At 34.7% G+C, this 144,179-nt stretch overlaps 8 protein-coding genes and 1 long non-coding RNA gene across 13 annotated transcripts; 8 read left to right on the top strand and 1 right to left on the bottom strand.

The window, feature by feature from the left end:
• The first annotated feature begins 34,233 nt into the window (after positions 1-34,233).
• On the top strand, positions 34,234-39,050 carry LOC105342721 (uncharacterized). 3 transcript variants are annotated; one of them, XM_066082086.1, is made up of 9 exons: positions 34,234-34,893; positions 35,232-35,403; positions 35,491-35,618; positions 35,786-35,994; positions 36,079-36,349; positions 36,526-36,733; positions 37,399-37,573; positions 37,651-37,785; positions 37,880-39,050. In XM_066082086.1, the coding sequence occupies exons 1-7, from the start codon at positions 34,365-34,367 to the stop codon at positions 37,448-37,450; spliced, it is 1,569 nt and encodes a 522-aa protein (XP_065938158.1). In that variant the 5' UTR covers positions 34,234-34,364; the 3' UTR covers positions 37,451-37,573; positions 37,651-37,785; positions 37,880-39,050. The 3 variants fall into 3 exon arrangements, with proteins under 3 accessions (XP_065938158.1, XP_065938115.1, XP_065938062.1); XM_066082043.1 differs by lacking the exons at positions 37,651-37,785; positions 37,880-39,050 and having other exon boundaries at positions 35,530-35,618; positions 36,908-37,551; XM_066081990.1 differs by lacking the exons at positions 37,651-37,785; positions 37,880-39,050 and having other exon boundaries at positions 36,908-37,551.
• Positions 39,051-56,524: 17,474 nt separating this feature from the next.
• Positions 56,525-59,917, top strand: LOC105319664 (uncharacterized). The gene is made up of 4 exons (XM_066087356.1): positions 56,525-56,642; positions 58,496-58,563; positions 58,751-58,804; positions 59,126-59,917. Exon 4 carries the CDS (start codon positions 59,183-59,185, stop codon positions 59,915-59,917), a length of 735 nt encoding a protein of 244 aa, XP_065943428.1. The 5' UTR covers positions 56,525-56,642; positions 58,496-58,563; positions 58,751-58,804; positions 59,126-59,182.
• Positions 59,918-63,069: 3,152 nt separating this feature from the next.
• On the top strand, positions 63,070-67,946 carry LOC136276179 (uncharacterized). The gene is made up of 5 exons (XM_066087341.1): positions 63,070-63,077; positions 65,247-65,336; positions 65,420-65,509; positions 65,901-65,969; positions 66,159-67,946. Exons 1-5 carry the CDS (start codon positions 63,070-63,072, stop codon positions 67,105-67,107), a joined length of 1,206 nt encoding a protein of 401 aa, XP_065943413.1. The 3' UTR covers positions 67,108-67,946.
• Positions 67,947-73,020: 5,074 nt separating this feature from the next.
• On the top strand, positions 73,021-74,442 carry LOC117682351 (uncharacterized). Its single transcript, XM_034449688.2, has one exon. The coding sequence runs from the start codon at positions 73,021-73,023 to the stop codon at positions 74,440-74,442; it is 1,422 nt and encodes a 473-aa protein (XP_034305579.2).
• Positions 74,443-84,853: 10,411 nt separating this feature from the next.
• On the top strand, positions 84,854-85,735 carry LOC136276175 (uncharacterized protein F54H12.2-like). Its single transcript, XM_066087325.1, has one exon. It carries the CDS (start codon positions 84,854-84,856, stop codon positions 85,733-85,735), a length of 882 nt encoding a protein of 293 aa, XP_065943397.1.
• A 4,450-nt stretch (positions 85,736-90,185) lies between these two features.
• On the top strand, positions 90,186-91,502 carry LOC136276173 (uncharacterized protein F54H12.2-like). The gene has a single exon (XM_066087317.1). The coding sequence runs from the start codon at positions 90,186-90,188 to the stop codon at positions 91,500-91,502; it is 1,317 nt and encodes a 438-aa protein (XP_065943389.1).
• Positions 91,503-108,052: 16,550 nt separating this feature from the next.
• On the top strand, positions 108,053-110,673 carry LOC105329157 (uncharacterized). Of its 2 annotated transcripts, none has more exons than XM_011430350.4 (3): positions 108,053-109,827; positions 110,033-110,114; positions 110,412-110,673. In XM_011430350.4, the coding sequence occupies exons 1-3, from the start codon at positions 109,558-109,560 to the stop codon at positions 110,558-110,560; spliced, it is 501 nt and encodes a 166-aa protein (XP_011428652.2). In that variant the 5' UTR covers positions 108,053-109,557; the 3' UTR covers positions 110,561-110,673. The 2 variants fall into 2 exon arrangements, with proteins under 2 accessions (XP_011428652.2, XP_011428645.2); XM_011430343.4 differs by having other exon boundaries at positions 110,221-110,661.
• Positions 110,674-110,697: 24 nt separating this feature from the next.
• Positions 110,698-119,924, bottom strand: LOC136274601 (uncharacterized). Of its 2 annotated transcripts, XM_066081852.1 has the most exons (5): positions 119,468-119,924; positions 112,922-112,968; positions 112,348-112,419; positions 112,065-112,157; positions 110,698-110,898 (listed from the first exon to the last, which is right to left on the bottom strand). In XM_066081852.1, the coding sequence occupies exons 1-5, from the start codon at positions 119,499-119,501 to the stop codon at positions 110,770-110,772; spliced, it is 375 nt and encodes a 124-aa protein (XP_065937924.1). In that variant the 5' UTR covers positions 119,502-119,924; the 3' UTR covers positions 110,698-110,769. The 2 variants fall into 2 exon arrangements, with proteins under 2 accessions (XP_065937924.1, XP_065937960.1); XM_066081888.1 differs by lacking the exon at positions 119,468-119,924 and having other exon boundaries at positions 112,922-113,490.
• Positions 111,678-114,194, top strand: LOC136274620 (uncharacterized). The gene is made up of 4 exons (XR_010713078.1): positions 111,678-112,010; positions 113,415-113,474; positions 113,580-113,633; positions 113,811-114,194. It is a non-coding gene; the product is annotated as an uncharacterized lncRNA (long non-coding RNA).
• Positions 119,925-144,179: the final 24,255 nt, after the last annotated feature.

The following is a 144,179-nucleotide window of genomic DNA, read 5'->3' as shown; positions in this document are numbered from 1 at the left end:
TTTACTGATTCAGAATATGTAATTTGTTTCAAAATCGATCAAGGCGTTCTCGAGAAATTAAGCGTCAAAGTCCTGAAGCGAGAGTCCGAGTAGCTCAGTCGATATAGTCGTGGACATGGCCCAGGCGACCCAGGTTCAAGCCTCGAGTGCCGCAAAATTTTTTTTCATTTTTTTTGCTTAGATCAACGATTTTATCTTTGAATTGATAAGTTTAATCTAATCTATTCAAAAATCGGACGGAAGACCCACTCGTTGCTCGCAACGAGATCGAATCTAGTTATTATTAGGGTCTTCCGTCTTCAGCGGAAGACCCTTCTATTATTCTATTGTTTCTTTTTCACTTTTCTTATTAAGGTCTTCCGTTTCCAGCGGAAGACCTTATTGTTTTCGTACTGTTTCTTATTAAGGTCTTCCGTTTCCAACGGAAGACCTTATTGTTTTCGTACTGTTTCTTATTATTATTTATTATTATTATTTTTTTCCAAATTTTGTGCACGCGATTTCTCGGAATCTATTCGACCGATCTCAACCATTTTTTCACAGATGTTAGGGCGTGATCTAAACTTAATACATTTTTCTTAATTTTTTCGTATTCACTTCCGGTACCGAATTGTCGGCCATTTTGTAATTTTTGACGACCCATTTTGTGCAGCTATAAACTCGGAAACCGTAAGAGATATGAATATCAAATTTTCAGGATAGGTAGACGATAGTTTGGAGTTGTGCAGCATGTAATTGTTTAATGCCTGTTGCGCCATTTCTTGGAGCTCGCCTGGGCAGGAAAATTGGGTACGAATTTTCATTCAAAATTTTCACACGTTTTGATTTATATCTTTTTATCAGTTGATATTTTGAAAAGACATATATAACAAAAGAGGTAAAGAACCAAAAGTTCTTTCCAACAAAATCAAGAAAAAGGGGCTGGCCCCTTTATTTAGGGGCCAAAACACTCGTAAACTCTATTACAAATAACTTAAAAACGATAAAGATTTTGTAATGTATTATAGAAGCAAAGTTGTTGATCGTACCAATATCTATTAGAAAAAATTATTACCACGCCCATTTATTACGTAACTAGGGATTTTTAGGGGCCAAAATACTTAAACTTTGACGCAATATAACTAAAGAAGTAGAAATATTTTGTTAGACATCATAGAATAAAAAATGTTTGAATTATTGATTTAAATCGATTCCACTTATCAAAACACGAATTTCTGTCCCCATTAAGGATCTAGAGGGCTGGCCCCTAAAATATTCAAACATTTGTATCTCAAAAATGATCAACAATTTTAAATAAGTGTAAGAACAAAAATTGTTAGTATTCTTAAGACCTTTTCAAAGAAATCAAGAAAAAGGGGCTGGCCCCTTTAATCAGGGGCCAGGGCACTCTTAAACTCTATTACAAATAACTTAAAAACGATAAAGATTTTGTAATACTTTATAGAAGCAAAGTTGTTGATCGTACCAATATCTATTAGAAAAAAATATTACCACTCCCATTTATTACGTAATTAGGGATTTTTAGGGGCCAAAATACTTAAACTTTGACGCAATATAACTAGAGAAGTAGAAATATTTTGATAGACATCATAGAAGAGAAAATGTTTGAAATCATGATTTAAATCAATTCCACTTATCAAAACACGAATTTCTGTCCCCATTAAGGATCTAGAGGGCTGGCCCCTAAAATATTCAAACATTTGTATCTCAAAAATGATCAACAATTTTAAATAGGTGTAAGAACAAAAATTGTCAGTATTCTTAAGACCTTTTCAAAGAAATCAAGAAAAAGGGGCATGCCCCTTAAATTAGGGGCCAGAGCACTCTCCAACTCTATTACAAATACCTTATAAACGATAAAGATTTTGTAATGCATTATAGAAGCAAAGTTGTTGATCGTACCAATATCTATTAGAAAAAAATATTGCCACGCCCATTTATTACGTAATTAGGGATTTTTAAGGGCCAAAGAACTTAAACTTTGACGCAATATAACTAGAGAAGTAGAAATATTTTGTTAATTATAATAGAAGATAAAATGTTTGAATTAATTATTTAAATTGATTCCACATATCAAAACACGAATTTCTGTTCCCATTAAGGATCTATAGGGCTGGCCCTAAAATATTCAATCATTTGTGTCTCAAAATGATCAACAATTTTAGATGGGTGTAAGAACAATACTCACATACATAACACTCGTAAACTCTATTACAAATAACTTAAAAACAATAAAGATTTTGTAATGCATTATAGAAGCAAAGTTGTTGATCGTAACAATATCAGTTTGTAAAACTCATAGCCACACCCATTGATGACGTAATTAGGAATTTTTAGGGGATTAAAACATTAAATCTTTAATGTGCTGTATGTGAAATGTGAGTGGAAATTCTGAAATTTCATTGATATTTTAATGGTATCGTTTGAAAAATTGAACGGAAGACCTCCTCGTTACTCGTAACGAGATCGTATCTAGTTATTATTATTTTTTTTTTCCAAATTTTGTGCACGAGATTTCTCGAAATCTATTCGACCGATCTCCACCATTTTTTCACAGATGGTTGGGCGTGATCTAAACGTCATACATTTTTCTTATTTTTTTGTAGTCACTTCCGGTACCGAATTGTCGGCCATTTTGTAATTTTTGACGACCCATTTTGTGCAGCTATAAACTCGGAAACCATAAGAGATATGAATATGAAATTTTCAGGATAGGTAGACTATAGTTTGAAGTTGTGCAGCATGTAGTTGTTTAATGCCTGTTGCGCCATTTCTTGGAGCTCGCCTGGGCACGAAAATTGAGCACGAATTTTCATTCAAAATTTTCACACGTTTTGATTTATATCTTTTAATCAGTTGATATTTTGTTTAGACATATATAACAAAAGTGGTAGAGAATCAAAAGTTCTTTCCAACAAAATCAATAAAAAGGGGCTGGCCCCTTTATTAAGGGGCCAAGGCACTCTTAAACTCTATTACAAATAACTTAAAAACGATAAAGATTTTGTAATGCAATATAGAAGCAAAGTTGTTGATCGTACCAATATCTATTAGACAAAATTATTGCCACGCCCATTTATTACGTAATTAGGGATTTTTAGGGGCCAAAGTACTTAAACTTTGACGCAATATAACTAGAGAAGTAGACATTTTTTGTTAGACATGATAGAAGAGAAAATGTTTGAATTTATGATTTTAATCGATTCCACTTATAAAAACACGAATTCCTGTCCTCATTAAGGATCTAGAGGGCTGGCCCCTAAAATATTCATACATTTGTATCTCAAAAATGATCAACAATTTTAGATGGGTGTAAGAACAAAAATTGTTAGTATTCTTAAGACCTTTTCAAAGAAATCAAGAAAAAGGGGCTGGCCCCTTTTTGGGGGGGGGGGGGAAGAAACTCGTAAAGTCTATTACAAATTACATAAAAACGATTAAGATTTCGTAATGCATTATAAAAGCAAAGTTGTTAATTGTAGCAATATCTATCTGGAAAACTCATTGCAACACCCATTTATTACGTAATTAGGGATTTGTATACATTATCTGAAAGTGTGTGTGTGTGTGTGTGGGGGGGGGGGGTAATTCTAAAATTATATCGATTATTCATGGTATGATTAAACACAGAAATCGCAAGGAAGACCTACTCGTTACTCGTAACGAGATCGTATCTAGTTCTTATTATTATTATTCTTTTTTTTTTCTTACCGATTTTGTGCAGACGATTTCTCAGAGATGGCTCAACCGATTTCATTCAAATTTTCAAGATTAACGCGACTTTATCTGAAGTTTATTGTTTTTTAACCATTTTTGAAAATACACTTCCGGGCGGAAGTTATCGTCCGTTTACGATTTTAAAAAGTCAATTTTGTCTGTCGAGTTTCTCAAAAACGAGCAAAGATATTGAGCTGAAATTTTCAGAGATTATAGATCTACCGTTTTTCTAATGTACCTCGGTCAAGAGAAGGTCCGCCGTCACTTCCGGTCGTCACCGGAAGGAAATTTGAAAAATTTAATTTTTCGACTTTTTTATTTTTTAATATTTTTCTTTGAAATTTTTACACCATATAGTGACCCTTTCACTGATTAAGAATATGTAATTAGTTTTAAAATCGATCAAGGCATTCTCGAGAAATTAAGCGTCAAAGTTCTGAAGCGAGAGTCCGAGTAGCTCAGTCGATATAGTCGTGGACATGGCCCAGGCGACCCGGGTTCAAGCCTCGAGTGCCGCAAATTTTTTTTTTTTTTTTTTTTCGCTTAGATCTACGATTTTATCTTTGAATTGATAAGTTTAATCTTATCTATTCAAAAATTGGACGGAAGACCCACTCGTTGCTCGCAACGAGATCGAATCTAGTTATTATTCTTTTTTTTTCTTACCGATTTTGTGCAGACGATTTCTCGGAGATTAGTGACTCGATTACGCCCAAATTTTCAATATAAACGTGTTTTTATCTAAAGCTGATATATAATTTTTTTTTTTTGGAAAAACACTTCCGGTCAGAAGTTATCGTCCGTTTACGATTTTAAAAAGTCAATTTTGTCTGTCGGGTTTCTCAAAAACGAGTAAAGATAAAAGGCTGAAATTTTCAGAGATGATAGATCTACCGTTTTTCTGGTGAACCTCGGTCAAGAGAATGTCCGCCGTCACTTCCGGTCGTCACCGGAAGAAAATTTGAAAAATTTAATTTTTCGACTTTTTTGTTTTTTAATATTTTTCTTTGAAATTTTTACACCTTATAGTGACCCTTTTACTGATTACGAATATGTAATTAGTTTTAAAATCGATCAAGGCATTCTCGAGAAATTAAGCGTCAAAGTTCTGAAGCGGAGTCCGAGTAGCTCAGTCGTTATAGTCGTGGACATGGCCCAGGCGACCCGGGTTCAAGCCTCGAGTGCCGCAAATTTTTTTTCTCTTTTTTTCGCTTAGATCTACGATTTTATCTTTGAATTGATAAGTTTAATCTTATCTTTTCAAAAATTGGACGGAAGACCCACTCGTTGCTCGCAACGAGATCGAATCTAGTTAGGGTCTTCCGTTTTCAACGGAAGACCCTCTTGTTATTCTATTGTTTTTTTTTATTAGGGTCTTCCGTTTTCAACGGAAGACCCTCTTGTTATTCTATTGTTTTTTTTTATTATTATTATTAGGGTCTTCCGTCTTCAGCGGAAGACCCTTCTATTATTGTAATGTTTCTTTTTCACTTTTCTTATTATTATTATTCTTTTTTTGTCTTACAAATTTTGTGCAGGCGATTTCTCGGAGATGACTTGTTCGATTTCCTTCAAATTTGCAGGGCTGATGCTTCGTCATATGAATTTTATACCGCCGGAACAAGTTTTAAAAATTCACTTCCGGTCGGAAGTTATCGTCGTTTTACGATTTTTAAAAGTCAATTTTGTCGGCGATGTTTCTCAAAAACGAGTAAAGATAGAGAACTGAAATTTTCAGAGATGATAGATCTAGCAATATCCTCGTGTACCTCGGTCAAGAGAATGTTGGTCGTCACTTCCGGTCGTCACCGGAAGCAAAATTAAAAAATGAAAATTTTCAACTTTTTATTTTTATATATTTTTTCAGATAAGATGATAGTGACCCTTTTACTGATTCAGAATATGTAATTTGTTTTAAAATCGATCAAGGCATTTTCGAGAAATTAAGCGTCAAAGTCCTGAAGCGAGAGTCCGAGTAGCTCAGTCGATATAGTCGTGGACATGGCCCAGGCGACCCGGGTTCAAGCCTCGAGTGCCGCAAATTTTTTTTTACGATTTTTCGCTTAGATCTACGTTTTTATCTTTGAATTGATAAGTTTGATCTAATCTATTCAAAAATCGAACGGAAGACCCACTCGTTGCTCGCAACGAGATCGAATCTAGTTCTTCTTGTTTTTCCTTCTGACTTCTTTTTTGCTTTAAATCTCAAAAACTATTCAACCGATTTGCAAGAAATTTTCAGGGATTATGTTAAATTCTTGTCCCTTGGAGCTTAAAAAGTTTCAGTCATTAAATTACTTTTGTTTTTTAGTTACGTCATTTTAAAAATTTTCAAAAAGTGATTTTGTCCAGGACTTTTTTCGTAAACGGTTGTTTATAAAGACTTGAAATTTTCTGTGATTGTAAATCTGCAGATTTACTAATGGCATTTGAACCAAAAAAATTATTTCGTCACTTCCGGTCGAAACCGGAAGTGATTCTAATTTTTCGGAATTTTCATTTTTTTTGAGCGAATAATAAAATTATATGCATGTTGTAGAGTTTGCAAAGCTTAATGCAAAACTGAAATTCGTTTTCAAATCGGATGATGCATTTTAGAGATATCGGGGTTTAAAAATTGATTTTACCGGAAATTTTGATTCCGTGTTTTTGGTTTCAAAAATAGTGCAAATTTCATACTGAAAGTAATTTCTACTGAAAACAATTCGTACTGATCATCAAACTATATATAAAACACAAAATTATATGCATATTGTAGAGTTTGCAAAGCTTAATACAAAACTGAAATTCGTTTTAAAATCGGATGATGCATTGCAGAGATATCGGGGTTTAAATATTGATTTTTCCGGAAATTTTGATTCCGTGTTTTTGGTTTAAAAAATAGTGTAAAATTCACACTGAAAGTAACTCCTGCTGAAAACAATTCGTGCATGTCATAAAACCGGACTCTGTTTTTTTAATAGTTAATTAAAGTGTTTATCGATACAATTTCGTTATTTCGATCGACAATTACATTGTTAGTTTTTATTAGTCTTATTAGTTTTAATCGAAATAATTATCGTACGATTCCCCATTTCAACTCGCCATGTTTTAACTGCGAAAAAACAGCTGATAGCGATGTGTCTACATTTTTAAAAGAAGCATGGCCTGCAAGACGTCGATAGTGGAAATTTCAGCTCAACTAACGTATGACAGATTATAAAGGTATGTTTCAATACAGGATATGTCGTATTGACTTTTTCTTTTCAAAGTATTTGCACTTTTCAATCTAATCCGAGATTCCTCTGACTCTAACCTCCGCTTTTGAAGTTCGTCACAATATAAAAGCGGGCGTTAGAGTCAGAGGAGTACCATTAAATTCTTCATGCAATTTACTACTGATATCGCCTCTTTATTAGCCTCAGAGTTTCTCCGAAACACGCTACCGACCTCGGAAAATCAAGTATGTTGAATTTACATCGAGATCGAGAGTCGCCATTTTTACATGTAAACAAAGTGGACCACATGAATTTACGGGACTGGTGATGGTGTTTAAAAGACTATCCGAGGCAAGTGAATAGAGGATATCAGTAGTAAATTGCATGAAGAATTTAATGGTACTAATTGTTTTCACAGAATTTGCGTATAAATAAGGTAAATTAGTCCAAAACTAGCGCACGTTTTTCTGCGCAATGAATATACATTTTTTTCAATGGGTGGCCCTGTAGCTCTCCGGTCTGTCAATATTTTTTTTCTCGGAGAGCTACAGTTCTGCAGCTATTTTCACGGGTATGTTTTGCACACCATCACTTGAATTTCTATTTATTATTATGTATATGTATGTCTTACTTTGTATTGAACAACACACCACATACTGTAAAACAGTGCAATTAAAAGCGGTGGGAGTCATAAGGTACACAAGAATAGAATGTTGCAATTAGAGTGCATGTTTCCATGGTGAAAACTTTACCCTAAATATTTAAATATAGCAGATCTTTACCATATCGCCTTCACTTAATTTATAAATTAAAAAACTCAGGCTTGTGTTTAATTAAATAAATATATTTGACAAAGTAAATATTCAATCTAATTGAAATTAGACCTTTTGTCTCGCTCTCTGTTATATATGGTTATTGCTTGTGTAACAGGCATGTAAAACAGAGTGCGAGATGAAAAGTCTCAAATTTAATATTATATCAAGCTCAGAATTTAGGTCAATGTTCCATGATATCTATTAAACAGTCTTCTCAAGATAGAAGTGTTTCACAGAATCATTGTAATTTGAGAGATTAGTTTATCTTTTATACATATTGATTCATTTTAGGTAAGCTTTACATGCATATCACATCTACATAGTATGTAAATAATTTTTACTGCTGTGCCTCAGATCTCTCTCTCTCTCTCTCTCTCTCTCTCTCTCTCTCTCTCTCTCTCTCTCTCTCTCTCTCTCTCTCTCTCTCTCTCTCTCTCTCTCTCTCACTTTTAATCTTGGCAAAGACTGAAACTGTCAGAGGGCAACTTAATTTTGTAATAAAAATTTCTTGGTCTTTTAAAAGAAATCCAAAGTGCATTGAATTTTAAAATGAGCATGTATTATCAATCCCTCATTTTTATGCGCATTATACATAGTATTGTTTTTAAAACATGTAATTCATAAGAAAAGAAAAACCCTCGCTAAATTTATTCGCAAAAAACCCCAGTAGAATTGACAAAACATGGTATACACGTAGCAGAAGCTTATACTTTGACACTGTTTGGATTGGTAATATTCCTTTGTAGTTTATGAATTGAAATATTGCTGTCGCACTTCAAGTAAAACAAACTCTCTCTCTCGCTCCTGCTCTCGCTCTCTCTCAATCTGATATGTCTATACCCAAGAAATTATGTTAATGTTATGATATTATGACTTGATATGCACATTTTTGTTTTTGTACTGCCTAAATGTTAATGTCATGTATTTGGATATGTCATACTTATAACACTGCATGGTCAGCGTATTTCTTCAAAAATATTATGTATATGTTAATGTAAACACAGCTATTACAAGTACATGTATGTTAACACAGCTAATTTATTTTTTTTTTATTTCAGCTTAAAACGGACTCTTGTTACCACATGGCTTTTACCTGTTGATTCTTGTGGTTTCAGCTCTTGAGGTTAACCTGTCACCTCTTCCCACATGCATATTCCTTGTGTTCTACAGACTATCTACCGGTAATTCAAATTAAATCGGATAATGCATGAACAATAATGGAACTTTAAAAAGCATCATGCCCTATTGTGGTTTGTTCATGTTTGAACAGAAATTATGAAAAACAAAATTAAGGCTGTTTAAAGAAGTATAATTGTTGTGAAAATTTGTTTTTCAATAAAAGTATGCAATTATGTTTCCTTCATTTTTTTTATTCTATAAAGATATTTAGATGTGTTTACATAGTTGAAAAATCACCCAACTCTTTCCAATTGTCTCCATTAAGATTACATGTAGGATATGTAAATGTACTTTTGACTTTTGAATAACACCAGCAATGATAATCACTTTTTAAATGAGCAAGAAACAATCTATTTTCACCCTTTTAAGGTATATATGCATAAAAAAAGTAGAAAAAAACATGTCAAATTTGAACATTTTTAATGGAATTCTCCTCCGCCTCCAGCTACTCGGGTGTGTTTGAATTTAATTTTATTTAAGGCAGATGTTGAGCTTGTTGATCTTACTGTTTTAGCATGGTTAAAAAGAGACAAGAAACCAGAATAGATTAGATATTTAATGAATATGATTGTTTACTTTTTTTCATTGAAAAAAGAAATCACAAGCAGGACAGCTGTCTATTTGTTAATTAAAATGCTACAAATCATTCAAGAAACATAAAAAGATCAAATTTTAGTATCATTGATGATTGTTTTCAAATATGTGTGAGAAAAGACTCATAGAAATTGCCACAAGTTTCAGAAAATTAGGTAAAAGATTTCAAACCATGACTTTTTATGAAAATCAAAAAATAGGGGGTGGGTATACATGTAAGGGCATTTCTAAGTTATGTGATGCTTTTATCAAGATAATATCATGTAGGCATATGTTGTATTGAATAATGTTTCTTATTAAAGGTGGTTGAACAACAATTGACCTCTAAAAGGTCAGGTAAAGATGTTAAAATAAATTTACTATGGAGAACCCTGTAAATCTGTGCAGTAAAAGAAATTGGAAATGGTGGGTTCACTTAAATGGCCATATGTTTATTAAACCTCAATGGAATTGTCAATATGTGGTATACTTTTTTCTCAGAATTGCATTAGCTTTCTTATTCTAAGACAAAGACATCTGTTCATAAATTGAACTAAGTTAAGGGTAGCAAGGGACGATTCGGATAAAGTACCCGTTAATATTTTTGTAAAATTAAGGTACATCACTACACCTACACTTATACTTTTTAAGACACTACTTCACAAGATGGCGATTTAAATGTTTTGTTGAACTCTTCATATCGTTCGATTGGGTTGTATAAAGTCATAGCTTAATGGTTAAAGTATTGGGTTTCTAAACCGTTCAAGTTCGAGTCCGCCTGGAGCTTTTGTTACTGTTTATTGAATTAATTTTTTGAAAATGTAATTGGTCATCCAAAATTGCACATTTTTTACCTATTTGACTTAAACACTTCTTATTTATTATGATATCTATCATAATCAAGTAATTTTCTGCTGATTTGAGAAAATATTTCAAGGTGTTTTGAGCCACCTTAAGAGATGCTGTACTTGAAGGCTTATGAGTGTTGCTAAGATTCATAAAATGAATTTTAATGATTATCATTAGAGGGATATCCCTTGTTGGAATTGGTATGCAATATGAAGACCCCTAATGTTTAATAAGTACATGAGAATTGAATGGTGAAACTTGCGGCTAAGACTGATGTGTTGACTTTACACTGTGAAATTGCAGGTTACAAATGGGAGGTTATATAACTCGAAATTTATGTGGATGGGACATTATATACCTATTTACTGGGTATGAGGATGATAGCAAGTTTATTGTCCTCCAAGACAGCCACTATTTCATGGGGCGAAGCCAAGTGAAATAGTTGCTGTTGAGGGGGACAATAAACTTTCTGTCAACCTCACACAACACAACAGTCTTAGTCTGTCTTTCTGTCAGTAAATAGCTATAGGTATCTTAATTATTATCCTGAAGAAAACTTTATTTGTTGGCGATGCAGAATTTCTTGATGATAAACAAATAAGAATTATCGGACTTTGAAATTAATGCTGTGATCGGATTATACCAGAGGTGTTCCGAGTTTAAAAAAGAGGGAAATCGTATGCTGCCGGTGAATACTTTCGTTGACTATTCACCATGGACAGATAGCATAGAAACTATTTCACAGTTAGATGGAATAACATGTTTATTCACTGTAATTTTACATAGGAAATATTCACAGAAATATAATAAACTTTACATTGCTAAGTTTCTGACATTTGATGGTGCAACAAGCACACAGTTTGGAAGGTCAAAGGTGACATCTTTTGTTTCTGACTCTTTTTTGGCTTAATAACTCAAAAAGTTTATAACCGATTGAGATGAAACTTTGAGAGATAATGTGCAACTATTATGCCTCTAAGATCCTAAAGTTTCTTTGAAAACGTCTTTTCCGTTTTTACGTTAAGTCATTTATAAAAAAAAAATTTAAAAAGTCATTTTGTCCGCGGCGTTTCTAAAAACGCTTTAAGATAGAGGCTTAAAATTTTCAATGGTTATGATTTTGTCGATTTACCTCTGTAATAAGGTTCGAAATGAAAATCTGTAACTTCCAGTCGAAACCGGAAGTGAATCAAATTTTTCGAAAAATTGAATTTTTTGATCAAATCAAAAATGAATAGCTGTTTTGTAGAGCTTATTCAGCTGAATCTAACACTGAAAGCCGTTTTCAAATCGGACGATGCATTACAGAGATATTGGGGTTTAAAAATTGATTATTCCAGAAATTTTGATTCCGCGTCCTTCGTTAAAAAAATAGCGTAATGTTCAAAGTAAAATTAACTTGTACCAAAAATAATTGTTAAGTCGTACTTGAATTCAGTAAGGTTTTGTTAAGTCGTACTTAAAATCATTCGGATTTTGTTAAGTCTTACCAGGAATAATTCGATTTTTTTCATCTTTTTATTTTAGTTACTCTTGTTATTGGTTTAAGAGCTCTGCTTCTTACAGGAACTTCCAGCTTTACTTCCGACATTAACGGAAGACCCACTCGTTGCTTTGCAACGAGCTTTGCTCTAGTTATTAGGGTCTTCCGTTTCCAACGGAAGACCCTCTTGTTATTCTATTGTTTCTTTTTATTAAGGTCTTCCGTTTCCAACGGAAGACCTTATTGTTTTTCTTCGGTTTTTTTTTCTCATTCTTCTCCTTTTTTTTTCTTACCGATTTTGTGTCAGCGATTACTCGAAAACTGTTTGATCGATTTTAATAAAATTTGCAGATCTTATTGACATTAGTTTAAACTTGATCGGAAATTTTTTTGGTTGATGACGTCATTTCCGTTTTTGAAATATTGACGTTTTCTTGATTTTCAGAGTGTCGGCTTGTCCAAGAGAGTTATCAAAAACTATAAAAGATATCAAGTTCAAAATTTCAGGAATGATAGACAAAAGATTGTAGATATGTAATAAGGCATTAATAAATTTCAGGCACAAAAGGCGCTAAAGCTCGGTAGGGCTCGAAAAATGAGATGAAAAAAAGCGTTGTGATTTTGCTTGGTTTTCTTAGATTATCTTTTTTCTCACAAATATTTTGTTAAGACATGTAGAAGAACAAAAATTTATATTTACAAGATCTTTTGTTTGACTCCTAGAAAAAGGGGCTGGCCCCTCAAATTAAGGACCTAGAACCCTTCAAAGTTTTCACTTTATAACTCAAAAGCGGTTAAGATTTCGATATGGCTGTCGCGGCAAAAGTTGTTCATTATGATCTTATTAATGTCGTTACAATAATATTTTGTTCGGGTATTGCGTAATATGAGTGTAAAAAGCCAGACTTGTTACCATGTATTTGTGTTTTATTTGGCAAATAAACGGGGTATTTGTGCGTATAACTGACATAAAGGGTACCGGTTTACACACGGAAAGTGTTTAAACATTTTAGTTATTTTCTAGTGAAACACATTATGGATAAAAGAACTGTTTCTATGCAATGCATTTGAGTCGCATTTAAAATCTAGCTGTATACCGAACTGTGTATGTTAACAATTACGTATCCGATCCCTTGCCGCAGCCGAGGAAATAGGTCACGAATGGACTAGCGAGCGGTCTGCCGTTATCTAATACACAAGATTTGCGTCTTGCTGGAATGCACACATGGTTTTTTTTATTTAGCTGCAAACACTAAACTTCCGATTTTAATGATTTTAATAGTAAATAAAAAAGATTATACCTTTACCTAATACCATAGACAGTGTACTAGCTTGCATTCGGAAAGTGTTTAAACAGTTTAATTCTTTTCTAGGGAAATATATTATGTGTATAAGAATTGCTTCTATGCAATGTATTTGAGTCGCATTTAAAATCTTGCTAGCTGTATTCCAAGCTTCATGTATGTAAACAATTATACGTATCCGATCCTTGCCCGTGGCCGAGAAAATAGGTCGCGGCTGGACTAGCGAGCGGTCTGCCGTTATCCAATACACAAGATATACGCATTGTTGTAATGCACACACGGGTTTTTTTATGTAGCTGCAAACACAATGAATTCAGATTTTAACGATATTAAAGAGTAAATAAAAAAAAGACTATATTATTACCTACGAAGTATTGCTGTTTTGCTCTTGTAATTAAAAAAAAGAAATAGATAGTATGGCTGTCATTGAAAAAAAGGCGTTCTTTGTGTTCTTGTCTATGTCATGAAACAGTTTTATTGTTGGAAAATAAAATTCAGTTATCAAACTGCAAACGTTAACAGTTCAAACCCACCACGTTGAGTGTACATTTTCATAACACGGGCCGAGGAGATGCCGCGCTAGTGGACAGCCGATTCACTGTAGGACACATGCTTCTCGTGTTTATACGTTATCACACATTCCAATGCCCATTGATTCGTTGTTATTTTCATTTCCAATTATATTGGTTAACGATGCATCAAACCATTGATTTAAATCATAGTTCGTATAATAAAGGGAAAAAAAAGCTGCCATCAATGAATATAATACAATTGTACGTTTTACAGTCGTACGATTTGAAATGTAAATAAATTCACTTGTGTCCGTTTGTGACATTTTGCTGCTGAGAATTAAATGCATTACACTACCAATTTCAACAAAATATAGGCGATATTCACATATCTATGATAATGTGATACTTCATTTGGCTAACAAAATATTAGAATTTTTATGAGTTATGAGAGAGAGAGAGAGAGAGAGAGAGAGAGAGAGAGAGAGAGAGAGAGAGAGTGTGTTAAGCAGGATGTAGTAAGTAAAAGTTGAAATATATTTAAAAAGGGTTCGAGATAAGGCAGCTTAAGAAGTCCAATGTTACATGCTTGCGGTAGGTACAGGCACGATAAAACAAACCATTTTTAAACAAGTTAAGGTTTTATTTACATTCAGGCCGTAAAATAATAAGGGTCACAATATTGGTATAACCTCTTCTCAGTGGTAGTCAGATTCATTAAAAAGCAAACTCATTGCTGATTTTATTCATTTATAAATTATTTTTTTTTGATTCTGAAAGAATATGTGAGTTTTAAAAATGTACATGTACATGTACATTCATTGTAAAAGTTTTAACTGTATTCGGACAGTTGAAGATCGAGTAGCGAACACTAGACTTAGAAGATTAATTGTCTAATACAAATCGAATTGGCTTTAAAATTTGCATATTCAAGCACACTTAAATAGTTTATTCATAAATTATATATAATTATATTAATAAAAACGTCTGTATGCTGTATTATGTATTTGCTGTCTGATTAGGACTGTTCTTCCCCAAAAAGAAGCGCTCGGCGATCGCGTAAAAAACGTTCTGTAAAGTACACCACCTGATTGGAGCACATACTTATTATATATACAATTTTTTTTTAAATGTGTACGTTTAACTAAGCGAAATTGTAGATGTCATGGAGTCAATAGGCAAATCAAATTCGCCAATCAGGCAATATCAGTTATCTAATGCCTATGACTGATAATTTTACAAGGTAAATTAATACATGTAAATATGAGTTTTAAAGCACTCCCTGCTCCCGTGTTAAAAGCTCCCGTTACCTGCATTCTTTTATTAACGATTTTGTGCACACATTTATTCGGAAATGGCTCAAATTTGTTACACGGGCCCGATAAGAAGATGAAAGGATGACCCCTAAAATTTCTTTCCCAAATATTTCAAGAACGGTCTCAAATTTCAAACACTGGTTGAATAACTTATAACTTAATTTGTACAAATTTTATGTGCATGAATGACAATGTTCCTGTAACTTAAAAAAAATGACACTTTTTGAAATGTAAAAGTTTCTGAATTCATCATTAAAATTAATAATGTTAGACGGCCCATGCATCAAGTTTTTCTAGTCGAGTCTTTCGTTCATCAGCGCATCGATTGTGAACATTTCAGCGGGGTTTGGGGTTGCAACAAGAGGGTGGAACGACCACGAATTTTGACAGATTTGGCTACAAAGAGTTTAAAAGAGATGGATACAAAACACTGGTGCGATTATATCTTTAAGAGATAAAAAATGATTAATCTGTTTGCCATAAATACCAATTTTTATCATAAGAATATTTTAACATTTGGATCCGCCGAATATTTCCATTTCCCTTCATTGTTTGGTGCCTGATTTGAAATAACGTTTCGAGGTATAATAAGTTGAGAAATTTCTTCAAGCTGCATGTTCCGATTTGTCGGCCATTACAGTATCAAATAATTTTCCTTGCAAACCTAATGAATAATCTTACAAATTTATAGACGTATTTAAACGGAAGTGCTCTCCTTTCAACGTTAGAAATATTCAAAGTAAATAAAAATAAATTTGGGGCATACAAAAACCCCCCAAAATACATCATTGGAATGTTTAAAAAAGGAAACCGTTGGGTTTCATCCTCCGAATGATTGAGTTTATTCATCCTGCATGTTTTGCAATGATTATAAACAACGTAAACATCAAAACTATTAATCAACAAATGTACACTGCTTTATTTTTGTTTAAATAGTCATGCTGTATATTTTATATGTTAAAATAGATTATATAAAAAAAAACCAGATGTCAAAGTCGTAATACAATCATACTAGCTTCGACGTAAGGGGCCAGTTTAAACACGCGGCGAAATAACGCAAAACCCTTTTATGTCAATACACAACAAAACTTGTCTAATCCGGCGGAGGGTGGTTCTGAAAAAAAAAATGGCCGGATTAGGCAACATCCGGTTTAGAGGATATTGTTGCAAATTAATTTTAGTATTTAATGCAGTAGGTCCTGATCGTGTATTCTTGCAAAATGTTCAATTGTTCTGAATTATATTAGATTTCATCGATCTTATTTACGGTACAAATTTTCATTTTAAATATTTTTTTTCAAACAATAAATCCATAACGGAATACATACGATGGAAATCCTTGAATTAAATCGTCGTTATTGATAATCTTTCAAACATCCGATTTACCTGAAAAGTGCATGCTTAACCGTAAATTGTTAAACAAAACAATAACAAGTCAACAGGTGGCTGAAATACCTGATGGCGAGAACTGTTTTGATGCAGGGAAACAATAGATAAATATTAATATAAATGAGAATTTTATATAAAAAAAAAATTGAGCATTTTGACAGAATAATATGCAACTCTGTACGTGTAGCCATGCAACGGGGATAACAAACGATATCGGCAGTCTTACTCCCGCAGTATCCTGAATCACGGCCTGAAAAAAATTGGGTGAACTATAATCTAATTATCCAATTGCAATTCATAACAAGACTTTACGGTATTAACTGAAAAAAGTTGCTTCTTTGGATCTATATTAACAGTTGTTTAAATCAATAGCAACGACAGAAAAATTGGTCAATAATTGAGCATTAATATCTCGCAGAAGGCCGATCGATCGATAAGTGGACGGACTACGGGAGATAACTCTCACTAATAATATGCAGTAGGCTTTTTTATTGCGCCGGTTAACAGAATAGATAGGATCCGGATTGCACAATTTTTTTTTAAACAAAAATGATGGGAAATTGTCAAGGGGCTGAATAATGTCGCCGGATTGGGCAGCATGCCGTAATAAACAACATCCGGATTCAACGAGTTTCAACATGTACATATTTTTTTCATTGAAATATGGCTTAATTGACAGGGAAAACTACATGTACTGCAACGTATATTATTGCACACATACTTAGCATAACCATCGTTTAAAAGCGTACAATTATTTTATTGAAAATCGGACCAAGCAGCTTTAACATTAAGATTTACATGTGTAAGACACTTTATTTGTCATGTGCATGCTCATGTGCATTAATTATTTTCAATACCTGCTTATTCTCCACAATGATCTCCAATTCCATTCACAACTGTTGTCATTCAAAATCACATGAATTAAACAAAATTTAAAATTTTGTGTCGATCTCAACTGTTATGTATCCAAGAAATCTATTGATTTTAACATGTGTTACGTAATTAGGTAATAACGTTTTTAGGGGTCAAACTTCATTTACAAATTACCATTTTTCCTTCGTAAACATTCACAGGATCGAAAACAGATTTCCTACGGATACTTATAATGGGGAATGTTTACATCTTTCCTCAATTCGGAAGTCTTTCGGAATATCTAGCACAATTTTTTAAAGTTATCATCCGGGCTTTATAATGGCTGATGCAATGCAAAATCCCCGTAGACGTTCTTTTTTTTAGCCGTGTATTAAAACCTGACAAGCTAGAGGGGGCGTTTCAAAAGGCAAATCTTGGAATTTTTTCATACTATCGAATGAACATCGTCTGAATCAAGAGATATTTACAAATATCAAATAATTTAAGAGAATGTGTGGCAAAAATATCTTGGGACAGACTTTAGGTATAATACGTTTATATATCCTTACAATATAATGATTTTCTCATGCGTTACCTAACTAGGGATATTAGGGGCCAGAGGTAAAAAAGTTTAATCTTGTCTATTTCAATTGAAAGAAATGCAAGTATTTAAAAAAGCAACGTAAGAGAACTTATAAAAAGCATTACAGGTAAGCATTAGTACTTCACTCCTATTTCCATATCATGTTTTGTTGTCGAAAATTAAAGTCGATGACGTGATTTACCTTTTAAAAATCGGACGGAAGACCTCCTCGTTGCTCGCAACGAGATCGTGTCTAGTTATTATTAGGGTCTTCCGTTTTCAACGGAAGACCCTCTTGTTATTCTTCGGTTTCTTTTTATTATTATTATACTTTTTCTTTTTTTTTCTGACTCCTTCTCGGCTTTATAACTCAAAAAGTTTCCAACCGATTTTGATGAAATTTTCAGAGATAATGTGAAACTATTATCCCTCAAAGATGTTAAAGTTTTCTTCACAACGTCACTTCCGTTTTCACGTTACGTCATTTTTAAAATTTTCAAAAAGTCATTTTGTCCGCGGCGTTTCTCAAAAACGCTTTAAGATAGAGGCTTGAAATTTTCAATTGTTATGATTTGGTCGATTTACCTTTGTAATAAGGCTCGAAATAAAAATATGTCACTTCTGGTCGAAACCGGAAGTGAAACAAATTTTTCGAAAAAATGAATTTTCTGATCAAATCAAAAACGAATATGTGTTTTGTAGAGCTTATTAAGCTGAATCTAACACTGAAAGCCGTTTTTAAATCGGACAATGCATAACAGAGATATCGGGGTTAAAAAATTGATTTTTCCGGAAATTTTGATTCCGCTTCCTTGGTTTAAAAAATAGCGTCATGTTCAAAATAAAGTTAACTCGTACCAAAAATAATTGTTAAGTCATACTTGAACACATTCGGATTTTTTTGTTAAATCGTTCTTGAAATCGAAAATGTTTTTGTTAAGTCGTACTTCAAATCATTCGTATTTTGTTAAGTCGTACCAGGAATAATTCGATTTTTTCATCTTTTTATTTGCGTTACTCTTGTTGTTGGTTTAAGAGCTCTGCTTCTTACAGGAACTTCCAGCTTTACTTCCGACATTAACGGAAGACCCACTCGTTGCTTTGCAACGAGCTTTGCTCTAGTTATTATTCTTTTTCTTTTCTTCTGACTCCTTTTTTGCCTCATAACTCAAAAGGTTTTTAACCGATTTTGATGAAATTTTCAGAGATTTTTGCAAGTTGGCGTCCCTCAAAAATGTAAAAGTTTTAAAGAGAACGTCACCTCCGTTTTGACGTGACGTCATTTTTAAAAATTCCAAAAAGTCATTTTGTCCCGGACTTTTCTCAAAAACGCTTTAAGATAGAGGCTTGAAATTTGGAATGGTTATGATTTGATCGATTTACCTCTGTAATAAGGCTGGAAATGAAAATCTATCACTTCCGGTCGAAACCGGAAGTAAAACAAATTTTTCGAAAAAATGAATTTTCTGATTTTATCAAAAATGTATATGTGTTTTGTAGAGCTTATTAAGCTGAATCTAACACTGAAAGCCGTTTTAAAATCGGACGATGCATTACAGAGATATCGAGGTTTAAAAATTGATTTTTCCGGAAATTTTGATTCCGCGTCCTTGGTTTAAAAAATAGCGTAATGTTAAAAGTAATATTAACTCGTACCAAAAATAATTGTTAAGTCGTACTTGGACACATTCGGATTTTTTTTTGTTAAGTCGTTCTTGAAATCAGAAAGGTTTTTGTTAAGTCGTACTTAAAATCATTCGGATTTTGTTAAGTCGTACCAGGAATAATTCGATTTTTTTCATCTTTTTATTTTAGTTACTCTTGTTATTAGTTTAAGAGCTTTGCTTCTTACAGGAACTTCCAGCTTTACTTACGACATTAACGGAAGACCCACTCGTTGCTTTGCAACGAGCTTTATACTAGTTATTATTCTTCTTGTTTTTCCTTCTGACTTCTTTTTTGCTTTATATCTCAAAAACTATTCAACCGATTTGCAAGAAATTTTCAGGGATTATGTTAAATGCCTGTCCCTTGAAGCTTTTAAAGTTTCAGTCATAAAATCACTTCCGTTTTCTAGTTACGTAATTTTAAAAATTTTCAAAAAGTGATTTTGTCCATGACTTTTCTCGTAAACGGTTGTTCATAAAGACTTGAAACTTTCTGTGAGTGTAAATCTGTGGATTTACTTATGGCATTTGACCAAAAAAATGTATTTTGTCACTTCCGGTCGAAACCGGAAGTGAAACAATTTTTTCGAAAAAATAAATTTTCTGATCGAATCAAAAATGAAAACGTGTTTTGTAGAACTTGTTAAGCTGAATCTAACACTGAAAGCCGTTTGAAATTCGGATGATGAATTACAGAGATATTTGGGTTTAAAAATTGATTTTTCCGGAAATTTTGATTCCGCGTCCTTGGTTTAAAAAATAGCGTTATGTTCAAAGTAAAATTAACTCGTACCAAAAATAATTGTTAAGTCGTACTTGAAAACATTCGGATTTTTTTTGTTAAGTCGTTCTTGAAATCAGAAATGTTTTTGTTAATTTGTACTTAAAATCATTCGTATTTTGTTAAGTCGTACCAGGAATATTCGATTTTTTTCATTTTTTTATTTTAGTTACTCTTGTTATTGGTTAATGAGCTCTGCTTCTTACAGGAACTTCCAGCTTTTCTTCCAACATTAAAGGAAGACCCACTCGTTGCTTTGCAACGAGCTTTGCTCTAGTTATTATTCTTTTTCTTTTCTTCTGACTCCTTTTTTGCTTCATAACTCAAAAGGTTTTTAACTGATTTTTATGAAATTTTCAGAGATTTTTGCAAGTTGGCGTCCCTCAAAAGTATTAAAATTTTAAAGAGAACGTCACTCCGGTTTTGACGTGACGTCATTTTTAAAAATTTAAAAAAGTCATTTTGTCCCGGATTTTTCTCAAAAACGCTTTAAGATAGAGGCTTGAAATTCTCAATGGTTGTGATTTGGTCGATTTACCTCTGTAATAAGGCTCAAAATGAAAATTGGTCGCTTCCTGTCGAAACCGGAAGTGAAACAAATTTTTCGAAAAAATGAATTTTCAGATCAAATCAATAATGAATATGTGTTTTGTAGAGCTTATTAAGCTGAATCTAACGCTGAAAGCCGTTTTAAAATCGGACGATGCATTACAGAGATATCGGGGTTTAAAAATTGATTTTTCCGGAAATTTTGATTCTGCGTTTTTGGTTAAGAAAGTAGTATCAAGTTCTTGGTTAAATTAACTTGTACCTAAAAATTAATTGTTAAGTCGTACTGTAACACATTCGGATTTTTTTTGTTAAGTCGTTCTTGAAATTGGAAAGGTTTTTGTTAAGTCGTACGTAAAATCATTCCGATTTTGTTAAGTCGTACCAGGAATAATTCGATTTTTTTCATCTTTTATATAGTTACTCTTGTTATTGGTTTAAGAGATCTGCTTCTTACAGGAACTTCCAGCTTTACTTCCGACATTAACGGAAGACCCACTCGTTGCTTTGCAACGAGCTTTGCTCTAGTTATTATTATTATTCTTTTTCTTTTCTTCTGACTCCTTTTTTGCCTCATAACTCAAAAGGTTTTTAACCGATTTTGATGAAATTTTCAGAGATTTTTGCAAGTTGGCGTCCCTCTAAAATATTAAAGTTTCAAAGAGAACGTCACCTCCGTTTTGACGTGACGTCATTTTTAAAAATTTCAAAAAGTCATTTTGTCCCGGACTTTTCTCAAAAATGCTTTAAGATAGAGGCTTGAAATTTTCAATGGTTATGATTTGGTCGATTTACATCTGTAATAAGGCTGGAAATGAAAATCTGTCACTTCCGGTTGAAACCGGAAGTGAAACAAATTTTTTGAAAAAATGAATTTTCTGATCAAATTAAAAATGAATATGTGTTTTGTAGAGCTTTTTAACCTGACTCTAACACTGAAAGCCGTTTTAAAATCGGACGATGCATTACAGAGATATTGGGGTTTAAAAATTGATTTTTCCGGAAATTTTGATTCCGCGTCCTTGGTTTAAGAAATAGCGTAATTTTCAAAGTAAAGTTAACTCGTACCAAAAAATTTTTGTTAAGTCGTACTTGAACACATTCGGATTTTTTTTTGTTAAGTCGTTCTTGAAATCGGAAAAGTTTTTGTTAAGTCGTACTTAAAATCATTCGTATTTTGTTAAGTCGTACCAGGAATATTTCGATTTTTTTCATCTTTTTATTTTAGTTACTCTTGTTATTGGATTTAGAGTTCTGCTTCTTACAGGAACTTCCAGCTTTACTTCCAACATTAACGGAAGACCCACTCGTTGCCTTGCAACGAGCTTTGCTCTAGTTCTTCTTTTTTTTTCTTACGGTTTTTTGTGCACGCTATATCTCAGAAACGGCTCAACCGATTTGCACGAAATTTTCAGATCTCACTAACTATGTTGTGAACCTTATCGGAAATTTTTTTGGTTGATGACGTCATTTCCGTTTTTGAGATATTGGCCTTTTAATGATTTTTAGGGGGTTGGTTTGTCCAAGAGTGTTCTCATAAACTACAAAAGATATCGATTTCAAAATTTCAGGGATGATAGACAAAAGATTGCTTCTCTGAACAAACGCGTTCATATTTTTCTAGCACAAGAAACGCCGGCGCTCGGTAGGACTCGAAAATTGAGATAACAAAAGCGTTCTTATTTTGCTTGGTTTTCTTAGTTTATCTCTTTTCTCGTAAATATTTTGTTAAGACATGTAAAAGAAAAAAGATTTATATTTACGAGATCTTTTGTTTGACATCAAGAAAAAGGGACTGGCCCCTACAATCAGGGACCTAGAACCCTTTCAAGTTTTCACTTTATAACTCAAAAGCGGTTAAGATTTCGATATAGCTGTCGCTGCAAAAGTTGTTCATTATGATCTAATTAATGTCATAACAATAATATTTTGTTGGGGTATTGCGTAATATGAGTGTTAAAAGCTAGACTTGTTACCATGTATTTGTGTTTTATTTGGCAAATAAACGGGGTATTAGTGCGTATAACTGACATAAAGGGTACCAGTTTTTATTACGGGAATTGTTAGAACGTTTTATTTATTTTCTGGTGAAACACATTATGGATAAAAGAACTTCTTCTATGCAATGCATTTGAGTCGCATTTAAAATCTAGCTGGATTCCGAGCTGTGTATGTGAACAATTACGTATCCGATCCCTTGCCCGCGGCAGAGGAAATAGGTCACGGCTGGACTAGCGAGCGGTCTACCGTTATCCGATACACAAAATTTGCGCCTTGCTGTTATGCACCCATGGGTTTATTTATTTAGCTGCAAACAAAAAAATTCCAATTTTAAAGATTTTACCTACTTCCATTGACAGTAAACCAGCTTACATGCGGAAAGTGTTTAAACAGTGTAATACTTTTCTAGTAAAACACATTATGAATAGAAAAACTGTTCCTATGAAATGAATTTGAGTCGCATTTAAAAATCTAGCTGGATTCCGAGCTGTGTATGAAAACAATTTTAAGCGTCTGATCCCTTGCCTGCGGCCGAGGAAATAGGTCGCGGTTGGATTAGCGAGTGGCCCAGCTATACCGTTATCCAATACACAAGATTTGCGCCTTGCTGTAATGCACACATGACTTTATTTCTTTGCAAAAGATTATACCTTTACCTACGAATGAATTCTGTTTTGGTCTCGTAATTTCAAAAAAAGATAGTATGACTGTCATTGAAAAAAGGTGTTACATAATTGTTCTTTGTGATCTTGTCTATGTCATAAAATAGTTCTTTCGTTTAACAGCGCATCGATTGTGAACATTTCAGTGTGGTTTAAAATAAGAGGGTTAAACGACCACGAATTTTGACAGATTTGGCTACAAAGAGTGTAAAAAAGATAGACACAAAACACAAGTACGATTATATCTTGTAGGAGATAAAAAATATATATAATTAATCTACGTTGCAATAAATACAAAATTTTATCATAAGAATATTTGAACATTTAGATCCGCCGAATATTTCTATTTCCCTTCATTGTTAAGTGGAGACATTTTTATTAAGCTGCATGTTCCGATTGGCCATTACATCTTTGTAAGATCATTCATTTGATTTGCATGGAAAATTATTTGATACTCGTATTTACACGGAATTGATAGCCTTTTAACGTTAGAAATATTCAAAGTAAAAAAATATAATTGGGCATACAAAACCCCCATAAATACATCATGGGATAGTTTAGAACGGTTAACTGTTTGGTCTCATCCTTCGAATGACCGGGTTTATTCATCCTGCATGTTTTGCATCAATTATAAACAACGTAAACTTCAAAACTATTAATGAACAAGTATACACTTTTTTATCAAATAGTCATGCTGTATATTTTATTTGTTATTGTCAAAATCGTAATACAATCATACTAGCTTAGGCGTAAGGGGCCAGTTTAAACTCGAGGCGAAATAACGCGAAACCCTTTTATGTCGTTTATTTTGTAAATAAATTTTTACATTGTACGGTAAAACTTGTCTAATTTGGTGGATAAAAAACTTGGCAGGAATGGCCAACTTCCTTTTAAAGATATTTGTTTCAAAATAATTATAGTATTCATTGCAGTAGGTCTTGATCGTGTATTCTTGCAAAATTTTCAATTCTTTTGAAATATATTAGATTACATCGATCTTATTTACGGTACCTATTTTCATTTTCATTTTTTTTCGGGGGGGGGGGGGGCAATAAATCCATAACGGAATACATACGATGGAAATGCTTTTTCAATCGTAATTGATAATTTTTCAAACATCCGATTAACCTGAAAATTCTTAACCGGAAATTGCTAATAAACATTAACAAGTCAACAGTGGGCTGAACGAATTAATGACGAGAACTGTTATTATGCAGGAAACAATAGATTAATATTTATATATAAATGAGAATTTTATATATAAAAAATTGAGAATTTTGACAGAATAATATGCAACTTTGTACGTGTACCCATACAACGGGGATAACAAACGATATCGGCAGTTTTACTCCCACGGTATCCTGAATCACGGCCTTAAAAAAATGGGGTGAATTATAATCTACCTATCTAATTTTGGCAAAAAATGCGTATTTATTTTTAACAAGACTTAACGGTATAAACTGAAATGAGCTGCTAGTTTGGATCTTTATCCACAGTTGTTTAAATCAATAGCTACGACAGAAACAATTGTCGATAATTGAGCATTAATTATCTCGCAGAAGGCCGATCGATCGATAAGTGACCGGACTACGGGAGATAACTCTCACTAATTATAAGCATCGCGGCCGGAATAGACAAGACCCCGATTGCACAATATTTTTTAATAATGCACAATATCCGGATTCAACAAGTTTCAACATGTATATTATTTTCTCATTGAAATAAGGCTTAATTGACCAGGAAAACTACTGCAACGTATATCATTACACACATTCTTAGCATAACCCTCGTTCAAAAGCGTACAAATATTTTATTAAAAATCGGACCAAGCAGCTTTAACATTAAGATTTACATGTGTAAGACACTTATTTGTCATGTGCATGATCCTGGGCATGAATTATTTTCAATACTTGTTTATTTCTCCAAAGTGATCTCTAATTCTATTTACAACTGTTGTCATTTAAAATTACGTGAGGTAAAAAATTTGAGTCGATCTCAACTGTTAACTGTTATATATCGAAGAAATCTATTGATTTTATCATGTGTTACGTAATGAGGTAATTAGATTTTTAGGGGTCAAACGTTGAAAATTTTGATCACCAATATATCATTTGATATTTGACATTTCATTTGATATCAAGAAAAGGGGACTTGCCTCTCAAATTAAGGGACCAGAGGGCTCTAAAGTCTGTTATCTATAGCTGTTTACTGAGAGATATTTTGTGAAAGGTCATAAAAGCAGAAATGTTATCTTACAGTTATGTATCCAAGCAATGTAATGATTTTATCATGCGTACGTAATAAGAGGTTTTCAGAGGTCAAATGTTCAACATTTAAACACCAATATATCAGAAATGAAATATCTTTTGAAATGCAGTATAGATGAAAAGATGCTCAAAATGATGTACTAAACAATATTCAACCTTCAAAATGTCGTTAAACGGCCCCTATAAGGTGATAATGAATTGGTCCATAAAACTCTCTTTCCCGTATATCTCAGGAACGGTAACAAATATCTAAACACGTGTTGAACAAAATATGTTTCAAATTAAAAGACCTTTCATTTGATATCAAGTAAAAGGGACTGACCCCTCAAATTAGGGATCAAGATGGGCCTAAAGTATTTTTATCTATCTAGTCATTTACTGAGAGATATTTTTAATAGGTTCCAAAAGCAAAATAAGGTATGCAACGTACTTTGAAAAAATTACGCAGTTTGAATTTTTTTTATTTAACCTAACAATTCAATGATCTTCTCATGCGTTACCTAATTAGGGATTTTAGGGGCCAGAGGTAAAACGTTTAATCTTTTCTATCTCAATTGAAAGAATTGCAAGCATTTAAAAAATCAACGTAAGAGAACTTATAAAGCATTACAGGAAAGCATTAGTACGCAACTACTATTTCCAGTTCATGTTGTCAAAAGTTAAGCCCATGACGTCAAATCCGTTCTAAAATTCGGACGGAAGACCTCCTCGTCGCTCGCAACGAGATCGTGTCTAGTTTTTTGGATATTTTCGGTCCTTAAACACATCAGGATATGCAGACAAATTGCACGTTAAGAGTGATATGATATTTTGACTGCACAGTCTGGTGTGTTAAAAAAAATAATTTTAATGCTATTATTTATGTAAGAGTTGATGTTTATTTGTTTGTAATATTTGTGTATCCTCGCTTTAAAGCCTTTACACACCATCTTTGTTGTTTTGCGTGTTATAGACATGATAGGAAAATGATCATCACAGATTTCCAATGGCAATGCAAACATAACGGGAAATAGAAACTGAGTATGTACATGTATATTTGTTGATGGATTGTAATTTTCTTTGTTAGAATTTTATACTTTCCTTTCAGGATGATGCAGTAAAACTTGTTAGAGTAGGCCACCAAGAAACCGAAATAAGAACTGTTAGCTTAAAAGAGCAGGGACACTCCATGGAGGTGACTCTGTGGAGAAACCTAGCAGAGACCGACTTAAAAGTTGGAGATTTCGTAGAAGTTACTCATTGCCTAGTGTCTGCACCCTCTGCGAGTTTACGCCGAACCAATTCACCTTCTGCTTGATTTAGCGATGGCAGTAAGAAATCAACAGTTTTCCCACTTACAGAAGAAAGTGAGTTACTTAAAGAATACACTGTTTGTTAACAATAATGTTAAAAAAGGATTATTGATATTTTAATTGCAGAATATTTATATATATTAAATGAATAATTATTTTTCTCCTAGAGTTCCAACGAAGGACAATTTTTTTGTTAACATAAATCAGAGACCTGCTACAGTTGATACAACAGATGACTTAAATTCACTTAAGAACAGCCTGGAAGACAAGGACTTTAAAATGAAAATGGTAAGTTTTATTTATATAAATATAAGAAAAATACTCAGTCTTATTGTATTCTGTGTTATTAAAGAAAGTGTTTTTGTTTGCATTGTAGAAAAATCTTTTGATGTAAGTTGGGGTTATGATGAAGCTGACTCTGTAAAGAAGTGTATGTAGAGGTAAAACAATCTTTAACTTTTCTCTTGGGGGATGGGGAGGGCTGGAATTCAATGCCATCTCAATTTTCATATATGATGTTTTCCTACTACAGATGTATATCAAATGCATTGATGGCTAAAATTAATATTCGAGGAAATAATGTTTTTGAAATAATGTGTTTGATGATTCGCTCTATTAGGATATAGCGCCAGCGAATTCTCTCCAACACTCCATTGACTATGAACCGATAAGAGATGATGAGGATTGGTTGTCAATTAACTCAGAAATTTTAAGAAGAACTTTTGACTTCAACAAACAGGGAAAAGATGGATGCTATGGTGGACAAAATACTGGAGTGTGAGAGTCCAGAGCTCATGATTCCATTGAAGAATGACGACAATGTTAACGTCGCTGAAAATGACGACTCTGAGTGCTCCGTTGATCCGGATCCTGCGATAATTCTGCCGACATCGAGGACTGTTACGGAAACAGTTATTTTAAAGATGACGAAAAGGGCCGTAAAATATAAAGACGGCACAACAGAAATTGTGCAAGAGACTGAAATTTCTCATTCAGATACTACTCCCGCAGAAGATCTTGATGTTTTCAAATTCGCCACCGACATCCTAAGCGAAATTCCAGAACATTTTCAAAATTGAACAATTGAGACAGATGCTACATATATTGTACATGCAAATTGTAAATACTTTGAATTAAAGAATATATAGCCATGAATAATGTTTAATTAAAAAAAAAAATTATGTTGAGTTTTTATTGAACTGGTAAAATTTAAATTTTATTCATTGTTTTGTTTTATACATAACCTACCAATTTCAATAGTTTAATTTTGTTTGATTATTTATCATTGCCAGTATTACATGTGTTTGTTATTACTGAATAATGTAACATGACTACTTGTTGATTGCACACGACTATGCCTTTTAATGTTTTTTTATTCTTTAATTATGTACCGTAAAAATATTGTTTATTTTGTGTGTAGTCATGTGACGTGTGGGTTATATTATATTTCATTTAGTTTAGATATACATGTAAGTTTTTTTGATCGGAGTTGGCGAGAGTTGTAGCAAATTTATTCTTAGTACTGATTAATATTCAAATTGTAAAGTGTTATCTATTATCAATTTCTCATTTACCGTAAGCCTTACCTATCATCATGCCAGAACCCTTATTACCTTTTTATTATATTGATAAACTAGTGGGTATTGTTTTTTTTTACAAAAAAAACCCACATATATCCCCTTCTCCCCAAGGATTGTAATATGGGGCAAATTTAACAATTGAAAAAGAATGATGTCAGCTTCAGTTACCCAGACCCAGACAACATTTTATTATCTTCTTCTTAATTTGACCTTGAGTAAAACATGGTCAAGGTCATATATAAATCAATAGTACACCTAAGTGTATTATTGTTCTTTGTTTAAAGTTTGAAGTCCTTCTGTCAAAGAATATTCAGGAGTTGAACAATGAAGTTTTTTTTTCTAATATGACCTTGCAATAATAATTCTAGGTCAAGGTTTAAAATTTTGATAAGGTTCAACTAGGTTATATACCATCTATCTGTGAAAGAATTTAAAAGTCTGTATGTTAAAGAAGTCTTGTGTTATGGTCCGGACAATATTTTTTATGAAAAGCTTGACCTTGAAAAACAAAATAGGTCAAGGTCAAAACTTTTGGTGGCGCGCACTCCTTCTCAATACCATTTACCTATGTCCCAAGTTTGAAGTCTTAATGTCAAAGGGTATTAAAGTTATGACCCAGATAAAATTTTATTATTTTTTTCTTAATTTGACCTTGAGTTAAACATGGTCAAGGTCATATATAAATCAATAGTACACCTAAGTGTATTATTATTGTTCTTTGTTTAAAGTTTGAAGTCCTTCTGTCAAAGAATATTCAGGAGTTGAACAATGAAGTTTTTTTTTCTAATATGACCTTGCAATAATAATTCTAGGTCAAGGTTTAAAATTTTGATAAGGTTCAACTAGGTTATATACCATCTATCTGTGAAAGAATTTAAAAGTCTGTATGTTAAAGAAGTCTTGTGTTATGGTCCGGACAATATTTTTTATGAAAAGCGTGACCTTAAAGAACAAAATAGGTCAAGGTCAAAACTTTTGGTGGCGCGCACTCCTTCTCAATACCATTTACCTATGTCCCAAGTTTGAAGTCTTAATGTCAAAGGGTATTAAAGTTATGACCCAGATAAAATTTTATTATTTTTTTCTTAATTTGACCTTGAGTTAAACATGGTCAAGGTCATATATAAATCAATAGTACACCTAAGTGTATTATTATTGTTCTTTGTTTAAAGTTTGAAGTCCTTCTGTCAAAGAATATTCAGGAGTTGAACAAAGAATTTTTTTTTGTAATATGACCTTGCAATAAAAATTCTAGGTCAAGGTTATTAAGTTTGGTAAGGTTCAACTAGGTTATATACCATCTATCTATGATAGAAGTTAAAAGTCTATATGTTAAAGGAGTCTTGTGTTATGGTCCGGACAATATTTTTTATGAAAAGCTTGACCTTGAAGAACAAAATAGGTCAAGGTCAAAACTTTTGGTGGCGTGCACTCCTTCTCAATACCATCTACCTATGTTCCAAGTTTGAAGTCTAAATGTCAAAGGGTATTTAAGTTACGGCCTGGACAAATTTGGATGATGAAGAAGAAGAAGAAGAAGAAGACTAGACACGATCTCGTTGCGAGCAACGAGGAGGTCTTCCGTCCGATTTTTAGAATAAGGAATGACCTTACTCTTGATCTTCGTCAACGAAACTTATTCGGAAAAGGAGGCGGAATCTATGAGTGAAATGGGTGAAAGACTATCTATCCCTTCGGTGTCCCTTAATTGAGGGATCAGCTCCTTTTCATTCATTTTAGTTAAAAGGTATTTTTGTGTACCGCTAATAAGTGTTTAGAAATTGGTTACCGTTTTTTAGGTATTTGGGAAAAATCGTTTTGATATCTGGTCATAAAACTTCTTATAAGGTCCAGATAACAAATAATATATGGTTGTTCATTGTTAAGCACATTATTTTGAGCATCTTTTGTAAAATACTGCTTTCCAGAATTGTCCTCTATTTCGAGATATTGAAGATCAAAGTGTTGGACTTCTGGCCCCTTAAAATCCCTAATTACATAACATAAGAGGAAATGATTACCATGTATAGGTAAATAAAAATAGAATGAACTTAAATTGCCTCTATAACGTATCACAAAATATTTCACAGTAAAAAGTTATCATTCAAAGACTTTACAGCCCCCCCCCCCCAGCCCCTTATTTAAAGGGCCAGCCCCTTTTTCTTGATTTCATAAGAATGTTCTTTTCAATTTAAACGCATGTTGTTCAACAAGTGTTTACAAATTTTGTACCGTTCTCGAGATATCTTGAGAGGGTCGTTTTAGGGGCCGACCCTGTAACTCCTTTTAAGGACCGCGTAACAAAGAAATTATGGTTGACTATTGTTAAGCTAAATATTTTGAGCATCTTTTGTTCAATATTGCTTTTCAAAATTTTTCTCTATTTTGAAATATTGAGCATCAAAGTTTTCGACTTCTGGCCCCTTAAAATCCCTAATTACGTAACATAGGAGTAAATAATTGTCTTGTATAGGTAAATAACCTTAGAATGAACATAATTGCTTCTAGAACGTATCACAAAATATTTAACGGTAAAAAGTTATCATTAAAAGACTTTAGAGACCCACTCAGCCCCTTATTTGAAGGGCCAGCCCCTTTTTAATGATTTCAAATGAAAGCTCTTGTCAATTCAAACACATTTTGTTCAACAAGTGTTTGCAAATTTTGTACCATTCTCAAGATATCTTGAGAGGGTCGTTTTAGGGGCCGACCCTGTAACTCCTTTTAGAGACCGCATAACAAAGAAATTATGGTTGACTATTGTTAAGCTCAATATTTTGAGCATCTTTTGTTCAATATTGCTTCTCAAAATTTTGCCCCATTTTAAGATATTGAGCATCAAAGTTTTGGACTTCTGACCCCTAAAAACCCTTAATTACGTAACTCATGATAAAATCGTTATACTGTTGGGCTTCATAACTGTAAGATAAACATATTTGCTTCTATAATTTATTACAAAATATTACTCGGTGAAAAGCTATAGATTAAAGACTTTACACCCCTCCAGGTCCCTAATTGAAGGGGCCAGCCCCTTTTTTTTATATCAGCTAAAAGGTCATGTAAATTTAAAGTTGTTTTACATTATATGTTATAACAAAATATTTTCCAGAAAAGAGATGAACAAAGAAAAGCACAAAAATTCACGACGCTTTTCATATCTCAAATTTCGAGCCCTACCGAGCTCCGGCGTTTCTTGTGCTAGGCAAACATTAATGCTTTTGTGCATACAAACAATCTTTTGTCTATCATCCCTGAAATTTTGAAATTGATATCGTTTGTAGTTTATGAGAACACTCTTGGACAAACCAACCCCCTAAAAATCTTAAAAATGCCAATATCTCAAGAACAGAAATGACGTCACCAACCAAAAAAATTTCCGATAATGTTCAGAACATAGGTAGTAAGATCTGAAAATTTCGTGTAAATTAGTTGAGCCATTTCTGAGATATCGCGTGCACAAAAAGTGATTAGAAAAAAAAAAGAAGAAAAAGAATCCGAAGAATAACAATAAGAGAAAGTCGACAAAAACAATATGTCTCCCCTTTGAAAGGGGAGACATAATACTTACCTGAACCGTTATAATTATTTAATATTATGTATTGCCTCTCCGCACTGAGGAGGTATATTTTTTACTCCTCACACTGAGGAGGCACTGTTTACTATAAAAGTAGGTGAATTAGCAATAGAAGTGGATAGTGTAGTAGAAGTGGTGGAGCAGTGTATAAGTAGTACATGTAGCAGTAGATAACGAATATATTTGGATTTATACATGCATGATGTTCTTACGTGGATTATTTATTGTGTGCATTGTTCTTATGTGATGTGAAGACTTTGTGCGTAGATATGTAAATAAATTAGTAAACTCTTTCAATGACTTTTCATACAAGGACTTCATACATTCATTCTGACCAAAGTAAAACAAGTTGTAACTCGGCAATGTTCAGTCGGCACGCTCGGCTGAGAACTGTGCTACATCTTGTATTCCTTTTTTGTTGAAATATTCACTTTTGTCCAAAATTCATTTACCGCTTGCCGACTTCATTAGCCTTTTAAAAAGCTTACCTTGTTTACATACAACAAATCAAAGTACTGAAGAACTGACGGGAGTTGATTTTGTCGATTTTTATTGATTTTAAAATCAATGGTGTTATTTTTGATGACAAGTACATGTAGTTTCTAATTTGAATTACGCACATTTTTATAATATGAATTTTTGGACTTTTTCGACAAGAATGTCGAGAAACCCCTATATGAAGTATGTAAAATAATATTTAAAGATAATATTAATTCAATCAAAACTATGTATCAGTAGTAGAAATATTTCTCGAAAATTGTATGGATCCAAGCAATATTGGTCTCGTTCAACCAAACGCTCGGCTGACACCGTAAATCTCCAACAAGGATTTACGGAGACAGCCGAGCGTCGAGTTGAACGAGACTATATTGAACTCTGGGGTAGGAATATATACGACTACAAAAAATATTTAAATTGTTCGCAGCATTTAAAATCTGACTATTCTCAAGGTTTTCATAAATACGTTTCCTTAAAAAACAATGCTTCAGCATACATTACATCGCATTTATCAATTATATTCAAGAACTAAGTCATATCAGCAGCAATGATTTGTGCTGAGGTCCAAACACTGTTTCACTTTCGGATTGTCTGAGTAACTGCATATGAGAGTTGATTAAAATAAACTCCCAAAGAGTACTTAAGGTCAGACGACACGTTCCTCAATTTTATATAACATTTTCCAGGAATTTGTTTATGGTTTACTACAGCTCTGACAAGCTTTTTTGCAAAAAATTTAGATACCTTACCAGGCATTTCTGCAAATTAGTAGAGAATGCAATTTCCTATATAATCTTCTTGAAAATACATTTGAATTGCTGATATAAAAATAATTAAATAATACACTATGTTGGGTCGAGCTCTGAACTCACAACCTATAGAATCTAAGCTCTTGGCAGAGAGCGGCCACGGCTCTAAGGTAGCAAGGGACAGTTTCGAATAAAGTACCCGTCAATATTTTTGTAAAATTGAGAGTTGCTGTACTTGAAGGCTTATAAGTGTTGCTAAAATTCATGAAATGATTTTTAATGATTATCATTAGTTAGAGGGGTGTCTCTTGTTGAAATTAATATGCAATATGTAGGCCCCTTATGTTAGGTACATGAGAACCAGAAGTAAAATGCGAAACCTGCGGCTAAGACTGCTGTGCTGATTTTACACAGTGAAATTGCAAGTTACAGACGGGAGGCAAAATAACACGAAAAGTAGGTGGATGGGACATTGAAAACTATACACCGGTAAGTTTGTGACATGTGATAGTGCAACATGCACGCGGTACGGAAGGTTAACCCTCTGCAAGGAATTAGCTGGGGGAGGTCTAAAAAGCTGAAAAATCATGAAAAATTTGCAAAATAAGAAAGGGTCAACATCTCATCAAAGGTTTTGATTAGTAATTTTCTTCAGAAATTGGTGATTGGCCTTATAAAGAGTGAATTAAAGGTATTTGTGCTGAATGGGAACTGAGGAAATTCTAGTTACAGAGTTCCGAAGACATGCATCCCTTGGCTACAATGAATTGTATAAAAAAAAACTGTCCCCTGCCACCTCCCCACTCTGCCATCTAGGCATATATCCATATACAATTAAATTTTAATCATTTAAGGTCTTTCGATTGTCGTGTGACGTCATCAATTTTCAACAATCGCACGAGCAGTATTCCGGAATATTTTTACCGTTATCAGCTTTAATTTTAGTGGCTAAAATTAAAATCCGGTTATGGTTTCACAATGTCTGCTGAAAAGAAAGACGTCTCGCGAAAGAAAAAGGGCACATTTGCCAAGAAAGGACACGGGAAAAAGGTATTAGGTTTGAGAAAAGGTTTAAACTCGCGCTTAGCCAGTAGTAATGGTGATCCTTTACCCCCAGTTCAGAAGCATATGGATGAAACATGTGACACGGATTGTGATATTCCAGTGCACATTGACCACGACTATTACGGCATCCAGGAAAGGGTTATAGTGTGTAGTGATGAAGTTGATGAAGATTCATTCGTTCCCGATGAAAATACTTATGACTGGCGTGTGGGGAGACGAATTGTGGAGTTGGGCATGCTCGCAGACGGCCTAAGAGCTTGCAAGCTTTGCCAATTTCCTTTACAACTTCACAACTGCATAAGTGAAAAGAAATTTGGACTTTCGCACATATTAAATATAAAATGTGAAAATTGTGAGCTAATTAATGACGTTGCTACAGGAAGCCGCCACAGAACAGAAAAAGGAGGGTTGGCCTGGGATGCGAATACAAAACTAGCTGCAGGTAGGGCCACCACTGTAAAATTATATTTATGTATTTTCACAGGCCTATGAATTTCTATCAATAAGCAGATAAATGTATGGGAAGAAAAAGATATATATGCTATACATATTTGTTCTGATATCTGTTTATTCATAAAAAAAAAATATGCATGCTCTGACAAAGGTTTTTGAGCAATCAATAGGTAATAAGATGTGTATATATATCATACTATAGCATGAATAAATTATTTGATCAGGGGTGTCTTACATATGTCAAAACTATGTGTGTAAGGCTTTAGCCATTCTAATAAGGTAATGTTTGATGGTTGTACTAATGGCAATATTTTCCATTTTGCTAAGGAATGATCAATGGAGGGTTTGGAGAAAGCCACATAAATACCTTACTTGCTGTTCTTAATATTCCTGGAATATGCCATAAAAACTTGAAAGAAAGAGAGAGAGAAGTGGGGCAAAAACTTGAAGTCATGGCAAATGCATCATGTAAAAGAAATCTGGCAAATGAAGTAGCTTTGTAAGTTTATACAACAATGTCGTTGCATGATTAAGTTGTAGAAACAAAGAATTGAAATTACCTTTACATTTATTTTTTTATGAGCAGAGTCGATCCCATTGTTAAGTTGACCTTTTTTTATGTAAGGACTGATTCACATGAGGATGGGATTGTTGTAAGCTTTGATGGAGCTTGGCAGAAACGAGGAACTGGAAGGGCATATAACAGTCTTACTGGTGAGTTGTGGTATTATATTATTTTAGGAAAATAATTTAAAGGCTTTTTAAAAGTTTTTTTTACAACATTGAGTAGGGCAAACAAAATAAATTCTACCAGTAATAAAAAATTATATAATGAATTTCATTGTGTACAAATGAACAATCAATTCAAATTCATTTATCAGGTCATGCCAGTCTGATAGGCAACAAAACAGGTAAATGTGTTGGTTATGCACTGAAAAGTAAGAAATGCCGTATCTGCAGCGCCGCCAAGGAAAAAAATGTAACACCAAGAAAGCATAACTGCAAGAAAAATTGGAAAGGATCGGCCAAGTCAATGGAACCAGCCATGGCTTGTGAAATGCTGCAGTCTGTTTTGGACCAGGGAGAAAAAGTAAATTACTAATAAAAGTTGTGCTCAAGTTTTAGATTAATTCAAAGGTAGCCTTATACAACTAACATGCTTTTTTTTTTAAAGGTATCAACTCTTGTGATGGACAATGACAGTACGACTATAGCTAGAGTAAAGTCAACAGTGGACCAAAATATTACCAAGCGATGTGATAGTAACCACACAAGAAAAGGCTTTACAGCTTCCCTCATAGAGTTGAGCAAGGCACACAAGTTACTGAGCAACACGAAAGTCCGCTCCCACATTGAGAGGTGTTTTACCTACAGTATTTCCCAAAACAAAGGCCAACCAGAGCAACTGGCTGATGCATTAAGCAGTATAGTTCCTCATTTGTATGGTGTGTAATAAAAGCTTTATACAAATGTTGCTATTTAACTAAAATATGACAGGTTTTTTTTAATTTTATATAATATGACTGCAGATTATCTTGTTAATTTTAAACCATGATGTTCCAGAGGGCTATGTGTATATATATGAATTCATTTTAAAGAATTTATTTACATGTATGTATAGGTGAACATTCTAGTTGTGGATCCTGGTGCAGGGGCAATGAGGAGGGATTACCATATGGTAAACCCCTTGATGACAGAGACCTTAGGGAAGCCCTGCAGTCTCTTATAGAAAAATTCAGTTCAAAGTCATCTGAATTGGCGTATATGGGTTCCACTCAGCCAAATGAGAGTTTTAACTATATGGCTGCCTCAAAAGCACCAAAGAGATTGTAAGTACATGTTATAATTGTCTTGAATGTCCATACTGTACAAAATAGATATTGCTCTGACACTTTCAGTGTACATGTAAAAGCTAAATTTTTATCTGATAGCTTGAACTATTTATAATAAGAATAATTTCACATTAGTTATGTAGTTGATTTTGTAATACATTTATAATACAGGTTTTATGGGGGCTCAGAGAGTCTTGCGTCAAGGCTCTCAGCCACAGTCTGTCAAAAAAATGAGGGTTTTGAGTACATGTCAGAGGTAGAATGTATTACATGCAAAACAATTTGATTCAATTTTGAGATTGTTTTTACATCTTGTTTGAAGTTTTGTATTATTTCTATTCAGTGGTTTTAAAAATATTTAATGTTACTATATTTTTTCAGAATTAAAATGTATACTAATATATAAATTTAATCTTTATTTTACTTCAGTCTTATTTAGCCTTACAACTAATAGCTTATAAACTAACAATTGTTTAAATTGTGCAATATACATGTATGTTTTGATAAAATTGAAGTGTTTCCATTATCAATATATCTATTTAATATACAAAATTGTGCCTAATAATAGCTGCCACATTCATGATAAAAAATGTCTTCAATTGAATTAGAAGAATAAGTTAGAACAATGTATATGCTGAAGTATTTAACATTTTTATTGGTAGCTTAACAAGAGTTGTTCTGTGTCGCCGGGTACCTACACTATTAGACACATGAGACGTAAAGACAGGAAGATGCAAAGAAAACGACTAAGAGTTGGACAGCCGGATGTTAAACGTAGGAGACTGGAACTAAAGGCCGAAAGGCAATCAAAGAATGCATCTCAGTCTGTTCTTGAAGGTACATGTTTCTTTATTGGTATGTTGCAAGATTGAAAATACATTAGAATCTAATTTATTTATTTTATTTTTTCAAAGGAGACACATATCAGACAAACATTTGCCTGGGGTCGGAAGAAAACATTGATTTAAATGACATTCAACTAAATTCCCCTGTAGAAAACCTACACACATATCCATTGGTGTTTTTTGATTTGGAAACTGGAGGATTAGGTTTGTGAAATTTGCATTTTCAGTTTGATTTATAAAAAGAGATAATTGTGAATAATAATAGGCAATAGCTTATTAGTTTTTTTCCTTATTGCAGGAAGAACATCTGATATTATTCAAATTGCTGCAAAGTGCAAAGAAAAAGAATTTTCAGTATATGCCATACCAACTCGTTGCATCAGCAAGGAGGCCTCTGCAGCAACATGTTTAACCTTTGATGGAAACAATCTGTGCTACAAGGGAGAGGCAGTTCCAGCAGTTCCTCCATTTGAAGCACTCACTGCATTCCTGAACTTTTTAGATTCTTTTAATCATCCAATTATAGTTGGACATAATATTCAAAGTTTTGACTTGCCTATATTACGCCACCATTTAGGAAGTAACAATCTTCTTGAAAGATTTAGTGGTAATATAACTGGGTTTTTAGATACTCTGAAGATTTCAAAAAAATCTTTGAAAGATGTTAACCTGTCCAATTACAAGCAAGAGACATTAGTGCAGACTCTACTAGGAGAGGAATATGAGGCCCATAATGCTATGGCTGATGTAACATCATTAGAAAAGCTGTATTACTCAAAATTGTGTCTGTCAGATAGAACATTATGTGAAAATATTTTTTATTTGTCATATTACACATGCAAGGAATCTTTAGAGCCTTTATTAAGATGCAAAGTTTTGTCAGCTTTAATGCTTCGAAAGTTGGTTGTAAATGGCCTCAGTTTGTCACATTTGAGACAAATCCATACTAGAGACCCAGAAAATGGTATTCGAAATGTATTCACAGAACCATTGACAGAAAATCCCAAAGCTGCAAGCATAACAAAGTCAGCAAAAGTTATTCAGAAGGTTGTTGAGTATTTCAGTTTGTAAACATTCATATGCAAACATGTATTATAGTGTTATTAAATGTGTTTAATGAAACTTAACAGTTTTGTCGGACTCTGTACATACGGGTACTACATGAATAAATAAGATCATATATATAATTCATGGTTTTCCCCACATTTCTTGATTATTTGTTGTGTGTTAACACAATTGAAGTTATTTGGAGTGATATGGCAATTATTTTCTTCAATTTAGATAGTTGGAATCGTTGAATTCATTGAAAAACTGTCAAAACTGTATAATGGCAACCATGTATAGACACCATTTTTCAAATTTTTTACCTGGCAAGATACTATTTTCTTTTTGAATTAAGATAGGATATATAATGAATTACAAATGTACCAATTTTGAGTGGGTTTGAACCATTATTTAAAAAGTTATAGACATTTCACTGGATGAAAAATCAAGTTTCAGCAAAACTGAAACTATATGGAAACCTTGCTGAAACTTGAAGTTGAAGTTTCATGTATAGTTTCCGCAATGTGGAAACCATTATATCGATTCAGCAAGTATCCGTTAGGTTTCAGTCAGCAGAAACTTTAGTCTAAGATTCCTGATGGTTTCCGCAATGCGGAAACTAAATTTAAATCGTGTGAAAAGTTGTGTAAATTATTATGGAAATATCAATCAGTTTCAGAACATTTCCGCTAAGTTTCAGTATGCTGAAACTTAAAGTTAAGATTCCAAATGGTTTACGCATTGCTGAAACTATTACTAAAATTGATTTGAGTTTAAGAGTGATATCATTTATTTTCAACAGGTTTAAGTTTAATTCTAGCCTAATGATAATGAATCCGTACATACTAAAATGTATAGTAAGGTTTCAGCGTGACTGAAACTATATGTATACATGTAACTATCTTCAAATGTGGAAAAAAAGGCGATTAAGAACCTTACTAAGTAATTAATTGAATTTGAAAAGAAAAACTGACGTCTGATCTTGTTTAATGCATATGATGAAATCATTAATCTTAGGTAATCGGGCACGTGTATACATGTGTATACATTCTTTGTCTAGGTGACCTCCTCTGTGATTTTCCTGTATATTCTGTGTGGATTGCAGGGTTTTTTCTGTCAGGAGTGAACAAAAGACTGTTACATAACATATACACAGTACGAAGCGTGAGTTTATAACTGGAGCCCGGCAGGATTTTTTTTTCAATTTGTGTGTACCTGAGTTAGTAAAACTGATAAGTAAATTATAATTATTTAGTAAAAAAAATCTAGCTAGTTGTATATCGCAAACAGTGTATGAAGAAGAATTTTACTTAGTGCACTCAATAAATTAATATACCTATTTTGTAAGACTCCTTCTCAAATCCTTTAGTTATCATTTGAATGAACCTTTAGGTACAGTAACTAATTAAGCAAACAAATTAAGGTAACGTCGTTGTAAATTTTTACAAATCATACCAAATACTCGTACAACCTGAAGTTTAGAGCTAATTCATTTCTTTTTTAATACCACGCCAACACATGTACACAGGAATTTTTTTTTCATTCTACAGTTGATAATAACAAGTAAAACCCACTTCGAGTTTGAGTCTAATATAATAATTGTTTAATTATTTACATGCATTTCAGACTTTACTACATGTATGACTGTATCATGAAATTCACTGGCGTCGGAAGCAAATTGAAAGTGGGGGGGGGGGGGGGGGGGCTAGACTAATCCTCAGAAATATTGAGGAAAAACCCTAATTCCCAAAATCATGAAAATCCTAATCCGTGGGGGGGGGGGGGGGGGGGGGGGGGGCTAGTATGCTCCAGCTCAATCTAGCTCAATCTAGTATGACTATTACTCCAACTTCTCAATCTTTCATGGTAAATTTAGGAACAATTACATTTCCGGCGAGAAAAAGTGGGGGGGGGGGGGGGGGGGCTGGGCTATGTACCTAATGGTTAAGTCTAACTTTGCACTAAGCCCTCCCCCCCCCCCCCTAGCCCCCCCCCCCCCCCCCCCCCGGTTCGACGCCTATGTGATTCGTGCATTTCTATACTTTGTATTTACTTTATGTACTGTAAACACAGATATTGATACATGTTTATGAAACATGCACATGATTCTGTTATAAGATATAATAAGCATTATTCATAATTTTACTGAAGTTATACGTTATATTACAAAATCAGTTTAAAATCCAGCACTAGCCATGTGGTGCACGTGATTTTAATCCCATTTTTGATGTAGAAAGTATACCAAATAATTAAAATTATATTTTGTTTATATATCAGTCCGACATGTACGTCCTACTTCCCGGCTTGTTTAACGCGTTTGTATTTTAATTTCATTAGTATTCTTAACGTACTGTTCATCGTATGACCAATCAGTGCACTTGTGTAACTGTAAAATAATTGCCATCAATTCATCGTAGTTGTAAATTCACCGTACGGGTGAACGCTGTTAATCGGACCGCGTTAATTGGTCGGCATCTAATTATATTTGTGATTTATGTGTGTTCATGCAGAACCTGCTCTGTGATGAACATAATATTTTCACACCTCTATATTTTTAATAAGAATACGACCGTGCTTAGAATCGCGGTGAAAATTGGACAAGTCAAGACTAACTTGTCAGTAAACTATATATGGCTCTATCATATTTAGTTTGGCAAAATCATCAGTACATGTAAATAAAATATAGTTAAAGACAAAATCTGATACATATGTCTCATTAGAATTTGTTAAATTTCATTAGACATTTGTAAACAAACGGTCGGCCATTTTTTTTTTGTTAATCACGTTTTACAAATACAATTGTAACAAACACATGCCAAAACTTTGTCGTATTTAACCAGGAAATACTGACTCCGACAGTTCTTATTTAAAATAAATATACATGTAAAAAGTATACTATTCGGTAAAAAATGATAATTTTGATTAAACATTATTCATTTTAAACTATCCCAAGATGCACTTTTCCAAGATTTAGCGGGTTCTGATTGGTCAGTATTGGCGCACTTTATGATTCCGAGCGAAGGTTAAAATGGACAAGAAAGTGCTGTTGTAAAATGGAGAATTGAGAAGCATTAATAGGCTCTACAACAAGGAGATAATGCAGGAACGAAGAACTCATGTCAAGGTAACTTAATTCACAATATAGATACTCCCAATAACATTTTCAAGGCTCTAATTTATCTCTCATTTGTAAACGAGATCTCGCGCCATCAAATCAAGATGGCGTCATTTTTTCAAACTTGGTTCGGCATTTTAATTTTTATTACCGTATCTCTTTAAGATATATGTTTTGACCAAGATAACCATTAACCAACTTTATATGCATGATAATCAAAAATTATCCCGGGTATACACATATATAATTACATAATCGTCTCTAATATATGAATGCTTGGTTGGTAAACAAGACGAACAATGAATCTTTCGCACATTATACAATTTACAAACTCTAAATGTAACGTAAATATTAAAAAAAAATTAATATTTAAATCCGGAAAATGAATATTTCACGTTTTTCTTTTTCAGCATTGACAGCATACAAAGTCAATGTTTCCGGTGATTAGTTGCATCCTCTGTTCGGTGATTCGTGTGAATGTTTTGACCAGCTGGATGATGTGAACGCAAGGTATTGCTTTGAAATTGATTATTTTCACCATTAACTTATACATGTGTTGGATGTTTATAATTTACTGTAGTAATTTTTGGGAAATCCAGGTCTAAGTTCTTGAAAAGGAGGTTGATGGGGGGGGGGGGGGGGGGGGGGGGGTGGGGTGGTGGTGAAACACACTTATTGTTGATAAGTTTTTCCATTGTTCAACAAACAATAATTGAATCAAAATGAAAATAACATTGCTTCAAATATTAAATGAAACATTTTACACCAGATAGTACTGTAGTCATTGTATGACATAGTTTAAACAGCAACTGGCAACTGTATAGTAGCTTCTGTATTCAGAATTTTATTCAGAATGCTTTTATTACATGTTAGGCTGAATGTTTATTGTTTAAAAATCTAAATGAAACTTTATTATTCTTGTTTAAGATAAATAGAACAGACATACAGCCCAGTGAAAGGAACAAGTTCATCGCAAGAAGAAGAATTTTAATGCTACCCCTGTCCAGAACTACTAAGTCTGCTGTAACCATGATGTGATCATATGAGTGCTTCACCGGTCTGGACAATGCTCGAAAATCCCCCAAAAAGGCCTATTTCCATAAACTACGACTCAAGTTACATCAACAACAGCCAAGGACACTCCTTATTGATTCGAATGGACACATCTCTACGACCCGACTAAACCTCTGCAGAACAAGACTTTTTAACTGTAAAGTATTCTCATTTCAAAAAACCTATAAACTATAAAAGTACTTTTTTTTATATGATCAAATACCAGTATATTACAATGTCTGTCTGTAAGCTAGAATCTTAGAAAATCACATGGTTTTGACTTATTAAATGATTGATTAGACCTTGCAGATATTAACTTTCATTTTCTTAAATAATTTGTTATATTTGCAAATATTGTATAAAATATTAGACTCCATGTAACATATATCCTCACACCTCCAAGTTGATAAGTGTTAACTATTTTTTTTCCATTTTCTTTGTTTAAGCATTTATTGATAACTTAGTTTTTATTTGCAGCAATATATGAAAACTTAAGAAACTAATCTTAAATGTAAAAACACTGCATTAGGAGATGAATGCATGGGTCATAGAAATGATAAAATACACCAAACAATATTCAATTATGTCGTATATGAAAATATATAAAGACAACATATACCCCATGTATGACAATTTTTATATAACAAAATTACTTGCATGGAAAGTTGTTTCCATGTGGGTTTTTATTTTAATCTGTGTTATGTAACTAATATTGGAATTAGCTTTTACATCATAAGTAAAATGCTGGTATTGATGAGAATTGTAAGGTGAATGATCTGTGTGATACTTTGTACTTTATACATTCATGCTACAAAAAGCAAGTACATGTACATGTAGTAATACTTGACATATATAAACAATATATATTTTACTTCATGTCTTGGATTTAAAAATATAAATGTAGGTAAAGTAGTGAAATGTAGGAAGGTAAACCATGTGTAAAGAAGATTATTCATCAGGAATGAAGTGTGTTGCAATCAGCATAATTAATTGTGTACATCATATTTTTGCACATGATTTGACAGACTGCTCCATTGTTAGCTTTTTATTGGCCAACAAGCTTTTCATATCTCCCTCTGGGTCATCTATTAAATACTGAAAGGTTTATGATATTAAAATCTGATCAGTTGGTGCATCATGGGTGGAAATGAGAAGTTCACTTTGGACTTAATGGATAAAAAAATGATATCAAATCCTGTTCTATTGTAAAACATTAGATTATATTACTAACAAAGAAAAGATTTATCCCAACTTGTAAGTGGGTCACTTTGACCTCATTTTGGAATTTATTGACATACATATTCAAATCAAATCTGGGTCATACCTCTATAGTCAACTACTATCTTGTAGTGTATTTTTTTTTTTTAAAGATGGATACTTTAGACTTTTCAAAAATATTTTATGGTGTACATATTCATTGTAGTTCAAAACAAATTGAGACAAGTGTATCATGTTCATGTAACAGTGAAGTTTTCTTTGTTTATTCATGTACATGCAGTTATTTTGTAAATTGCATTCATGTTTTTAAAAAAGTAAGATCTTTGTTGCATTTTTAAAGGGAGATTTGATAGGCATTTAATCGAGATGAAAAAAAAATACAAATGTAAAGATTTCTATGGGTTTTTTTTTTCTTGTGCAATTTTATCATGTTTTAAATAAAAGTCCCTAATAAGGGAATTGCCATATGGATGTTGTATTGTATCTTGGCTGTATTTTATTTATTATTGGAAACAATTTCAGATTTTTGAACAAAATAAATTTGGAACTGTTTGAAATTGTTTTGTTTTTACATAAAGTAGAAACCTTGCCCAGCTTTTGTGAAAGCAAAAATATAAAAAGTTTCAGTAAGTTTCAGTTGCGGAAACCCTTTGTAAACAATATGTATCCCAATGGTATATGGAGGTTGAAACTATGCAGAAACTTCAAGTTTCAGTAAGTTTCCGTCGCGGAAACCATTTGTAAACAATATGTATCCCAATCGTATATGGAGATTGAAACTATGCAGACACTTCAAGTTTCAGTAAGTTTCTGTTGCGGAAACCATTTGGATTCATGGACAGCCTAAGTTTCAGCACTGCGGAAACTTAATGAAACTTGAAGTTTCCGTGCTGAAACCTGTCGGAAACTTAAAGTAACCTTAAGTTTCCGCAGAGTTTCCAAAGGGTTTCCGCAGCGCTGAAACCAGATATTTCATCCAGTGTTTTGATTTGGTGTACTGTATTTCTTCAGTGTTGAAAACATGAATCAAAATCCATTTTTTTTGTTATTATATACATACTGGCAAGTTCACATGACTTTAAATTGTTTAAAAACATAAAATAAATAATAATGATTAATTTCTAGTAAGATTTGGTTTTATTTTTTGGAATTAAGTATGGAATGTATGTGATGTTTGATTGGAGAGTTGTTGTCGCTATAATTGCTCTGATAGTGTACCTGTGTTAGCTCCTACAGCATGAAAAATATATAAGCAACATATCAATATTTTAGTTTGTTTTGATTGTTAACATATTGATCTTCAAATTTAAACAACAATTTTATGGATTAAACCATAAAAACATCAAGGGTGGAGAAACCTTAAAAATCATTATAAAAATAATAATTTTTATTGGAACTCTTTATTACGAGGAGATACAAAAAAGATGCTCGAGGAACGTGTCGTCTGACCTTTATCTAGATGAAAATGTAACGTACTCAGTTTTGTGGTATTTATACAGTGTTATGAAGAGATTTTAACTTTCACCCTATAAAAATACTTTGTCGTAAATTCTCATGACAAATAACTTGAGGTCGAGCTTGAATATGTGGAAGGTAGGTCATTCTTAAACTAATTCGCAGATAAGAGGAAATTATTTTTTTTTATTTTTTACTCTATTTTACCTATTTAATTACATTATGTTTCATTAGCAGATCCTCTGGAAAATATCTTCTCACAATACTTGTAATACATATATGCAAGTTAACTTATATGTACAGTAGATATTTCAATTATATCAGATCCTTTCCCCCTTGGTGCCCCGATAAAAAAGAGAAAACAAGAGGCCCATGGGCCACAAATCGCTCACCTGAACAATAGTCCTTGTGTCATTTTTTTTCGAAAGGGTTTATTATAAAGTGAACTCTGAATAAATATTGTAAAACTCATATATTTCAAGATTTTGCCATATATTAAACAATACATAAAAAGAAGAAACAATTTTATCTTTGGCATGTTTTTTTTCATAGTTATTTTATACATCAAATAAAACTGAATTTTAAGCTCTAAAATACACATTTCCAGTAAAAAAAAAAATCCCATTTCACTGAAAAAATTGAAAAATATTCGTTAAATAATTAAAGATTGTTTGGCATCTCTTTTGTATTTCAATCATTAAAAGCTTCTTTATCGATTCATCAAATAAAAATATTGCAGGTGTGATGAGGACATTAGGCATGTTAGATTTTGCATTCTCATCGATCATCTGTCTTATAGACTAAACTCAAAAAACATGAAAAGTCTATCAATGATTTCACTTTTTTTCCATAACCATTTTTATATTTTGTTCCTTTATCTTTCCTTACTGTGTGTTTGTGAATCAAAACTTGTGTAAAAACTAAGATCCACACCTTTTTGAAGTTGTTTGAATTTATGATCTTTGATCCCGAGCACTTGGATCATGTCGGGATCGAAATTAAAAAAAAACAAAAAAAAAAACAGAACAAAAAAAACTAGTCGATAAACATAAATTTGTATTTCCAGATAATTTAACTATGATAAACTTATCATGGAAATTTCTTTTTTCTTTTTTTTAATACTTCTTTTAAATAAAAAATGATTTAAACAATGCACTATCTTAGAATGATTGCATAGTAGTCTCACAAACTGTAGCATTGTTATTCTTAAAAAGAACAGTTTAAAAACATTTTCCCATTATATAAGTCTATGTTAAACTTTGAACATATTTTGGAGCCGTACGTAGTATTAGTCCGGGGATCACGGTTTTCACAATTTAGAATCTACACTATCTTAGGGTAATTGTATAGTAATCTCACTAAATTTAGCACTGTTGTCCTTAAGAATACATTTTTAAAAACATTTTCCCCCATATATTTCTATGTTAAATTTGTCTTTTTTAATCAGTTTTGAACCCCTCTTGGGACCCCAGTATTGACCCGGGGACCGCGATTTTTACAATTTAGAATCTTCACTATATATACAAGTTTTGGTGTAAATATTGGCATATCTGGTGCAGTGGTTCTTAAGAAGAAGATTTTTTAAGACACCCACCCAATTTTCGCAGTTTTGCAATTATCTCCCTTTCAAAAAGGGTTGTGCCCTTTATTTTAACAATTTAGAACCCCCTTTCCATAAGGATGCTTTGTACCAAGTTTGGTTGAATTTGGCTAGGTGGTTCTAGAGAAGAAGTCAAAAATGTGAAAAGTTTACAGACGGACGGACAGACGGACGGACGGACGGACGACGGACAACGGGTGATCAGAAAAGCTCACTTGAACCTTCGGTTCAGGTGAGCTAAAAACCTTAAATACGCTTTCGATACAACACAGATGTAGTAGGTTATTTCGAAGTCATTGTCTGTTTTCCTCAAATTATGTATTACAAGGAAATACAAGAAACATTGGTGCACGCACCAAATTTATGGGCTGTACAAAATTGCAGGAGTAGGATTGCTTCTATCGAGTAAGGTTTCTAAAAACTATGATTAGACAATATTAAGTGTCCATTAACGCATAAACCTAATTATGTCCAAATGAACTATGAATGTTAGAACTTCGATGAATATTTATCAAGATATTCAGCAAACAGTATTTTCTTATGTGCAGAAAACTTTGAACCTTTCACCTCAAAATCACTAGATCAGTACTAAAGGGGCTACCTTAAACATTGCTTAACCTAACTTCAAACCATCTTTCTATGTGTCTGTGACCTTTAATCCCAAAGCAGCAAGCTAAGGGTCATGCAGATATCAAAGTTAACTTAGTTATAAAATGATCAATTCATTTTGAATATATGAAAACTTTATTGACACAACAAGTTTAAAAAGAATTGACTAGTTGTAACGACTAGAACAAAGAATATCATGTTTTGAGAGCTATATTGAACTAAAATAATACTGCTTGTAAATATTTTGTACCGAGTGCTAAAGCTACAGTTTGTATAATGCCGCTAAAGTTAACAAAATCAACAACCAAAAATGATGACTGCTGATACTACGTACTTCTATAGCATTGAAAATTACAAAAAAAGTAAAACAAAAGCAAAAAACCAAAAAAACTTACATTACAACATTATTGCTTACTACAATACAACTGTCAGAGGTTAAACAACTCTGAGATGTTAAAATAAAATGTATATCTAACACTAATATAATGTTGGAAACATTTCCAAATGGACACCTATACAAGACATGCTCTCACTTTAAAAGTCAACATCCTTTGTAATTTCTTGTAAATTATCTCTTTAAATACAGCGCCTCTTTCATCTTGCATCAATTCACGTCTGAACATATACTTCTATAGCTAGAGAAACTATTTAACAAAAAATCTACAGTAAAAAAATCAGCTATATAAAAAAAATCTGAAATAAAAAAAAATCAGAAAAACCTAACATTGCTATCTACAACTGTGAGATTTTTTTGCTGTAATGTAACCTTTCAGAAAAACCTAACATTGCTATCTACAACTGTGAGATGTTGTAAAATGAGTTTTTCGCTGCATCTCGTAGCTGGTTATATTCTGTATAGCTAAAACCCCAATGCTTATCTATGGAAAGTCTGTCAATATTTTCCTTTGTGCAGTCTCTTAATTTCTCTGTTTCCTTTTCACTTGGCAGTCTAACTGGTCTTCTTAAATCAGACTCTCTTTTTACTACTGATTCATCAGCACTAGCAAAAAAGGAAGGCCATATCAGATGTGAACGGGAGATAAATTTACCATTTCTTCTGCTCTTTAGTCCTGTCATCATAAGGTAATTTGCTCCCATAACCTTGCAAACATCACTTTAAAGATAACGCAGAAAAACTTTCAGGCCATATTAATTTTGCAAAAATTTAATTTAATTTTCCAGGGTTTCCATTATTTTACTTTGAGAGGAAACTGATTTCTGATAAACGAGCAAAGTGCTTGCGAATAACTGACGTCATGTCAAGAGTTTGTTTTTACACAGCAGCTGGACTCAGCGGGCTATTATTAACAAATGCAGAAAAACATGACCAGTATTTAATAAAAAAAAAAATTATCGAAGATATTTTATAGGATATGTGAAGTTAAAAGTTGTCACAAATTCTTGAATATGTTATGACACAGATTGACATTCATTAAAACTTTGTTGATGATAAAGAATCAAATTATATAAAAAATAGTATGATAATAACTTAGTTCGCACTTGGGACCCTTCAGTTCAATAAACCAACGCACCACCGACAGAGCTAAAGGATTAAACCTAGTGCAAGTAGAAGCCTGTCAGTACTGAGCCTTATATACACAGTATTAAACTCTTCCCCTTTTCTTTTGAGATTTCTATCCCTAAGAAATCTCGCATGAGACACTAAACTAATCCACGTTGGTATTTTGTTGGGCGCCAATGTAATAGAACAGGCGGAATGAACAACTTGGCTCGAAATTGGGACCATTCAGCTATAAAACCAACGCTCTACCGACTGAGCTAAAGAGTTAACCCACTAGGTACATAATTATATCAAACTTTATAACTGTAAATAGAGATAGTGGAGGTTTATTTTTCTCATAAAATTAATGAATAACAAACTAGCATGATCAAAAAATACCTTCCAACTGATTCAAAAATTCTCCAACTTGTGTAATTGTTTTTCATTGCCAGGGGGCATTGGGGATACATCTAACAGAACATATGAGGTTGCAACATGGTGCATCATATATGTTGCACTTGTGTTGCGCTCCAATCCTGATTTTCTGCATAAATTATTTACAACAATCCACCCTGAATCATGTTTTTTTTTTAAGTTTTATGTTTGAAGGAGCATATGAATTATTTTTGTTTATTAATTTCTGCTACTCTGCGTATTTCGTAATCGTTGAAAAATTTCATTGCTTGTCAGCATTCCTTGGGTATGAGAAGTGGCACTATAGCTTGGTTACCTTTAAAGCATGCATGTAAGCAATTTGCTTTCACACAAAAGCTTTTTTTACGTCATCTTCAACATGCTTCACTCTTGCTTCATCTATCAATGCACTTTGAAGGGCATCTTCCTAATCTTTGACTGTCATTCTGCTTGGCTCACCTCCTCGCCTGGCATTTAACAGTGTTAATCTACAAACAGCAAAATCACGTAGCTGGTTATTTTTTTTTACAGCCAAAATTTTCATGCATATCTATTGAAAGTCTGACAATGTTTTTCCTTTCTGCAATCTCTTGATTTCTCTATACTTGGCAGTCTAACTGGTCTTCTTAAATCAGTCTCTTTTTTACTTCTAAAACATCAGCACTAGCAAAAAACTGAAGGCCAATCAGCTGTAAAACATTTGTAAACGAGAGATGAATTATGCCATTTCCTCTGCTTTTTTGTCCTCTTTTATCATTAGGTAATTTGTACTCATAACCTCACTTAGATATAACGCAGAGATGCTGCATCCATGAATAAATTTGATGTTACTAATGCATTTCAATGACAACTAGATTAATAACCAGCATGAACAAATACACTGTGCTGTTGGTTTTGAATTTAAACAGTATCATGATTAACAAACATCAAGTTTTGCTAGGAAAGTTTTTACAGTCAGCAAGTTTGATTCTTAAGACATTGCATATATATTGAGAAGTTGGTACATATGCAGAACTTGGACAACACCAAAGTGATCTACAGCAGGATTACTTTAAGTTTAGTACTTTATTTTCAGTCTTTATATGCTGCTGAACCAAATTCCAAACATAATATTTAACCAATTGCCATCTTCTCTCTGAAATTAACTTTTGGATGCCCTCACATTTCCTCCCTTGTAATAAAATATCGTTTTTACTTGGTGGACACTTCGAAGTAAATGTACTTTGGAATTTCTGCGCAGCAGTTGACGGTCTTCTGCCCAAGGGTGTCGGATTCTTTTTTTCATTTATATTTTGCAATAGTCTCCGTCTTCTGATGGTCGTCCGACATTTAAGCTTCAACCAATTGAACAAAATCCATGAATTACATCTGTCAACAATAGTAATCACCCCTCATCCTGCCCATACTGCATTAAATATGAAATAAATGGTAAAAGGGAGACGAGAAGTTAACATTTTTATCAATAGTCATACTTAAGGTTCAACAATTCTAAAGGCGTCGATTTTGAATCAGATCAACATACAAGTAAAAACCATGATGTGGCTAATACTGGCATCCAAATTGTTTCATATCTTGTTTCAATTTGGATTTATATTTGTTGCAAATCGAACATAGAAGAGAATTGGTGTTAACAACCTGTATTAAACAGTCTCTCTGCTTCAGAAAGGATACTAGGTATCTGCTGTGGGTGAGTACTGGAAATCACAACAGACAAGGATTGACAATAAAATAATAGAGGCTATTGTGAAGCTATTGAAACTATTGTGTGAGGGGACAGGCGAGCTTGACTTAAAAATAATATGTGCAGACTCTCTTCGTATCTCTTTTACTTAAAATTGAAGTAAGTTGATTTTTTTTTTCATCTAAGAGCTCTGTTTGGTAAATTGTACAGCCAATCTAAGTATTCTTGTGGTCTAGGTACAAAAATAGGGTTTGAGGCTACATAGGGGCATAATCTAAATGGATAAGTGGAGACTATTCTCGTAACTTTTTTTACTTAACGAAATCAACGTGAATTGAATGTTTTTAATCTTAGAGCGCTATTTAATAACCAGCCCCGACCAATCTCAGCATTTCCATTGTACTTTAAAAAAACTTTTAATTGTTTGGCCGTTTTATGAATTCCTTCTAAAGTTCCCTGACATGCTTTAAATCTGGTTCTCTTAAAAGCTTGCCAAAGGAAGGCTGTTAAAGTTTCGACACAGGGAGTATCATGTAACCTTACTAAAACATTTCTTATTTACAAAAAAACCATCAAACTTTTATTCTATTTTCCAAATTCTTAAATGCCAAAAAAAAGTAATAAGACGTATCTTGATGTATTAATTCACATTTTAGTCATAATAAACACTTTACAATGACAAAGACAAACTGGATAAATTTATAACAATTTGATTAAAAATTGTCCTGTTAATTACCTTATTATTTCTTCTGATTGGCTTACTTAAGAGCTTCATTACAATTAATTAATTAGTTAATTAAGACCCATCTGATGGTTTAAAAACTCCCGCATGATCTTTTTCTGTGTTGTCACATCATTTAACTCATCACACACTGCTTTTTTAATATTTATGTATTAGACGCCATTCCTCTAATTTGTAAATTTTATAGACCAATGAAGTGATATAGTTTTTTTGTCTATTACTTTTGCATCTTTTTGGCATGGTGTAGTGTATTCAAGATTCATTTAGTTTCCGCAGTATAGAAACATGGGATGTCCACCAATAAAAAATGGTTCCCGCAACGGAAACTTAATGAAACTTGAAGATTTTGCATAGTGTTAACATCCATAAATTGTTTGGATACATATGGTTTATAAAGGGTTTCCTGAATTGCAACCTACTGAAACCCTATTTTTACAACCAAGAAACTCTGCTAACTATATGAGCTAAGGATTGGATATGATATTCGAAATGGCAGCTTGGTATCTAAATTCCTTTCACCCTTCTTGAACAAATTTCCAAATTACAATTCAAAGTGAATATCAACATTTCATTAAATACTTGATTTCTTTTTCAAAAGCTTCCTGCTGTAAGCGATTATTTCTGTCACACCATCATTAAGTTCGGCGTCTGATGGAACGTTGAACCCATTTTTCGAACACTAACTTTATACATAGTCTGAAAAACCAATTTCAAACAGGTCTAAATTTATTCTAAATTGTTACTGATAATGTATAAAATACAGCCAAGATAAAATAATAGAGAGACATTCATATGGCAATTCTCTTATCGTGGACTTTTATTTAAAATATTACAAAAAATGTACAACAAAGGTTTTAACATCAAGATAAAATAATAGAGAGACATTCATATGAGTAGTAAGGTATAGAGTCTGGGGTCTGTATGGGGTCAATGACGTCACGGCTTATACCCTAAAAACCGTCTGGGGTCACCCATCCCACAAAACCATCTGGGGTCACCCATCCCATAAAACCGTCTGGGGTCACCCATCTAGGTCATTCACCCCATCAGACCACCTGGAAATACAAACTATAGTTCGAAGCCATTTTTAAGTCATCCCCACTTTTATAAAAATGTTGGGGTCACCTTGCACTTTTGTTTAAGGAGAATGGGTTAATTGTAGTTGTTAAAATTTTTTTAGACATATAAAAACTTCTCTAATTATCTGTGTTTGCAACTATAAGGTTATATGTCCAAAACTATATAAAGTCCAAGTTTTCTCACATTTTCTCAGTTCAATCTCGGCATTCACAAGAACACACCACCTTGTTCTAGTAAGTTATCTGAAGTATTTCTTGTGACCAAATTGATATTATTGTGATAAATTTTCGATACCAAAAGTAAGAACATTTTCAAAACTGCTTGATAATTTTTTTTAATTCAATATCAATAATTAAAATGTACATGATCTTATACGTATTTTAAATCTAGACACATTATAAATAAGTTGAATATACCAAAAAAAAAGTATTTTCGCAAAGAAAAATGACATATTAAGGTATTCAATGTATAATGATGAGATGTTGAAATTTTTTGAATCATTTTAAACTAGTTAAATATGTGTTTCTAGATAACAATAAAAGTGAAATGAACCAAATTCACATGACTGACAACATGTAAGAAGCCGGTCATTTTGCACCTTAAATTTTTTTAAAGAGTTATCTCCCCTTGTTAAAAAGAAGAACATTTTAATTTCGTCAAAATATCTGCGGTAAATGTTTCACTTTATTTCATATTTTAAAAGAGAGAAAGTTTATGCATGTATTAACCAAGAGAGTTTTACAAATTTTAAGTTACTTTTTACAATATCTTATTAAAACATACGTTGCCCATAGACTCCAATGCAAAATTCAAGGTGTATTTAGTTGAACCATAATCAATATTTTGAAAATTCCTTTGGTTGAGTATTTCTATTTTATAACATCTTCAAAATGATATCATGTTTAAGAATATCGGACCATTCATTTATTTGGTACAAAACATGGTCGTTATACATCGAATACCTTAATGACCAGCACCGATTCAACCAATTCCAATACACCCTATAAAATACCCCTGTTTTAAAGGGTGCCTTCAGAAAAATGAAAAGTTTTAGGTATCAAATATACCATGCATGGGAATTGTTTTTACTTCCAGTTTTTTAGGTAGTCAGAAATGTAATTTACAAGCATTGACGTCTGCAGAAGATCGATGCGCACAGAATTGACTAACTCCACAAGCGCACTCATCTCCTTTTTCAAAGGGTATTGCGCGCTTTCAGTTGTCGTTGATAAGGGAAGTAAATTACAATCGGGTGTCGGAAGAAACTGAGCAGGAAAAGGCGGGATATACCCTGGTGACGCTGGGCCGTACCGCGGTGACGCTGGGCTGTATTTGGGTGTCACCAGGGTAGATGTTGATATTGTACATTTTTCAAGCGCCTCGTACTTGATAGGGTTTTCCTGTAAATAATTTGGGGCCCTATATTGTTTTTAAAAAATGGCATTTAACATATGGGTCAAAAATAAAATTAATGAACATTTTAGGTATCTTTATTAACTTTATTAACATATTGACTTTATTGATTACATACATGCGGACTTTTTTCAATTAATTGTAAAATCGTGACATAAATACATTCATAAAATCTGTCGTAAACATATTTAAATTAAAAACTACGCAAAGTATGTATTATTGCTTTTTCAGTTGTAATACACTTTTATAGCATATCTCTATTTTAAAGCAGCACATAGCCACAATTACTATAAAAATGTTTGAAAAGTTGCAAAAATTACAATTTCTGTCGTTCGTCCAAATTGTTCAATTCCCAAATAAACAGTGATGCACATCTTCTGTAGCGCAAACGTTAATGTCACAGTCAATCAATTACAGCGTTGGATCTCGCACGAACTTTTGGATCGGTCTTTAGTTATTCATTTAAATATACACAACTCTTCATTCGCGATATTTCTGTAAACAATTTACCAGGAACGTCACCATTAGCATTTCCCTTCATAAGAACACACGCCGGGGCCACCTTATAAACATGATCTATGTATGTTGCGCATTTCTCTGGTGTCACATCGGAACTCCAGAATCCTAAGATAAAGGAATTTATGAACTTTTTTCTTGCAAACTATTTGAGACTGTTGCTTAATTATGTCTACCAAATTTAGAAGTGATATGACGTTAAGTAAAATAGCTATGAGAAAAGTCTTCGTATTTTTTGATTGACCCTTGTATTAACATTACACCATTACGTACATGCAACTTTTTTCAGTTCTGATAAATAAAAATGAATTTGCTCTATCGAATTAAGAATGCAAGGTGATTTTCTTGAAATTTAATTTGATTTTTGAGAAATAGATGCATTTTTCCCTCTAATTGTTTACTGTTAAGACTGGGGTTGACGTAGTAAAATATCCACACGGATAGCAATTACAATGTAAGCATATACGGAAGCAGGCAACACCTCCAAACTGATAACACTGCAGAGAGAAGTTATTTACATGAATACAAATGAAATAACCTTTTTTTTTTAAATTCTAAAAAATTGTTTGATTTTTTTCTTTGCCACTTGACATGTAGAAATTAAACAAAAACTTTTTGGGAAATTTTAAATCTTCATTAACAAACTTGCATCACACACTGTGAATATATTTTTTTCCTTCTCATTATTGCACATATGTTCTTAGTTTTAAAGATAATTTTTTTAAACTTACTTTTTAAAAAATCCTTTCAATCTACCCTACCGGTCCCTTGAAATTAGTGAGTTTTGCTGTATCGTTCTTACATAGATTTTATGTCAGAAGTTTATTTGATTCTGTATGTATTATGATAAAGATGTTATATTTTCAAACATTACTGTTCCACCAAAATCATATTCTTAACTAGGTTTCAAAGTCAGTAAGCTATTTCCATGTCATGTTTTACAGTTGTAAGAAAACTTAAGTATTTCATATATAGTCTAATGTACTTGTACTTATATGTAATTTTATATTTTGAATACTCAGAAACTGACAAGACTTGCAAGACAAATTTTTACATGATTGTGAATTAAAATTTTGATTCTGAGTCCTTCTTACATGCCCATGCAAAGCTGAGGCATGGTCAGATTTTGGTCAAAATTTATTTTTCTATTTTAATTGTTTTCAGTGCTTTTAAAGTAATAAATGCATTTCTAATGATCAACCAAACTTTGAGTGTCAGTCGTCGAGTAATAAATGAGAGATTATGCAAATTTAAGCTTAGATCATGTTTTTACTGTTACATTGCACCATTGTAAGCAAAATCATGCCATGAGCATTGTTTATATAAAAAAGAATTGTAAGCTATGTATCTTGCTTATAGTTATAACCCCACAACTGACACTCAAATTTGGTTGATCATCAGTTACTATTGTAACTAAAACTAAACCATTGTAAGCAATAAAAATAGAAAAATAAGATTTGGCCAAGATGGTGACCATGCCCCTTTAAAGTAAACCCCTGAATAACACACATAGCCTATTTTGTTATATGTACTATTCAACAAAATTATAAATTTCAGGTTGTCTGTCAAGAAAGAAAAACACATTAGAGTGCTTTTTGGAGGACTTAAAGTGGGCTAAAGGTAATCATGTTCTATTAAGACTTGCAAATTGGTTCTAAATATAAAACCTGAATGCATATTCATATGGCATAGAAAGTGAAAAAAGCACATGCAAGATAAAATTATACATATCGATCAGTTTTCAGATTTACAAAGTACATACATGCAATCAAGTATGGTTGTAACAAGCCTGACACAAACTTTTGAATTTATTGTTTGGTTGATTTAGCATGAAATGTTTTGCTCTTAATCCATTGATAGATAAATTGTATTAATGATCTCTGAACCTCAGCAATGTTCGATTATTCTAAATAAACCTGATTTCCTTTATCCGTACCATAAATTGACTTTTATACAGACAGTGTTCTATTGTTAGTATTACCACCATTTACACAACTAGGGTGTCCAAGTAGCGTAGTTAACAATGCACTCACTTATCACCGCTGTGTCCTGAGTTCAGTCCCCGTGATTGACAGTGGTTGTATGTAAAAGGGTATGGTGGTCGCCCGCTTGGACATGTGGGTTTTCTCCGAGTACTCCGGCTTCCTCCCACAACAATGACCCCCTCGCCTTAACATCCGTGCCAACGAAAGATATTAATATAAGTTGTAGAACTTGTTTATCAATCGTTGTAAAATAAATAAAGTTCAGTTTTTTTTTATTTACACAACTACATGCTTGGCATTGTGGATCCACCGAGAACTACTAATAAGTGACATGTTGGTAACGAAATTGAGCCATCGGTGCACCAGCACTTTTTTTCAAATGCGTTATTTCTACTACCAGTTTATCCACCGTAGGAAAAATTGCAATAACTTTGTAATATGCATTGATGCCATCTAAAATTTTATTTTATTGCATTTCATTTATAAAGTTTAAAAGAAACATAACACTTTTATAATGAAAAAATACTTTAAGGCTGAGGATCGGAGAACCTTAAAATGGCCATTTAAAATTAATATAAACTGTTTATTCAGCAAGGGCAATCGAGGATGAAAGAGGGGAAAATAGAATAAGGGCGAATATTTTTCTGTATACTGAACTATTTTAGAAAATTGTACAAAATATTTAAAGCTGCTTGGTCCGATTTTTTTGCAATTACAGTATCAAATTTTTTTTCATACAAATCATTTATCTTAGAAAGTTATGGACTTTCTCCTATTTACACCAGCAGAATCAGTCTCCTTTCAAAGTTAGAAATATTCAAAGTAAATAAAAATAATTTCTCTTTGGGCAAACGAAAAAACAAACCAAAATGCATCACGGGAATGTTTAGAAAAGGAGACCGCTTGGTTTCGTCCCCCGAATGATTGGGGTTATTCAACCCGCATGCTATGAATCAATTGTAAAGAAAACAGACTTTGGAAATATTAGCGAACAAAACGTACACATGTTTATTTGTAATTTGTCTGATCATTTTGACCTTTATTTAAAGCGATGTCAAATTCGTAATACAACCATACCCGTCTCGTCGTCAGGGGTGAAATTTAACATGAGGCGAAATAACGCGGTACCTTTTAATGTCGTTTGTTTTGTTAGCAAATTTTGTACGTATTTTTCTTCATTGAAATTTGGCATAATTGACGGGTAAAACTACTGCAATGTCTATTATTATTCATAAACTTAGCATAGCCATCGTTTAAAAGCGTGTATAAAATTTGATATAAAATCGGACCAAGCAGCTTTAAATAAGCTTACAAATTGCTATATATTATATATTAAATATATTACATATTTCCTTGGGAAAAAAATCATTATTTCAATGTAAAAATCTTTAAAAATATCACCAGCAAGGGTATAAAAATTACTTCGTTTTTTGTGCATCCATGCAGTCATAATTTCAATGTCTAAGATGTAAAGTTTTCTATTAATAGAAAGTCATGACACAAGTAAGTGTCAAGTAAGGGTCTCTAGGAAGAGAAAGAAAAAGAAAGGCTGCAAGGTAAATTACATTATATAAGAATTTAAGTTTATTTTAATCATTCAAAAATTGACCAAAGAAAAACAAATTCAGAACGGTCACAAGGTAAAAAAGAAAAAGAACATCGGATATGTTTCTCTAACATTTATTGTTCATACAAATTTAAAGTTGAACTGATGATTATTTTAGTATTTCAAATCTTGTTTAGGAGCAGTGCAGCAGACAGAAGAAAAAGAGAAGAAAATTCATTAAAATTCAAGAGGTTAGAAATAAATTACCAATTTCAAGCTGCTTGGATTGATTTTAGAATAATTTTTGGGCATTCGTAAAACATTTGTTTTACCAAATATATGTATATAAATGGATGATGTTTATTTGCATATAAATGGGCGATGTAGTAGCTATTAAGTTGAATAAAGCAAAATGAAACTGTGTGTAATTTGTATTAGCAAAACAAAAAATACTGAGAAGTAGATAGGAATATTTAAAAGAATAATGGGCAATTTTCCCCTTAGTTATATTTACTGGGCTGATATAATGCATTTATATAATAAAAAGACTTAAATTTTATATATTTTTGAAGGTCCAAGGTTCGGGTGATGTCGACTGTCCCCATTTACAGCCCAAAGACCACAGCTGTATGGAAATCCAAGCAGGTCTGGGTGATGTAGACTATCCCCAACTCCAACCTGAAGACCACAGTTGTTCAGAATGCCAAGAAGGTCTGAGTGACATCAACTATCTCCAACACCAACCCAATGACTACAGTTGTCCGGAACTCCAAGTAGGTCCAGGTGACGTAGACTATCCCCAACTCCAACACACTGACCATAGCTGTCTGGAACTCCAAGTAGGTCCAGGTGACGTCAATTATCCCCAACTCCAGCCCACTGATCACAGATGTCAACTTCAGTCCGATAACCACAACTGTTCAGAACCAGAACTCCAAGCAGGTCCAGGTGACGTTGACAATCCCCAACTCCAGCCCGATGACCACAGCTGTCCGCAAGGCCTTGCCAGTTCAGATGACGTCGACTATCCAGAGGATTGTGAAGATCTTAATGATCCCGACTATACTGTAGAGACCGAAGATGAAAGTGACAGTGAGTCAAGCATTTTGGATGATGAAAACAGCAGCAACTTGATGAACAATGTTGAAGTTGAATCGTGTATGGGTGATGTTGACTATCCCCAACTCCAGCCCGATGACCACAGTTGTCCGGAACTCCAAGCAGGTCCAGATGACGTCGACTCTCCCAAACCAGAGGATCGTGAGGCTCTTGATGAAAGAGATTTAGATTGTGACAACCCACCGTGCAAAAGAAAACTTGATGAAAAAGTTTTTTTGACAAAAAGTTCCCAAATGTTTTTATGAAGGGATTGAAAAAAGACAATGCAAAATCCAAGCACAATAGGGTATATGATTGTGTTCATGCCTGTTTATACTGTCATGAATTGTTCACCAATATACAAAGTCATCTAGAACGTAGACATGTAAACCATACCAGGGTAAAGGCTATAAAAAAAACTCAAAGACCAAAAGATGAAAGAAACTAATCAGGAGAAAATTGATGAGTTGGAGAAAAGACTGAATTCAGAAATGAAACTTCTTAGAAACTTGGGAGACCACCATCATAATATGAAAGTTCTCAAGCATAAAGAAGGTGAGCTTCTCTTGCCAAGAAGAAGGCTTGTTACCTTTAACTTTGAAGAGTATGGTCCATGTCCTAAATGTAAAGAGTGGATGGTACTGAATTCTTCTATCAGTAATCATCAGAAAACATGTCGAGTGAAAAGTACAGACTATCACAAAGGTTCTACAATCATACAAATTGGAACCCTTACAGGAAAAGTGAAGACAACAGGTTCTAAACGGATTGTGAAAGAAGTGTTACCTTCAATGAAAAGAGACAAATTTGCTAGCAGCACGGCTTCTTTTAGCCTTTAGAAATTTGGTGAAAAGAATGGACGTTTCAATGAGTGAGATGCTTAGCCCTGAAAACTTTGATATTGTGGCAGAAGTAGCTCTTCAAATTTGCAATAGTACCGAACATGAGGAGGATGAACTCCAGTATCGTAGCACAGCAATTAAGTCTGGGTTTGACATTATGAGGATGGCACCCTCAAAAGTAGGAATTTCTATCAAAACAAAAAACAAAGAAATGAAGGAAGAGGGAGAAGCATTTATGTATCTTATGAGTAAAGAATGGGGTTACAAAGTTAACAAAGTTGCAAGAAGTACTCTGTCAGAGCGAATGTTTAATCAGAAGAAAGAGCCCCCTTACCCCGAAGACATCATGAAGTTATCATCTTATTTAGTGGAAAACTTGGAATCTGTAGATCTATCTTACACTGCTGTTAGTGGTATGATGTTCAGACGCATTGTGATGCTAGTGGAAGCACAAACCTTTTGTACAACCGCAGGAGACCTGGAGAATTAGAAGCTCTGAGGTAAGACAAGTTTTGAACTCCCATTTTTAACCAAAAAAAATGAGGTTTTTAAAACCCTGATGTCAAATCTTAAAAGTGGTTGTTTATGCGTGGGGGAAATTTACAAAAGTTGCACGATTATGTTAAATCCGCGTAAAACATCCCTGCGCGTGTGATAAAAAATTCAAACCCTTGAGTAATGAATCGCTAATTCGCGTATTAAACACACACATGTACTTAACCACCAATGTAAATAACCACTTTAACAGTATTTATGGCTCCTTTTCATAGAGCATTGTATATGTTACTGTATAGATAAGGTTAAGACTAAATGCAGGTCTTTGCTTTTCTTTTTAGCTTGCAGTGTTACAGAAATCGGTCAAAGGAAGTCAGTGCAACCGATCTCTCTCTTAGAGAACAACTTAGCAAGTTTGAGAAGGAAATGCTTGACAATCAGGAATTGGTGGAGATACAGGGGGGGGGGGGGGGTGAGCTTTATCCTGGAGACAATATGATAAATATTTGTTCAGATACAATAGTATTTATATATTTTAAGCCTGTCAGGCTACATAAAATTAGTATGTAGATTCATCCTGATTTGCAAAAATATAGGGCAGGTGGATGGATGTAAGGCTACATAATTATTTTCTGTTGTTCTCAGGCCAATATTTTGTGAAACAGATGCAGAAGGGATATCTTTGCTTTTAATATCATTTTATTGGCATTACAAGAATAGAATTCCTGGGTCCCCCGCCGGTCAAGCAGTATACTAGTATCGAGTCTATTGACCAAGGCTGATTTTCGAACTTGACCAAGGTATTAGTGGTATAAACATTTGGTATAAATTTAATGAAAATCCTTCAAAATTCGTAGGCATGAGAGCGCTTACAAGGTCAATTTTTGGATAAAACGGAGTCATTATTGTGGTCAAAGTCCCATAACTCCAACAAAAAGTATCGACCAATGCTGATTTTCGAACTTGACCAAGGTATTAGTGGTATAAACATTTGGTATAAATTAAATGAAAATCCGTCAAAGTTAGTAGGCATGAGAGCGCTTACAAGGTCAATTTTTGGATAAAACAGAGTCATTATTGTGGTCAAAGTCCCATTAATCCAACAAAAAGTATCGACCAATGCTGATTTTCGAACTTGACCAAGGTATTAGTGGTATAAACATTTGGTATAAATTTAATGAAAATCCGTCAAAATTTGTAGGCATGAGAGCGCTTACAAGGTCAATTTTTGGATAAAACGGAGTCATTATTGTGGTCATAGTCCCATAACTCCAACAAAAAGTATCGACCAATGCTGATTTTCGAACTTGACCAAGGTATTAGTGGTATAAACATTTGGTATAAATTTAATGAAAATCCGTCAAAATTTGTAGGCATGAGAGCGCTTACAAGGTCAATTTTTGGATAAAACGGAGTCATTATTGTGGTCATAGTCCCATAACTCCAACAAAAAGTATCGACCAATGCTGATTTTCGAACTTGACCAAGGTATTAGTGGTATAAACATTTGGTATAAATTTAATGAAAATCCGTCAAAATTTGTAGGCATGAGAGCGCTTACAAAAAAGTGTGACGGACGGACGCACGGACACACAGACCCACGGACGGACGCCCGGCATTTCTATGTCCCCGCACCGCGTTGCGGCGGGGGACAAAAATAGATGAGGGAGCTTGGTATTTGAATTTTTTATACCTGCATTTTCTATTTAATAATGATGAAATTTTTACGTTTATAGATATACTTCCCAATACTAATCAAGATGTTACAAGACTAATCAATATGTTATCTTAGTATCCATTGCTTATCAGTAGGGAGTACATCCAGTTGAAGCAATTCCATGGGGAATTTGGCAGTGCATAAATTGTTCGACCTATTCCACAGGCTAATTTTTTTTTTGCTTTGTTACTACCTGGTATCATGATTTAGTTATAAATTACATTAATTTTAATTGTCAATTGCAGTAGGTTTATATTTTTTTAACGAAATGCGTCTTAATTACAAGATGATGACAATGAAGTAGCACAGGATGATTATCAGAAAGAGGGGTGTATGCATATTGAAGAACTTCCCAGTGCTCATGATGAAACAGTAAGTTGTAGCAGCACTAAAGACTAAAGTGCACAGAGTAAATCATCAACGATGAATGTCAATATAAGGATAATCTTATGGATTTTCCGGGATAATCTTTTGGATTTTCCGGATGAACTCTTGATACATGTAACAGCTGATTCAAATACGTACGCTAATGAAAATGCCATTCTCCTACCAAAGGAAGATAAGATGAAACGGCCAAACATTTTAAAGACTGTGATCAGACACCTTGATTCTAATAATGTTCGATTTATTTTATTATCAGATACTTGATTCTAATGATGTTCGATTTATCTGATTATCAGATACCTTGTTTCTAACGATGCTAGGAATATATAATACTACAGGAATTTGTTCGTTTCTTTTAAAATATCAACGGTACAAGCTACTAGCCGATATGGGTTTCAAAAAACAACTTGTTAATGTTTACCTTACCACTTGTAGCTTTATTACTTTAGGACTATTGTTATTTTATATTATCTAATATGATAATTAGCATTTCTGTATCGATTAATTTTTTTTTTCAATTGATGGTAAAAAACATGAATTACTTTGATTACCGGGATTTATGAACAAGCTAGCTTATTGCCAAAAAGAAAAATTTGATTAACTCGTGCATAAATTAGTCGGTCAGTTTAGAACGTTCATCCCCATAAATCACAGACCAGATTGCGTTCTTCCTTTATTTTGCATAGTTGAGCGTGTATTGATGCCCATTCGCTATCACCCGTTCTTGCAGTAGTAAACCGGGTTTTCTCTTGTGTGAACATTTTTTTTAATGTATCTTGCTTATAACTCTTCAAATAACTCTCAAATTTTATTTGATCATTAGAGAAATGCATTTCTAAAGCATTGTAAATAATGAAAACATAAAAAATATAATTTGACCAAAATCGTGACCATGCCGCTTTAAACGTCGACCATGCGTGAGTGTATGATGATGGAGTTGATGCAGTCAAACTGAGGTTCAGGAGTTTGTTCACAACCAGGGTCAACTTGGATAAGGCGGAAAACTGGGAATCTTGACCGGTTGTTTGTCGGCCCAATGTGCTACGGTGCTGCTATCGTGAAAGTTGACAAAACTATCATATCCTATCCTATATCCTGCATCCTATCATGCAATTAAACTCTATCCTATCCTATTCCATACCTTCAAACTATAGGAATGCAAGTTAAATGAAACGAAATTTAAGCATTAAATGATATTATCAAGTAATGTAGAACTCAAAATGGACAATTTAATCTTCAAACCGAATATTCTCTGAGCGGGATAACTTACTTACCTGTGCTACGGTAAAGTTAAATCGTACGCGGGATGGACACAATAACGTAAACAAACAGGTAAGCGATTCGATTTTTGATTTTATTATATTTATGCATAAAAAAACAGATAAATGACTTCGATGCACTTATTGAGGAACTGTTTATCACATATTTTTATCAAATTATTATCTTATCACATATAACTGAGCGTAATTATCATTATTCGAGCGTTTCGTTCGGCGATAAATGTGTAATAGGAAAGGAGGAATATATATTAAAAACATATGGCTAGACCGGGAATCGAACACGGGACCCCTGCACCTCTAGTCCGGAGATCTTACTCTGAGCTATCCAGGCCGATATCCACGGTCCATATAGCCCCAACTACTACATTCCTCCCTCCTTAAATGGTCTTCCCCCTCGAATAATATCGGACAGAAATATGCGACCCTGTTATTGGGCATCGAAGAAATTATATGAAACATGAATCAATGTCTTTTTCTTGTATACAATGATTATCTTTTAAAATGCCGAATTGGTCGTTTATAATTTCAAGCTTTTATTACTTTGCAGACTTAAAGTACGTAAATAAATAAATACAGAAATCTATTTCTGACGTCAAATGTTGCATCGAATTCTCGAAGTAACTCCGTACTTGTGTACGAATTGACAAAGATGTAGCGCCGACATTTTAGCGCGCATCAATGTTATGCACCGCGTTCTTGATATAATAATTACTCTTAAATGGTTTAACTTGTAAAACATATTAAATTGACATTGAAAATACATTGTTAAGCCAATTTTCGTTTCGCAAAATAGCTCTGAAATTTATACTCGAATCCGATTGGCTGCAGGATAGGAAAGGATAGGATAAGTTTTAAGTTTTATATATTTTTTATAAAGGGATCAGAAAAAAGCAAGAACGTTTAAAGATTTTGAGGAAGAATGGGTTGCGTTAGGGGAAGAATTGAGTGTAGCTGTATTTGAACCAGAGTAAGTTGAATGCTAAGAAAATTGAGTGTCATAAACCCCACTTTTAAAATATGAAATAATTTAAAGCATTTATACTGATATAGAAATTCTCCTAAAGAAGAAGAAAATAAATCTGACCAACCCAGAAAGAGAAAGTTGTCAGAAACAGAGGATTCTTACGTGTTAAATCAAAGGTATGTTTTGTTTTTATGATTTTCTTTGACAATTATTTAATTATCAGGGCTCAACATTAAGACACGTCTGACCGACCCTGTCTTGTAAAATTTAACATATCCCTGGTATACGTAGTCACTGAAATTTGATTTAATGAAACCTGGAAAAGTGTCACGCTCGATTACGATAACAACATATTGTGCAGTTTTCCATTGGAAATATATAAGGTCCGAACCAGTACTAGCCCGACTTGTCTAGTGCTTTTAAAAGGCATTGTTGAGCTCTGATAAAATATCTTAACGTGTAATTGATAATAATATATTATACCATGTTCAAACATTTCGTTTGAGACTTACTAAATCTAAGTGTTTATGTGCATTTTGAGTTTGTAAATATTTGATTTATCTGTAGAAGACTAAAACAACAAAAATTAACAGATGAAAAAAGAAGAGAGGATGAAAACATAATTTCCAACTTAAGGTAACATAAATTATGGTTATATGTGTGTGTTTATTTAATTTCTATTGATATACTATGGTACATATAATACAAGCGAAATAAATTTCCAAATTTTGAATTTGGTTAATAAATACAAGCTGTTATTACTTTATTAAATTTTGAAGAAAAGAATTATTAATTATCTTTCCGGGTTTTTTCTTTGTTATTCAGAAAAAGGGACCCTCTCAGATTGAAAAAATTAAAGGAGAGGGTAGGGGTAAACGACACTCTAGGCAGTTGGGCTGTCGAGTCAATTTCTTGTTACTCGCCCCAATCGCCGGAGTGCACTATTACCGGGTACCTACCCCAGTCGCCACCCCAATCGTCGGAGTGCACCATTACCGGGTACCCACCCCTGTCGCCACCCCAATCGCCGGAGTGCACTATTACCGGGTACCTACCCCAGTCGCCAACCCAATCGACGGAGTGCACCATTACCGGGTACCCACCCCAGTCGCCACCCCAATCGCCGGAGTGCACCATTACCGGGTACCCAGCCAAGTCGCCACCCCAATCGCCGGAGTGCACTATTACCGGGTACCTACCCCAATCGCCGGAGTGCACTATTACCGGGTACCTACCCCAGTCGCCACCCCAATCGTCGGAGTGCACCATTACCGGGTACCCAGCCCAGTCGCCACCCCAATCGCCGGAGTGCACCATTACCGGGTACCCAGCCCAGTCGCCACCCCAATCGCCGGAGTGCACTATTACCGGATACCTACCCCAGTCGCCACCCCAATCGACGGAGTGCACCATTACCGGGTACCCACCCCAGTCGCCACCCCAATCGCCGGAGTGCACCATTACCGGGTACCCAGCCCAGTCGCCACCCCAATCGCCGGAATGCACTTTTACCGGGTACCTACCCCAGTCGCCACCCCCATCGACAGAGTGCACCGTTACCGGGTACCCACCCCAATCGTCGGAGTGTACTATTACTGGGTGTCCACCCCAGCCACCGGTCGGTTTTTTACAGCGAATAGTTGGTGGTGCATTTCCCCTACATAGGGTATTAGATGCAGTGAGCGAGTTGGTTGACTCTATGAGAGTCGACCTATTACAGACATGTATGTTGATCGATTATGCAAAGGATTTTTTAAAGAATTATAAATTTTAATTCCTATTAATTGTATGCGAGTTGATCGACTCTATGGGATCGACCTATTACAGACATGTATGCTTATTGATAATGTATAAGATTTTTTAAAGAATTATAAATTTTAGTTCCTTTGAATTGTATGCCTCTATTATTATTGGATAAGTCGGCGGTGCCTTCCCCGTTCAAAAGGAATTTGATGTCGTAAGCGAGTTGGGCGACAGCATGAGAGTCGACCTATTACAGACATCCATGCTTATTGATTATGTAAACGAATTTTTTAAAGAGTCATATATATTAATTTAAATTAACCATTGTATATCATAGTGTACCATTGTGAACAGTGTCAAGAAAGTTAACTCCGACAAAGTTTGTATTGAACATATACATGTTAGAGTTACTTTTCTTTCTATAAAGTTAGTCGACTTTTTTGAGAGTCCTCTGTATAACTATAAATTCCAACTGTCCCTAGACATTTTGTTAATTATTTATGAAAATGGATGAGTTGGTCAGCAGCATGAGAGTCGACCTGTTGCATATATCCATGATGATTGAGTATGTTAAACATTTATCATGTATTTTTTTTAAAGAGTTATAAATAATCAATTTCAATTGATTACACCTTTGTATTTTATTGAAAAAAGACTACTATTATGTAACATAGTGTACGATTGTGAACCTGATCGTGTGTTTAAAATGTTTGATACAATTAACTTTGAAACGCAATTAGTTTTTAATCGGAGAAACCTAGCTATGTTGTGCACTGATTTTTACCAATAAATGATTTTTTAACAAATTGTTTATATCGTATAATATAATGTGATTTATTTCTTATTAAAACCTATATCAATATATCTTGTGTTTTGTGTTTTATTTTTTGATATTATTCAGGTGCTTACCGTGAATGGTTCATTGATTCTGCGACTGTGAATGATGTAAATCCATTAGGACTTGTCATATTTTATACTGTATCGCACTCAGGGTGTAACCGTTAAGGCCCATAATATAGAACGATACACTGATTGTTATCAGCTAAAATATGGGACGTGATATATATTGTGGGTGTAACCGTTAACGCCCTTAACTTGTTATCAGCTAAAATATTTTTCTGTGACGTCAGTGACTGTGTAGTCACCCCTTGACTGTGTACTCACCTTTTGACTATGACCTCACCCCATGGTTATCAGCTAAAATATTTTTCTGTGACGTCAGTGACTGTGTAGTCACCCCTTGACTATGTACCCTTGACTGTGACCTCAATTATGACCTATGTGGGGGGGGGGGGGGGGTCTGGAAAACCCCATGACGTCATCGTGACTGTATACTGACTGTGTACTGTCCCCCTTACTACTGACATCTCGTTGTGACTTTACAAGATCAGCTAAATTTGTCTTTTTTTCCCTCTGATTTTCCCGTACTTTTTCTTCCATTTTTATCCTGTCTCCTAGGGCAGTTACCCCTAATATAATTACTTGCTCTTCGCTCAAACTCAAAAAATTAGAACTATCAATTTTTTCGGACTCAAATGTCGGGATTAGGTTACTTAAGTTCTTCTAATATTCTCTTCATCGGCATGATTGAGTTTGTCGGTTCCGCCATTTACGTCAATAATGGTACGTTCGGTTGAGGTCAAGTCGTACATGAACACAGATCATCTCGTTGGCGTATATACTTATTACGCAAAGAAGAAGAGGAGCTAGCAATTGTGTATTAACTAGATTTTAATAAGATTAATTCTTTTGTTTAACTTTCATAATTTTGAAAAATAGCGTTTAAACTCAGTCGTCAAAATAAGAGGAGTTCCGAGTGATCACCATCACATAAAAAAGCACCATCTTCACATAATAAAGCACCATCTTCATATAATAAAGCACCTACTTCATATGAAATAACCACAGCATAATATAATAAAGCACCACCTTCATATATTAAAGCACCACCTTCATATAATAAAGCACCACCTTCATATAATAAAGCACCACCTTCATATACTTAAGCACCAACTTCATATAATAAAGCACCATCTTCATACAATAAAGCACCATCTTCATATGAAATAACCACAGCATAATATATTAAAGCACCACCTTCATATATTAAAGCACCACCTTCATATATTAAAGCACCACCTTCATATAATAAAGCACCACCTTCATATAAGAAAGCACCACCTTCATATAAGAAAGCACCACCTTCATATAAGAAAGCACCATCTTCATATAATAAAGCACCATCTTCACATGAAATAACCACAGCATAACATAATAAAGCACAGCCTTCTCGTTAAATAATCACATAAGGCAGCTATGGCGTTCCATAGATCGTAGTCATTTAGGTACAAAAAAACGCGACTTTTTTATTGTCATATTTTAAAAATATTAAAGTAGTTCAATTGTTTTAGGCCTATAGAATCAATGTTATGTAACGTATTTTTTCTGTCGATTAGTGGAGTGTTACGTTTGATTATACGATATATCAATATAATTGTATTGTTACAACATACAGTTGTTCCCCTTTATTTTTCAGAAATTTCAATTCCGGATTGAATCCGTTACCATTTTGCATTTTAGTAGCATTTCCGTATTTGTAATGTTCTACACGGCATGGCGCCCACTCCAATTTGCATATATTTTATGCTGTTATAGTCCCGCATAGATTTCTTACTAGTCTACTAGTATATACATATACTATATGAAATAAAGCAGTGTTAGACCACAAGGCTTTACAGTAAAGTAAGAAATCTGGTGCAATTCAGCATAATGTCACAGCCAACAGAGGATGACTTAACACCTACCATGTCCACTCCACAGTCCATGGAGCAAGAGGAAGAGCTTACAGACACATGTGAAGGGGTGACAACGAGAGAACACAGATCCTTGTCCGAAAAAGGATTGATGTTTTATCAGTCTCGAGTGGACCATCTATCAGCAAAACTAACAAGAGTTGGAAAAGATCTTGACAGTTTACTTAACACAACTATATGTGAGGAAACAGATATTGAACTACTATCAAAACGTTTATTTGAAGTCTATAAGACATATGAAAATTTAAGTTCTGATTTTCTGAACTTCCTCATCGGACACAACACAGACGACAGTGCACGCGAACAGGCAGGTCTTACGCTCATTAAAGCCACATATGCTCAACGTGTAGAACAATTTGTTAAGAAAATGGATAGTGTTCACAGAGTTCGCGAACCAAAAACAAAAACCAACAGCTTTAAATCTGCAAGATCTTCAAGCAAGTCATCAAGTGTGGCATCTCTCCTCGGACGACAACGAGCTAAGCGAGAAGCAGCCAAAGTACAACTTATGTTTGCAGATCCAGAAGCTATGTTAAAGGCAAAGATGGACGTTCTGTCAGTCAGAAAAGAAGCTGCTGTAGCCGATGCGGAGTACCTTGGAATGAAAGAGGAATTAGATCTCTGGGATGAAGACTCCGGTGTGATGATAACAACAACAGTGATATTCTCTCCAAATACTTTTGTTCTCAACTTATGGAGAATGACAACACCCACACACAAAGTGTTCCTCCTGTGTTTAGTGTAAAACAGCGTTCTAACAACACAGACACACAAACAGGAAGTGTTCCTCCTGTGTTCAGTGTACAACAGCTTTCTAACAACACAGACACACAAACAGGAAGTGTTCCTCATGTGTTCAGTGTACAACAGCGTTCTAACAACACCGACACACAAACAGGAAGTGTTCCTCATGTGTTCAGTGTACAACAGCGTTCTAACAACACCGACACACAAACAGGAATTGTTCCTCATGTGTTCAGTGTACAACAGCACACTGACACCAAGACTGGTGCAATTACTAGGATGTGTACTAAGCGTGAAGATCAAGTTATGCCATCCACGGAGCGAACTCGACCACCAATCACAAGCTTGTTGAACGCATATGCTTCTACTTTTCAGCCAGCAAAACATAGTAGCCCTGCACAGCCGAAACTATCACAAGTAAAATCATCACAACCAGCATCATCGCAGCCATCACAACCTTCACAGCCGGAAGCAGCACAACCGGCATTACTCAGCGAGTTTGCTAACTACATGAATAAGAAAGATCTTCTGCGTTGGTCATTGGTCACCTTTGATGATCGTCCTGAAACTTATCAGTCATGGAAGGATAGCTTTGAGGTACTTACCCGAGAATTGAATGCCTATCCAAGAGAAGAACTGAATTTACTGATCCACTACCTGGGACCTGACTCTAGAAAACATGCTGTGAGCATACGAACTGCTAATCTCAACAACCCACAGAAAGCTCTGGAGAAGTTGTGGAGTCGCTTGGATGACCCATATGGAAGCCCAGTCCTACTTGAATCATCTATAAAATCAAGATTGTCAGAATTCCCAAAATTGACCGGTTAGGACAGCAAGAAACTATTTGAATTGGCAGATTTGTTAAGTGAAGTGCAGCTGCGGATGGAGGATCCTACCCTCAACCGATCCCTTGCATATCTAGTTGCAAAACTTCCAATTAACTTGCAGGAGAAGTGGACGACACGTGCAACCAATTACAATTTACAAAACGGGGTGACATTCCCACCATTTACCTACCTTGTACAATTCGTGACTGAAATGAGCCGTATCCGGAATGATCCCAGCTTTAATTATCAAGCATCATGCGAAACCAGTACGAACTGTTCAAATCGTTCAAACTTTGCGAATGATTTTCGACACAGAGACTCTTTTAAGAAAAACAATGTTCATGTGAAGAAAACAGCTGTAAACACATCGCAAGAAGATCCCAACATCAACATGGGAAACAACTGTTTTGTTACACGTGTCCCGGCATAAGCTCAATCAGTGTAAGACATTCCAAAAGCTGACTCTTAACGAACGTAAGAAACTTCTGAAACACTACAACTTTTGTTTTAAATGTTGTGATTCAACCACACACACTTATACAGGTTGTAGTGCATTTGTGAAATGTGATATTTGTGGAAACAGAAATCATCCTGCAGCACTACACGTCAGTGACCAAGAGACCAGGTGTTACACGTAGGTCACATTATGGCGGGGAGGAATCCAACAAGTCAGACTCTACACCCAGATCACATTATGACGGGGATGAATCCAGGACTAACCTGAGTTCATGTTGTACAGAACTGTGTTGCAAAGACTTTACAGGGAGGTCTTGTTCCAAGACTATTCTAGTCAGAGTATATCCCGTGAATCAGCCTGAAAAATCACTGAGTGTATACGCATTGATAGACGATCAGAGTACCCATACACTTGCCAGAACTGAATTGTTTGATGCTTTAGATATTCCAATGTCTTCAGTTACAACATACTCGTTGAAGTCATGTGCCCGCACCTTTCAACGAAGTGGGAGGCAGGCTTCTGGACTAGTGGTGGAATCAAACAATGGTTCCTGTAGATTACTGCTGCCACGGGTTAGAGAGTGCGAACAAATTTCAGAGGAGGAAAGTGAAATTCCAACAGCAGATATTGTTAAATTTCATTCACACCTTAGTGGGGTAGATATTCCTCCGCTTAACCAAAAAGCACAAGTTCTACTGTTGATTGGTCGAGATCTACCAGAGGCTCACCACATTGAAGATCAACGTACAGGACCACGAGGAACTCCATTTACCCAGAAGCTAGCCCTGGGATGGGTTCTCATCGAAAACGTTTGTCTTGGAAACCTCCATCCACCTGCTAGTGTGAACGTCTAGAAGGCGACTGTGCATCAAAGTGGCAGAGTTAGTGTATTTGACAAATGTGAATACAATATATCACTCAAATTAGATGATGATCCCATTTTCAGACGCCAAGCAAACGACAATGATTTAGGACAATCTATTGAAGATAACCAATTCATTGAACTGATGGATAAAGCATTCACCGAAAATTCAACGGGAAATTGGACTGCTCCGCTACCTTTTCGGGAAACCCGAGAAATCTTGCCAAACAACAGATCAATGGCATTGAAACGAGCACTCATGCTTCAAGGGAGCCTTCGTCGGAACACAACAAAACAAGAACACTTTGTGAGTTTCATGCAGGGCATTTTTGACTCTGGTCATGCCGAGATTGCGCCTCCTGTTCAACCCGGACAGGAGTGCTGGTACTTGCCCATATTTGGGGTGTACCACCCTAAGAAGAAGGACAAAATACGAGTGGTATTCGACTCTTCCTGCAAACACGATGGCATTTCCTTGAATGATGTGTTGATGTTGGGACCAGACTTAATGAATCGTCTTGGTGGAGTGCTCATGAGATTCAGGAAGGAGCCCATAGCCGTGATTGCAGACATTCAGCAAATGTTTTTCTGTTTTCGTGTGGCAGAACCTCACCGAGATTATCTTCGTTTCTTCTGGCATCAAAACAACGACCCAGCGCAAGAACTTCAAGAGTACCGAATGTGCGTTCATGTGTTTGGCAACAGACCCTCCCCAGCAGTTGCCACATACGGCCTTCGACGTTGTGTAAATGATGACTGTAGGAAAGTGGTGAAACAGTTTGTTACCAGAAATTTTTACGTTGATGACGGTTTGGCATCATTTCCCAGTGTGAGTGAAGCAGTTAATGTTCTAAAGCAAACACAGAAGACACTCCTGGAAGGTGGAAATTTGAAACTCCACAAGATTGCATCGAATAGTGAAGAAGTCATGCAACAGTTTTCAACTGCAGATCTAGCAAAATCCATGGAACAGCTTGGTCTAGATCGAGATGATCTGCCTATACACGACAGCTTAGGCTTGAGTTGGGACCTTGCTACAGATACCTTCATCTACAAAGCCTCGGAGGAGCTGAAGCCATTCACCAAGAGAGGATTGCTGTCAACTGTAAATGGTTTATTTGATCCACTCGGCTTCATTGCGCCCATTATTCTAAATGGACGACTCATCATGAGACAAGCTTTCACTGGAAATGAAAGTTGGGATGATCCCTTACCTACAACTATCATGGGTGCATGGAAACTTTGGTTAGAACAACTCAAAAGACTTGATGGTGTGCATATTCCACGGTGGCTACTTTCTGTATCATACCAAATGTGCGTCCACAAGACACTTCACATCTTTTGCGATGCCTCTGAAAAGGCAGTGAGTGCCTGTGCCTACCTTCGGGGTGTGACTTCAGAGAAGATATCCGTAGGTTTCGTATTTGGGAAATGTAAAGTTGCACCAAAAAGTGGACATACGATTCCAATATTGGAGCTTTGTGCGGCAGTCCTAGCTGTAGAGCTTGGGGAGATGCTATCTAGGGAGCTCGACCTTCTTTTAGAGGACATCAAAGTGGTACTGGGGTATCTATCCAATGACCGCAGACGGTTCTATGTTTATGTATGCAACCGTGTATCCAAGTTACGAAAGAGTTCCTCTCCACATCAGTGGAATTAAGTAGCTACAGAAGAAAACCCGGCGGACCAGGGAACTCGTGGACTTTTGCCAGAACAACTTTGTGATAGTTTATGGTTAAATGGGCCAGACTTCCTCAGAGGAAACTTAAGAAATCCCAATAATGAGAAGTTCTTTTTGGTAGATCCAGATAAAGATACAGAGATACGGCCAGAGAAAGTGACTCTAAAGACCATATCATCCAAGTCAACTTTAGGCATTTCTCGCTTTAACCGCTTTGGGAGTTGGTTGAGTCTAGTGCGTGCCATAACACTTATCAAGAGAAGACTCAGTAAGAAAGGAAATGAAATATCTCGTCTAGATTCAGAATTTTGATCATCAAAGAGACTTAAAAACAGTTTTATCAGAAAGAAATAAATGCATTACATGCTGGTAGACCACTGCCAAGAGACAGCACAATTCTAGCTTTGTCTCCATACCTAGATGATGGCTTGCTGCGAGTTGGTGGACGTATCAATTTATGTGACTTACCTGTCTGTGATAAGACACCTATCCTGATACCTGGCCAGAGTCATATCGCTCGGCTATTAGTTCGCCATCATCATGAGAAAATTTACCATCAAGGGCGTCATCTTACCGAAGGTGCTATAAGGAGTGAAGGACTATGGATTACTGGAGGGAAACGCCTAGTGTCATCTATCATTCATCATTGTGTTACATGCCGCAAGATGAGAGGAAAGCCACTTAATCAGAAGATGGCAGATCTTCCTAAAGACCGACTCACAAAGTCACAACCCTTCACCTTTGTAGGGGTAGATGTGTTTGGACCCTGGAATATCATCACAAGACGTACAAGAGGGGGCAGCGCACATTCAAAACGCTTGGCTGTATTATTCACTTGTCTGTACAGCAGAGCGGTCCACATTGAGGTCATTGAGGAAATGACCTCTTCCTCATTCATTAACGCCATGAGACGGTTCATTGCAATGCGTGGTGCAGTTTCAGAATTTAGATCGGATAGAGGAACAAACTTTGTGGGGGCTGCCTCAGAGTTAAACATGAACATAGTGAATGTCGAAGATATAGTTCATATTAAAAAATATATTTTTAACGTTTAAAAGCTTTTAAAAATAAAATTACTTACTTGTCTTGTTCATATGCTCAGTTCATGCAAAAAACCAACAAATTACAACAACAACAAACACAACAGTAAAACAAGAAAGAACAAATAAAAAAAAAAATACAAAACAACAAGCAGTCATACTTTAAAAAATAATTATTTATTTCTGCGCCATTTCAAACATCGTTACATCATCATCATTTTCAAATTCCCTAATGTGCCGAGTTACGTGTATGTGTTTTCGTGCACGATTAAAATTTCTTTTATACATGTACCAGTATATAAAAAAATGCTAATAATAAAATGGGTACAAAAAATAATATGTAAAGCAGTTTGTCGTGTTTTGTACCGCGAGACTCGTTGTTTGCCGATCCGATGGTGTTGATTCCAGTTTTATGTCAGCAGTCGTTGAGTCCGTCAAATTTGAGGTAAAATGTAAAAAATCATGCAATGAGGAAGTGACTACAGATGGTAGTGTGACATTTGTAATTTAAGGGGAAAATCATTTTGTTTAAAATTAAAGATGAAAGCATTCCGACATTAACCAATTGCAGTCTTCTCCATATTAATAGAGGAGTGCACAAAAAGCACACACACAAAAAAGTTAATCATAAGTTTTCATAACTTAACCTATTCAATCTTTTGAGGAAAAAAAAAACAGATTCCGCCAGTTCGCGCGCGCGCTCAATCGTAACGTTCGAACGCGCAGAAAAAAACTTTAATACAGTGTTAGTTTTTCCCACTAAATTTAACAGAAATCTAAAACAAATTCGTTCAATAAACGATACTAATATAAAAATAAGACACATTGACTGAACAAGAGATTACTCACTCTTCTTACTGGTACTCCCCCATACAAACCTCGCCGTGGTCATATCTAAAAATGAAATTGAAATTTCCACTTCATCTGCTTTGATATTTACGAAATGCATTTAAAACTATGAAATAACAGAAATAATCTACAAGAATCGGTGAGATTCAGCAAAATTTCTGTACCTTGGCATACAACTCTCATATGACCCAAACACCTTTGACCTTTCACACTCCAAACTCAACCAATGAAGGTAAAACACCATGAATATGAATGAAATGTGGAAACGTAGTAAATTCCAGTGATCTGTAATTCACTATGTTTATAGACGATGATGAAAATGATATATGAATATAAGTACAATATATATCAATATATTTAAATAAATATTGAATAAATGAATAATTAACCCTGTAACATTCCTGTTATATCTGATCTTGATTTTGAGTGGTCAGTTTATCTGGCAGCGGCAAGTGACCCAGATTTGTAACTTGTTGGAAATAAATTCTAGAATAATGAAATCCCTTGTGAGGTGTGTATAAACCTATTATTGCTTTTACTGCAAAGTCTGCTAAGAAAACTGCTTGAAATAACTGCTTACCCTTTAACCTAGGCAGTTTTGACCTGCCACTAAAATCATTACTGCTTGGAACTGGCTAAAAACTGTCCTATAATTTGAAAACTGTTTAAGAACTGCCTATACACAGCTCAAATAGGCAGGTTTTTTTTGCAATGGGCGCCTAATTATCTCATTATTATTTCAATTAAGTTAAAATATACCTCCACTGTGGTGGACACACATGAACTCAATGACAGTGGCACACTCCCATTATAGTGGTCGACCTTCAAGCAGCCTAACAAAATCTTAGTACCAGGCCTTGTCACAAGGTTCGCTTTGCTGTCGCCCCATATCTTGATGTCTACCTCACCAGACTTGTCGCCTATGGTCAAGATTCTCCGTTTAGAGTTGGGGGTTTCAAGGACTTCTGATATCTGTTGAATTTAAACAGATTTAAACAAATCTCATCTTCAATATAATAATTAAATATACACACATATCATAATTAAACTGCCAAGTAACACCTTGCAAAATCCCAAATGGGAGTGATATTGGTCATGGATAACAAAGACTTGACAAAGGAGTCAGTAGCAATTTTATCAGAGTGTTTTAGAACCTGACCATTCAATGTTTGATTCTTCAACTCGCTGTCACCGTCAAATATCCCGACAAAAATATTTTCTTCACTCTGAAATATGTTATTTACAGTCATGTATAAACATGAAGAAAAACTAAATGTAAAAGTATACATGAAAATGAGTTTGTTCAACATATCCTGTTTCATGACCGAATTAATTGCATTAAACAATTTTCCTATTACTATATGTTTTCTTATAGATACTCGTAATATTTTTGCCAATTCCAAATTTCCTTCCATTGAAACAGGACACTGCTCAACATCTGAATAAATTCCAAACTCTATCTCCCCTGTGAATGGATTAGACATATTCGACTGTCTGATTAAGCCGCATAATTTAAACTTAATCCAACTACCATTGTGAAAAAAAACCCCACCGCACAATATGTCCATTAAAGGTATAAACTGGTATGAACTGTCTTTAGGCCTTAACAGTCACCTGAGTAGCATATTTTCTTCTGGAATAGAAAAAAATTAATTTGTAATGACGACCACCTCCCTGCCTGAAATCTTTCAAGAAAGAACTTTTAAACCTATAATTTTAGCCAAAAAATTAAAAGCTCATTTAAGATGCATGACCTGATATTGAAAATGTGCAAGACTCCGATAGAAAATAATTTACCCGTATTTATTATATTTCAGGATAGGTTCTAAGTGTATATGTTTTCATAGAAAAGCTATAAACACGGTGGCTATTATTCATAATTTATCTAAAACAACCTCCCATCCCCCATCTCTTGGGGCAGACAGAAACTCTCCCTGTGGGCATTTAAACGAACGAAAAAAACAGCTTTAAAAGCCATCATGAGTTACTCCCTTCTCCTGTTCCAGTTTTTGAATATGTAACGTCCGTTCACAAATCACCATCTGGCATTTATACTAAAATCATTTTACCTTTACATCAGTGATTTTAGTTGCACTTATTGGCTTTTTGTTTTGTAACCGGAAACAGAGGATTATAGGACTGTAAAAGAACTTTATATTCTCTTTAGTTCAAATATTACGAACTGATTCAGTTTTCAATAATTATTATATAAAAAATAATAATAACGCCCCAATGTCTACTGTTTAAAGATTTTCCCAGGTTCTGTATTGATTTTCAGATTATGTTCAACACCTTGTTATATCAATTATAAAATTTGAAAAGTTTCAATAATTTAATATAACAAAAGTAAATGTGACTTTAAATAATTGATAACGAATAACAGGTATATTTTCCACAAATATAACAGGAGGAGTGTAAATATTCTCAAAATAAAGTACTAGAAATATGAAAATAAATTAGTAGAAATATGAAAATAAATAAATATGAAAATAAATTACTAGAAATATTAAAATAAATTATATTGGAAAAATTTTAATAATAGAAATAAGTTATGAGGGAGGAATGAAAATATGTATTTATTGCACTAGTGGGTGGCCACACTGTTAAGAGACGGACAAAGGTCAATAATGAGCACGAGGATTACCAAGTATAAAAATAGTAACACGTATTGACCTTTACAAAAGACAACATTGGATCAGATTATCTATATGTGAGGGATATCTAATTCGACCCTGAATCAATCAAGTGTCTGTACTAAGGCTACATTATCAAATAATTACATTGTTAAGGAATGCCCTATAGTAAAGGAAACGAACACGAAGTTCTTGACCCTAGCAGAGTAAACTCAAATCTGCCCGGTGGCCCTATATATATATATATATATATATATATACATAGCGGACCAATAAAACTCTATAAATAATTCTGTAACAAATGAAATTGCAGGTAATATAATACGTTCGGGAAGAATGACAACATGGCGATGAAATCGAAATAAATAGGGAACATTACAGGATCATGTCAAAACATCGAAATATAAAGCTAATAGGACTTAAACGGTAATACAGACTAAACGGTATGTAATATATATGCAGTTAGGGATGAATTAAAGCAAAACTATTTTCGGGAAAATCAAAATTGTTACATTCCTCTCTCCTTAAAAACATAAATTATAATTTTTGTACATCAAAATATAACAAAAAGATAATTTTGAGACATAATTTCACAGAATAAATTCCGCAGTTCATTTTTGAGAGAATCCACCTTTTGGGTATTTTTGATCCCTTGGGTTATAGTGGTCTGATAATTCAAACAAAGGCTGTATTGGAAAACTTTGTCTCCTGAGTAGCTGAGCTCATTCACGCTCTTCGTAGTGGATCCTCTTCCTGCGTTTCTTAAAGGTTCCTGGATCTATGAATTTGTTGTTTTAGCGTCCTTCACCTTACAGATGGGACAGCTATAGATGAACATATTCCTCTTGTGGAATCTGTCGATGTGCGCAATATAATTAATGTATTTCCTGAAGAGGTGTTTTCCGTTGATACAGCCCGGAACGGGACAAACCATCCCTTCTTCCGGGATCTCATCACCCTCCTCCTCATCAGGAAATTCCATTTCTTTCCCTGTGACTTTAAGATCTAAAACGTCCTTCATGGCTTATAGCTACCAAAATAATTTTAAAGACAAAAATTAAATAAATTGTTTATACATATATTATGAATTTCCCTTAACTCCATATGCTACAAGTTATTAATTTATTATTAATTTATTAAGCTGCTTATATATATATATATATATATATATATATATATATATATATATATATATATATATAGATATATATATAAGCAGCTTAATAAATTAATGGAATATATATTTGTGTGTGTGTGTGTGTGATTTCAAATCTATGACTACCATTAATCTTAACTGATAGTCTCTATATGGCCAGTACTTAATCTCTTTCCCATTAAACATCAACAAAGCATCTAATTTATTAAATGAAGATCTGACTGAGAAAAGATAATTCTTATTACGTTCATCTAATGAACTTCAAATACCTTGTAGTTTTTATTAATCAATAATTATATCTTAATCTGAAGTAAGATAAAAGTAAAAGATTTATCGAGAGAAATTTTCAATTATATTATTAACAAACCGTAAGTTATTAATGAATATTGCATTGAGATCTATAATAACTAGCACAATGTTTTGAAGAAAAAAAGTAAATACTAACTAGTAGACTAATTGTTCTCGAACAATTAGAGGTCTTTCCACGTGCCCAAATCAAAGTTTGATGTATCAATTAACCTAAATTTGTTTGAAGCTATTAAATGAATACTCTAAATGACATAAAAATTAGGCAAGATATGAAATGAAATCTGCATTTTGTTTATTGTGTTTAATAGGGTGAAACACGAGATATTTAATAGAAATGGCTAAAAACATCCGCAAATTAAGTCGACTACCATAACCTTTAATATACATTACTTCCTAATATGCCCCTTTTATCCAGGCACACACAAATGCAATAATTTTGGTCATATTAACCTTATTTCCTAATACATACCGTGCAAATAAAAGGGGGAACAATCATCACACCATTTACTACATTATCCTCATTTCCTTGCATAGCGTCGTACATGTATGCTTACATGTAAAAATAGGGACTTACACTCAGCATTGCCCGGGAGAGTTCAGTTTGATTCGCGGGTGCAAATCTTGATTCCAAAGCTTCGCATAACTCTGCGTAGGTCCTATTCACTCCTGATCTCATGTTACCGAGGACGGTCTGGGCCTGTCCTCTTAAAGAAGCTGCCAGGTACAAGCTTTTCTGCTGAGAGTTCCATGAATTGATATCGCTACAGGCCTCAAAATGCGCTTTGTAATCAATCCATGATGCAGTTCCGTCATATGTTGCCGGTTTCATCATTGTTTTACCATAGTCCTGAGACCGTTCATTCGAAATATTTTTAGTTGTAGTATTAGTAGGCAACGATAGGTAAACGGATTCCTGCACTGGATTCCAAATATTTGACCACGTAACCGTAGACGAATCTGATGATGACACCGCACACCGAGTACTTAGGTAAGGGTTTGGTGTCAAATATGTCTCAGAAAACACTGGTTTATGGTTCCTAAACGCGGCAGTATCTGTAACCTTTGGCAGTGTACGATCATTCTCATCTTCGTACAATGTGTACCCAGGCGTTTGGTATTCAAAGCGACCAGGTGCATACCCCGTGTTCTTCTGTGTTTTGAAATTTATTTCAAAACTGTCGTCATGGTTGTGATTGCTTTTGTAGCCTATGTCTACTCCGGAGTCCGGTATTGGCGAATGTTTGGCAAACTGTGGAGTTGATCGTAATCTTTCAATTTCTGCTCGGAGCTTTTCCCTTCTGGCATCTATGGCACTGAGGTCGGCTAACAAATCGTCTTCACTCGTTCTGGTATTATATTCTAACTGGGTTACAATTTCCTATAAATGCACTTGGTTAACTTTGCACTCGGTAAAATTTGTACTTGGTTAACTTTGCACTCGGTAAACTTTGCACTCGGTCAACTTCACCAAGTTATACTCATTACCCGGAGACTAAACGAACCAATACCAAGCCTAACGATACACGAAGTAACGCTGTACACACACTGTACACACGCAGCGCAACCGACCTTTGGATTACTATACACAAGCTCTAATATACTTACAAAGTCAAAAATACACGGTCCACTATACCCTTCAAAAATTACTTGGTAAAATATTAACCTGGTAAAACAAATCTACATAAAACAACAAAACCAAAATAAATCAACAATTTAATCAGTTCCTATCCCTTAACCCGCTGCCACCAAAATGTAACGTGTTTTACCATAACAAAATATCGGGTTCTTTTTAAGGGATATAAATATATTAATTTTACTTCTACTCTTCCTGAGTACAATGATTAAACTTGATTTACAATTGATTGGAGGTCTATTTAAATCACTTATTATTGTTTAACTGGGATACTTATCCCCGCGTGCCTTGGTAAAGGGTTCTTAATATTAATGGAAGTCAGGCGCCTCAGTCATATAGACTTACTACCTCCCGACAACCAATTAAGATTCCAATTCCAATTACCGCTGAGGCGTATTCCTTCCCCTAGCCTGTCTATTTACAGCCTCACAAATTACTTCTATCACGTTTCTATTACCTTCCAGGTCTTGCGGGTTCTTCTGTGAGCTGTGGATTTCAGACCTACACTGCTAGATGAGTCTGCTTATATACCCATGGGAGAGTTTATTTCCAAGGGGGCACCAGGTCATTCCATTTCAATGGGTGTACTCTATTACGTGTACGGGTGTGCTTTATTACTTAAACTTCATGGGTGTGTTTCTCTGCTTGTCACTGCTTGAACTCGTATCGCAAAGAAAACGATGGATTTGGTTACTTTCTTTTTGTCATTGATGTATTTTCGAAATATGCCTGGACAGTCGCTTTAAAATCCACCAAAGGTAGCGAGATGTCACGCGCTTTAGCCTCTTTGTTGTCAAAAACTAAGAAGCCCAAGAAAATACGAACCGACAAAGGTTCCGAATTCATGAATAGAGATGTTCAGAAGCTTTTAAAAGAAAATGGTGTGTCTCATTTCTGTTCTCAAAACGAAAAGAAAGCAAACGTTGCCGAAAGAGGTATTAACACTATAAAATCAAAATTGAGTCGATACATGACTCAAAATCAGACTCATCGATGGGTTGATGTCTTAGCTAATGTCACAAAGAGTTACAACGCCACCTATCACCGAACCATCAAAATGGCGCCCGAACAAGTGAAAAAGAAGGACGAAGCATCTATATGGATGAACATGTACGATCATGCTCCCAGAAGTAAAGTTAAAAAATCAGAAATAAATATATCTGGACCTCTGCGTTTTCATTTTAAAGTCGGTGATAAAGTTCGCATTTCTCATCTGAGACAGCCATTTGATCGAGAATACGATGAGAGGTGGACAGGTGAATATTTCGTCGTTAAATCGCGCATGGTCAAACAGAGAATACCCCTTTATCACTTACAGGACATAGATGGTGAAGACATAAAAGGGACATTTTACGGAGGAGAATTACAAAAAGTACTCATCGACAGAGACGTCATGTATAGAATCGAGAAGGTGTTGCGATATAAAGGAAATCAGGCTTTAGTTAAATGGTGGGGGTGGCCTAAAAAATTTAACAGCTACATACCCAGATCGTCATTGAAGCATTATAAGAAGAGTTAATTATGTGGTATATAAAATATGATAATTAATAAAACCTAATCATAGCATTGAATTTACTTTTAAAAAAATAAAAGAATGGAGCAATCTAATATAATGCAGAATGCCAATTTTCTGAGAGTTCTCAGACAAGCTAACCGCAGTCGACAGCGCACTATGATTCCTAGTGCAAGCGATCGACAAATATTAGCTCTTTGCGATGTCGTGGCTCACTTGCTGCAAGGACATGTTCCGATCTTACCTCGCGATCGCTCTCATTTCCGACGTTGGCGACTTGTTATGAGACAATTGATCAGTCCGAGGATTTCAATTGCAAGAAAAAAAGAGACACTACTCTCTCACTGCGAACTGATTCCAAGACTTTTGAGAGATTATTACTTAGCGAGGATACTCATTCGTATTTTGAGAGACAGAGAATCTTAAGTTATAAGAGAGAAGAGCCACGATTCGCTTTAAACATGACTGTGTATTTATTTTTGGACGGGAAAGACTCGTCAAATTTTCATCCCTCTAATACTCCCGATGATTTTATCGTTACTCTACCTAAGCAATACATGTTGACCGGTTCTTGGGAGTGCGCACTTTTAGAGGTAAACATTCGTCTGTCCAAAGAAAATGTGGTATCTCGAGTGTACGTATGCTGCGATTTAGTTGAAGACAGTTATGTTCGAAATAACATGATACCGGTTCTGCGAGCTTGCGATGTAACAAAGGACATTAAGGAGTCTTATAACCCTCCCTTCTACTTTGATATATCTAAACAAGACTTTCGTAACATCAGAGTTTTTATAAGAAACGAATAGTTAAGACCTATTCCAACAAGTATTGAATCGTTTGCGTGTGTCTTGTGTTTGCGGAAAAAGAAACCATGGGCTCAGTAGAGGTGTACGACTACGATAAAATGCAATGGGTTCCTTACGTTCCCGATTTTAATAAATGGATCAAGCATTTTGAAGACATTTCCGCTGGCAGGGTGCGTCCGGATTATAAAGGGAGGTACATTGTGGGGAGCGGCTCGCAACACCGACATGAAACTCCTTCCAGGGACCATCACCCTTTCGTGAAATTAGTGACCCCAGTAGCTCAGGCAATCGAAATGGCTAAATCGGAACTGGAACGTGAAAACGACAACTCCTCACCGAAAAAGCGAAAATTTATAAGAAAGCGAGAAATGTATCGTCCACCCGGAAGACCTGCAAACTCTAAACCTAGAACCAAGAAGCCAAAGCTGACCACGCAATTCGACGATTAATCATGAATGAAAACCATCTGAATCAGCTCTCCATCTTTGAACCTCCGCCGACGGACACGACCATACTTACAAGAGAATGGGTAGAGTTTAGACCTATCAATCAAATTTCTGAGTATTCTGCCTTGGAATTCAACATTCCTCCTCTCTCCACCGGATACATGGACCTTCAGAACAGTCGCTTAAAAATTAAGCTAAGAATACTAAGCCCGCTGAACACCCCCATCACCGAAGAGAATGCCGTTGGTTTGACTAACTTACCTCTACACAGCATCTTTTCTCAAGTGGACACTAGTCTACAGCAGACTCCAGTGTCACAGCTGGGAACGAATTATCCCTACAAGGCCTACATCGATACCTTACTATCTACATCCTCCGAAAACTATGAAGTGCATCAGTCTCAGCTCTACTTTAAAGACACCTCTGATCCCGACGATACGGACCCGATCAAAGGGATAAACATCGGTTTATTTCAAAGATATCAGTTTACCAAAGGTGGAAAAATTTTAGACTTGGAAGGTTCCTTACACGTAGATATTTTTCAACAAGATCGTTTGGTTTTGAACGGGGTAGCACTTTCCCTAAAACTATGGCCTAGTAAGGATTCATTTAGATTAAAGTCAGCTGAGGGTAAAGATTACAAAATACAAATTATCGATGCCAGTTTTAAACTCTGCATTCAGCGACCCAATCCCGCCCTTACCATGGCGCATGTGAAAATGCTGGAGAAGTCCCCTGCCGTGTATCCCTACTTGTTTTCTAATTTGAAAATTGCTTCCATCGGTAAGGGAGAATTCAGTTTGACCGTAGACGACGTATTTCAAGGAGAAGTTCCGTCTACGCTTATTCTGGGAATGGTGTCCAGTAGCGCCTTTAACGGAGACTAGCAGCATATACCGTGATATAGAGGTGGAGGTATAGGTGATGACGTAATTATTAGGGTCACCTAGAGGGTATTTTTAGAAAAGGTAGCAATATAGAGGTCGTGTTCTCATTGGTGGACTGGATATAGAGGTGATGACGTAGTTACTATTGAGGCCCTATAGAGGGGGACTTTTTAGAGCAGTAAATTTATAGAGGTCGTGTTCTCATTGGAGGATTGAATATAGAGGTGATGGCGTAGCTATTTATAGAAAAGGTTCTGTACAGAGCTTGTTCGTCACCATTATATTTAGAAAGGTATCATTATAGAGTTCGCATAGAAACATATTCATTATAGAGTTAATTACTATACCAGATAATGAGCATGCGCAAAAAAAATGATTTTTAGTTATTCATTTATGTAAAAACAATCATTTCATTATGGATTGTCGAGGAGTACAGTACAAATGGAAAATTATAGCTTGGAGTGCATTGAAAAAAGATGAGAAAAATCCCAAAACGTGGACATTGAATGAGAGTCGTTGGTTTGACAATAAGACAGCTTGTATAAAAGATTTTAGAGAAGTGACCCGAAACGGTTACGATTTTGCAGACAGCTGGGGAACTAAAGAAATTTTATTAAAATGTAGAGTTATGCCCCAGTGAGCGCCTGATATGAAACACGATGAATGCAAGACAGACAAAGTTATCAATGAAAAAAGTTCAGTTTAACGATAACGTTCACACTCTGTTAGTTCCATACGAAGATAGGAAAGGTGAATGGATGAATTATGCCATTGATAGAGCCCATTTTAGGAGAAGAATTCAACAGACAGAGATAATTTTGTTGCCTATATTGAATAAGAAAATAAAATTATTGGAGTGTAACCAAGCATAACCCAGGTGAAAAAAATTGCAAAGGTAGAGGATTTTTAAGTAAAAAGTTTAAAGTGCTGATATTGCACAACATGTTGAAAACCATGGAGAAAGTAGATATTGCACAACGATGGTGAAAGAATATATTAAAAAAATGATTTTGCAGAAAAACAGTATGTAAGGAGGGCTAAATTTAGTATATGATATAATGAGGTTTTTTTTTAAGTAAAAAGTTTAAAGTGCTGATATTGCACAACATGTTGAAAACCATGGAGAAAGTAGATATTGCACAACGATGGTGAAAGAATATATTAAAAAAAATGATTTTGCAGAAAAACAGTATGTAAGGGGGGGGGGGGGGGGGCTAAATTTAGTTTATGATATAATTTTTAACAAAAGAAAAAAAATGTTATATTACAGTGCGTTATGAAATGTTTTACGGTAAATAAAAAAGTAAAAATAGATGATGATGTAAAGTACATAGTATAAATACTGAGGATGAATTAAGAGCTACATTACTATTGCATCTACATTTCCCTGCAGCAGACACAATTTAGAAGATATGGCTACTAAACCGACAACCTACTGGAAATGCCAAGACGTGGAGACTTCTGAGGAACCGAAACGGATTAGGAAAAGATTATTCATCGACTTAGATCGAACTGAAGACCAGACTCCTATGGCTAAACATCCCAAGATGGACAAAGAACAGACAGAGAAGACCCCAATTCTGAAGGAGGACATAGGACGAAACATGTTCCTCGTGGTGTCAAAGTTTCATAGTGACACTAAAGTACACTTAAGAGTGTATGAAGAAAAAGAAGACGGATCCAACTACCCAACTAGGAAAGGGATTGCACTCGATTTAGAAAAATGGAAAAAGATTACCTATTACAAGGATGATGTAGATAGCGCTATTGATCAGCATGATGCTGAGATGCAGGTAGCTTATAATCAGCACTTGGGGGAGAATTACTACATGACGATTGACAACGACTACCCTGTAGTAAATATCAGGAAGTGGTGGATGCCGCCTGGGAATGATGAAATAGTTCCGACGAAGAAAGGAGCTGCCATTACATTTGATCAGTGGGAAACTCTTAAGGAACTGATGCCTGAAGTCGAAAAGAAAATTGGTGACCAGTTAAAGGAGATCGAGTTTTGCGAGAATTCCGAAAGTCACCAGAATCAGATGGGCTTTTTGCAATGTCCACGTTGCAATCCAAATGACTGTAATAACTATTAGATTGTGAAAAAAACCCATTTCAGTGTGTTCAAAGTACCATTTGTGTTCAGTGATATATTTATGTAATTATATTTGTTACTTATGTATGTAATATGCTTAAAAGTTTTTTAAATACATGTAAAGATAATGAAAGAAATATTTTATTAGATCATGTACAAAACCTTTTTTTTTGTATTATCATGATAGTATTGCTATTTTAATCATTTATGTTGTACTATAATAAAAAATGTTTTACTATGCATTATTTTTATAATTTTTTAAAATCTTGTCTAAATTTAAAAAGAGATGTTAAACAGTGTTTGGTTCATAAATCAAAATGGTGTTGACTGATGAACAACGACGGTACTTGGAAAACATATGGACTGATGTGAAACATGCTGCCTCTTTTGCAGGCCCTTACAAATTGTATCAAATTGTAAAAAAAGAAGGGAAACAAAAAATTGGTTTAAAGGGTATAAGAGACTTTTTGTCAAATTTAGAACCGTATTCACTTCAAAAGAGAGTTCAGAGAAAGTTTCCCAGACGTCACATTTTAACCGATTCTATAGACACCATATGGGATGGTGATTTACAAGACGTGCGAAACATATCCAAGGAAAATGAAGGCATACAGTATATTATGGTTTTGCAAGACATATTTTCAAGATATGTATTTACAGCTCCTTTGAAACAAAAAACGGCGTCGTATGTAATAGAAGCTTTAAAAGGGATTTTTGCTAATGGAAGAAAACCCAAAGTATTCAGAACCGATAAAGGAAGTGAATTTAAAAATCGTTGGGTGTCCTCTTTTTTGGAAAAAGAAGGCGTACACCAAACTTTTACGGAAAATGAAACAAAAAGTAATTTTGCAGAAAGGAGTATTCAAAACTTGGAAAACAGATTGCAACGCATGTTTACTCAAAATCAGTCTTACGAATTTTTGAGTAAGCTACAAGCAGTTACTGATAACATTAATAACACTCCTTCCCGTCCTTTAGGGGGAATAACTCCTGCATCTGTGACTAAAGAGAACGAAGAGGAGGTTCGTTATAGAGCTTATTTACAAAGGAACAAAAGACCAGGTGTTGTATCCAGAAAAAGTAAAAACTCTAAAATAGCAGAAAAAAAGAAACCTTATAAATTCAAAGTAGGTGATAAAGTTAGAAAATCTCATTTGCGGCGGACATTTCAGAGAGAATACGACCAAAAATGGACGGGAGAAATTTTTAAGGTTTGTCGAAGATACCGTAGTCAAGGTTTGCCTGTCTACAAATTAAAAGACTTTGCTGAGGAATCTATAACTGGAACTTTTTATTCACAGGAACTTCAGAAAGTAAGCACAAGTGACAATTTTATCTGGAAGATCGATAAAATTCTAAAAGAACGAAAAAGAAAAGGAACAATAGAGATCCTGGTGTCCTGGCACCAATGGCCTGCTAAATTTAACTCTTGGATAAAAAAATCTGACATGCAAAACGTATAAATAGGACTGATCACTTTTATGATATTCATTATTTTCAAACATGAGCATCAGATTGGTTCTAAGATCTACTGATAGTCAACAGATTTATAGTGGTAATACGTCTTACGACTTTGTAGTTCATCTACCCAAGCCATTGTATCTACAAGGACATTGGACCGTTTCTCTGTTGGAGTTTAATTTGTCTACGGCATCCACTCAACCAGAATTATACGTCTGTAGCAATTTATGCCAAGATACTGTAGTGGGGGAGCGAGAATTACCTCTCTTGCGACTGGTAAATTATAAAAAAGCGGAAAATATCATTTATAATTTTCCTTACGAAATACCTTTGCGATTGGGGGAATTTCAAGACGTGAGGGTGTATATAAGGGACTCAAATAATCAACCCGCTTCATATTTGAAAGGTACGACCACTATTACACTACTGCTGAAAAAACGTTTATTTGAAATACAGTAATGGGTTCTACGTATGTGTCAGACCCTAGGGTGTGGAAAACATTTTATCAAAATATGTTCGAAGGAGGATTTAAACCTAGTAAATACAGAGGTCGGCAGACAGGTGGTGGAATAGGGGGTATGTTTTCCAAGAAACCGTACATGATTCCAGTCAACCCACATCTATCCCGGAAGGAACCGGCAGATCAAGTTGTGGGAAAACACGTGACGCCTATGGCAGCCGTAGAAGAGAGAGCCAAAGAAGAAATGAAAGAAGCCATCAAAGAGAAGACTCCTCACGTGTCAGAGAAGGCTATAAAAGCACAAAAAGGCAACCTGTTATCAAACCTAAGCCAACACTCAAAAAGAAAACATCTCAGAAAGGACTGAAGAGAAAACGAGACACAGGAGACAGTATTTTTAGCGGAGCCAAGAAAAAAGTCAAGCATCAATAAGAATGGCCTTTTTAAGCGACAAAATTACAGACATTGGACTTCCGGCAGAATTGGCTTTATTTACCGTTCCACCCAATCAAGTAGCGGTGGATAAAATTTATTTCAGTGAATGCAGACCTGTAAGTTCCTTCGATACGGAGGACGCTCCGATCGAGATATCGGTGCCTGGCCAGGGTAACGAGTACATAGGCTTAAGAAGAAGCCGCCTGTACGTAAAATGTAAGATTGTTAAAACCGACGGTGCAGCCTTGGCATCACAGGAAAAAACGGGGATCATTAATCTGCCACTGCAAACCATGTGGTCTCAGATAGACACTTATATGAACGGAAAGCTTGTGTCCCTCAATACTAGCTACTATGCTTGGAAAGCCTACCTAAAACTTCTCCTTTCGAGTGGCAGTGATGTCTCTCAATCCCAGTTACAATCCCAACTGTACTATCCAGACGACGACGACATGGACAATCCGGACGCATACGGAGGCAACAACGGGGGCCTTAACAATCGCTATGCATTTACTCAAAACAGCCAAATATTTGACATGGAAGGTCCACTGTATGAGGATATATTCAGAACTGATAAATACTTGATCAATGGGGTAGATTTACACTTGAAACTGTTTAGAAACCCCGCTGCCTTTGTCTTGATGAGCAAAGAAGCCTCCCCTAGCTACAAGTTGCAGTTACTAGACGTGTCCTTTAAAGCATGCATGATTAAGGTGGACAGTGGAATTTTGATCAACCATGCTGAAATCTTGAAAGAGAAGACGGCCAAATACCCCCTGACTAGAACCGAAGTAAAAATGAGCACCTGTCCTAAAGGTTCTGGATCGTTTATTTGGCAGAACGTTTGGTCCAACACCTTACCAGCCAAAGCTGCATTCTGTTTCATTTCTCAGAAAGCCGTTAATGGAAATTATGAGAAGAACCCATTCAACTTTCAGAACTTGGCAGAAGAAATTGCACTTTACGTAAACGGGGAAAGCATGCCAGCCCGACCCATGAAAATTGACGTAGGGACCAATCAAAATTACGTGACACTTTTTGTCAATTTATTTGAAGCGGCTGAGAAATGGAACAAAGATGCCGGCTTGGAAGTCACAAGAAGCCAGTTTGGCAAAGGATATGCCATATATGCCTTTAATTTGGCACCAAGTGACCTGGGTGAAGAGTATTTAAACCTGGTGAGACAAGGAAACGTTAGACTCGAAGTCAAATTTGCTGCCGATACAACGGAAACCTTGAACTGTCTGGCTTACGCAGAATTTCCGGCCCTTTTGGAAGTGGACCAATCACGGGACATCAAATACACTAAAGTATGAATTCATCAGACATTGTGTGCATTGCCAAAGGACACGAGTTGCTTAGCAAATTTTTCAGAGGCGTATTTTCACCGGATACCTTACCAGAAAGAGTCCAAGCCTACCCTTCGGCCTACGTTTGTAATACAGATCCCTCTCATTTACCAGGGTCCCACTGGATAGTCATGTGGATAGACGGCTTCCGAACAGCGGAATTTTTTGACAGTTTTGGTCGACTTCCTGAACATTACGATATACGAATCAAAAACTTTTTAAATCATAATTCGAAAAAAATAAATTGTAATGAAATTCCAATTCAGAAAAAAAATGCCTTGACTTGTGGTTATCATGTACTATTTTATTTAATGATGAAATGTCAAAATTATACAATGAATGACATTGTACATATTCTTAAAATGCAGGATGATCCTGATGTTTTTGTGTATCAAACTATATCTCAACAAACGGAGTGCATTTAACCTTTGTATTTACCATAAATATGCATACGTTTTGTGAATAAAAAATGATGTAATCTATTTTTTTTATTCTATAAAAATAGTATGTATTGTAAAAATAAAATCAGTCTTAACTGAGGAATCAATGAACATGGAAGCTTGGTGGAAAGAGAGATCACTCTTACCCTTTAATTCTCCCGCCACAGCTATGATCGTGGGACCCACCATGAGTGGTAAAACTTCTCTTATTTACGAAATATTAAAACATGCCGATGGTATGTTTCAAACGCCACCCGAGCGAATAGTAATTGCATATACCGAATATCAGCCTTTGTTTGAAGAAATGGAAAAAAACATCGATAGATTGATTTTGCATCAAGGGTTACCCTCTAAAGACCAGATCGATGAATGGAGCGAGGGTGTACAGCACACTGTCTTGGTGTTAGATGACATGATGATGCAAGTCGCCAAGAGCGAGGAATCTCTTAATTTATTTTGCGTGACGGCACACCATCGTCGAGTCAGTGTGTTCATGTTAGCTCAGAATCTATACATGCCTGGAAAGTTTGCCAGAACTATTTCTTTAAATTGTCATTATGTCATTCTCTTTCGTAATGTACGCGATTCTAGGCAGATCTTTACTTTTGGATCTCAGGTTTTTCCTTTAAGGTTGAAATATTTTAAAGAGGCTTACGACAAGGCCACATCTGTACCCTTTGGATATTTGATAGTAGACATGAGTCCTAGGACTGAGGACAAGTACAGATTGCGCACGCGCATCTTACCTAACGAAGATACCATTGTTTATCTGCCTAAATAAATTAATTGTCTTTTTTGATTTTTTATCATTATTTCACAATGAACCGAACAGTAAAAACGCATTTATCATTTCTAGAATTGTTAAACGCTACGAACACGAAACAGCGACGAGCACTGTTGTCGACCATGACACCCTCTCAAATGCAGACTTTGTGTGAGGTGATGTTTAATGTTTACAAGGGGACCATTCCGGTCTCTAAGCAGTACATAAAAACTCTGTATCCGTACAAAAATGTCATAAGTACCCTTGTGAGCAGAACAGTAAACAAGGCTCAACGTAAAAAGTTTTTGTTAAGGCATCAGAGCATCATACCTCGTCTGATCAAACCTGCGCTACATCTTTTTCAAAATGGCTCAAGAACTAGTTCTCGTTCCATAAGAAAAATACCAAAAACTGACGCAAACAGAGAATCATCCCCCGAAGAGCATGGAGACAATCTTGGAGCCGACGAAGGACCCACCCACTGACAAAGATATTCCCACTCAGATGCACGTTCTCGAAATCTTGGAACATGTTATTCCAAATAAATTTCATAATAAAGCCAAAGGATTGCTTAAATTCTTATCTCAGTATGGCGGTGACGTACTCTCTTGGAAAGATAATGGAAATTTGATTTACAAAGACAATGTCATTGAAGGCTCGCATATTACAGATTTGATCAAACATGCACTAACTCATAATTCAAGAGGAACTCCTACCGGATATCGACAATTTTATGAAGCCTTAAAGGACATTCAAACCCCTACTTCATTCATCCACAATAAAGAAATGATGAAGCACTCTGGAGAACAGACTGGCAGTGGTTTAGTGGTTAAAAAACATACGAACGGAGCACCTCCTAATTACAATCCTCCAAAGAGAAAGAGACTGACCAAGACAAAAATAAAGTGGTTAAAATTTTAATGAAACAATGCATCAATAAAAAATTACAAATGTACATTTGATAATATATTATTGTAAAGACAACTGTATGTTTTTTAATAAACGTTTATAAAAAAATCGTTTTTAGAGATTTCTTTAAAAAAACAAATTGAATAATATCAATTCATTCAAATTACAATTTTTTTTCAATATGATGGGAAAAAAAATCAATTTTAAACAATATAATTATAGTGTTCACACGATTTTGTTCACTACTACAATAACAATCAATATCCGTAGGGTAAGGTGTCCCAAGTGTTACGTTGAATCACTCTTTTGTCATACACAATTTTGTATTTTTTTTCTTCATTTCGATTGTAAATAATTTGCTGTTGCTTATGTCGCATAATTCTGTGTGGGTTAACAATCGTTGTACATGAACCTGTTGAATCGGAATGTTGACCCTGATCCGGCCTGAGTACCAAATCCAGCATGGAAGCAAAATTAAGTTTTAAACTGTTAACATAGTTTAGGGTAAATCCTTTGATTTTGCATACTTCTTTTCCTTCTGAAGTCCTGTAGGCGTAATTTTTAGGTCCTCCCGAAACAAATTCTGTAATGTATTCTTTGGGTTGTAACTCACTGGTAAGTTGACCAAGAAATGACCCGACTTTTGGTTCCTGATCTCCAGGTCTGCTGACGAAAATGACTGAATCCGTATCGAAATATAAGACTCTTCTATCCAGCATCTGTAACACTTCATACAGTTTAAGGCGGGCCCAGCAAGTTGTAAAAGTAGCAATAAATACGTTTGTTTGGTAATCTTCTTTAGTAAAATTTTCTTTTTGCTGCCACGAAACTTGAATAATTTCTTTACTGACAATGTGAAAACTCGAGACTTCTTTGGAAGGATCCGATAATAGCTGAAAAAATTTGTCAGCCTCTCTTTCGTGAAAAAATGTCGTCTGCTGCATGTTGAGTCGTTGGCCAAACTTTCCCCAAAACGAATTCAGCAGTAGTTTAGCAATCGATCTCAGAGCAGGGTTTTTGGTAATGTTCTCTCGTTCGAGTTGAATACCTTCTCGAAGAGCGTATTCTTCCATGTACTTCACTGCGTCTTCCTCGGTATGCACCCACTCAGGCCAGCCGCTGGCTTCTTGTTTGATCTTTAAAAATAGGTTGATATATTCGCCAAACAGACCATTGCTTTCCGTCTCTGCATTGTACTGTGAAGTTTCATCCCAATGATAGACCTCGTATATCTGTAGAATTTGGTAACCGCATTCTATGGCTTTTTCAATTTCTGGTGTACAAAATACTCCTGTAATTGCCCGGTCTTCGTCTCTGCACTGACATGGATTTTGTTGTTGTTGCTCCGAGCAGGTACGACACAGTGCAAAAGTTAATTTTTTGAGGCAACACGGGGTGATACAATTGTCTAGGAGGTAAAATTTTGACTTTGGCCAACCCAAAATAGTCTGTAATTTCCGTAAAATTGCTTGTAATGATTTTTGGTTCTTTTACGGGATATCTGCCATACTTGTTGACCGAGGGGTAAAGAGAACAAAAATCAAGATAGTGGATTTTTTCACCTTCCTTGACCTGGTAGTACATTTTAACAGCATTTGTTCTTCCTCCAAAAAAAGATTTTCGAGGGTCTAACCTTTCTTGCAGGTTTAGGGAATGAACATAATCAGATGCGTCTTGGTTCTGCTTCAGTAAGTTTTCAAAATCATGCTCCCAAATGTAGACATATTTCATACCCAGAGACTGAATGTAGTCTCTCTTTTTTAAGGTCATGGTCAGTAACTCGTTCATGGAGTGTTTGGTTCTTATATGTTTAAGTTGCTGACGCTGAGTAGGAAAACATATGGGACATCCGTGCCAGTAACACCCGTGAAATTCGTATGCAGTGTTGGTTTCAGGACAGTATCCATCTAATAAGTAATTGGTACCCGGCAGTCGAAATTCACCCTCATTTAAGGCATGCTGTATGTAGAGGCGGTGCCCTGTCTTTTTGAAATGATCTTCTTGTATCCATGAGAGCCACTGTATCGATACGCAACTATATTGTCCGAGAAAAGGGGCATAACCCGTGGAAGGGATTTGTGAAATAGGTGAACTAACAAATTCAGATTCTTCTATTACGTATTCTTGATTCTGTAACTCTTCACCCGTAACCCAATGTTCCTTGAATAAAATGGAAAAGTCCCCTTGCAGTCGGCGGGCCTGTAGCCAATCACTTATTCCATCATTGCCTCTAACTTTGACACGCCATTCTTCTTGAAGAAATTTGCTTTTAAACACTTCCATGCAAACCCCAGCAATGGTCGTGCATTGAAAAGGATCCACGCCTCCCATTAATTTTTTCTCTGGCATTTCATCCTCAAATACCACTTCTTCTTTTCCTGTGATTTTCATAAGAATTTCTCTGAATTTCAAACAAGCTTGTCTGAGTATGTCCACATCACTACGGCAGTAATCTAAAATTTCTCGATCAAAGTCAAAGATCATGTTTTTCTCCAGTTTTTCCTGATGCCAGATTAGAAAGTCTTTGCGTTCTTTAGCATTCATCATGTCACTTCCGTAAAAATGAGCTGCAGGGTAGGATCCAACATAGTAGGCATTTTCTTTAGTGTTAAAGAAATGAGGGAAGTACCCTTTCTTTAGCTCTCGTAAACCGAATGCCTTGGGTAGTTCAGCCAATCTCATGGGAAGAAAATTGAGGGAATCTAATATTTTTATATTAAGCCCTCTTTGAACATGTAAGTACATGATTTTTGATCCAGCATAGATAATTTTTGGAATGATGGAATTGACTAATAGATACTCTAGTAAAAAATATCCATCATAGCCCTTCATGTTGTGAGCAATAGCTGTAAAGTCTTTGTGAGTTTCAGTGAACAACCACAAACCAAAGGCATTTGCAGTTTGATCTCCTCGAAATACTATTTCTCGAAATCCGCATGTATTTTTACATGGTGGGTTAATAAAAGTCTGTTTGTTTTTCTTATTACATTTTTTGCACCTAGTTCCACAGTTATCGCATTTAGAATTTGGCGTGAGTTCTTGACCGAAGCATTCCTCACACACTGTTTGAGCCACTACCAAGTTGGGTTTGTGCTGAGATTTTCCACACCAAGACTGATGACAGTTTACACATTTACAGCATTCCATGCAGGGTTCGGGGCTGTTACTGCATTGAACACATTCATCATTTCTTTTCATTGAGTATCCATCTTTACAATGCAAAAGATCTTCTTGTATACATTCAAAGTCAAAAAAGATATATCTGGGTTTTTTCTCTTTACATTCTCTGGACCTAATGTAGCACAAATGAGGCCCTGTTACAAATCGTTTACATGCTTCACACTGCCATTCTCCGCAAATATGATCCTCTGGTTTTCTTTTGCATCTATCTAAAGTTTTTTTACAAACCACACATTTCCACCATCGATCACACTGAGATGATTTTGACTTCCCACTTTTTATCTTATGAGAATTAAAACAATCCAGAGATCTACAAACCATGTGGCAATTTCGACAACTTAATTCGTGTTTTACAAAACAAGATTTTTTTCTTTTACACACAATGCAGTTTGATTGACACTGATGCAGTTTTTGATAGGGTTTCAAACATTCATGGCAAAATTTGGATTGAATAAAGAACCCACAGACATTAACAATAGTATCAAAATGTGCATTTCCATTTTGCTCAGAATGATATAAAAAAATACGATCTTTTTTCGGAATTTCTAACCCTTGCTCATCTTCACTTACATCTTTTGGAACAGTTCGTATGAATTTGTTACCAATAGTGGCACTGACAACTAGAATATCAACATTCAATACGTTCTCAAAAGCATAAATGTCTTGAATGGACAGACGTCTCTCACTGCTTACATTGGCTTTCTGGCATAACAAAATGGCTAATTTTTTTTGACGTTCATTATTTGTTTTGTTGTGCTTCATTAATTCTTTGTAGAACCAAATAGGACATTTCCGCAATTCCATTACTTTTTCTTCTATTGTTCCTTTGTCACTTTGGTGTGCTAATTTCTGCCATTCAGATGTTGGAATTTGATGTAATTTGAAAAACCCCATGCAAATGCTTCGAGCAAGGCATAATTCATCTGTGTTTTGAATTTTGATACATGATCTTTTGATTCTGAGAGAATCATTGCCGTCACCAACTTTGTTAATATTTTTGCCTGCTATACCGCCCTTTGGAACTTTAATAAGCCCCACATTTAAATAAAAACTTTTATCTAGAGAAAGATTTTCATGGCTGTTTAAGACATTTTGTAAGTTCTCCATCACACTTTTTCCAGTAAGATCTTTCAAGGGCCTTAGTGGTACATACACAGAATTGTACAATCCCATGTGATGAATGATGACTCGTCCAAGATCCAAAAAAGGGTCAAGTCCTCGAGCTGTTTCATTGAGAATGTTGTCAAACATATCTTCTAATTCACGAAGCAGATCAGTCAGCCTCATTCCTTGTTCAGGGTTTTCTGCATTAAACCGAATATTGTAGTTTACATCGATAGCATTATTTTTCATTATAGTTCGTTCTCCTACTTTTTGAATGGTATATGGTATTTTTTTCACACCGCCAAAACCAATTTGAGATGAGTTGGTTCTAGTAGAGGTTGATGCTTCATCGGATTCCATGGATTCAGGAGCCATTTCTTGATCTGCGACATGGTCCTCTTCCATAGGTTCACATGTTGAATTGGGAATCAATGGGGACCATGGACCTTCACCGCTGTATTCCATTTGATCCAAATCATGAGCTAATTCGTGAAACATCAGGTCCTGTTCATTGCTCATTACTTTATCACAGTGGTGGCAATGATGTTCTTGATCCTACAAAACACGGTTTAAAATTTTTATAATAAAATGTTTTTTTTGTGAAATTGTTCTTGCCTTTATGCGTAATGTATTAATCTGTATTACAAAGAATATAGGGTGAGTTCACCATGCATCACACAAACTTAAACAGTAGAGACTTAAAAAAATTTCTTATTTTCATGCAAAAATGTAGAAGTTCAGAAAAATAAATTCATTATATTACTGTTTTTGATTTGTTTTAAGTTTACAGTCTGGAATTTAGACCAGTGCCTTTGTAATGAATATTTTGTCAATGAGGGAATCTTTTATCGTGCCAACACCTACAGGAATTTTGGATTTAAAAAATGTTCTATCTTCAAACATATAAAACTTGGTCAACAAAAAAAAGTAGTTGTATCAATTATTTTTTAAAAGTCAATGTACTACACATTTTGAGGTATATTGCATGGAATGTGTACCTTGTTAACTATAAGAGAAAAAAACATGCACTGAAATCTCTTCAATGCATGGCTAATTTGTGCCCAATTACTTGATAAACCCACCTGCAATTCTTTTTATAGTGTGACTCATTTATAAACAAGGGTGAGTGTATTTGCTTTGAAATATGCAATGTAATAATATTCCATTTTTCTTCAGTGTTGCAGGTTATCAATAAAAAAAAGCAAGTAAAAAAATAATAACTGTTTTTGAATGGAATGTTGCCCCCTTTTCACCGTCATGATGAAGCTCGTGTTCACTCTCGTGTCTTTGACCTTCGTTGTCATCGTCAAACAATAATCCACAGTATCCGCATAAGAAGAAGGTGTTCATCTAGTTTAAAAATATTCATGTGTACTCATAAAATGAACATGCAATTTAATCTCAATAGTGTAATGGTCTTTTTTTATAATTTTACTACTTACTTCTACTTTCTTGATTAATCCGGAAACAATAATTCAATTATAATATTAAAATTGAAAACGTTTAAGGATGTGATATTTCCGTAATTCATAGTAAGATGAAATCGTTGATTTTTACTATTAATATTCTAAAACTGAGTAAAAATGTATGATTATGTAATTAAGATTAGTTACTGGTAACAATTATATATCATTACTGGGTCATCATTATCATTATTCGATAGCATTGGGCGGTTATGTCCATCTTCATGCATTTGACCTTCAAGGTGATTCTTAAATATCAAGCCGCAGTACTTGCATAGGAAATCTGACATCTATATAAAAAAAAAGATGAACATATTCTGATTCTTTTTTTTTTGCTTTTCAAATATTTATTTCTTTTTTCTTAAAGTCATCATTGTCTGTTGTTTTTTCCCCTTTTTTATCACTGCAAAAAGAACGATAACTCTACAACCTGGCTTTTCAAATTATCTTTCCCTTCTCCATAGAACAACAGAAAAAAAAGATAGTTTTTTTTACGGAATTTATTAAATGGATGACCATGCATCGTATAACTACAATATAAAATATACACATGATATTATACTACAATAAACAGCAAAAAATGGTATCTTAAGAAATTAATTACATAATATAAAATTACACCAAATATTTTGAAAAATAGTTTTATAAGTTTTGATAAAAAAAAAGACTAGAATTAAGAAATGGCACCTACTGTAGTATAATATCATATTTTTAAAGTAAAAATTAAAAAACAATTTGGCACATCAATGTGCACATGTAAAAATTTGTAAAACAAAATTAAAAAAACATAAAAAAAATCAATTTAACATAATGACACCTGATGTTTCGCCTAGTTTTTACAAATTAGTCACATCCTTAATTTTATTTTAAAAAAATACATCACCATGTATAAGTATATACATTTTTTAAATTTTAGTAAAACAAAAAGTGGCGTGTAATTACATAACACAACCATACAAATCTACTCATTGTTAAGTTTACAAAATAATTCAAATGTATACTTATTGTTAAACTCAGCCATACATATATACTTATTGTAAAGCTTACAAAAAAAATAATTCAATGTATACTTATTGTTAAGTTAACAAAATAATTCAAATAATGTAGCAAAACTATCAAATCTTTTTAAATACTTCATAGAATAAATGTTAACATTCTGTATTTTGATGTTTCGACAGTTCCTGCAGTAGCTTATCTTTACTTTTAGATAAAAAATTACCCCAAAATTTCCAAAAATAAAAAAATTTGAGTCTGTAAACAAAATTTCCTAAAAAATACCCCTACCATCCCCAGAAAAAAAATAAGTCTATTAAAAATTTTTCCAAAAATCACCCCCTTCCCAAAAAAAAACTGAGTTATAAAAAATGATTTAATCTTTTTTCTTTTGTACCATTGATCTCGTTACCCTTCTATTTATATTACCAAATGTTGACATTTCACAGTGTTCTTCATAATATGGTTTAGAAGAAGCTGCTGCAGGAACCGTTGAAACATCAAATAATGATATCTCTGAACTTGATGTACTGGTTGAAAACAATGAGGGTGTATGTAATGGCGTTGACATGTCAATACTTAAAGGTGGTGAAGGTGGAGTATAGATAGGGGATTCCTGGATAAATGGTATTGGTGAAGGTAATCTATGGATGGTAGTGTGGCGTTTTCTTCTAATGACAATAAATATGATGGTGATGATAAGGCAGATGGAAATGGAAATGGATGTGACTGAAAAAAAAATTAAAGTTTGGTTATTATAGTCTTGGTAATTGGTTCCAGATATAATTCATTTTCTGATACTGATACAATAGATGCAATAGATGCATAATCATTACTAAAAGATGAATCAGAAAAATATTCATCCATGTCAATATTGTTTGATTCATAAGAGTTTAAAATACAGGTTTCTTTATAAATACCAGCCATATTTATGGCTTTTTGTCTAGTATCAAACTGCTTTTTTTGAGAATAAATGATAAATCTATAAATACTTATTGGAAGAAACAACACAAGTAAAAATAAAAAGTAAAGGTAATTTAAATTCATATGATAAGTATTTGATTGCAAATTACCTAATATGAGTGTGGTAGAACTAGGCGAAACATCAGGTGGTGTTGAACCAGTAGAGGGGGGGGTGGGTAGAATTACCTATTCTACCTGTAGACCTCGCCCCCTCCTCTACTGGTGTCGTGGCCTCCTCCTCCCGGCCTGGGTAGCGGTGGCGGCCCCCGGTGGTCTCCACACCGGCCTCCTCCTGTGGGCTGGAACTCCCTGGGGTGGTGGTGGTGGGCGTACCACTACTGGGTGTGGGGGTCCTCTGGAGGCCGGTGTGGAAGTGGCGGCCCCCGGTGGCCGCCACGCTCGTCGCTGAGGCCTCGCTGGTGGCTGGGGCCTCGCTGGTGGCTGGGGCCTCGCTCCTCTCTGAGGGCTCACTGGCATTCTGAATGGGGAGGGCGGTGGAGACAGGCTCACCGGAGGGGACGGGGTCCTCGGAGGGAGATGAATTACGATCATCCCCTCCGGTGGCGCTGGTCTTACTGGTTGTCGTCTCATCGGTCTCACGATTGCTATTGGACGGTTCTTCAAAACAAAAAAAATATATACATATTAAATATGCATTGCTTTAATATTTTTGCTCTTTTAAGTGAAATTGTTTTTTTAATCATAAAAAATCTAAATATTCTGACATAGTGTGTGAAAATCATGGTGTGAATGTTTTTTATCGAAATTTGGCCCCCACGTGCGTAATCATGTTACCAAAAAAATCGATGATGAAATTCGAATGGTAAATCGAGTTGAGAAAAAATATGTAGGTATTTTTTATGACAAAACACAAGGTATTCTCTTCTTTATCTGTTAACTTTCTTCAGTTTATTCCTTTTCCCCACCCTTCAATGATGCAATGCATCAACTAAAAAAAATGTGACCTCGTGTTCCGTAAATTAAATCGCGGGGTATGACAATTTGACAGGTAACCGTCGTCTGCAATCCGATCTTTTAATGGGAAAATAAATGGGTCGTGAGTTAAGTACATTAAACACCTTTCACAATCTAACAAGTATTTTCATTCCATCAAGCCCCCAATATTAAAATATAAAATTCTAAGTGTCGGGATGACAATCCACATGTCATCTACCTACCATTTTGCTTCGAAGAATGCGCGCTCAATAAAGTTCAATAGTTGAAGAGTGATGACGTAAAATCCGACATTTTTCCGAAATAGTCTTCTCACCCCATAATTATTTTTTTTTACTTATAAAATAGCATAGGCTTTTATTTATTTTATACTTAATTTTAACATTTCTTTTATTTCAGATTTTTATTTAAATTTGTAAACAGTTACAAATTCATAATCCTCACCCCCCCCCCCTTTTTTTTGTAAATATTTTTTTTACATAAAAAATATGATATCTTTGAATAAATATTGTCAAAAACATACCTTGACATGGCATCCTTGTAAAGACTGTGGAGCTCTGCTGATGGACAATTATTTTCTCTGAAGCAAATATTCTGTGGGTAGCGCGGCCAATGTCCACAATCTTGTTGTCTGCCACCCCGCACAGAGAAATACAGGAACATGGATTCCTCTTCACGGCGCAATCAAACCAGCGAGCGGTTTCCCGACAACAACGGTTCACATTATTACATTGTTGGACCGACAGTCCAACAATTCCGAACAGGAGAAAAACAGCAAATTGCATTTTTACAATTCAACATGTAATAAAAGATACTCGGTGTGAAATGAAGTCAAAGTGCGGTACTGATAAAATTTTTACCTTTACTTATATAGTTTAATTGTGACCCTCATAACATTAGAGGGTCAAAAACGATAATGGAGAATCGGGTGTAGTAATTGATCCTATAATTGAAGAACCCCCAAAGTTTCAAAACTTGAAGAGTGCTGACCTATACATGATGACATAAAATGTGCCCTTTTTTTAGCAACAGTTCATTGTATTAAGTGAAGTGTAGTAAATCTGTGTTAAAATAAATTGAACTAGCACAATTATTTGTCAACCGAAATCACTAATACAAAAATATTGAATAAAAGTAGAAATTAACTTGACCCATTAGGTCAAAAAAGTTTCTAATCGAGCTGATTTTATTGTAAATGCAATTACTTTTATTAGGTCAAACCTTTCCAAAAGAAGTGAAAAAATACAAAGTCAGCAGCTTTGTGCCCTTATACCAGCGTCAAAGCATATCACATCCATGGGTTGATTCATTCTTACAATTAATTGCAAAAAAAGGGGGGGGGGGGTGAGGGGTGATTTGCACTTCTCATTCAATAATGTCATCCTATTTAAAAAGTATTTCACTTATTCAGCATTTTCTTAAATATACGCAAAAAAATTTAAACTAATGTTACAAAACCCATTACCAATGTATCAAGTATTGTATTCAATTTTTGAAAACTATGCGCTTCTCTTTCAATTTTTGAAATCGATGTCATCTTAACAAAAAAAATTCTTTCTCGTCACGTTACACATCATTATAAGTACAATCTTATCAAACTTTGAAAGGGTTACGGTATCAATTTTATCTACACCCGTAGGATAATATACATATCATTAACCTGTTTCAATACACTGTACCAGCTGCAAAGAACTCATTTTCTGCATCCAATCAGAAAAAGTAAAATAGTTTTTGGAGGGAAATTTAACATTTACAATGTATAACAAGACAGCGCTAATATCCAATCAGAAAATCTTACGCTGTACTAATTGCAAAGAATTTGTTTTTTGTATCCAATGAGTAGGAGTAAAATAGTTTTTGGAGGGAAATTCAACATTCACAATATATAACAAAATCAAACCAATATCCAATCAGAAAAAACTTAAACAGTACAAAAAATTGGAGGGAAAATGCATCTCTTTTTTATAAAAATCAAATTAAATTTTAAGAAAATCACCTTGCAATCCTAAACCCAATAGGACAAGTTCATTTTTTTCTGACCAGATCTGAACAATTCAATTCACCCTCCAAAAAAAAATGGAAGTAATTATTATGTAAGTAGTTTTTTTTTTACATCTATGCAGATTTTATTTTATTTATTTTTGTCTTTATTTATCCTTTTAAATTTTTAATATTCATTTCTTCATTTTTTTTTAGAAATGACTTGACAGCTAATAACAGCATTACCATACAGTTTACAGAAAATACCATGCATTTCACAGTCAGGTATGCGTTTTATTTAAAGCAAATGAAAAAAAGGATAATTTAATATAGAAAAAAATATTTAAAAAAACTTTTTATATAAAACAATTTTTTTTCTACCGATTGTTTTTCTTTGTTTAATTTTCACTTATTTTAAGCACAAAATATAAACTTATGTAACATTGACCCTCCTCTTTTTATATAATTACAGTAACTCCAATCTCCCCTTAAAATCAACCAAAGAAGTAGGTACTTCTTGTGAAGGTCTACAGCAATTCAGAAATAAAGAAACACAACATCAAGAAACAGAAGAAGAAGAAGAAAAAGAAGAAGAAGAAGAAGAAGAAGAAGAGCAAACGGCAGAACAAATGGAAATTGACATTGACGGTGTTATATTGGAGAGGATGATTCATAGACAAGAAGAGTTAAAAGAAGAGAAAGAAGAAATTGAAAGACGTTTAACAGACTTACAATCGAGAGTTGATAACATTGAACAAGAACTTGAGGATATCATGTATTTAATGGATTAACGGGAAATTTTCGCAGTGCTTGTATAGTTTGTAGAGTTACCTCTCTTTTCTCATCATTAAGTAATTTATCATGATTTAAAAACTTACCTTTTCCACTGATGTCTAGATGTGAAATGAAAAATACCTATATCTCAAAAAAGAATTTTGCCTTATATATATATATGTCTGTATTTATCATTTCTAAAAATATTCTTTGTAAAAAATACGTATAAGGGCATTATTATTTCATCACGTTTATGCAATACCATTCACTTATTTTTTTTAGACATTATAACAAATGATAGCAATTATGTTCTATATATAAAACCTATTCTTATAAAAATTATGTTTTTTAAAAAAAAAAATGTTATATAAAAAATATTGAACATAATTTTAATTTGTTTTCTTCTTAAAAAGCATATAATTTCCGTTATTTTTTTTTCAATTTTCTTGCTTCCTACAGTTATTTATCACAAACTTAACTGATTAAGCATATGAAAAAATTAACTGTAGGTTGTCAAGAAAAAATCTTTCATTATACAGTACATTCGGTGGGAAAAAAAACCTTTTCACCTACTGTACTCGAATAATACTTTTCCTCTAATGCACACGTTTCATTGTATTAGAGACATCTTTTCGAAAAATTTGGTGGCCGTTAAAACGACCGTTGAAATATTTGAGTTTTAAAGAAGCTACTGTTCTTTTCTCTTGTCTTCTTCTTCTTCTTCCTTCTTCTCCTTTACTTCTTCTTTCTCTTCTACTTCTTCTTCTTCTTCTGCTACTTCTTCTTTTTCTTCTTCTTTTTCTTCTTTTTCTTCTTTTTGGTCTTGTAGATTTTGTAAGTACTGTTCGTACTTATAATCAAACATACACTAGTCTACCATCAATGTCTCTTAACCTCCCAGAAGGATAGGGATCCATTGCTATTTCCCAATCCCAGTCTTCATGCTCAGGGATTGGTAAAGCAGTATCCAGCCCGCTTACCGCAGCCGAAGGAGTTGAATCGTTTGGTGTTAAGGGCATTTTAAAAAATGATAAAAAATTGTAACTACTCTTTAAAATATACCCTAAATTTTTTTAATATACACCCTTTTTTAATGTTCAAGTGCGCATGCTACATCACCTCATTTTTTCATGTAATTTTTTTTATTAAAATATCTCTCTCTGTGCACAGGTAAGTACACCTTATTTTCACTGTTTGCTCAAAATAGGTCATCCAAATCGATCTATTTTTTCTAAATAAAATTCACGTATTGCTTAATATCATCTATTTTACGTTATCGATACTACAGCGCATGCTCTCAAACCATAGAATCATCTTATGGTTTCGTCATAACCTAAAACCTCCTACTTTTTTTACACATGCTCACTAAATCTGTATATTCAACCTCCCTTTCTAAAAACAACCAATGAGAACACGACCTCTATAAATTTACTGCTCTAAAAAGTCCCCCTCTATAGGGCCTCAATAGTAACTACGTCATCACCTCTATATCCAGTCCACCAATGAGAACACGACCTCTATATTGCTACCTTTTCTAAAAATACCCTCTAGGTGACCCTAATAATTACGTCATCACCTATACCTCCACCTCTATATCACGGTATATGCTGCTGAGACTATAAGAAATCTCCTTATAACTTTCAACATTTTAATTGTAACTTTGTAGCTTTCTACGTTGACGGGCAATCACTACCCTCTAAACCTATACAACCGAATTACAACTCAGGCGCGTACTTGGAAGCCTATCAAACCCTTCTTCAAGGAAGAGAGCACGTTAGTGTAGAGCGAGGGGAATATCCCATTGGAAATGCATTATATGTCTTGAATATTAATCCCTACATCGACTTTAATACGAAGCGGAAAGGTCATTGTCGCTTAGAATTAAAATTCGCTTTACCCCTTCCCGAGAGTGTGACTTTAATATTATACGGAAAATTCCCACAGGTTCTCCACATTGATCAGTCTAGGAGCATTATATTCAAATGAACAATTACGAATTGAAACATTATTTATCATCATACGACGTTCAAGTCGTATGCAGCGACGACCTACCTGCTGTTGCAAAAAAGCACCAATTTTGGATCGTGAATACAGACGAATGCGGGGGGAAAGGTTTACATTGGGTCGTTTTTCATTTTCCCTCAAAAGGATCTATGGAGTTCTTTGATTCCCTCGGAAATCCCCCGGAACATTATCATAGGAGATTTCAAAGTATTCTAATATTCAATGGACCAAGATATAAATATATCGATTCCAGAATCCAGTCTGTGACTTCCTCCTTGTGCGGACACTATTGTATCTATTTCATCTTACAAAGAATTAAAGGACGTTCCATGAATAACATTGTACATGACTTTTATGATTTAAATACGCATGCTAATGATCGCTTGGTGTCTGATTTTATAAATGATATGTATTGATTAAGAAAAATTCAAATAAATTATGTGTGTTTTTTTTTTTTTTTTTTAATTTCATTTTCCTCCAAACCAAATTTCATCATTAAAAATAAAAAAATCATTGTTTGTAGTGAGAAATTAGGGGAATAAAAAAAAAGAAGGAATTATAAACAATGACGCTGTATGGATTATTGGGGAAATCAAAAAAAAGTGAAATTTTAAGTAAATGTGGATTAACTCTATTGATGTGATGTTTCAGTAGACGATACATGTAGTGTCAGTGAATGAAAAAGAAAACACGTTAATTAACCCACAGACATTATTTACACAGATAAATCTATTAAGTTCTCTTTGTAATAAACTCAAAACTATCATTTCATTTGTTACAATGGAATTGTTGTGTTTTATCAAAGATGAAGGATGTTATTACACCTTCTCAAACTGACCACCCGTGTAGTACTTGAGTAAATCAGCGTAATAACAAACTAAACAGATTTCTTGTATAAAAAAAAAAAAAAAAAAAAAAAAAAAAAGCCCTGTATTAAAACTCGACCAGTACAGAACCCTCCTTTTATACGATTCCCCTCAAAAATCATGAACAACAGAACGAATGAACAATCCGGAGAGGTGAGGTGGGGTTACATGCATGCAAGATTTCCGATAACGTATTTTGAATGCAGACTTTGCTGTGAGGAGCAAAATGTATGCTAAATATATATATATATATATGCTACAAGTGCAAGAAAATAGCTTGTTGTATGCCATGTTTCCAGCGATTAAAGAAGTCCTGTGGCTGTCCTCTCTGCAGGAGCACAACAACACCTGGTAAATTATTATGATTGTTAATTGGTGTACAGTAGCGTGTAATAGATGTTCCCTTTTAAAATTTTATCATTATTTTTTCTCTCTCTCTTTCAGACGCTGCTTCAATTTAAATTTCATTATAACAATGAGGGGGGGGGGGGGGGCAAAGAAAAAAACCTACAATTAATTAATCTTTTCTTTAACTGTGTTTATCTCTCGATGTTTGTATATTCACATTAAAGAATTAAGTTTTAGAATACAATTGAGGTTTAAGGGTTACTAAATCCCCAACAGTAAAATCATCTTTTTTTAAAACAACGTAATTAATAATAATTCTTTTCTTCAGTAAAATCAGTGTCAATTTATATAAAATGTTACGATTTAAATAAAACGTAATACTTTCACGAGAATAAAGTCGTAATGTTCAGCAAACTCCATTCACGACTGTACTAACTAAGAATCGTGTATAATCATTCCTGCTACAGACGTATATACACATTGCGTAAAATACCCATCGTGCAGCTGGTCCGCTACGCGAGGGGACAGTCTTCGAGTAACATCAAAGGCGCCGCTAGCCCTGGGTGACTCGACTTTCACAAGGCGGGGGCAAAGGAATGGAATTCTTCAACTTGCCGACTTTGAACTGCTACGGAATCAAATAATTTAAGTGTCATACAAGAATCGTGTATATTCATTCCTTTTACAGACGTATATACACATTGCGTAATATACCCACCGTGCAGCTGGTCCGCTACGCGAGGGGACAGTCTTCGAGTAACATCAAAGGCGCCGCTAGCGCCTGGGTGACTCGACTTTCACAAGGGGGGGCAAAGGAATGGAATTCTTCAACTTGCCGACTTTGAACTTCTACGGAATCAAATAATTTAAGTGCCATACAACTAAGATTTATTGTTTTTAATATTTATTACATTTATTAATCGTTTATTAATCATTTTCTTTGTAAATAATTATTTTTCTTAACCTTGGGGCAACTTTACCAATATGGACACTTCCACTGGTCAAGGATCAGTTCCATTTTATTAATTAGGGGTGATGAACGTCTTTTATTAGTTTTAAAAAACTATGTATGTACCTTTTATCCATTTTTTTTGGCTATTACTCTAAAAAAACAATAATACCTTGTAATTATCAACTGTTAGAATTTATTTTTTGGGGGAAAAATTCATGACCTCGTAATTTAAATGACCATTCCACCCCTAATTGGAATGTGTCATTATGTATTATATAAGAGATGAAGGAAAAAATTCGCCATCTTAATTCCAAATTCGAAGAGACAGGATGTTCATGATTCTAGTTATTCTGGTGGTTCAAGTTGATGCGCGGTGCGGGGTGTCAGAGGGGGTAGTGCAGTGCCGGGACTGGAGGGAGTTTGAGAGCGGAAACTACCCCATGGCAAACTTCCTCATCCTGGAGAGGGCAGTGGGGGAGATTAACATGGAGGGATATTTAGCACTGACCAGACTTGTCATCCACGACCCACAAGCTGATTGTGAGGACATCAAAACAAACCCCTGGACGACGGTCCGCATAGGCTCCCTCACTTGTCAGGTAATTATATTTTTTTTATTTATTTATTTAATTTTGTTATCTATGTCATAAAAAAAAAATTAACAATAATTTTAATTCTCAAAAGAAAACTTGTCAGGGAGATATATCGTCAAGAATTTTTTTAATTGAATCGATGTTATTTAAAAAAAATTTAAAAAGTTAATAAAAATTGAAATTTATGTGTTTTTTTTTCTCTTTTTTTCAGAACGCTCAGCACAGCAGTGGGGTCAAAGACATGATAACAACAACTACCCTAAGAACCGTCGAATTGGGAGTTATTACATTCAGTAAGTTTTGAATAAAAAATAAATAATTTTAAATAAATAAAATAAAGGATTATTTAAATTACTCTTATATAGAAGTTGTTTCTAAAGCCACCCTTTGTTTATTTAGACACACCTTGGATATATGTTATTCTTGGAGGGACGGGTGTAGTGGTTTTCATTTTCTCGGGGATGATCGTTTGTGTGATTAAGAGAAGGTGTCAGAGGAGACGGGTGGACCTCGAGATAGAGTCGCAGTCGCTAACCGAGTTCGACGCGGTTGTGATGAGAGATTTTAAGAACGATTAACTTTCTTTTTAGTGATCATTCTGACTTTATGTGTGAGGAGAAGAGGCCAAGATCTACACATGCGAGCCCCCACACCTCCACCAGTCATGCCAGCGCCACAACCAGCACCACTCCGCCGCTCAACCAGACAGAGGCGCGCACCCACCAGACTGTCATATTAAAATGATCTTATCATGATATTTTTTTTAAACATGTTGACTTTTCCGAAATTCTTTATGTATTTAATAAACGAAATATAAATATTTGAATTATTTGTAATCTTTGTATTATTGTGTCAGTGGTTCTTTTGTAAATTTTGAGTACATTGCTACAGTCTGTTTCAACCGTTAACAGAATTGAAAAAAAAAGACAGGTTGAAATTTAAAACATTTTAATTTTGGCAAAAATTGCAAACATTCAACTTCCGGAGGATTCTCCTCCCTTCCATCTCCTTTCGGAGTGCCTCCAAACTTTCTTCGAGTCTCAGCACTCGTTGCTGAAGACTTTCTTCAGCTATGGTCTGGAAAAGATAAATTATAATGTAATGAAAGGAACAAGAAAACTTAAGGATGTATAAAATAAAGGAAAAAAACTGAGGCCTGTATTTTTTAAAGAAAAAAATTTACGACTACGAGCAAAAAAAAAAAAAAAAAAAAATATATATATATATATATATACAAAAAAAAGTTATTAGCAGAATTAAATTTGGTCGTAGTCGTAAGTTCTTTTTTTTTATAAAACAGGTCCTCTAGATAATCATGGTTAGATCATCCTTAAAATAATGTTTGTCTGTGCTTTCCCTACTCAAATTTTTTTAAAAATATTTGTTGACAAGATAAAAGGAATAAAGAAAAATATATATATTTCGTTTTTCCGGGAGAGCACAGCCAAACAATTTTAAAGATGACCTTACATGAAATACATTAACCAGTGGCGGATCCAGGAATTTCGCAACGAGATGGTACAGTAAAAGGTAGGGGGGGGGGTGTAATGAAGCCCCCCCCCCCCCCCCCCGCACAGTAGGTCTATTAAGGCTATGACCCTGATGAGGGTCCGGGGCGACTCCCTCGGAAGCTTACACATTTTTACATATAAGAAATGTTATTCCGTTGCGCCGTCCCTAGATCCGTCATTGTTTACTTTCGGATAACACATGACGAATTCAGTCATAACCCGGAAAAAGATTATCCAAGTAAAATAATGTAATACATGTGTATGACTAATGATGTACTATATAAGACTGAAGAAAATGTACTCATTGTTTAATTAGGTGTTCAATGTCATTTGAATGAACGACTGTGAATTATGCAGACATTTTGTGCTATATGTAACAAGTCGTTTTGTAACAGCTCTTCTTTTAAGCGACATTATAAAACTGTACACGATAAAACAAATAGTTTTCGTTGCGATATTTGTGAAAAGGTACTTAATCGAAAAGACAATTACGATCGACATGTTAGAGTATGCAAAGCAGAGTTTAAATGTTTTTACTGTGACTATACGTTTAAGTTTTCATCGCATCGCACATTACATGTCCACATGGAGCATAAGGATAAATTATTTAAGTGTGATAACTGTTGCGCTGAATTCTTGGACGAGAGAAAGTATCAAAGACACCAGCAGACATGCAAGGTATAGTACCACATTTTGAAAATCGTTGTTAATGTAAATATAAGATATATGTACCGTATCTGCAGGAATTTGGGGGGACGCTGCAGGTGTGCGGGTTGCGCATGCGCCATCCCCATCCTCCGAGGAGAAGTTAATTCGTCTCCTCACCTACAAAAAAAAATGCATAATTAAATTTTTTTTTTTATTAACATAATTTTCATGCATGTGTTTGTCATTCATTTACATTTGTTGTTTAATCGATGGTTTATATATTACATTTCTTTGTTGATCGTAGAATATTTACAATTTAAAAAATAGAAATTAGAAGAAAAAAAAATCAATATGATAAAAAACATACCCGGCGAAATCTAGGCCCTCTAGGGGTAGACTCGATCATAATGACCCTTGAACTTAACCACACATCATTGGTCTGAAATTGAAACGAATAAATAATGAAAGGTGTTACTTTTACAAAGTTTGCTGATATAGCATTACATGTACATGTACCACTCATTCGCATAACATTGAATTTGATAGTAGCGGTAAATATCAGTGTAAGGAACTTAGCATTGTTTGATAATGATTCTTTTTACTTTTTATAAACATGATTAAATTGTGAATATCCATGACACCATTTACATTAGATATACAACAAAGAAAATATATGAATGAGGATACATGTACATGAGAATGATTTATTGTCCCTTAGCATCCATTTTTTTTTTTTTTAGCTTACATGACTTAAAAACATTCTTATTCTTTCACTTAACAATTTTTTTTGTATTACATCTGTTGTAAAGAATTTTCCTAAAAGATAGTTTTTTTTCGTTTCATATGATATTAGATGACATCGCAGGAAGATGAAAATAATCTTAAAAAAAAAAAAATACTTCTACATAATTCATAAAATACATGTATGTTTAAATACTTACACTTCCACCTTTTCTTCCTGCCATTTTTTCCGTCCTCGATGTCAATACTATAGGTATAAGTTAGGAAGTGAAAAAATACATTGAGTGCAGGCTTATTTATATGCTTGGATAGACTAAAAAAAATCCCTTTTTCTTTTACTCTTTACATATAAAACACAGTATTTGTGATTAATCCGTCTGGAAAAGCAGTACACGTGTACATCTATATTCCTTTATACACATCATCATCCGGGATTTTTAAAAGATTATTCCAGTTACTTCCTTTCAACACAGGAAACGATCACTTAAAAATATCGATTAGTAGAATGATCCAGACATCTTAATTAATATACCGAGTTTGACATTTTTTTTTTGTATTCACCATTCAAAACTTTATAATGATATAATAATTACGAAAAAAAATGTTGTTTAAAATAATAATAAAAAAGAAAAAAAAAAAAAAAGGACAGATCTTATCTCTTTCTAATTCTCTCATACTTCTTTACTTATTTAGAACAATTTTCCAACAACATCCACGACGTCAATGCAACGAAACAAAAGCAACAGATCTGTGGTAATCTATGACATTTATTTTTCTTGAATATTTTTGATTTCAAATTTATAGTTTTTTTTTTTTTTTTTTTTTTTTTTTTTTTTAACTGGTCTTTTTTAATTAAAGCAGAACAACGATGCATCAATCCCTTCGACACCAGCACAAGACAACACCTTTGAGGTTTTTTTTTTTTTTCATCATAATTATAAATTTTATATCTATTATATCTATATATATATATATATATATATATATATATATATATATATATATATCTGCATTGAGGAAACAATCTCTTAAAAGTTTGTATTCATAATTCGTTCATCACATGAATCTTGATTTATTTTTTTAATTTAGAACAATGAACAAAGATCATCAAATGCATCAACACAACAAAAACAAGACCACGCACCGAAGGTAAAATAAAATAAATCTAACACACATTTTACGAAATTGATGGTTAATCGTATACTAGTATTTTGCTACAATGAAGCTTATTTTTTTTTTTAAATTCTCGTTTAGGATTCTTCTTTTAGCTATACGTGTCGGACATGTCATCAAAAATTTGATTGTCGACGAACATTGTACGTTCATCAGATGAATGACCATGTTCAAGTAGGAGCAGGTCTGTTACAACCCAGACCCTGGGGGAATGGGTCTCCGCCATGGGGGGAAGGTGACAGAATTGATGAACAATTAAAGAAAGTATATGAGACGAATGCTTCTTTAATCTTAAGAAGACACCAGGAAGGAAATGTTTATAGTGTATACAACTTTCCGATCGATAATCATTTCACCGTTTCCGAAATTATGCAAGCAGGAAACGAAATTTATGACCGTCAACAAAAAGCCTTCCGTTTAAATTTGGAATTTGGTTTAATATTGAAAAACACCGAAACAGGTGAATATCGGTATTTTAAACCTTATCACAATCAAGAGGTATTTGAACGTCCCATTTACGTATCGAGAAGAATTCATTTAAAACGTTTACAGCATCGCATGCAGCAATTAAACATCACTGATTATATTTTGCGGCAGCGTCCCGATACAAAGTGGAAACCATTTCTGATCACAAATGTCCGCATCGTTACATATCATTTGAATTTTGTTTTGGGTAACGGTAGAGTTACTGTGCCTGAACACATCAGTCAATCGAAATCAGTCATTTCAATGACAACGAATAGTAAAGGTTATGCATATAAAGACAACCTTTGTGCTTTCCGCTGTTTAGCATATCACCAGAATAAAGATTGGTGTTTGTTGGAGAATCAAACACAAGAGCTATTTCAAAAATGGGTCTCCTTTAACAAAAGACAAAGCAAAGACATAAATTCAAATTCAAAAACGTTTCCTGGTATTACTTTAAATCAACTAGTTTATTTCGAAAAATGTTTCGAAATCAATGTCAACTTATTTTCTTTACAAGAAGATGGTTCTGCACAAGTTATTTACAAATCAAAATGTAAATATTCAAATGACATTTACTTAAATATCTTCGAACATCATCTGTCATACATTACGAAATTCGACACTTACGCCAAAAAATTTCAGTGCAAAACTTGTCATCGTCATTTTGGGCATTTAAAAAATTTGAAAAAACATCAGCGTGTGTGCAAGATGAAAACAAAAAGACAATTTCCAGGGGGGTTTTATTCTACTCCAAACACAATTTTTGATAAATTGGAACAATACGGCATCACTGTTAATCCCAGTGATCGTTTGTATGAATGGTTTTTAGTTTACGACTTTGAATCTATGCTTGTACCAACTGATGCTGGTCAGAACAGCGCAAGTCTTCAATATACGGAACAGCACGTCCCCGTATCCGTAAGCGTCTGTTCAAATGTAGAAGACCACACCGAACCCCTATGCATTGTTGAATCAAACATTGATTCTCTTGTTGAAAAAATGGTAGAGTACATGTCAACAATCGCTCAAAAAGCAACCGAGTTAACTAAAGAAAAGTTTTCTTATGTGTTTAGCGCCCTCGAGGACTCGGTGTTTGACGAGAGAATTTGTGAAGACGCACTCGAGTGCATCGGAGATGACGAGGAAATTCATAAAATGATAAATGAAGAAAAAAAGCTTTCCAAAAAATTAAAAGAGGAATTTGAAATTTATTGCGAGCAAATGATATGCATTGGTTTCAATTCGGCCAAATACGATATTAATTTAATAAAGAGTTACCTCGTTAAACACCTCCGGCTCGACGAAAACGGCGCATTCGTTGCCAAACGCAACAATGTTTATTCATGCATCAGTACAAACACTTTTAAGTTTTTAGACATCTCTCAATATCTGAGTCCCGGTATAAATTATTCGGGGTTTTTAAGAGCATTCGATGTTCAAGAGAGTAAGGGTTTTTTCCCATACGAATTTTTTGATGATATAGACAAACTTCGTTACGACCGACTTCCACCTCACGAGTCCTTTTATTCAACTCTCAAAAATACCAACATTACCGACGAAGAATATGCCTTCTGTCAAAGAGTGTGGGACGAGAAAAAAATGACAACGTTTAGCGATTTCCTCGTCTGGTACAACAATCTCGACGTCGAACCTTTCGTACAAGCGGTGAAGAATTTACAGAAATATTATTTCGAGCGCGGTATTGACATATTTAAATGTAGTATATCGGTACCAGGTCTCGCGCGTCGAATGTTATTTGACAGTGGTACGAAAGAGGGGGCCAGTTTTGCTTTGATTGATCGTGAAAATGAAGATCTGTACGACACGATCAAGCAGAACATTATAGGAGGTCCGAGCATTATTTTCAAACGCTACCACGAAACAAAAAGGTCATTTATTCGTGGTAATCCGCAAAAGCCATGTGGTCGAATTATCGGCTTTGACGCCAATGCGCTATACCTATACTGTATAGGAAAAGAAATGCCCGCCGGTGCTTTTGTGCGTAGGCGCATGCTCGATAAATTTAAACCTCAGAAACGAGATAAATATACAATTGCATATGATTGGTTAGATTGGTTGTCCCACTGTGGGAAATATAAAACCATCAAACATAAGCTGAATTCAGGTAAAGAAAAAAAATTGGCCGCTTTCCTGTTGACGGCTACGACGAGGAGACTAACACGGTGCTGCAGTTTCACGGATGTTACTGGCATGGTCATCGTTGTTGGTTGACTCGACATGTCAAAACCGACAAACTCTTAGAAATGAGACAAAATAAAACCAAACTTGCAACGAGTTACCTCAGAAAACAAGGTTACAAGGTTGTTGAAATGCGCGAGTGTACTTTCCGTAATAACATTCGCACTAACCTTCAGTTGAAAACATTCGTCAACTCGAGAAAGCAACCTACAGGTCAAGGTCCCATGACACATGAAGATGTCATTAGAGGAGTTTTGAGCGGCAAGTTATTTGGCATGGTAGAATGTGACATTCGGGTTCCAGAAGCTTGGTCTGATCACTTTAAACACCCGACTATGACACCATTCGAGTATTTCTCAGAGATGAGTCCTCTCTTTTGTACCACGGACATTCCATTTGACGCCATAGGCTCGCACATGCAAAACCACGCGAAACGGTTTAATCTGAGTACGAAACCTCGTCGTCTTCTGGTAGGAGGCATGAGAGCGCGTCAACTGTTAATAGCTACGCCTTTACTGCGCTGGTATATAGAGCACGGTCTGGAGATCACCAAAATCTACCAGACTGTTGAATATACACCTCAGAGATGTTTTAAGAATTTCGTTCGCGATGTAAGCGACGCGCGACGTCAAGGCGACGTAGACCCGACGAAATCCATAATTGCGGATACGCGTAAACTAGAAGGAAATAGTGCATTCGGATCCATAATTATGGACCAAGAAAAGTTTCAAACCGTCAAATTCGTACGTGGTGAAGGAAAGGCCATGATGGAGATAAATGATCCCTCTTTTAAAAAAATATCTACACTTTTCGACGAGGAAGAGCTTTTCGAAATTGAAAAAAGTAAGAAAAAATTAAAACTGAATTTACCCATTCAGATCGGTTACTTCATCTTGCAGTATGCAAAACTGCACATGTTACAGTTCTACTATGACTTCATGGATAGATTTGTAGACCGTGCAGACTTTGAATACTGCGAGATGGACACCGACTCTGCCTACATGGCCATTTCGGGACCCACCTTTGAGTCTGTGATTAAACCTGAATTACGACAGATTTACGATCACAGTCTCAAAGGTCACTGTGTCGACAGTTTAGAGATCGAGGCGGACTGCGACCGGCATTGGTTTCCTCGCACTTGTTGCGAGAGACACGCAAAGTTCGATCGTAGAACGCCTGGACTCTTCAAAATTGAATTTGAAGGTGACGAAATGATAGGTTTATGTTCAAAGACTTACATCGTCTCTACTCGTATGCAGAAGAAACGTTCCAGTCAATTGATTGTAGCGCAGCGACTACTTAGACGCGCAAAGAAATGTAGGTTTAGAAAATTTCAAGTTATCAAACCACGTTTGGTGACGAAACTTAAGTTTTCTTGTAAGGGAATTTCAAAGAAAAGACTTAAAGCCCCCCTCGCCTTATTCAGAGATGTATTAAAAACTCAAAAAGTGGGGACTGGAACAAATATGGGATTCAAACTTAGAAATAACAGTATGTATACGTATCGTCAAATAAGGAATGGTTTGACTTATTTTTACTGTAAGAGAAAAGTTTTAAATGACGGAGTTAGCACTGAACCATTAGATTTCGAGTTATGTCCTGTAAAAAGCATAAAGGAATATGAAGCTGAAATAGATGACTTCGATCTCGAACTAGTACACATGCTCGCGGAAAGCGAGTAATTGATATTATTTGATGCATGACACTGTTGTTCGAAGAGATTGTATATACTTTCTTTTTTTGTAAAGTTTGTGTTGTACTGGAAAGGGGGGGGGGGGGGGGGTCCATACCGTCGCATCGTTTCATCTCTTGGATATGATGAGAAATATTATCTAATATTTTCGCTTCTTCTGTGAAATTTTGTAATTATTTATGTACGTTGAATGGTTGATTATACAGTTGTCTTAAATGGGGTAAAAAAAATATTACTCTAATTCATCGTTTATTTTGAAATATCCATGTTCAATGTATACATCTACATGTACATACGTAATTTTTTTTTTTTTTTTTTCGCATGTATTTATACTGTTAATGAACTTAAACTCAAGATTAATTTACCGTATGTATTTTTTGTTTGCCTAACTATTTACATACATATATACTTGTATGTACAATAAAGATTTTTGGTGTAATTCACGTTTTTTTCATTTATCCCAAGACAAGGTCATAAGAAGGGTTCAGTATCTATATATTCAAAAGCATTTTTTTAACATGGAGAGAACTTCCACCTCGTCATCAGAATCGTGGTGTTTAATGGGAAATAAAATTCCCAAATCTGAAATTGTCTACTTCTGTCAAATGATCGTGGTGTATATCATTATCATTACCTCAATTGTTAACTTGTCTCTAAAGAACGGTTCCTCTGAACTGTGGATTTCCTTACTTAGCAGTGCAATAGGTTACATATTACCTAACCCCTCTTTAAAAACAGAAAAAATATAAGAAGGTTAATGATACTCGGATATAAGACATAAATCATCAGCATGTCTATTCCATTTCAACCGTGTTCGAGTATGTGCATAAGCGGTCAAACAGGAAGTGGTAAGACGCGATTTGTTTACCGATTGTTGACTGATTTGAATGAAATGTATGGCGGTGAGCCACCTAAACACATTTTGTATTGTTACGGTATTCATCAACCTCTTTTTGACGAAATGGAGCAGCGTTTTTCTAACTTGAGATTACATCACGGGGTTCCCACAAACAAAGAAATAGAGGAACTGACCTCTGATCGACAACATACGCTAATCGTGCTGGACGATTTAATGCATCGAGTAGTCAGAGATGTCGACATGGAACTTTTATTTACTCAAGGCTGTCACCACCGACGTCTCAGTGTAGTATTCATTACACAGAATTTATTTCCGAAAGGTTCAAAATCAAGAACCATAGCTTTAAATACCTACTATTTGATACTGATGAAAAATGCCAGAGATGCATCCCAAATTTCAATGTTGGGTCGACAGTTATATCCGGGATGTTCTAAACTCTTGATGGAGGCTTACAAAGATGCAACTAAGCGTCCCTTCGGTTACCTGGTGGTAGACACGTCACCTCGAGGCGACGATAAATTTAGACTCAGAACAGATATATTTCCGGGAGAGGACCCTACAGTATACTCATGTTTATAAGAACAAATGTAGACCTTTGGTATAAGATAATTATAATGACTTCTGCTGTCAGACAACAGAGACATTTTTTAGAATTTTTGCTTCAGTCAAATCCCGCACAAAGAAAATTGATATTAAGTTCCATCACCAGAGATCAATTAAACGTGTTGGGAGAAATAGCCGCGAACGTCATCCATAGTGTTATTTTACTGAATCCAGAAGAGAAAAAAGCTCTTAAAAAATACAAATCTGTTCTCTTCGTATTAGGCGACAAAAAAACGGCCAAAAAAATAAAAGGAGGTTACTTAAAAAGAAATCAACTCGGCATCACAACCTTGTTAAAAATCGTAAAACCTTTCCTGAAAAAATGGTGGACGTGATGCAGAAATCTGTGTTGATACCTTACGAGAAGTACAGCCGCCTCATGACACTCCAGGAGACACATCGCGCGAATTCCGAAGCAGACGCGGAGAGAGTCGTGGCAGAAAATGTATCTGAAAACATGATAGCCCTACCACACCCGGAGGAATCACAGAACCATGACATGTCAACTCAGACCGAATCCGAGGACTCGATAAAGCCTGAAACAACATCAGCCAATCTATCTACGAAGGAATCCGAGGAATCGCTTATCACAGAAAAGCCAGTGTTCAAAAAGAAAAAAACAATTGAAAATAAAAACATTAAAGCAAAATCTCGTTACAGACTTCAAACAACGTGGATTCGATTTTAATATGTCTATATATTTGAATAAAAATCATTTTTATTAAAAAATCAGATTTGTTTCTCTTTTTTAATACACCATATTACTCTGAATAGTTTTAATATATAATTAGTATTATTGTTTACATGAGAACAAGTGTGATCAAGCTGTTACAAGAGTATTTCACCGAGAGTCACGATTGTTTAATATACTCAATACAATTGATATTTCAAGGTTTAATTAAATAAAGTCATCTGTTGTATTCCGTTGGAACGGCATTAATAGTATTTCACCGAGAGTCACGATTGTTTAATATACTCAATACAATTGATATTTCAAGGTTTAATTAAATAAAGTCATCTGTTGTATTCCGTTGGAACGGCATTAATACTACTTATCAACTTCCTGCTACGCTCCTCCCTAATTACCTTCCTGGTCTACACTGAACCTCTGAACCTCAAATTTTTGAACCTCAAAGTGGGGTATAATGTCCCCCTTCATACTACTAACGGTTACTTTAAAGACCAATAACAGGCAATAATGATAATTCTTATAACTGAGAGTTCATTATGAACATATTTTACTGTACATGTTACATGTACCAGTGGACAAAAAGTGATCAGAATAATTTGCTGAATGATTGACAATGCACATAAAATTGTAATTAAGTATAATTATGTTAAGGAGAGTGAGCTGGACATCCTCAGTTGCATGGAAGCAGTATCACAGCAAATTAAATACCAGTCAATGGGATAAGCAATGGTGCCACTGATTTCAAAATGCAAGGTATGGAAATCTGCCGTGTAGTAACAAGTTAATTAGCTTCTTTTTGATAAGTGTATTACATAAATTTAATAACTGATAATCAGGAAGGGGGTCCTTACCAAAACCCAATCACTTTTTTAATCCACACATTGAATTTATACATTTCTATATTACATGTATTCCTTCTATGATGTTGGAAATTATATGGGGTATAGCATTTCCATGTGCCAATATTATATATCCATAAATTTGCAAGATATGTGATTTCTACTCAAGGAATTAAATAATTTTTATCCTGAAAATACACATTTGGGAAAGAAAATTACATGACTGACTTATCTTGATATAACGATATTTCATTATACAGTCTTCCAACATGGTACTGACTGGGGGAAAATCTGAGGCACCAAGGCTTGTTGTTGTCACTAATGGAGATGAATCTGTATCAACTTGTATCGTGGTTGGTGATAGTGTCAGTATGAATGTGGAGCACAACATAAGGGAAGCGTTGAACAGTTTAATATTTCCGTACTATGCGCTAGATCTGACATATCCTACACAACATCAGTTGTAGGGGTTTCTTCAACACTATGTACTTCAGGTCAGAAAGAATTACCAGCTGCCTCAAGTTTTCCAGAAAGGTTGATGATAAGCTAGCCAATGAGTCATTAGATTGTCACATGTCTGAAAATAAAGTAGTAAACATTCTTTTCGTTTGTAATAAGAACTGTAGAAAAGACAATTGAAACTTGAATACATGAGTTTTTAAAATTATCTGTACATTTTCGAAAAATTAAAAGATTATTTTAATAAAAGTTTGAAATGTATATTCCAGTCTCATTTCAGATTTTTCTATCAAAATATACAAAATAGCCATCGAAAAAAATATGTATCCCTTGTGAAATTTTTTGAGTATGCCTTAGAACCATTGAATAAATGTGTTTAGATTTTAAACACCTAAAATTCCATGTGTTTATCACCTAATCGCAAAACATGAGTAACATGTTAAAGATTTTAAGCATTTATGTAAATATGTTATGAACATGTTAAAAAATTAAACACATAAAAAACCTCTAACATGGTTGGTGTTTAGAAAAATGTTCCGGAGCTAAACACATTTTTTACAGTGTACGTTTTAAATAGTATTGCTACTGTATTAATGATCAATTACATTTTAAGTATGTCACTCCTTCAACGAAACCCATCTCCGCTTCTGCTACAGGTGTGAATGGATGAGCGATCAGAGACAATATCATGTACAAGAATGTACATCAAGTTCTCAGTAAGACAACTAAGGAAGCTTCACATTTATTGATTGGACGAAACAATATACAAACATTATTCTTGTTGCACACAGTCAGTTCTAACAAAAAAAAAACATTAAGTGATTAGTTATACATACTTTAGAATGAACTCTTTATTTAAATAAAGAGTTCATGAAAATAATTAACTAATAAACTACACATAACCTGAAAAAAAATTCTGAAGGTAAATGCTTCATTTAATTTATAGACGCAGAAGACTGCCTAACTCTAGCAGGCATACCTTTTCTCTTCAAAAAAAAGCAAGAGGACCTCACTTAATTCCAGCTGGATCACTAATGCCCCATCTATATACTGGCCAAAGACAAGCTGTTGTCAATGGGAGAAGAAACGTTTGCTGTATATGAAGAATGGTGTTAAATGCTAATATGCGAAAATTTCTTCCAGGCATTTGTTGTTTTCATGGCTTCATGGACATCATAACTATGCAACCAGTTTTTTCCTCACATGTGTGGGAGTAGAGAAGACAATTTTTAAAAATGTGGCTTGTTTTTATATCTGGCCCCACATGTGGCGCCCAGGGGATGGTAGTGCCATGAATTTCACAATTTAAATTAACATAGAGATGCCTTTAAAGCTGAACGACAAAAAGAAGTTTACTGGAAATAGACCCTTAAATGCCTCTACTGCAACTTCTGATCAGAAAAAAATAATCTGTAGGAAGAAATGCAGACAGACAGCCGGGGTCCAAAGACTGCTTAAACCAAACATAAGCCTATGGGTAGCCTTAATGGAAAATTCGATAATGGGGACCACCCTATAAGAAATATTCCTGGCCCTCAACTGTCCAGCTCTATCCTACACCGGACTGCAATGCAGTGGGAGTAATAATGGTCCCATGATGGTGGAGATGGTTGAAGAAGGTAAGAGACGTTAAAGAAAGTACCTGAAGGACACTCTGGAAACTGCGGATACCCACCCCTTACACCCATACCAATTGAAAGTAACGGCCACAACAACAATCCACTATACTGGTATCGGGACAGGAATTCATTCCAGCCTGCATCACAGAGTACCTACACCATAACTAAAAATCTTGCCACTGAGACAACAATCATAGGTTCGATGCAAAAAACAAGCTTTGTCGTAAGCGTACTTATAACAGCAAATGCACATATCATTCAGGAAAATGCTCAGCAACCCTTACCATGGATGCACCCATCGGCTGTGAACACTTCACCATCGAGGAAGTATGTCATGAATTACTTACAGACAGGGAACCTACCCTCATTAGCCATTTGACTACAGATGGAGACAGTGCCGCATTCCGCAAGCAAAACTTATTCAAAAAATATCGAATGAGAAACCAACTGATACTGACTATAAAAAGCATTTTGGTCCTGATATGGTTGCTAAAATCATTGATATCATAGGCCGAATTAGCAGATAACTGTTTTATGTCTCAGTGAAATCCGGACATAATGTGAGACAAAGATCATCAGTTAAACTATAAACTGTAGCGTGTAGTGATGAAAGAAAAGGTTGCCCTGGGTCTACTTATTTGTGCAGTTAAAGCATTTATATATCGTTAGCTGCGTCACTTGTCAGTGTCGATCTAACAATTTCGGCAATTATATGTTGTGTGATATTATATTCCAAATTTGAGAAGATGTTGGATACTTATTCATTGCCAAATCAAAGGATAGCATCAATTAGTATAAAGCATGTGACAAGGAAGGCCTTGTGTCGTTCAATTCAAGGTTGGCAAAAAAGCGAAAAATACTGGTTAATAAAGTACAACTTATAAAGTAAAAGTACCTTATATTTCGTCTTAATCAAATTTGTTGAAATATAAACAACAGTACATCATGTCAGCAATGACATTTTATAATTGTCTATGGTTTCCTGTTATGGTTAATTCATACACCATTGATATTTGTTTTTAAGACTCAAGTCAGGGTGCATCTATACAGTAATCATAGACATGATATCAAAAATATGAAAAATAAAGTGTGACTTCTGCCACTACATTAGTATGCAACACACTGGAGAAGCCAAATAGCCCAACTCATAGTATATATCTGGCCAAAACTGGGGAACACAACTGTCAAGTGGCAATTGTTTATTAAAACAACACGTGTGATTATTTAATTGTTAGTTGTAACACCTACAGTAATTATACCAGTTTATTATGTGCTTTTAATTTTATATTTGTAAAAAGCTAAACTCGGGATTTATAAAGCTAGACCAAAATTTGTATCTTAGCACCTATAACAATCTTCGAAGGTAGGTGACCTGGTGAATTTAAGATTCATAACTTGACAGCGCAATGGCAAAGTATGCTAAATTGTGTTTGATGCTTTTTGTTGATATCTTATATCCCAAACAAGCTTTGTTTGTCGTTTTGAAAGTTTGTTTTATTTTATTTTACGAATTGCTTTTCTTTTTAAAATATTCTAATTTAATAACCGATTTAGCCTGATTCTATAAGGATTGCGAACGATAGCATTGTTCAGCCGCCTAACTTATAGTCATTTTTTGAAAGTTGTCTAATTAAAGTAATTTTTTTATTATAATGTTAACATTTATGTATATTTTAATTAAATATAAATGATTTGGTCAAACAAAAAAAGATAACTTTTTATTTTTGGTTAAAATAGCTAATTTCATAATAGAAAATATTGAAAACGGAAATGTTTTTAACAAATCACCCCCTTTTAATTATTGTTATTTGTCATATTTTTACCAAAGGGTTTGTTGTTTCACGGGGGAGGGGGGGGGCATATGTCTTCAAACCGAAATACATTCCTTTAAAAAAAAGAATTTTGCAAAGTATATTTTCGAAAAATAAGCAACATATATAAATTAAATGAAATTTGACTTTAATATATATCGTAAATGTTATTATTAAGTTTTTATGCACATATTGGTCGCTAAATAATATTTTCCTCACTCATAGAGACCGATATACGTTATTTAGTTGCTTCTGAGTTTAGTAACAGATTTAGCTTCATTTAAAATTAACCACATAACAGAGGACTCGCTTTTTTTGGACTCCGTCGGACGCTTTTTGAAGTTTTCTCCCTTAGCACATGAAACGTTTTGTAAACTCTCAAGCATATTTCTGACAAAGAAAAACATCCGGTTATGTTGTCGCTAAGACTAGCTTATCGGAAGGATATATTTCTGTACAGGTAAGTTTTTTTCATTGTATTTAATCAAAGCACATGTTATATATATATCATCGCAAATTATCAGAATTTTTTATCAGGTTTTAAATCATTTTTGTAGGCAGTAGGATGGAATAGATATTTGTGAAAACGTGTATTCTCGTGTGCCTGTATTTCGACGGGTTTAATGTACTTTACAGATGAGACGCAAACAACGATTAATGCTTATTTACTTGTGGAAGATGTGTTTAAGTCCATTTGTAGGATACAGAGAGATGCAACATCTCCAGTTATATCAGTCAATAAAGATTATCTCAAACAATATCTGGGTAAAAATCCTCCTGTTAATTGGGTTTCAGATGATAACTCAGTAATCTATTCAGACTGAGACACTGGGGAAATAGATCAGCCACCCCCGAGGAAATGTACAAAAGCGGGCCGCCTTATAAAACTGCGGAATATCCTTGATTTATTAAATAAAACTGTAGATAAAATTAATGTATACAGTGTTTTGGTGTATGGTAAATGTTTATTATTTGTTTTATCCTAGTGTTGAGATGCATTCAAATTCTGTATAAACTAAACATGTTGTTTATATGTATTTCCAGATGGACGTTCTCGACATTAATGTTTCAAACGAGGAATTGCAGCAATTCCAGGAGAATGAAAGAAAGCTGTGGGTCGACGGCACCATCTGTGAGGTGGAGACGTGTAGGAAACTTGGCCCTTTTTCTACTTTCCGAAAATATATTAACCATTGGAGCAAAGTCCATACTAAATATATTAATATCTTCAAATGTTCTGTGTGTCATAAGAACTTTGTGATCCAAAATTAAGGTCGCGTACACATTCGCATACACAGGGAAGCCAGTTTAGAGGTTCAGGAAAAAGAAAACATTTTTTACGTTGAACCTGGACATTGTGTACCTTTCCGCCTAGGTGCGCCGGAAGAAAGAAAAAAAAAAGAATGTAAAAGAAGAAAAGGCCCTGGCCCAGAGGAAGAGACGGGCACAACAGAGGGGCCTATTAGCGCCATCTTCCCTGGAAGAGGAATGTCGAATTCATTGTCGAGATGAGGAAATCGATATTTTCCTGGGAGAAAACAACGGCAACACATCAATCATCAAGAGTCTTCGAGAAAACGGAAAGAAAGTTGAAAGTGAAGTGATTGGAGACTACTGCATCATTCCAAACTTCGAAAAAATTATTGAACATTAAACTGATTAAAGTAATGTATGTCTGTAATGATTATATGTAAGAACAATAACTCTGTATGTAATGTATCTTTGGATTATTGCCCTTGATTAAAAGAGTCTGCAATGCATAGTGTGTTCCATGTGATGGGTCATTGACAATCGGTATTAATCTATAGTAATCCAGTGCTTAAGGATACTACATTGGCGACGAGGATTGTGAATAGACTCTATGATTTAGAATGGCGCAGTTAATTACGACTGATTTAGGGGGCATTCCTACATTTGATTGTGATGGAGAACCGACTACGGTAGGGGTCAGATGGCAAAAATGGCGCAGAGCTTTTGAGTTATTTGTTGTCGGTAAAGGGATAGAAAATGCAGCACAGAAGAGAGCATTTTTATTGCATTGCGGAGGTATGAAGATCCAAGATATATATTTCACATTTCCCGCGGCTCGCGAACCTGATGGAGATGAGACGGTGTACGACATAGCTATGGAACAACTTGACAACTACTTCCGGCCTAGAGTAAACACACCATTCGAAAGGCATGGATTTCGATTGATGACACAAGAACCGACAGAGAGTGTGGATCAGTTTGTGACTCGATTGAAACAGAAAGCGCAACATTGTAACTTTGACAATGCAGACGAACATATTAGGGATCAAGTCATCGAAAAATGCAAATCATCTCACTTACGTAGGAAATTACTTGAGAGAGGAGGTGATTTGACACTCGAGCAAACGTTAACTACAGCATGGGCTTTTGAACAAAGTCAACAACAAGCTACCGGAATTGAAGAAGGAAGGAATTCAGAAGCTTTTGTGAATAAAGTAAGTGTACGAAAACACAAACCGAAATCAAGTATAACTTGTTATAGGTGTGGTTAAAGAGGACACATTAAGTCAGATCCAGAATGTCCAGCCATCGGTCAAAAATGTCTTAAATGCAACAAGCCCGATCACTTTGCTAAGTGCTGTAAATAGTTCACACCAAAGACTCACAATTATAGTCACAGATATTCCGGACGCAGCAAACCGAAGCCACGAGTTAGACTGGTGGACACAACAGATCAGGAAGATTCTGATGAAGCTTATGCATTTACATTGTCTATGGATAACCCACAAGAAACACTTGAAACACTTACAGTCAATGGACCGTATCACCCAACCGTTACCACAACTATTGGTGGAGTAGAAGATATTGTGATGATTGTCGACTCTGGTGCTAGTTGTAACGTACTGGATCGCTTCTTATGGGAGGAGTTAAAGAAGAAAAGAGTAAGATGTACGTCACAGAGATCTAGTAAAAAACTTTATCCATATGGAAGTTCAAAACCACTGGACACCCTAGGAAGCTTTATGGCAGACATTTCAGTGGGAAATTCTTCAGTGAAAGCAAAGTTTATTGTGATTCAAGGTAAAGGACAGGCCCTGTTAGGACATAAAACAGCAACAGAGCTCGGAATTCTGAAGGTGGCACATGCAAATTTCCTGTCGGAAGCCAGTATATTTACCAAATATGAAAAGTACTTTAATGGTGTGGGCAAGTTAAAGAACTTTAAATGTTACCCCTGTAGCACAGCAAGTCAGGAGGATTCCATTCGCTATGAGGGAGAAGGTTGAGGCAAAACTCAAGGAGTTACAGGACATGGATATCATTGAGCCAGTTGAGGGACCATCATCTTGGGTCAGCCCTATTGTTGTCACACCGAAGCAGTCTGGAGATATTCGTCTGTGCGTGGACATGAGGCAAGCTAATGAGGCCATTATTAGAGAGAGACATCCAATACCTACCATTGATGAGATCCTGCACGAGCTAAATGGGAGTTGTATTTTCAGCAAGTTAGACCTTAAGTGGGGTTTTCATCAATTAGAGCTAGCTGATGAATCTCGTGACTTTACCACTTTTGTTACTCATATTGGACTGTTTCGCTACAAGAGACTTAATTTTGGTGTCACGTCTGCACCTGAGATTTATCAGCACACCATTCAGCAGGCACTTCATGGATGTGACGGAGAGAGAAATATGTCGGACGACATTATTGTACATGCCAAAACAATGGAAGAACACGACCGCAGATTGCTAGCTGTGATTGAGAAATTAGGCAGCAAGGGATTGACATTTAATAAGGAAAAATGTCAACTTCGTCTCCGAAAACTAGAGTTCATGGGACACGTCTTATCAGTCAAAGGAATCGACCCGACCCGAGAGAAGGTGAAAGCTATAGTAGAAGCTAGACCACCAACAAACGTATCAGAAGTCAGAAGTTTCCTGGGATTGGTTACATATTGTGGAAAGTTCATTCCAAACCTAGCATCACTGTCAGAACCGTTGAGACTTTTGACGAGGAAAAACCAACCATTTACTTGGGGTCCTGAACAAGACAAAGCATTCCGAAAGCTGAAGACAATTTAATCGAAAGCTGAGACTTTAGGATATTTTGATCCAAAAGCGAGAACTCAAGTGATAGCGGATGCCAGTCCTGTGGGGCTTGGTGCAGTGTTAGTACAGATACAACAGGGAGAGCCCCGTATTATTTGCTTTGCAAGCAAAAGTTTGACAGATGTTGAAAGAAGATACTCGCAGACCGAGAAAGAAGCCCTAGCACTGGTGTGGGCGTGTGAACGCTTTTACATGTATTTGTATGGCATCGAATTTGATTTGCTGACAGACCATAAGCCTGTACAGTTCATTTACAGCAAGAAATCAAACCCGTGTGCACGCATTCAGCGATGGGTATTGAGACTCCAACCCTTTCAGTTCACAGTAAAGTACATTCCCGGACACAAAAATGTAGCTGATGTACTTTCTCGACTGTGTATATATAAATCTGATGCACCCTCACCAAGTGAAATATCAGAGGATTTTGTGAGATTCGTGGCTCTGCAAGCCGTACCAAGAACCTTGACGATTCAGGAGGTGGAGAAAGAGTCCGCTGGAGATCTTGAGCTACACAGAGTGAAAGAAGCCTTACTAACTGGAAATTGGACAGATTGTGAGGAGAGCTACGTATCCGTTAAAACTGAACTGTGCAGCATAGGAAAGGTGATTCTCAGAGGTACACGGATTGTGATTTCAACCAGTTTGAGGGAGAAAGTTTTAAGCGCTGCTCATGAGGGACACCAAGGAATCACTAAAACCAAACAACGACTGAGAGAGAAAGTATGGTGGCCAAAGATTGACAGTGATGCTGAACGTGTTTGCAAGAAATGTTACGCATGTCAAGTAGTAGGAGGTCCATCGTCACCTGAGCCTTTACGCCGTAAAGTGCTTCCAGATTATCCATGGCAAGCTACAGCAATAGATCTAATGGGACCGTTTCCAACAGGAGAATCAGTATTGGTGCATGTGGACTATTACAGCCGTTTCTTTGAAACTTTCATTTTGAAAAACACAGGATCAACCAAGATCATTGAATGTTTGGAGGAGATTTTTGCTCGATATGGTATTCCTGACACCCTGAGGAGTGACAATGGAGCCCAATTTCGTTCTGCAGAATTTAAAAAGTGTTTAGAGGAATACGGCATGAATCAACCATGAAACATCAACACCTTATTGGCCACAAGCTAATGGAGAAGTCGAGCGACAGAACAAGACCTTACTCAAGGCTATCAGGACAGCTCATGTTGAGGGAAAGGATTGGAGAAAGGAGTTGCCAAAATTTCTATCAGCTTATAGAAACACACCACAAACAGTAACTGGAGTTGCACCAAACAAACTCATTTTCCGATATCCAGTGAAGACCAAGATTCCCAGTTTTCCAGAGAGAGATGAGGAAGTTAAAGACTGGATAAAAAAGAAGAAAAAGAAAGAATATGCAGACAAGAGTAGAAACGCAAAATACAGCCAAGTACAAGTTGGAGACCAAGTGTTGGTTCAGCAGCCAAAAGAAAACAAACTTTCACCTGCCTTTGAGACAAAACCATACGAGGTCGTTGGACGTACAGGAAATGAAGTTTCGCTGAAGGCACCACATGGAGGTACATATCGCAGGAACGTAAAGCAAGTGAAAAATCTGGAGATTGACGGTAGCGTTCCACTTGATGATGCAGACGATGTGACTGACCTAGATCTTCCACAAAGTAAACTACCAGATGATGGGGACGACCTGAAGATGACTGACATGGACGATGACCAGAAGATTGAGACAGATCGTGGATACTCTGTGCGTACAAGACCAGTTCGGCAACACAAGTTACCGGATCGGTTCAAAGACTTTGTTTTGACATAAAGTGAAAATTTTATGGACTGTTTAAAAAATTTTGACGCATCTCATTTCAGTGAATTTTATCTTGATTTTGGACTTTAAAGTTAAAACTCATATCAGTTTAAATTTCAAATAAATTTGAATTATGTTGAAATTTAAGAAAAGGAGGAATGTAATGATTATATGTAAGAACAATAACTCTGTATGTAATGTATCTTTGGATTATTGCCCTTGATTAAAAGAGTCTGAAATGCATAGTGTGTTCCATGTGATGGGTCATTGACAATCGGTATTAATCTATAGTAATCCAGTGCTTAAGGATACTACAATGTCTCAAGACATTTGTTGTACAGTTAAAGTTACAATTTGTTGATTTATTTATAACATGACGTATTGTTTCAATTATTAATTTTATTAAATAAAATGTAATAACTGTTTAAAGGAGGAGGAGTGTATTAGTACCTACTTAAATTATTTCCAAATTCATCGGGTTCGTTATTCATTTTCTCTTTCATCTACATGTATTATAAAACGTAAATTCTTACTGGCCAATTCTGTTTAAAGTGTTCACTTTTGTGTAATCAAAGGCCGGAACAGCCACAAAGGCGTCGAGCTGACATTTTCTTTTATATAGATTGATAAAATGAAATGATAATCAATAGTTTGAATTTTTGTACTAATAGTCGTATATCAAATAATAAATATTAGAATAAAAATAGTAAATGAATTATGTTTTGCGTTCTTTAAAAACAAAAATCACTATATTTCCATATAAAATAGGTTGTGATGCGTTTATAATACAATAACTCATCATAGTTACAAAAATGAAAGAAATTTCAAAGTTAAAAAAAAATATATTTTCTTTCTGCTTTAAACAGTCTTTGAACATTTTTTAAGGTGAATACATTGATTACAGTGTGTCTCTAATTATGATAATAAAACATACTTTTATTTATTTCGATTCCCGTTTGAAACAAGATTACCTATGGTATGGTTGTTTACAAACAAATCCACAACACGTGCTATATTTTGCTCGACCAAACCGACTGCATTATCGTGTTTATTTATTGCAACAAAATCAATAGATACGTTTATCGCTTACATTCATTTTGGAGGCCGTGCCCGATAACAAATAAATTTACATATCAAATTTTATTTCTATCGGGCACGGTCTCCAATTAAAATGTAATCGATAAACTAAAATAATATTTAGTGAATGTTTACACCTTTTGTATTCATCCGCCATTCTTGAATATTATGCAAAGAGTTATCAATAACCAGGGAGGCAAAGTTAGATTTTTTGTACACAATGTAGTTGAATTAGCGGAATAAAAATCTTGTAATAAGTTTAATACTTTAAGGAACTTATTTTTTGTGCGCATTTAAAAGGCGGTGCAGTGCATGACTTTTTGGACGTTTGCCAATCCAGACGATCGCTAGAAGGGGCTGCCGAGCATTAGCTCGACGCCTTAACAAGTATGTAAACCAGAGCACAATCTCGGGGCTTCTTCACTGAACATTTGCCTCAAGGTACAAAGTCACTATTGTTTAACAAGTATATAAACCCGAGCACATTCTCAGGGCTTCTTCACTGAACCTTGCATCAAGGTAAGAAGTCGCCCTCCTTGTGGCAATTTTAAGTAGACTCAAATTCCATATTTATTTTGGAAAATTACTTTTTTCTTTGATTTTTCGTTATTCATTTTGGTCACTAAGGTACACTAGCTCCTCATCGTCATTAATTATTATTTAATTACGAATAAATTATATTTTCAACTTATCAAATCCTTCTGGTTTTCTTTGTTAATAGCCTTAACAGGTGGACTCAAAATTATCTGGGTGAAATATCATGTAAAACACAACGCGAAGTCAAAATATCATATACAGTAGTGAAAAAGATCAAACTACTACAGAATGTTTTCAAAAATAAATATGTGAAGCAGCTTATGGTATTGGTGTTGATTTCTGTTTCCGACTTTTAAATTAATAAAGATATATTTAGGCTTGAATATATCATTGGCTTGAATATATCAATGTCCTCATCTTCTGCTGGTTGTGAATAAAACAAAGTAAAAACTCTAGATTCAGAGTTTTGTCGATCATCCTGATCATGTAAGCTTTTGTCATCATTACTTTTTGCACAAGGAGGAATGATTTTTACGAATTTGGTTAAGAAAGATTTAGTTTAAATTTGTCCAGTTATGACTTGTTAACTCGTTCATAAAATAGTCGTCATGCCACGTTTATCTGATCGGCAATGATCGAGTGAGCTTCAGTTGTCTCTCTATCCATGCGTCACCAAGTATCCTCCAATCTGTGTTGCTTTCAGGAACTGCGGTTGTTAATAAATCCAAACAATAGAATCCCCAGAGTTTCTTCCGTAACAAGTATATTATGAGGTTGAATATACTCCTAAGCTCTGCAAAATTATATAGTGTTACCGAGTTTTAATCGACTTTACTATTGTCCTTATGTTTGGTGGCGGAAAGTAAATATCAATATATTATTCCGGTAGCAATTAATTCCTTCTGATGAGATGAACGCAATTCAAAAAGATACAAATGTGTTTTAAAATCCAGAAGTAGATTTAGATATAATAAAAATATAATTCACCTAATAAATCCGAAATAAATGAAAGGCACTAACGTTAAAATCCAATTTAACAATCAAAATATCTCTCTTCCTCTTGAATTACTCCGGCTATATGTACCCAATTACTCCCCTCACTCATCCTTCACTCCCCATAAACTTGCCTAAGGTCAGGCTCTAAATCTGAAGACAATAAATCACTACTCCCCTTGCTCTCCACACTCTATTATCTAACACTCTCCTCCTAATGCTATTAACTCCCCCCCCCCCCCCCCCCCCCTATGACCTGTTCGCAGTCAGGGTTAATCTACTGCACACCGTTCAATTAAGGAAATGCAAATAAAATATGCTATGCTTAAATAACGTATGCTTTTCAAACAAAAAATGGTACGAAATCATTATAAGAACAAATACGTACAGCTTATAACTTGTGTTTTTAACATAACGTTTACAGTTTATTTACAGAAGTCACTCTATGATAAGTCATCAGGGTACGCGAGTAAATAACTGTTACGGAAATAGTTCATCTTGTCAGATATCACAATTGGCTCAGGTTCTCTTGAAACAAACTCCCACTCGTTTTAGGATTCATCCATAAATCGTTAAGAAAGTTCGAAAATACTTCGAGTGGAGAAACTTCCCTCATTTTTTCGGTGTATGAAAAGTTAATTTCTCTGATAACTTCAGTTCTTCCGTCCCCATAAGAAACTGTTCTCTTGATGGTTTGAATCGTTATCGAATGTTTGAATTCTCTGATGTTGGAATTTCGGATGTTGGAATCTCTGATGTTGGACTTTCGGATGTTTCCTCATACTCGGGAACAAATTCTTTATCATTGTATTTTTCAGAGATAAATCTTCCTCAATTGACTCTTTATCAGACTAAATGTCCTCATAGATTTCACTTTTGATGGTATGATCAAGGTTAATTTTTAACTAATCCTGTTTTAATTGGAACATCGTCTCAAATTTCTGTTAAATAAATTTTTGAAGATATTTTTTTTCTATTCTTCGAATAATACAAAAAATGAATTTTACATGATATAAAGACCTTGTAGTAAGGTTTTAATTGATATAAACTGACAAAAAAATTAATACATTAACCATAAAGTGAGAGAGAAAACCCAATTTTAGTGATTTATTATTACACAAATTTATTTATAGAATTTGTGCTCTAAGGACAATAAAAATGTTCTGTGATAGGTAAATCATATTTTAAAGATATACATGTATTCTGAAACCCAAGTGTCTTATCATTAGTTCACAACTGTTTATTACTGTTCGATTACAATGTAGCAGATTAAAAAAATCACTTTAAAAAAAAAACTTTTACTGGTGTTTTGGACATTCTCGACTTGTACAATTCCGATAATCCATGCGGCGGATGTTGGGGTCAAGCGAGGTCAGGGGTAAAGCGTCATTAGATACTGTTTTCGAAATGGGCAAAAATGACTTTTGTGTTGCATACGGCTGCAACCACCACCGTGCCGACGGGGCAACTTGTACATTCATCACATTTCCCGAGGACCCAGAATATTTTCAAAGGTTGACCAATGCCTGCAAACGAGAAGTTGTTTACGAAAGTGGCACGAGAACGAAGTGGATGCCATCAGAATACCAGAAGCTTTGTAGTTGTCACTTTGAAAACGACCGGTGCCCGGACCCAAAATCAAGGAAACAAAATTCCCACAAATTTTCACACAAGGCAAGAACATGTAATATGTATATATTTACACATGTACGTATGCAATCACCAAGATATATATAGATATATATAATAACAAAATTGACTCCCCAAATAATCAATTTTTTTACTGATTTTATATAGAAATGAAGTGAATTCTACGGGGAACCGTACGCGCATAATTTACGCGCATGTAACAATTCGTTGTGTTACCCGTTGCCCAGTATGTTGCTAAGAGTTGCTGAGTGTAATAGAACGGATTACCAACTGCGTCTAAACCAATTAGATTTCAGTATTTAACATGAAAGTATAATAAAACTATTTAAGAACTGCTCTGTTAACTGTTAAAAACTAGCAGTCCATAAGCAGTTACTTTATACATCCATCATAATAACTGTTTATGAAGTGCTATGAAAACTGCATCAATTAAATATATTCAATAGCAAATTTCCTAAAGTTATCACAATTAAGCACAAAAGTATAATCAACAATTTGTTTTATTAAAAATGCACACATTCGAAACAAATTTACTGTGACGGTGTATTTTACAACACAAAGGTACATTATATCAACAATCTAAATTCTACAATATATGAAAAAAAATATAGAACTTGATAAGTTGACCACTTTGTAAATAAATATATTTTGGCAATATGTTCATGCTAAAAACAAATTATTTTGATATGTTATTCAGTTCATTCACTATAGATTAAGAGGACACGAATCTACTGAACCGTAAGAAAAATTGTTACCACTGTACCACTTACTCGATTTCAAAATTAATATACTGTAAAACAAAAATGACATTGCCAGAGGTTCTACAAGTTTTTTAAATGCCAAATAAAATCACTGAATCCCAACTACTCTCCATATGGCATGGTTAATGGACATATGTTTTAAAAAGCCACTTTCGTTTATTATTATTTATTATATATTGCCTTCCCTGACAATTATTTTCCATATGTGTAAACATTCCTGCATGAATATGCAAACATATACTTACAAAATTACAAATTATTCCAACTGAACAGTTAACCATCCTAATGATTACATATAGGAAAAACCCTGGGAATAACAATAATCTTCTTTCACAAATGATTAATTCCAATTTGCAGAATACGTGTATATTTATCACATACATAGTCACTTGAATGAAAATTAAGTCTCATACTGGGGTTTACTGTTCACCAGTTATAGTCGAGCTGGTCAATTGACGATTCTTGTTTTTGAAAAAAGATGCGGCCAAAGTCCTGGAATGTTTCAATTTTGGTGATGTGTACAGTTTTTTTCTTTTATTGGTCACCTTGTTGGTCACTACTTTATTTAAGTCTGTGACGGAGAGTTCTTTCCACTGATTTTATCTTGCAGTAGTGTGTGATGTATCCTGCATAAAGACAAAATAAATACTTATTAATGTTGTTTTACATACAAACTATCCTAATACACTTTAAGTCAGTTGAATTGACAATTGCTTCCAAAAAATGTACATTAAATTATTATATAAAAAATAATTTATTGCTTTAAATACAGACCTCTGACTGCATCAACTTTTTATTTATTAAGTGGTGGCTTTTTGTCATCTCCACTTTTCCTTAATCCCAGCCCAGATGAGCTTGCAAGTTCTTCATCTTTTGAAGACACAACCGAGAATTGAGTTCAGCAAGGTCATTGCAGGTTTCTTAGACGACTCGGCTAGAATGATCGCTTGTCTTTCTCTAATCTTGTCCAATCTTGTCCACAAAGACAGTCGAACTTTCCTGGATTGTTTGGATCCTTGATCAGCAATCCAAGGTTTTCCTGATAAAGATCAGTAATCTGTAACTCTATATAAATCACTATTTACTAATGCACTCAAATTTACCCCTCATCATTCCTTCCCCTCAATTTTAATATAAATAATAAACTGTCCTCAGTTTATGACTACTATAACTGTAAACTACCACTACAAAAAACTACCACCAAGAATACACTATTAGAAATAATAAAACAAACTCCACTTAAACAGTAAGTAAATACACCTCACAAATTAACGAATTAACGATGAAATTCTCTACCCACTACCTTAATTTTTTTTATCTCAGTACTACTAATTAGTACTACTAATAAATGATTCTATTTAACATAAAAATATACAATAGTGAAATAATATCTTTTATATAATAACTGTTCATAGGACTAGTAACAATTTTAACTGTCAATTCACGAAAATAAGTCCAAAATAATAATCCAATTAATCGAAATACTCGAATATTTTCTGCGGATACAAAACGATTTCTTAAATTTTCCATCTGTTCCTGTACTTCATTGAGAATGTTTTCGGCTACGGCGGAGTAGCCAACTTCTTCAGGTACAAGTCCTTTACTGTAACTTATTTCAGTTTCTCTTTCTATCGATTGGTGCCCGTCCACATAAGGCTGTTGAAATCTCTTTAAAGTACGAGTGTCTACTTCACTAGTATGAGGAACATCTGATGAACTATCTGATTGTACTTCATTACACTTATGAATCATCACGTCTTCTTTTTCTTGGTGCAGAGTATCTTCATCCTCTTCTAGGTTCAGGATATATTCATCGTCTGCATCTTTTTCTAGATTGAGGGTATATTCTTCTTCATTCATATAGTTTTCGTTCCGAGACTGAACTCGGTCCATTGTTTCTTGTAAAGATGTTGAGGATATTTCACTTACAGGTGAATAGGGATTGTCTAAACATTCTTCAAAGTCATTTTTATTTTCGTCACATGTATCTGAATATAGATCATTGGTAACAGAAACAAATACTGGATCTTTATAATGACGGCAATAAGCCGTTTTTAATTTTGAGTTAATGCATATTTTCTTCCAAAAGTTCTTCCGCAGGTTGTTACAGGGTATTGATGATGGAATCTTCCATGTCCATGAATTTCACAGTTATGACGATAAAGATTTTTTCTATGTTTAAATTTCCGATGACTTATTATTATTGAATCGGAATAAAGAAAATTAGAATAAATAATTTCAAAGTTATGTTTTAACACTAACTTTGTTCAATATAGTTATTAATTTCAACATTAAAGTAAATTTTGAACATATTTTGTATTGTGTAACTATATATTCCAACTCTTACTGTTTGTCATTGTGTACATCTGCCATGCTGACGTATTTAACTGCAGAGAGTATTTTTAAAAAGTGCAAAACTGATGGAAAGGGTAAAACGGAAAACAGAAAAAGGTAAGAAGACGAAGCCAGACATCGTGCTTTCCACAAACATTGGCAGGTGGGTAGATCATGGCTCAAATGCGATGAGAGTGAAAAAATATGTGGTGCGAGGTTTGTCGAGAATTCTACAAAAACCCCAAAGGGACATTACATCCTGGATCACTGTCATAGCACATCAAATTCGAGAATTGATGCTATTAAAACTCACGGAACCTCCCTCATGCATATTCTTTAGAAGAGTTAAGATGGATTGTAGAAATGCAGAAGAAAAGCAGCATCAACAGTTTGTTGAAACAGAGGTAACAAGATGAAACAACAAGGCAGCATGAGAAAGAAGGCATTGTGGAAGAACAAAGATAAGAGAGAGAAAAAGAACAGGCGAGAGATGGTATTAAGACAGATCAGAGGCAAGACCAGGGAATGGGAGACACTGAGATAGAAAGAAAAAGAAGAACAGTTATATGAAAGTATTGAATCTGACTTTTAGCAAGATTACACTGAAAATGATAAAAAAAAATTGCTGAATACGAGAGTGAATATGAATAAATTCATGTTGATAAAAAAAATTTGTTGTTGATACTTCACTTGGACAATCCCATTTTTTTATAGGTCTATCCCAAATCTAAGTGGGATAGTCCTGTGGGCTATTTCATGCATTTTGTTAATTTCACACACTGCTACAACTCCAGCTTTCCCAAAGACAAAAGGTGAGATTTGTCAATTGTAGTTCATCACTGGTGTAATAACTTTGAAAACACTTTATTCTATTTTGTGGATTATAATTTTTCTCATTTACAATAAGAATTAACATTTTCAGTCAAATTTCAAATAAGATAATGTAGTTAAATTTCAATATTAAACTTGCAAAGATTTAAATTAAACCTGTTACTCCTCATTCTTTGCAGAACCATGATGCATGTGAACTGTCAAATTTAAAATACCTTGCTTACATGTTTTGTGATAAAAGATGACTCCCTCCTTTTTAAGATGTTAAGTGTTAAGATAGAAGAGAAAACCGTGCACAACAAGAAGGAAAGTGGGTTTTTTGTCCAAGTTCATCAATACACTGTAATAAATAAAGTTGTTTGAAAGATATCTAAGAAATGCTCCTAGCACCAGTATCTGGTAAATTTAAAATAATGTTTGCTGAATCTTTACTGACGGATGTTGTATTTTAGGCACATCTTCAACAGATGCCACACCACAGCAGAAAGAAAAAGAATGATGGTTAAAGTGACATACATGTCATTAACATGTCAATATTGACTGACATAGCTAGAATAATGGTGTATAAACGTAAATGGAATTGTTCTACTCTCTTTTATAAAAAGGAACTTCGTAGATTTAATCAAAATAAACTTATGAAATGCATTGTTTGAATTTGATTTGAGTGAATTCGAAAGGGAATTAAAGAACTTTTAGGAGGAGCAAAGCAAAATATTCCCTTTGTGATGACATGTCCAGTGGCTGAGTGCCCAAACCGTATCTTCTTCAGGAGATGTGGACAACTTCTTGACCACTAGATAAATGTCAACATGGAAAAGATAAAGCTATCTAAATGTTAATCCTACAAGAACTGTTTTAAAACAAAAGCATAATCAAGAAAACATGTTAGTGCCATTCATCGTAAGAATCATGTGGACGGTTCATTGGTGGTACATGTAATTGGTTATAGTTGTAAACAACAGTTCTTATATTTTTCCTGGGAACACTCCCCTTCCAAGGAAAATGTCTCAGTTAGATGAAAGGGCAATAACGAAATAGAGGAGGAAAAAGAAAAAGGCAAACTCCTTTTTGATGAAGAAAGAGTTACCAGAACCAATGCGACAGTGAATTGTGATGAGGTGATGGTTTTCGATGAGAATGGCAATGCTCAACGATTGAGGGTGTCTTTAAAAAAGAAATAAGAACATTTATTGTCATTATGATGAATCGCGCATTGATTGCATTTTTATGTTTTATGGGTGGTTTTTGTTTTTGTTTTTTTTTTTTTTTTGCAAAATAAATATATTTTTGTCTTACGAGGGGAAGAATGTGATCAAACTCATCCTATATCATATGTTTATTATATCATAAATTGCATAAACAATTAAAATATTTAGGGATAATTCATTATTAGATACTTGGCTATTTCCACTAACATTAGGTTTAAAGTGCTATTTTGTTTATACCGGTCAGCCACATTGTTCCTTAATTCAACACTTTTTATACTAGAGGTTACCTGATAGGTTTATCACCTGTAATTTTATTCAATAAGGTGTATTGAAACTTTTCGTGGTTGGCTGATAGTTTTTTTTTTGTACTCGCACTATATAGAGGCGTGTTACGAGTAGTTCGGCGGACTGCTCCCCTTGCGTTCACTGCTTATAGCAGCTTAATTCTCGGGTAAGCTCATATTCCCGTCTAATGCACATTATACCGACTTTGGAATTAATTTTGATAAGATTCTGTTCAATAAAACTTTTTTTTTCTCAGAAGTTTAATTTTTTTTTTTCAATTTTTTCTAATTCAACTCTTTATCTTTTGCAAATAAATTTATTATCAATTTAAAACCTTGATCTTTGTTCATTTATTTTTGCTGACTTCACTTTACAGCAACTACAGACAAGTAGTATTCACCCCTTACCCGACTGTCCCAGGAGCAGGATTTATCCCCCTCTCGGGTTAGCAGTCTTATTACAGTCCTACCTCGAGATGTACTTTTCCTCGGAGCTGACCTTGTGCGAGCCTTCTCTTGTGTTATTGCCAATGAAGTAAGAAGAAAATAGAAACTTATCATTTTATTAATAAATCAAATTCATTGGTGTCAAAGTAGGGTTTTTAGCTCACCTCAGCTGAAAGCTCAACTGAGCTTTTCTGATCACATTTTGTATGTCGTCCGTCTGTCTGTTTGTCCGTCAACTTTTCTCACTTTCAACATCTTCTTAAGAACTACTGGGCCAATTTCAACTTTGCACAAATCATCCTTAGGCAAAGGGGATTCAAATTTATGAAAATTAAGGCCCACACCCATTTTCAAGGGGAGATAATAAGATATAATTATGAAAAATTTTGAGAAATTTTCAAAAATTTCAAAAATCTTCTTCTCAAGAACCATTAAGCCAGGAAAGCTGACACTTGTGTGGAAGTATTCGTAGGTAGTGTAGATTCAAAGTTGGGTATATCATGACCCCCGGGGGAAGGGTTGGGCCACAATGGGGGGTCGAAGTGTTACATAGGAATGCGACGTTTTTTCCTTAAGCCCCCCCCCCCCCCCCCCCCCGATTCAACGCTAAGGGATCTCCTTGCTCCAGCGTCACAAACTTTTGTGGGTTCTGCGTTTTACTTTAAGAACCAGTAGATTTTAGTAAATCTATTGAAGACGAACACAAGTTTCTATTGAATCAAGTGTATTATACGAACAAGTTGTAATTGTACATCCAAATGACTCTCTCTCCTTCTTCCGTCTGGCTCCGGCTCTCCCCTCACATTCTCTCTCCCCTTTTTATACTCTGCCCAGAGACCTAACAATATTAGGGCAACAGGCTCCGGTACTGAGGCCTGCTACACCATTAGGGCTGCAGGCTCCAGTATTAGGGCCTGCTACACCATTAGGGCACCTGTTAGGGCAACAGGCTCCAGTATTAGGGCCTACTGCACTATCAGGGCACTAAAATTGGGGCATCAATTATAAAACATTTGGCAAAAGTGATCTATAGCTGATAACTGCATGGTCCAGTAATTCAAAAATTAAAACAAATACTTTACACACTATGATATCACATTGTTCAATGTAATAAAAAAACATCCACACACACACAATAAGAAAACCACAGACTAGAAATCTACACAATACAAAAAAAAAAAATAACTGGACTATACCAAAATAAAAAAAATAAACCATTCACATATATCAAAAGTCAATGTCATTTTACAAAACATATATACAGTCTGGATACAGTTAGTCCACAGATTAACATCTACAAGTATTCCGCCTCCTGGTCTTCTCTTTCGTGCCTGGCCCGAGCGTGTTCCACAAACTAATCCTTGAGGTACTGAAAGAACCTTGTCCAATCGATCTCGCAGGACAGTTAAGGCAACATTTTGCTTTTAAACAGTAGTAAAAGGAGGTCGTTTTGCTTTTGTCTACTCATTTCTGCATAATGAATAGTTCTAAACTATTTTGGGTGTTATTGTAAAGACATGGGTCTCCTTTACTTGACCATGTCTAAATTTGTCGGTCACGTGACTTTTTAGAGTCACGTGGGCGTCTTTTAGACAAAAATCGTCAATGCTAAAATGAGACAAAAAGTTCAATGGCAAGGCAAAGAAATTTAAGAGTAAGTAATATGGCAACATATTTAAAATTATCCATACATCATAGAAATCAATGCTCATTCAGTTGTAAAGTTTACTAGTTATGTAAATTTCTTTAAAAACTGGCTACTTGTTCCTAAAATAGTGCATTTTTGTATATTTTCATTACAATTACAAAGTAAACATTCATCTCTCAACAAATGAGCATCAGTTTTTATAAAGAACTCGTGAAAGGGAAGAAAATCATACCAAGTTTAATAATAGCTATAGCCGTCTTGCACTTGAACTTTTGCATTTAAGTTCTCAATCTAGAAGTCCTCTCAAATCAATACACATTTCAAACGCACAAGTGAACCCAAAAGGGGAGGTAACTCTTTGAGCGATAACTCTTTTGATATAGGCGCGATGTCATTTTATCACATAATCCGAATTAATTTTAGGATATGTTTCAACAGTACATTATGTAAATGGTTATTTAAACATAGTGCTTCTGTTTTATTTATTTTAAAAGAGACATGATGGTTACGATGAATCGTCCGCATTTCCTCTGTTGTATCATGGATGTAAACAAAAAACCGTTGTGTATCAGTTCTCTTGGTTAACCGCATTTGCGGAGTTATTGGTTTCTTAATATTTATTAAGTAATGGGAGAAAAATATATAAGAGCTAATTGTACACAATTATTTGAGGGATTAGATGTCAACAGAGACAAATAAAGCCCCTTGATATTAATAAACTTTATAACTAAATTGTTCTCATAATATATATTAAAAAATAAGATATGGAGTATTTTTTTCATTATTTATGTGCAGCCTTTGCCCAATAACTGCATATTCTATAGCACTGCTTGGGTCTGTTAATATTATTCTGGGGAGGGGGTTCAAAGGGGTAATTTTATTCTGTTTGCCAGGGGCCAGGTACCATGGTGTTTTACTATGTAAATTGTGAATTAAATTAGAAATTGCCACGGGGACTATACATGTAGATCTGCCCATGTACATGTATGAGGCCTTTTCCCATCCCCCATCAACAGTATTCACCTTTGTATTACACATGCTACACTTGTAATTTAAACACTCATTAAAATTGACTTTTATTTTTATTCAACACATGCAGAATGATTAAGATTAAGGAGAGGGGGGAGGGTTAGCATATCTATTCATTCACAAAATAAATTCTAAACGCTCATTTCTCATCACCGAGAAAGGAAAGAGAGTGTGTAAATCCTGCAACAAGGCGACCAAAATCCATTTTTGGTTCACATCAATATATTGAATTTAAATAAGTCTGAATTCTCCTATCTGAGAGACTCTCTCTCCCGCCATCCCCTTTCCACTTCTCAAACAAAATTTTATATATATAGAAACAATTATATTTGGTTCATTTGTTTTATTAATTCAAGAAGATAATGGGACTTTCTGAAAAAAAATTCTGTGA

Source organism: Magallana gigas, chromosome 1 (genome assembly GCF_963853765.1).
Source record: "Magallana gigas chromosome 1, xbMagGiga1.1, whole genome shotgun sequence".
Lineage (NCBI taxonomy): Eukaryota > Metazoa > Mollusca > Bivalvia > Ostreida > Ostreidae > Magallana > Magallana gigas.
Note: the sequence above shows the minus strand (reverse complement) of the source record. Positions and strands in the feature narration are given on the sequence as shown.

Bases quoted from the DNA above. Each gene is read 5' to 3' on its own strand.
- LOC105342721 (XM_066081990.1), top strand. From the start codon at position 34,365: ATGTCTGCTGAAAAGAAAGACGTCTCGCGAAAGAAAAAGGGCACATTT. The intron at 35,404-35,490 runs GTAAGTTTATAC...TTTTATGAGCAG, and splicing joins CTGGCAAATGAAGTAGCTTT to AGTCGATCCCATTGTTAAGT. The intron at 35,619-35,785 runs GTGAGTTGTGGT...TTCATTTATCAG, and splicing joins GGCATATAACAGTCTTACTG to GTCATGCCAGTCTGATAGGC.
- LOC105319664 (XM_066087356.1), top strand. From the start codon at position 59,183: ATGGAAATCCAAGCAGGTCTGGGTGATGTAGACTATCCCCAACTCCAA.
- LOC136276179 (XM_066087341.1), top strand. The intron at 65,337-65,419 runs GTAAGTTGAATG...ATACTGATATAG, and splicing joins GTAGCTGTATTTGAACCAGA to AAATTCTCCTAAAGAAGAAG. The intron at 65,510-65,900 runs GTATGTTTTGTT...ATTTATCTGTAG, and splicing joins TCTTACGTGTTAAATCAAAG to AAGACTAAAACAACAAAAAT.
- LOC117682351 (XM_034449688.2), top strand. From the start codon at position 73,021: ATGGCATTGAAACGAGCACTCATGCTTCAAGGGAGCCTTCGTCGGAAC.
- LOC136276175 (XM_066087325.1), top strand. From the start codon at position 84,854: ATGAATGAAAACCATCTGAATCAGCTCTCCATCTTTGAACCTCCGCCG.
- LOC136276173 (XM_066087317.1), top strand. From the start codon at position 90,186: ATGGCCTTTTTAAGCGACAAAATTACAGACATTGGACTTCCGGCAGAA.
- LOC105329157 (XM_011430343.4), top strand. From the start codon at position 109,558: ATGTTCATGATTCTAGTTATTCTGGTGGTTCAAGTTGATGCGCGGTGC. The intron at 109,828-110,032 runs GTAATTATATTT...TCTTTTTTTCAG, and splicing joins TAGGCTCCCTCACTTGTCAG to AACGCTCAGCACAGCAGTGG. The intron at 110,115-110,220 runs GTAAGTTTTGAA...TTGTTTATTTAG, and splicing joins ATTGGGAGTTATTACATTCA to ACACACCTTGGATATATGTT.
- LOC136274601 (XM_066081852.1), bottom strand. From the start codon at position 119,501: ATGCATCTCTGGCATTTTTCATCAGTATCAAATA. The intron at 112,158-112,347 runs GTATGTTTTTTA...TTTTTTTTGTAG, and splicing joins GAGGGCCTAGATTTCGCCGG to GTGAGGAGACGAATTAACTT. The intron at 110,899-112,064 runs GTACATATATCT...TATCTTTTCCAG, and splicing joins CCCAAATTCCTGCAGATACG to ACCATAGCTGAAGAAAGTCT.